Source organism: Phoxinus phoxinus (assembly GCF_949152265.1).
Source record: "Phoxinus phoxinus genome assembly, chromosome: 2".
NCBI lineage: Eukaryota > Metazoa > Chordata > Actinopteri > Cypriniformes > Leuciscidae > Phoxinus > Phoxinus phoxinus.
In genome coordinates this window covers 47,115,002-47,259,180 of record NC_136877.1, presented here as the reverse complement: position 1 = coordinate 47,259,180, position 144,179 = coordinate 47,115,002, and the positions used below count along the sequence as shown (strand labels likewise).

Here is a 144,179-nt window from a genome sequence, read left to right as displayed (position 1 = left end):
AGTGAGAGAGAGAGAGAGAGAGAGAGAGAGAGAGAGAGAGAGAGAGAGAGAGAGAGTAGCTCTACATGTGTACAGTACATCATTGGAAAAAAGGGAAAATAATGTGTATATATGTGTATGTGGAAAAAAATAAGAGTTAGATAAAGTGTGTGAGTGTGTGTGTGTGTGTGTGTGTGTGTGTGTGTGTGTGTGTGTGTGTGTGTGTGTGTGTGTGTGTGTGTGTGTGTGTGTGTGTGTGTGTGTGTTGCAGTAATGTGTACCAAGCTGCAGTAATGTGTACTACACCCTGATTACAGTGCCAGGCAAATGCCTGTTTTAATGAAGGAGGCACAAAACAAGAGGAAATTAAATTGATATGTAAATGACTCAAAATTCTCATTTAAGCAAAAGGTTAAGAGAGCCACAGAATTAAACAGCTTATGAGTTCATATATATATTTTTTCATTCCTCTCTTTACTGAAAGAAAAAAAAGAACCTTCTGTAAATGAAGACAACACATGTCCCAACGCCTGCGTCTCAAGAGATTTCTAAGGCCTTGTTCAATCAGAGACGTTTCTTCCATTTCTGTCACAGCGGCTCTTGAAAATCAGCAGAGAACCGCATCTTAACTGGTGCAGAAAAAAAACTAGACGGAGCTGAAAGTAGGGTTAGGTGGACGTAAGAGGTAAGAATAGATGACAAGCGTTGAGCTTACAGAAACCCTGGCAGATGGTGTTTCATATCAGAAAATAGACGGTGGGAAGCAGACGGCATATAGAGCTGTGAGTCTCATGTACCAAATAACAATGAGCACATCAGTCTCAGACTGCCAGCGTAATTATTACAAATTATTCTTTTGAAGGCCTTACGTATTTGAACTCTTTCTTTACCTCTGTATTTTTCTCTTGGTATTAAACGTAACAGCACACGCGAGTCCAAAGTCCATGGCCCCTAGCACTGGCTGATTGGAAAATGATATTAAATCCGATGTAGGCTCTACCAGCTCGGAGAAATAGGACGGGGGGGAAAACAAACCAAAAACAAATAAAAGAAATGCTGAAGCCCTGAGGGAGAGACAAAGGAAGGCGGTCGTGACGCACACATACAAATACACGCACAAACACACACATCGTGACTCAAATGCCCTCTGATTGGAAATTATTAGCTGGAAACCTCTGACTGGAAACTGAATCAAGAAAGCAAGTTCTGCTCCACGTCTTTTCTTTCTACCGCCTTCTTTCTTTCCTTCCTCACTGCAAGCACAATAAAATGTTTCCCTGCTGAAATAATCAGGTTTCCCATGTTATTTTACATCTTGGAGGGGGAGAAACCCTCTAAAGTCTAAAAAAGAGTGCAAATACCAGGGCCCATTTCACCTTCATTAAACACAGCACAGCTAACACGCTATTGCACGCAGCCAATGACAACAGAGCACTGGGTGGACTTCACAGTCCATTTAGATGTGTTTGTATATGGCCGTTGATAGAAATCATCGTTACACTCTGGTTTTAGAACAGTTTCCTCAATTTCTTCTGAAATGTTTCATATCGAAATATGGTCAGGGGTTGTTGATCCCCCATCAGTCCTATAGGAGCGTGGGCCAAATCTGTGAACCAGGTACAAGATCCAAGTCACTGAGTATTAATGGAGCTTAGCGAGTGATTTAAACTCACAGTACATTCATGGCATGGTGGAACAGCCATGAGAAAAATGGCAACATTATTTCATAGAAAAACAATAAAAACATAAAAATCTCCACAGAGAGGGTCTATATCAGTCGCTGGAATCTTTCACTCAGGCAAATAGAAATTCAATTTTCCAGTAGAAAAAAATGCATGTAAACTGATGAAGGATTTTTTTTTTTTTTCATTGCGGGAGAAGAGAACTTTCTTTCACTTCAAAAATCATTATGGCATAACCTAAGCCGTTTTCATAGCACAAGCACTGACCTAACACAATAGAACTTTCACATCAGATATTCTGTGTATTTGACAAGGTAAGAACAAAGTGCAGAGCGCCCACTTGACTGAACCGCAGGCATTTGGCCTGGGTAAGACTGCATAAAAAATTACAGTGTTGAGGCTGAACTGAAGTACATTTCTGACAGATTAAAAGAAAGGCTCTGGATATTTCTGTCTTTTTGCTTAGAGGGAGGCTATGGGATTAAATTCCCACCGAAAGTATTGCGGTCACACATGTAAAAAATATATTGCGCAAACTGAAAAGAAATTATGCAAAAATGATTAGAATAGCAAACGACGTGGTCACGGATATATAATAAGCTTGAATCAAAAAAATTAAAAGCGCATTTAAAAAAATTAAAAGAATGAAATCAAAACTTTAAACACATTAAAAATGATATTGCACAAATCTTAAACTTACATTTATGTGTTCTTAAAAGTTGTTTTCCTTGGTTTTATTACTCTGTACTTTGTGCTCTCTAACATTTTCTGCTCATATTTTATTATTTTGTACGCTTGTGCTGTTTTTCTCGTCGCTCTTCTTTTACAAATGTTGCAGTTTGTGTTTCATGTAAATTAGGGCAGGCTTAAGCGGCACCATTGGTCCACTACTTCTTGATTGACAGCTCCTTCTTTAGCCAACCAATCGAAGAGGGGAGTTGTCGTCACTGCAAAGCGACTCATGGCTACTGATGCTCACTCGTACAGTGGAAGATAACCGTCAGCTGACGATTTCCGAGCTGGGGTAAAATTTTCCGTGGCAGGACACCGTTATATTGTATGTATGTCTGCAACTCGACCTGTCACCGGTATATACGTCTACCTGGAAGGTCATTCCACGCCTGTATCTGCAACTTACTGTACTTTCTTCTGCGAAACTTAGAAGATTTAACTGTTTTGTCTATACACTGATAGCCAATGGAGTCCAAAACTATACTGGACCACACTGTCTTTTAAGAGTGCATGCCGCTCTGGAGCTGGCCATAAAATGCCTGACGTGAATCTGCCATGCGTACAACATGTCCAGACCAGCGAAACAGGAAGGCCTCAATACCAGTGATGCCACAGGTCTGAAGTACCTCAGTATTTGGGGCTTTATCCTGCCATTTGACATGTGCAAATACGATGGAGACAGTGCATATGGAACTGATCAAGTTTGGTAATCTGCCGACGATAAATGGTCCAGAACTCAGATCAATACAACAGCACTGTGAGGATGACTGCCTTATATACTGCCACTTTAGTGTCCAGCCGAATGCCGTGCTCATCCCATATTCTCTTGGTCAGTCGACCGAAGGCAAAACTAGCTTTCGCGATGCGCACACTGATGCCGGAGTCCGCTGTCATATCCGCTGCGAGAATTTTACTGAGGTAGCAGAATATGTCAACAGCCGTCAGCACTGTCTCCTGCAGTAATTACCGGTGGATTGGAGTTTAACTTGTTCACCGTTTGAAGCATGACTTCTGTCTTCTTTAGACTGACACAGTGAGCCCAAACCTAGAAGCTGCAGTTCGAAAACAGCACAGCGCTACAACAACCATAATGAAACACCATAATCTCTGCGTTGCTTTTACAACATTTCAAATCCCTCAGTTCTCTCCATCTCCGAAAAGCCAATGTTGATTCTTGTTTTATTACAAGCTCTGTCGCAGTCTCTTTTTGCCAGCAGACTCTCCTCTGTTCTACTTTTTTTTTTAACTGGGTGGTTCCTTGGAGGTTGGAGATTTAACTGCTCCATGTCAACCTTTCTCGCTAATTGTGACAACTAACCTCTGCCACTCCCACACCATTATGGATATGACGAGACACGCATGGGCGAGTGACGCATGTACGCAATTTCCAGCGAAAACCATCCCTACAAGTCTAAAACAAACACTAATAATAGGCTTACCATAGTAAATCAGGGTAAGACGAAATTTCATTGTTGGGTGAACTATCCCTTTAAGTTTGAACATAAGGGAAACAAAAGGGGGAAAAAAGATTGTCCAGACTTGAACTCATTAAACATATGCAGGTCAAAGGTGCAAATATGACCTCAGAGAATAAAAGTGGCCCTTTGGAAAACAACTGCTGATTTAATGTGGGCATTTCAGCATGTGCGCACGGTCTCACCCCTCAGGAAACAATTAGACCAAATGTTTTTGTAGCAGTCCGATTTGCCTTGATGTGTTTTCAAAGAAAAGAATGAAAAAGAGAAAAAAAGAAAAATGAAACAGACAAAAAAAAAGAGAGAGAAACAAAGTGGCAGTAGTACCATGTGATTCCTGCAGAGGAAGGGTCAGAGCGTAATTACAGAAGGTTAAATGGTTTCCCTGATGCTCTCGAGGAGCCCGGGATGGAAATGAAAAGCAAGTGAACCGATGCGAGCGGGTGGCGTAGAGACGCAAGGCCCCGCTCCTCTGATCTGAAGAACACGTGTTACATGTGCTACGCTACTGCGGCTGATGGCTTATCTATGTGGCGGAGCCCAAAGCAATCCGAACTTTGATGTGCAGGAAGCAGAGGAGGGGGGTGTGGGATCCAGACAGCAGGTACTAATATGACTGTATAGGTCTGTGTGAGTGGATTGAGGGAAAACCTCTGAGCATGAGAGATTAGCTGATTCATACAAAATTATGCATGAAGTGATTGATTTCCCAGACAAAGGGTTGTGCATAACAATAAAAAGGTGTAGTGGATCAATCTTCATTGATTGTCAAAGCATTGCAAAATCAATTCACTCATGTGATATTATAAAGAGATAACCTAACATATAATGCAGTGTTTCCCAACCCTGTTCCTGGAGGCACATCAACAGAGCACATTTTGGATGTCTTCCTTATCTGACCCATATATTTCTTGTCTTGGAGTCTCTACTAACAAGCTGATGAGTTAAATCAGGTGTGTTTGATTAAGAAGAGTTCAAATATGTTAGTGTTGGTGTGCCTCCAGGAACAGGATTGGGAAACACTGATATAATGTATTGCTGTACTCAATCATTCCGCACAGGCGACTTGCATTTGTAGAATGTGCATATGATGTTATCACACTAAATAAAAGGAAACATATTCCATGCAATAGAATATTTTAGCAATATCACATGAGCAATTGTGAGCTTTTAAACAACAGTTCAATAAACAAGAAGATAATATCAGTGTAACGTAAGTTTTTGAAAATAATTCCATCTTTGAAAATGATTCAAAACGAAGCCACGGCAGAATTGAGCACGGTGTATCTCTGAGCAAACACACAGTAGTAGTGTTCCTGAATGAATCAGGTTCTTGTTAAAATGATGTACCTTGTATAATAGAGCTGTGATCCTGTCACAGGTGTTGTAGTAGCTGGAGTTGACCCATATCACACGAATGAGGTTGAGGATGTGAGCGAGTTTGGGTACAATCTCACAAGGTTTAAGCTGAGCAAGCTCCTCACAAGGCTCTTTCAGTAAGGACAGGAAGGAGACGTTTGACTGAGCCTGCAAAGTGCTGTCCTGGAGAACAAAACAAAAAACCATTGTTACTTCAACAAACAGACAGATAGACCGGCAGACAGATAGACAGACAGAGATGGATGGATGGATGGATTTGTTTATTTGGATCCCCATTAGCCACTACCTAGGCTACTCTTCCTGGGGTCCCAACAAGTAAAAATACAAAACTACATTAGACACACTGACAAACAGATGTTAGATAAGGAGAGAGGACAGACAGACAGACGATAGAGTGAGAGAGATAGACAAAAGACAGACAGACACCACTTAACACCACCTAAACCAAATCAATAATTGAGTTTTTACATTGCACCGATTTTACTCATCTGGGTCAGTTGCAATAACTGCTTAAGGCAGGCTAACACAATTTTTTTTTGTGTTTTGTGTTTTTTTTAAAAATCATATATTGTTTTGTTCCTATACTGTGTGGAGTCCCGCGATGTGACCACAACAGCACAACATACACTGACAGATTCCATTCACAAACAACCAGAGTCCCGACTGTGAACACAGGAAATCTCAAGAAATCTCCTGCGGTCAAAAGTGACTTTAGAGTAAACAATCATGGCGGACGGTTGGCAAGAAGAAATGGCGATAATATAATTTGGACTGCTTTTTATAGAAAAAGGTTTGGATGAAGTTGTGTTTTGCTTTCGTCTTCCGGCAGCTCACTTTCTGATTTGGTATTGTTCCACGTGACATTCTACAGAGTGTGTGCACGTATGTTCTCGGGGTTTCTCTTACACAACAGGATTTCAGATCGTAAATATTTAACATTTTGGATATTTTATGATTTGAGATCGGTGCGGCCCCGACATTTTTCCGAGCAGATTCAATCACTCTTAAAACACATCACACCACAGGAAACTATCAAGATAATCGGGACTTTACCTAAACTAGTTCTTAAGACACAATTCGAGTACTAATGCACTATTCTAGTACAATGCGTGTGTTCACACTGAAAATTCAAAAAAGAAAGATTGCACTTTAAATACCCATATGATGCACTTAATTAACCGATAAAACGAAGCGTATGTTGGACACTTCATAGGGAGGGAGTTGTTGAATGACAAAATAACCTTATAAAGTTCTTACACTACACGGTTGAGTACATATACAAGTATATAGTGTGTCAGTTGGGACACAACTACAGTCTTAACTTAGTAGTTATGTTTATGCAACTGGCCCCTAAAGTCAATTTGGACAGTTAAGGTCAACTTCAGCGACATATGAATAAGCTTAAAGGGTTTTACTCAAGTAAAGTGAGTGCCACCATTGGCAACACACATTGGCTGTTACGGGACAGTGATCAGGCACACAGCTGACTCTACAGCGTCACTATTACAAGCAGCTATGGGTGCCCCTGAAGGTCAAATAGAGCTGATGTTTAATTATTTCACACTGGTCACATTGATTTTTTTCGGAGGCTTTGGAGATTGTTTAAAATGAAGGATGGCAGTTGCTGCAGCCTTGCAGTTTTGCACAGAATGAAGCTGGAGGCATGACAATCAGAAAAAGGGACACGTGTCCTCCACACTGATGCAGGACCAGCTTCCTCTATCTAAACCCCAATCCCGAGTCATTATAAGAACAACCATAAACTGATCTAAAATCAGTGTTAAAGGGCAATGAGGGTGCGACACCAAGCGCTGAAGTAGAGCTGACAGACAGGCTCCATCTCTCGCTGCAATGAGAAGCCGGGCCAACTCTTAATAGCGAAGAGTGTATGTGAGACGGCCTCATTTCCGAGGGGTGAGGAGAAGCCGCTCAGAAGGCGCATATAAATCATCAACAGCCAGAGAATGTTCTTGTTCAGCCCATTACCCCTCGGCTCAATTCCTGCCATGTAGCCCTGCACACTTTTTCACACACTCATGGACACACACACATACACACAAGTAGGTACTGGGCTGTACCTGGATCTGCTTGGCTAGTTCACAGAAGGGTGGGATGTAGGTTGATGTGCAGAGCTGAAGAATGGCCTGTATATGACAGACTCCAGGTTTCCGCAGCTGCTTACTAATGCTGTCCAGATCAGCACAGCGGCTCTTCCAGAAAGAGATCTCCTCCAGCGGGCCTGAGGTGTCTCCCTTGTCGCTCTTGGATTGATCGCTGACGTTGAGCACTGCTTTTATCTGACGTGTCCAGTGGATCATCACCACTGGGGGGGAGAGAGAAAGAGAGAGAGTTTTGGTTTGTAAGGTGCTGCATTATATTTACTCAAACCAGCCAATTAGGTTTGCATGGAATCTCTCGCCAAAGAATTCTGTTGAATTTAAATGCCTATCAAATTCAAAGTTCTGCACACCCCTTTCGTGATCTTTCATTACATATTTTGGCTAATTTTAATGCTTTTAGCTTCGAATAAAGGTGCATTATCCTCAGTTCTGTTCTGAATGCAACTGAATACTCAACTGAATTTCACATTAGGTAAAGTTTACCCTGGAGAGAATCACAGCATATCCCAATGGTAAATCTACAGCTATTTGCTATTTTGGTTGTGACTAACTTACATTAACCAACAAAGACTGTTAACTACTGGCAAGATTTAGTAATGCTGAATTACATACAACACCCTAAAACAATGGCTATATCTGTATTTGTCAAAGTGATGTCAGCCAAAAAGTATTTTTCACAGGTCATTAAATTTTGACAAAGGATTAAAAACAACAATACAAAAAACAAACAAAACAACACAAACAGAAATAATATAATATAGTTTGGGATAAGTAAGATTCTTTGTGTTTTTTTGAATGAAGTTAATAATTTTATTCAGCAAGAACTCATTAACCCTTAAAAAGGCAAGAGTGGAAAACGATTAGCAAAAAAATCATTTCATATCACTTTTTATATCATCTAGACTTAAGTCAAACATTCAAAGGAATTTTTTTATTAATATTTTGAATTTTATGAGTTGTATCTCCCAGGATATCTCCCCATAACTATATAAAAAAGCCAAAGTCATCAATATTTCTGTGTTTTATGTGATGCAAAATATATGTAATATGAAAAATATGCTGCATGTGTGACGTCTGAGGGCCAGATTTACTAAACGGCAAATTAACATGCGAACGCAATTCCAAAAAAATCACTGATAAGTGGAAAGTTCTGCGCGTGATCTACTGATGACGTGCAAATTAAAGAACAGACGCATCAGATCATTTCCATAATGACCAACACAATCTACCAAGAGCAGCGCAAACTACTGTCTGGTTTAAGACATGCTTTTTATAGATTGTTACCAATTCTAGTTTATTTAAACTTCTTAATAATTGTTCAGATCATGGAAATAAGTATTTCAACAAGTAAACCATTATTGTATAGACATTTCATGACTTGTTGCTCAACAATCATTACTGTATTCTCAGATTGTTCCCATAGAGATGGATGACTATAGGAATTTGGCATATGTGTCACTTCATATTTAGATCCCAGTAAAACAGGAAGTCATGACTTATCACTTAAGTGTTCCTGATTACCAAGGTGAACATAAAAACATACCATATGAATAAGAATACACTAGTTACAAATTTTTACTCATTAGAATTTAGAACACCAATCATTTTGGCACACATATTTTGGAAAAAAACATTTATTTAATTTATTCCAGATTTATATTTTGTGTTTATTCACTTCAATTAATGGTTAGATTTTTGTAAATATATTGAATGAAAGACTAAGAGGAGAAACTGCAGTCAGTTAGCTTATAGTCCACTGTAAATTGTAATACATTTTTATAATATCACTGCTTTTCTGTTTACCTTGGTGAAAATAATAAACTTTCAAAACCATTTTTTTTTTTTATCTTACCGACCACAAACGGCATATTTTAATAACAAGCACTGATGAATCATGCAAGAATGTGCATTTGTGTGAACGGACTGGTGTTAAACTGAACATGTATTAAGAAAGGGACTTTAACACAGTGGTGAAATGTAAAATTAAGACCAGGTGTAAAGAACTGGTGTAAAATTAAAGCATTTGGAGGACAAACAGTCTCTGCTCTGCTGCCTGCTGTAAAAGACCCTGAGTGGGGTATCCGTCATTCTGTGTCCTGCAATTTTTTTCCAAAGTTAACTTCTAAAATACCTTTTCCTCCAAGTGCCCCCAGAATGTCCTTTTAACCCTGGACCCCTTCAGGACCACCAAATTTAATAAAGACTCCTTTAACTCTCTTAGAGCAGCATGGCAGTGTTGAATTGAATTAGCCCTTTATTTTTGCCCTTCAGCTGTGGTTACTGTGTAAATCACACTCACAGGCTCTAGCCACGGACTGTCACGGTAGATGTAATTTCCTGCGTCTTATGTACTATTCACACTGTTCATTCCTCACAGTCCACTCTATCAGAAATTATTCAAGCCCTCACACCCCCATTTACACACACACACAAGCACCCATGCATACACACACGGCCGCTGTCTTACTCTCCAGCCTTTGCACCAGACTCTTGTTCACGACGGCCTCCTCTGGGCGGTGCTGCAGAGCCTCCAGAGGGATGTAGAGCACTGTGCTGCCTAGATGTTTAAATCTGCTGTCTGTGGAGAACAATAGTTGGACATCAGTAATGTGATCAGTGAAAGTCCTCCATACTAGCAACACCACAGCACATCATCACATCCATCATGTCGTTCCTCATTTCTTACTGCTGTAGACAGCAAATCCGGCCTACGTTGCAGTGCTCTGCATGCTGGTGAAATGAGCATATATTGGAAACACGATAAATGTTTACTGCTAAGCTTTTATGCCTGTGTGTGGCACATGTCAGTGGTCACAACTGCTGTTCGTTTTCTTTGTGGCTTTCTACAGTATCTGGTGCTCCTTCCATGCCGGACATCAAAACAGTGCTCGCTGCAACCACTTTAAACGGCAGATAAAAAGATAATAGTGGTCTGTCACAAGAAATTGCTGGAAGAAGAAAAAGTCTGATGGAGGGAGACAGAAGAAAGAGAGTGAGATACAAAAAGTGCAAAGCTTATTGAGAAATGAAAAGAATAAAAGGAACAAGGCCAGTGTGTGCAAGTTAGACGAGCTGCTTCGTTCTGTGACGGCAGAAATGAGACATAGAAATAAAGAGAGTGTAGGAACACAATGACAGCATTCGATTGGCCTTTACAGGGAGAACAAAGACAAGAAAACGGGATACACCAGAGGGAAAATAATGAGACATCAAAAAAAAAAAAAAAAAAAGCGGCAAGTGAATGAGTCAGCTGGCTGGGAGGCGAAAACTGTGTGTGCGTGTGTATTTGTGTGTCCAATCCTACAGAGTGTATGGCATCTTTTTGTTAGTGTAGGAGTGGGTATACAGTGTCTATATTTATTCAGCACAAATTTTAGCCCAAATTCTTCCGCTTTGGTAAATGAGAGAGATGAATTGCCAAGTCTTTACCTCATAGAGTGAGAATGAACAAAGCTTGGGCCGTTATTTTTTGGAAAAAGCATGGCTAACATCAATATACCTGTGGCTTTTACTCAATCCTTTCATTTCAAACCTGAATTCTCTCTAGAATATACCACTTAACCAGCTGAATACATCACTGAAGAGCACTTTGTGACCTCACTGTTATTTGCTAGCTTAATTAAAATGGATCCAAGGCAACTTTGCATTATGGTATTTGAGTCATCTGTACACACATCTCCATTGACTTTGAAAAGTATTTCTTGGCCTCCAGGCCAAACGCCTTGAACAAGATCTACTGAACAATGTGCTAAAAGAAGAGAACCAAAAAGGCAATTGTTAAAATTGCAGAACGTCTTTCTGATTACCCGGGAGCACTGCGGCAGTGCCTTTCCCCGTATAAAAAGAGCCTGTGATTGGTCGCTGTGTTATTTCTGTTTAGTCAGACTCGTGCTGCTCTGGGTGATGTGGGTGTGCTGATTGGACCGATGAGCATAATAATTGAACCATCACGGTGCTCCACTGTGCCAGGTGATTACCTCTGAATGGTTGACGGTGGGGGGAGCTCAGTCATTGTGCAAAAAAAACCCAGAAAAGCACTGATTCTGAATCAGCTATGCCTGTTAAGCTGATGGAGAGTAAATCAAAATACAAAATAGGAATCTGATCTCAGGTCAGTAGTGCTTAGGCTCAACCTAATGCGAAAGAAACATATATGAAAGAAGCCGCCGGCTGCAAGGAAGGATGAATAACCTGTGATACTGTATGTAATATGTGAATAGAAAATGGTAGACAATGAACTTCAATGAACATGTACAGGTATGAAAATAACGAAGCACCTGGACTGCCCTCTGCAACAGGTTTTCAAAGCAAAAGAAAAGTTCTGTGCACTTTTGAAAGAGTTTGAGATGTTAATCGAAGACTGTATGTGAATAGTTGTAAATAGAGCTAAACATTTCACATTTATGCAGTGAGTAATTTCTCTGAAAGTATATGTGAAACTGATAAGCAATTTCTGAGTGAAAATTGTTTCAAAGTAAATCCTATAGGAATTTTTTATTCAGCGTAGACGATTTTAAAACAGCCTTGGCACCCTAATGACCCCCTTTTCAAGAGTTACTCATGCATTTCAATACAATTATTTAATGCTGTGCAGTGACTGTAAAGTGATGGCAAATAACATGCATGCGTATACAGGAGGTTACTAGAATGCTACCGTCTTTGGAGCGCCCACACTGTGACTATCTGTCATTACCTGTAAGTTTAGAAATGAAGCGGTGCAATTCTACAGAGTAGTTGTTCTTGGCGGTCTCTGGCCAGGCAGTGCTAAGGGTGACCTGAGGTGTGTGAATGCCATTCATCAGCCTGAGGAGACCCTCTATGGCCCCTCCCCTCACAGAACCAAACTGCACCGAGCTCCTAAAACTCTCCTCTGTGATTATACTGTCCTCCGCCCGGATCAAGAAGGACATCTGCTCCACCACCTGAGGGGAGAGAGGGAGGGAGAGAGAGAGAGGGAGGGAGAGAGAGAGAGTGAGAGAGGGAGGGAGAGAGAGAGAGTGAGAGAGATAGAGATAGATAGAGAGAGAGAGAGAGAGAGAGAGAGAGAGAGAGAGAGAGAGAGAGAGAGAGAGAGAGAGAGAGAGAGAGAGAGAGAGAGAGAGAGAGAGAGAGAGAGAGAGAGAGAGAGAGAGAGAGAGAGAGAGAGATGGATAAGTGGGAAAGAGGAAATGTTGGTAATTCATGTTGTTGAGTGCTAATGGAACACCAGAGGTCATCACACACTGTTAAACAATGAGATCTTTGGTATTCTGGCAAGTCACCAGATGCATTGGAAATGAACACAACGCATGCACAACACATTTATTATGAAAGCTCTGCATGTCCCTTCATTAAATTGAAACTCAAAATATTATTATAGAAAACAAGCACGTTCAAACCCTGAATAATCTTTATGACAGTCTTTATGAGATTGTGACACAAAAGGCTCTGATTGGGACGTTAAATGTCATTTCTTGAAATAAAGCTGCCGCATACCTGAGCTGGCATGGCGTAGTCCACGCGTAGGCCGGTGAAAGGGTCATGGTAGACAATGAGAAGTCTGACAGAAGTGTCTGAGATGAATTTATCCAAGGCTCGCTCACTTTCCTCTGTCCATGACTCCTTTGATATTCCACTCAATGCTAATTGCTGTTTAAATGCTTCTCTCTAGAAGAAATGTTTTTTTAGAGAATTATAGCAATCAGAATTTTTTAAATAAAAAATATTTTTATTTCAAGACAAAACCTTGTAAAAATTGACACAATACACAACCATACGAAGGTTTAGGGTCAGTGAGATTTTTTTAATAAGTCTCTTATGCTCACCAAGGATGCATTTATTTGATAAATAATAAAGTAAAAACAGTTATCTTGTGAAATATTATTAAAATTTAAAATAACTATTTTCTATTTTAATGTTTCAGAATTTATTCCTGTGGTGGCAAAGCTGAATTTTCTTCAGTGACACATGGGGCCCTATCTTGCACCCAGCGCAATTGACTTTGAACACCGACGCATGTATCATTCCTATTTTGCACCCGCGCACTTTTCCCTCCACAGACGCACGTCGGTAAATTAGGGAATGAACTTGCGCTCGCGGGGCGGTTCAGCGCAAAGAGGAGGCGTGATCCGGCGCAAAAGTTCCCTGGTGCTATTTTCCAGTTTTAGAAAGCAATTGCGCCATTGACCAGGGAAAAAACAGTCTAAAGACAGTGGCGCGTTGCGCGTTAGTGATATGGTATTTTAAGGGCGCGTGCTTGGCCATTATGTAGCGTGTTAACGCGTATCCACTTTGATTCTCTAATATAAACAGACGCAGCAGTTTTCATTTTTGCAAATCACATTATTACAAGGAAAAATATTAACACACGAGGGAAATCATTGTTGTGTCCGTGAAGATGTGGAAAAGATCTATCTAGATAAAAAAATAAAAAAATCTAGATTAGGCTACACATTTACCCAAATTATACGCCTGTTTAACCGAAGCTAATTTGGGTGGGTTTCTCCCATCATCCCCAATGTCACTTCTCTGTGTTTTACGGCCCTGACGAGAACGTCGTTCATTATAACGTCGTTATAATAGCGATCCGCCATGGAACAAGCGCGCCTGCTCTTAAAGGGAATGTGAGAGGACGCTCTGATTGGTTTATTTCACGTTACGCCCAAACCACACCTATGAATAATGAAGCTACTTCAGACCAACACATTTTAGATTTGCACCAGGCGCAAGAGGCATTTATCCCGCCGGGAAAATAGCAACAGCGCCGGGATTCGCCAACAAAGTTACTTGCGCTTTGCGCTTTGACACTTGCGTTTCAGATCGTTAAAATAGGGCCCATGATCTTTAAGAAAGCATTCTAATTTGGTGCCAAATAAACTTTTATTCTTATTATCAATTATCATAATTTTTTCAGGATAATTTTTTGAAACGTTCAAAAGAACAGCATTTATTTGAAATTAATTCTTTGTAGTGTTTGTAGTAACGTTAGTAAAGAAACTTGAAAGAATCATTTTTTCAAGTACGGTAATAATAAGTAATGCCTTACTTTTAAATTTACAACAAAATCCATTTATATATAGTCCTAGACTTAAAGTGAGCATGCATTTACTAATCTCACTTTCAAAAAAAAAAAACAGATTCAGTATTCCTTAATATTAATAACAATTGCAAACTCATTAAGCAAACCTGCAATAATTAAATATTTTAAATAATATACTTTATGTATTTAATCTCACTCATTAAACAATGTCTTTGCTGCTGACCTTTGTTTAAAAAACAAGCAAGCAAGCCCAGCCCAGGACAGAAAAAGTCATGCAAATATGCATATTTTTCCATAAACAGCAACACAATTAGTTATTTTTTTGGAGAGTAACTTAATATGCATTACTTTTAAAAGTATCTTTCCCCAACACTTTATATTATAAATACGCAAAATATGAGATGAGGATATAATTTCAGTTAGACCACATATTGGCCAAACTGGATGAAACATGATATGCCTTAAAATGAATCAACATGCTAAATTGTCTATATACCGGTATATAATCATTCGTTAACAACATGTATTCATTACTTCAATGAGCTCATTGTTTCTGCCTTAAATTAATACACTGTTAGCTAACTGCATGATTTGTATATGTACATTTCTGAAATACATAACTTGGACGCAATCCCCGATGATCACAAATCACTATTAAATGTAATGTAGACACATGCATTTTCTGTAAAGCTGCTTTGAAACGATATGTATTGTGAAAAGCGCTATACAAATAAATGTAAATTGAATTGAATTGAATTAAATTATATGTGAGTGTATTTTATTTGCATGTCAAATTGTATGAAAAACTCCTATCATCCTCTCAGAAGTCATGTGACACGACGCAGCACACTAATAATTAAGCATATCCCTATGCTAAAAGCATCACATAACTACCATAAACATATTTATATTTGTCTAAAGGGCTAATGTCAGTGAATGTGCATTACTATAACAAATGTCATTACAACCGGCTCACCAGCTGCTTTTTCTACAGGGTCTCCCAGCAGGGGCGGACACACTCAGCCACTGCATGTAAATGCCATTGCCTTTTTCCAGCCAGAGGGCTGTAATTAATTCTATTAACCTCATTGATGAAAGGACAGAGATGCTATAAGTTCGCTGGCCGGCTCTGCCCACTCGCCCCTCTCTTTCTCAGTCATCTCCTCCTCCCATGCTATTTGCATCAGCCATCATTTGTGACCAGGGGTTATCTATCTCGTTTAAGCCAAAGACCTCGTCATGCGTATGCATGAGCCTGTAAGGGAAATTACAGCTCAACAATATGCTTCTCTTCTTCCTCTATTTTAAAGAGCATTGGGTGGAATTTAACAGAGTTTCTCGCACTAGCTTGCTGCCATCCTCCAGATTTGTGTGATCGATGATGAGGCCTTATACGTGAACGCGGCCCAAACAAGACCTTTAAGCCCACGGAGCATGTGGAGAGCGGATGAAATATTCACTCACATCATTAGAAGAACTCAATAACGCAGATATGAAAGCACTGATTAGTAAACCAGGACCGCAGGCGCGAGGGGAAAATTATAAATTGCAGATTATAATCAGATAAGAATCCCAATCATTGTGAGGTGATTTATCAGTGTCTGTGCCTAAAGGCTTGTAATTTAGCATGTATGAGTGAATTACCAGCCGTTTCGTGTAGGAATCTTCTACTTCTGCTGAAACATCCACCTCTGGAACAGGCTTCTCTATCTCAACTGGGGAAAAAAACCCATACACAAAAACATCATGCGAAAAATAATTCAAACAACTGTCTAATTTCAGATTAGAAAACATTTTGCACCACAATTCAGGTCTAGATGACCTTTACAGTTTTGTGAAAAGAGCAGAATAATAAAGAGATGCTTCATCTGCAATAAATTTGTTTTTATGTGGTGCCCAAAAACACAACAGACCAAAAAAGTGAATAAGTAAAACCTATCAAGCACAAAGTTTTAGAATGACAAAATGTGAATTAGTGCGGCACGATTCTAGATAAATTGAGAATCTCGTTTTTTTTAAAACACGATTCCTCCCAAGATTCTGAATAGACAAAAAAAAAATATATATATATATATATATTTACTAGAGATTCAGAGTCTCGGACAAAATGTAAATTACTGCATTCTATTTAAAAATTGTTTATATAATTTGAATTAAAAAATAATAATTTAATCGGTTTGAATGAATGCTTCAATGACTCACTCATAAAGACCTCACTTGTTTCATTACTGAATGAATCAGTGTTTTTGAACAAATCTCTTGAATGAATGATTCAATACGTGTGTGCGACTTGAAGCGGCGCTGCACAGGCCGATCAGTGTATGACATCAAAGAGCTATCAAGAGTGATTAGAAAGCAGATGGCTCTGTATGCTTTTGATTCTTTCTCGTGGTCATACACCGATCAGTCTGCGCAACGCCACTTCAAGTCGAACACATCTAATGAGAAACACATTTTTTAACAGTCACATGTCGCCACCTACTGGTGTGATAGATGCCATCTTTATTTGAAGCGTCAATTTACTTTCAAAAGGTAATTTACTCTATTTTGATCACTACTGTAGACATCAGAGTTTATATCCGAACAATAAACGTATTGTTTATTACTAAATATTATTGTAACATCGACATAATGATACAGATTTGAGTGTTCGCTGTGATCGTACTTGTCAAAGGTTTATTAGACATAGCCGAATCGTTGTCGCTTAGGAAAAAGATCTCGTGGATGTTTGAATCGCGATTGTGATCTTTTAACGAATAATCATGCAGTACAATAAGGAGTGTGAAAATAAACACAATGGTCTTAGATGCAGAGGTCCTAGATTTAGGTTGTGGTAGAACTAATCCATTTGCAGCTCCTTTACTACTAACCCCCTTGTACTACTTTATGGGTTTACAAAAAAAATAAAGTAAGTGTTGGTGTGTATGTGAAAATGGGGTTGCATTAACTACAGATTGTGTGTGTGTGTGTGCTCACAACTGTCTAATTCATAAAAGAACTAAAGTGCATTAGAGGTAGCGTTGAGTGGCATTAAAGGAGTTTCTGTCACAGTTTTCTGCATCACTATACCATTATGCTGACATTTTTGGCACCATTGCAAAAACATAATGACGTTAAATTCCATGCATTTTTCAGCACATTGTAAATAACAGACAGATCAGAGAGCTGCTTGTATTACGGAGACTGTTTGTTTTTCATACCTGCAACCTCTGGCACTTCTAAAGGGACGTCACTGGGGACCGGTGTGGAGGATTTGCGTTTGCTCTTGGAGTGACCTTTCCTTGAGACAGACTGCTTGGACATGCTGGAAGATGAACGGCCAGGAACGGGGCTCTCTGGGTCAGCCATCCTGAGAGACTGATACCTCTGCGTGCTCGTTTACCTTTCAGCAAGAGTAAGGCAGAGATAGAGTCATACAATAACCACAAACTCTATTTTCAGTGGTGTTTGCTAAAATAGGCATCACAATTTGATCAAGTCCCTAACTTAAAGGCACACTATGCAAGATTTACGTTTTTGTCAAACAGCGACCCCTAGAGTCGCTGTGGAGTACTTGTATTTAACGTTACTGTCGTAAATACCACTTACGCAGAGCCGTCTCTGCACTCACGGCCTGATCTTCTCCCCCCTGTATACCAGTACCTGTTTAGTAGGGTGGAAGCGTTGGACATCGAACAGGACTCCGAAGATGTCTACTGACCAGGTAATGTTTCACGATTTCATACAAATATTAGGCTACTGCATAATTGTATATGTTGTGCCGTAAAGCAAGTCTCAAGCCTACATTGCTGGTTTTACCAGTGGCTGCTATGAGACACTTGTTGCACACTGCAGTGAACTAGATCGATATTTTGAGTATAATATTTTAAAAAGCTGGATGATATGTGTTGCTAAACGGCATGCAATTCATTTTAAAATACATTGTCTGGCAGAGAAAATGCTGTATTACTGTTGCTACAAATAAAGCTTTTTCTGATTATGTTATGTTTGCCACTTGACAAAATAGTGTTTCTAAGCCATGGTACAAACATGTTACTCGCGTTAAATCAAGAAAACAAAAGATTCAATCAATAAGACTAGCCTAACCGTTTTGAGCTATATAACGATTAGTTTTCTGTCGATAAAGGTAGCCAAACAGTTGCTCACCTGTCTAATAAAATTCATATTATATTAAGGTGTCTTTGGTGTTTCAATGCTTTCTACGGAAGTAAAGCCGCAAATCGAGGGTAACGCGGATATGATGTTGATATGGGCCGTTACCCTGGTTACAATAGCTGATTTATCTGGATTTAAACATTGTTGGAAATATTTGGGATAACGTAAGTACAACAAAATGTAACATTTTTATAGTGTTTTTTTAAATAATATTTTAACCCCAAAATCTTACATATTGTGCCTTTAAATATTAAACTTTGGCACATAGGCTAACTCGAGCCATATACTATTTTTGTGCTATGAGCGTGAATTATAAGGCTTGTTAAGGATGGGAAAGTGAAAACAATAAAGCTGAGGATATCAAAAACATTCTCATTATATATTGGGTTCTATATGATTTTAGTATGTGTTTGATATAATCTCTAATGCTCAACCAGACTGAATTTATTTGATTTAAAAAAATACAGTAAATGATTATAACATAACCAAATTCATAATCAAATATTTAAAAATGTAATTTATTCCTGTGATAGCAAAGCTGAAATTTCAGCACCATTACTCCAGTCTTCAGTGTCACATGATCCTTCACAAAACGTAATATGCTTAATCACATTACAAAACCTTACCAATATAAATGTGCGCACATAGACTTCACAGCAGGGAAGCTTCAATTACAAAATGTGCTCAACATCCTAATGATGCTGTCTAGAGCTCTGTGATTCCTCCAAGCCATTTTTGGTCCAAGTAAATAAAAGCATGAACAGAGGCAGAAAAAAACACACAACATTTTGAACATCAGAGAAGAACCTTTTAACACAGAGACTTGCTATGAGTTTCCGAGCATCACAGTATTGCTTTCTCTCATAGTCTCTTCTTAGACAGACGATATGGATAAATCTGCCTCAGTCAGGAAGCGAGAGCAAAAAATATCTAGCTCATAAACTATTTATCTTTTCCAAGCTGATGTCTCTCCCTCCATTTCCACATTTAGTTGTCAACACCAGCAGGCCCTCCTCCTTTATTGAGGCTTTGATTCAGCTCCCAACTTGTCAGTTTTGTTGAGTGCTGTATGTAATAAAGCAGACAGTTTCGGAGGCAATACAAAAAGGATGAAAAGGGAAAGGTAAGACAGGGAGTCTGTGAGTAATGGAAATCATTTAAAACTGCAGATCCCGTCAGATCAGATGAAATTTGGAAGGCAGAAGGTTTGATCAGTTAAAATAAGTCTGTGAGACACTGCATCAGATGAAATGACAAAGCCAAGTTTGTGGCTGATTATAGAGGACTTCGGGAATTTAGCTCTCTGTGGAACTAAAAATTATTTTAAAGATTTAACTGTAATCTAAAAGCCTGGAGAAAGACCTGTGTGAGATTATATGCAACACTCTTCGTTGTTCATTTAACGTTAACTTACTGACTGGTGTCGAGTGACAGGGTTATTTTATAATAACAAGCTGTTAAATGTCTTGTGTTGTGTAAAGCACTAGTTCCCCTGTAACATATTCAAATAAGTCACCAAATATCAGAATACGTACATAACGTTAGGCCTCAATAAAGTAAGTTACAATAAGGCATGTTTGTGCTAAAGGCAGAGATAGCAACCGTTTGTTTTGAAAATAACCGTCTTAATTCTCAGTCTCAGTTAAGTTTCAAATAAGCAAGCAAAATATCACTCTTACCTCTGAGATATTGCCTCAGACAACGTCTTCCAACTATATAAATGACTAAAAGAGCGTAAAGTTAAAGTTTTCAAACTGTTTCAAGCGGTAAACACCGTTCAGACGTCGCTGCGCGTGGGGACTCTGTGGACGCGTCTCCGTGGAAACGGCGCATGACACTGGCTTTCCGTGCACGGATATTACCATAGACAGTATGGATATTACTTATGTGTCTCAAAGTCATTGAAGATATGAATGAAGTCACAAAAAACAACTGCAAATAAATAAATACATAATAAACACTGTAATGCTTGAATTTTTGGGAATAAGAAATACGTATGGCAAGCCGTTGTAACATTCAATCCTTAAAATCCTAGTAGGCCTACTTATTCATTAGATAGGCCTACTGGCAATGATTTATTAGATAGCCTACTAGTGCCTATTAAATAGATAGGCCTACTAAGTATTCCAGTATTTAATGAATACTAAAGTTATGGTATTTATTTAATAAATAAGTACTAGTATTTAATGAATACTTACTAAAAAGACACTAGTCACTACTGGAATAATTAGTCAAAAATGAAGACAATATGTGTTAAATAAAAACCTACTGGAACGGGATTATGCTTATATATTATGTTTGCTCGTAATACTCCAATGGCACACATGGCCTTGTCTCGAGAGAGAAATGATTATCTTCTTTCTGGAGCACCGACACACTATTGCCTTACTGAATGCAAAACAGCTCAAGGATGCATTAAACCACTGAAACATATGTGTGAGAAAAGACATGCTCATCGAAGCTACTGTTTGCGTAGAGAAAGATAAAAGGGCCTTTTTAAGGTCTATTTAATAAAACTCAGCATACGCTTTGAACTCATCAATGGTTGAATGCAGTGACATAAATAAACCCCACGACAGCCTTGGTGGATTCATCAAAGTTCAAGCACTGCCCCACAAATCTTTTAAAAAACATATTTGTTAACATTTGTTTGTTCATTTTTATCACTTCTCTTACCACTCTTAAAATGTCTCCGAGTACAAATGGATAAGCTGTAGGATTTGCACAAGGGTCACTCCTGGGGCCCACATCATTAGGCTATCATATTTTCCCACATCTGGCATTAAAGACCTTTTATTCTTTTCAGTTTTTTTTTTCTTTTCTTCAGATTTATACACCTTTATTTTCAACCCTGTAACGGACTAAATGGAATTGGTTTTTAAATGATTTTAAGTGAACCTTTTTATAAAACAAACATAAACTACTCATGTGGCCCTCATAAAAATGTAATAACTACACATTTAACATTTGTGATCATTTTCATGGGACTGAAGTTAAAAATAGACAAATTGTGTCTGTGGTCTCTTTATTTTATTTTTTAATGTTTAACTAAATCCACTTTTTTGTGTGTTAGTCCTTAATATGTCAGGTGGTAATCAGCATGAAATGCCTTCATTTTTAATCATCTTCCCTATTTTTTCCCCCAAAATATCAATGCGACATGGTTGAGAATAGCGTGACGGTGTTGAAGACAGGTTTGAAGGGAGACAATTGTATCTTTTTAATTTTGTCTCTGTCATATTGTGCCCTCTGGAGCAACGACTCAGTCTTTCTGCTGATGATGTGGCTGCCATTTCTTACGTGTCCGTGTTTAAGGGGACACATTAACATCAATATTATTATTATTACTTTTGTATTAGTTGTCATGATTTTGGTATGTACAGTATATATTTACTTTAACAATGACTATTTTATATTTTGGTTTAATTAAAATTATTTTTAAATGAAGTAAAAAACTCAACCCTGTCACAAGTTTGCAACCATCAATGAGAAATACACGTGTGTGACAGGGTTGAGTGTGACGGCATTGAGTTTTTTTGCTCAAAATGTCCTTGTGTAGTGTATGAGAGTAGACCATATCTGGCAGCAATGATGAAACATTGCATTTACTTATGGGTTAAAATAACATTTTGAAAAATAATAATTTTCCATCTTAATTTTATGTGATGGAGTTGAGTTAAGCTTGTATCCTCATAATATGCCTCAAAAATATTAATAAAAAGTATGAAACTACTTACCTTCTTCTGCACCACTGTTAAAGAGACATGGTAAATTATGGTAAATTATGTCACATATGGGTGGAGTCTAAATTATTATAGGCAGAGAATGGCTGGTGTGACTGGGTTGAGTTCAACTTTATGTTAATTTTTCATTATGTTTCATCTTTAATTTTTTAGAAAAATATTTTTTCACAAGAAAGTAACACAAATTAATACTTAAAATATTAAAAAATTATAGACCCTGTGCACATTTTGTTAAATATTTTCTAAGTACAAATTCAACATTTATTTATATTTATTGTAATGGACATACCAACGTATTGCAAAAAGCTTTAAAAAAATATTATTTTGGTGAACCTAAACTTAGACAAAAGTCTAAGTGACTGAAATATAACGGAATCGCAGGAACGACCCACAAGGCATCTGACCCTGGGGATCCGTGAACCTCCGTTCACTCTCTGTAAGTACAGCAACTCAGACGACACACAAATCCCCCGGTGCCGTTTCCATTCCCTTTTTTCTGCATCAAAATGGTGTGGAGCAGGACTTTGACAAAAGGCAGCAATGGGAGTTGAAGTTCATGGCTCAGGTCTATAATCTTTTATTTAAAAATGGGAGATTAAACATTAAACCCTCTGAACCCGTTGGATGAAGAGTGTGCACTTTCAGTCTCTGATAACGTCACTCACACTCAGTCCACCTCCACCCATAATGCATTTCACGTTTTGATTATAGACACACACATAGACACACACTCCCCGCGTTTCTCTTTCACACCTCTACTGAGATATGTGGCTTGACAGAGCCCGTCTGAAAATCTAAGTGCAAGTTAAACTAAATGTCCCAACCGGGACCTAAAATGCTTCCCGTAATGCTTTGCATTGCTCTCCAGATTGTCTTCTGCAGTATATTAAATTGAGCTAATGCACCTTTTGCACACACACAAACAAAAAAAATCCTCTTGAGAGAAAAATATGCCTGAAATAATAAATGGGAGATAAAGGAGGTTTTAAATATGACTTTAAAAGCAACAGTTCTTAGTGGTCGCTATTATGGACAACCAAGAATATATTCAGCGTTATATATTCCGGTTCCACCGTTCTGAAGTCAATGGGCTTTTGAATGGGTTCTGTGATATTAAATACATTAGGAATACCCCTTTTGTGTGTGTTTTTTAAAGATTTTACTTGTCTTAAACAAAACGGTTGCTAACAAGTGGCTAAATGGGACTACAGAGTTTGTCAGGGACATTAAATGTCATCAGCCGGACAGTAAACTCATCACTCTAGTCCACTTTCACAGCCTCATTGTGTTAATAAGGCAAATGAACTTAAACTTTCAGGGAAAATGTTTTGAAATGAAGACTGAAGAGTTGTCGGAAGTGTAATGGCGGTGCCGGTGAAGACGTGGTGTAGTTTGTTTATTTGGCTTTTTACTTCTGGTGATATTCAGGCCTCAAAATCTATCGTGCATTCAAGTCATGTCGGAAAGATCGTATTTACGAGATGAACGCACATGGACACCGCCGCAAATCCTAAATATGAGTGGGAAGCTTGGGAACTTCTGGAAGACCCGAGTTTACGACTTTGAGGCGTCATCACAATAAGCTATTTGCCTACACAAAATATAATAGCATTGTAACATAACAATATAATATGTAACGATAAAGTTTACAGTGGCTTCATTAATTAATTAAAGCCCCCCCCATGTTGAAAATCAAGTGTTGTTTATATGTCTATCTGGTGTTTTTAATGTGCAAATTCATGTCAACAACATTGCATAGTATTTTCTCCTTAAAACTGCAGTGAACCAAAGACTCAAAAACACGGTTTGAAATCGCTGGTGTTTTTGACCTCACAAACTACCTTGTAACCAATCAGGCCAACGTGTGATTGGATCTCTGAGCTGGTGTGAGTGAGTGGAGGCGGGGCTCGTTTGCATATTCATAGAACCGCGTATACTACTAAATGAGGCAAGGGTGTCGAGTTACATTCAAGCTATTTTAAGTTTAATATGTAATTTTGGTGACCAAAGATGAGTTTTAAAGGATATAATTATTGACTGCAGGGGGACTTTAGGCTAACATAAAAAAGCAAAACACACCATATGCATATTTTTTGTTCATCATTTTCTAGAAGTAGAGTTTAAAAACCTTGCTGTATTTTTGTGTAATTTAGAAGGTACACCACCATCTTGCTCCGACAAACACGTAAACCCCCCCGACTTCCCAGATCATCAATACAAACTCCCCAGGAGGACTTGAACGCACTATACATGTATGGGTGAGTAGGTCTCAGCAGGGAGAAACGCCATTTAATGAATTTGACTTGAATCGGATGCGAGCACGAATCAGCCAAGCTAATGCGAGCTTGAGCAAAAATAATGTGCTCTTGTTGCCCAGCCTCGGGCCTCAGAGTCCCTGACAGCAGCACATCATGCTTTATGTTCATAATGCACATGATATATGAAGACCAATGGACGTGCTCACAGTGTTCTGTTTCACTCACACACACACACACACACACACACACAAGTCAAGAGGGTTATGAGAGCCTTGTGTCATCGCCAGAACACAACATCTGGGTCCCTCTAAAAGTTTTGGAGGTTGCAATTGAATAATGACATTCTTCTGGTGGTTTTCAGAAGGATTATTAACGCAACTCATTTTTTAGCATCGTCACATATTGCGTTCAGTGTTCACAGGGCACGCCGAGGTCCTTGTAGAAGCGGCAGCAGCTCGCATTTCGACATTATGCATTCATCACCAACAGGGACAAACATCTGATGTTCCTTATGCGGACAAATGTACAATGCATTTACACTTTTTTCCATCTAAAAGAATGGAATAATGCCCTTTCATAACCCCCTTTTATCCCCAAACACAGTCGGTCTGTAAAAATAATAGCCCTCTAAAAATGTGTTTCCAGTGCGGGGAAGCGAAGCATTCTGAGGTAATCAAATAAAACTGCCCTCAAAGCTTTTAATAAAACATGGCCGTGTAGGGACACTCTTTTTTCAAGATTAATGGCAAAAAGGGGATTCTTTTTTCTCCCACTCGTTTCTTTTATTCCTCAATAATTCATTTGCGGAGGGACGAAACGGACGGTTCGTGTTTATGTGCGGTATTGGCTGAGAGGATGAAAATCCGCCGTGCCACCGAACATCCCACTTTTTCCAGTGGCCCTTAATTAGCGTCCACGCTTAAAAGGCCTGACGCTTCCAATATCACAGCTACTTTTAATATTCGTGGACCAGTCGCTCATGTAATTATTGGACAGGGGTTGGATAAGGATACAGTACTTTGGCCATTTTTATAACATAGTTATTCTGTTTTTCGTTTTATGTTTCTTTGAGAGGTTTCCACTCAGGAGAATTTAAATGAATAAAGCGCCGCGTAAAATGGAAGCTGATTAATACGCTCATTGAAACATTAAAAGCCTTATAGCCTTGTAAACCCGCCTTGCAAACAGCTTTATTGGCTTAAGATATTACATTTTATCTTGCTTGGGTTATTTATGTATTTATTTAATTTTTGGGTGCACTCAGTATATTGAATGCAGCACTATAACCCGAAGCCATATTACAAGCACTACTTTACAATACGGACATTTTTCCCCAGTCATGCACAGCTTTCCCTTCTACCACAGCAGTTGCATTAAAAAGTCAACAAATACTAAGTCCTGTGTTGTAAAATCAACATGTAAATTCTTAATTTATGGCATGATTTGTCACAGCGTTTAACTGGCATGAAGTGGTACGGCCGTGGCCTCCATTGATTGGGGCAGGCATTAAAAGATTAAAAGGTTTATCATCTGTCTGCGTTGTTGACGGCAGTCTCGAGTCATTAGCGCCATTAGCATTAAGCCTATCCCATCAATAACAGCCCGGGTGAGTGATCTGGCTCCCTGAGAGAGTGATCCCGGGGCGGGGGGTGGCGCTGCCAGCTTAGCCCGTGCTCTTCTGGAGTCCCTGATCTGCTGATCTGCTCGGGTACGCTTGTCCAGGAAGATGAGTCAGCTACACTGGGAGAAATTAAGAAAGAGATGATACAGAGAAAACGGCAACCTTCTTGTTTCAGAGCCTCGTGGCGATTAGTGTCTATGGTTAAGAGATTTTGCTATATCATCATATCACAGTATGTAAATATATCCATGTAGCAGGACAGTAAAGTTTTTTTATACTAAAAATAATGGTATTTTGAGTATTGGTATGGTATTTTATACAGGTGAAACTCGAAATATTTGAATATCGTGCAAAAGTTATTATTTATTTCAGTAATTCAACTTAAAAGGTGAAACTAATATACTCATTACATGCAAAGTGAGATATTTCAAGCCTTTATTTGTTATAATTTCGATGATTATGGCTTACAGCTTATGAAAACCCCAAATTCAAAATTAGAATATTGTGAAAAAGTTTTCATAAGATGTAAGCCATAATCATTCAACGTGCAATAAACCAATCGGAGCTTCATCTCACATTCCCTTTAAGAGCAGGCGTGCTTGTTCCATGGCGGATTGCTATTATAACGGCGGGTTTGCCAGCGCACGCAACTTACATGATGGTAACGGTGATTTCGCAGTCTTCAGAATTTAGTTTCCTGGTTCTTGACGGACAACTTTTGTCAGATGTCCTTATATACCGATGTGTCTTGCCACTATTGATCAAACAGGTTTGATCCGTCATTACTACAATTAGCCTGAATAATTTGGGTAAATGTGTAAGCTAGATTTATGCCTATTTTTTCACATCTTGGACACCACAATGATTTCCCTCGTGTGGTAATATTTTTCCTTGTAATTATTTATGGTTTGCAAAAATGGGAACTGCTGCGTCTGTGTAGATTAGAGAAGCAAAGTGTATGGTGTTGTGCACACGCTACATTATGGTCAAGCATGCGCCCTTAAAATAGCATCTGAATAACGCGTCACTGTCTTTAGACTAGGCTTTTCCTGGTCAGTGGCGGAATTGTTTTCTGAAACTGCAAAATAGCACCAGGGAACGTTTGCACCGGAACACGCCTCCTCTTTTCGCTGAACCGCCCGAGCGCAAGTTCATTCCCTAATTTACCGACGTGCGTCTGTGGAGGGAGAAGTCCGCTGTGCGTCGGGTGCAAAATAGGAATGATACATGCGTCGGCGTACAAAGTAATTTGCGCTGGGTGCAAGATAGGGCCCAGAAGAGTTTACATGTTTACAGTGGTTGGAGTCATTTTGCGTTGCAGTGTAAGAGTCTGTGGTGTGTCTTTTCCAGTATCTCAGCATGTGTTCACTCGGCTGTCACCATGGTGGGTTTCCTTACAGTCACAGTGGGGAATGAGTTGTGTCAGTGTGTCGATATGAGTGTAGTTGACACCCACCACACTGGCTCCAGAGCTTCCCACTGACGATCTCATCGCAGTGCACGTCTATCACTGTGAGTGTTGCTGCCAGTCAGTGTCTCTGCAGTGAATGGCTCGCAGACACAGGAACGCATGCACTGTACAAGTGCACAAACTGACACTTCAAACAGGGTATTTTAAATCTAACTATATCATTATGCCCACACAGAATCTGCAAACAGGATTTTGGACCAGTGAGATTTCACTGGGTAGGGCTAACTAGTGTGACACTGCAGAAAAAAAACAGAGACTGCTTCCGAAAGCACATACTTCCCTACTATATAGTAGGCGAAAAAAGTAGTATGTTCGCATTCACAATACTCAAAAAGTATTTCTCAAGTGAGATTCTGAAGTGTGCATACGATGGACACTAATATCCCATGAGGCCACAGCAGAGGATTTTTGAATGGCAGTGAAGCGAAGCAGCTGTCACACTCGCAGCGTCCTTAAAGTGCCCCTATTATGGATTTTTTCATGTAGTGTGTAACATACTGTAGCTCTAAGTGAATGAAAACACCCTGCAAAGTTTTAAATCTGAAAGTGCACCTCATATAAAGTTATTGTCTTTCAAAAGTAAGACTTTTTTTTCAAACAAGTCATACGTTAAGCCATTTTGTTGTGACGTCAAGGCGAAACATTAGCATATTGCCCGCCCACTTATTGCGCACGCAGACACCAGGGAAAACTCGAACCCCCTCAAACACTGCAGCTGATTCCTGTGGATACTGGACAGCATCATGTCGAGAAGAAGCTGTGCTCTACAATGTGAAGGTAAAGACAAAGAATCAGTGGATAAAATCCACCTTTACCACGATACCACAGCAGTATAATCCTAAACTTTTGCTGTGTTTTATTTTACTGACGACTGCTTCTCAAATCTCTGAGTTCAATCCAGGATTCGCAAACCTCCTGCAAACTGGTTAACCCACATTATCACTGTCTTACTGAAATACTTCTGCTAATCAGTTGTGGGCCATTATTACCTAAAACTGTCTATTAATGCAGAGTGTCTGTCGTTCTCTACTTTGAGGAAAGATTAAGCATGGAGCAAGATTTGTTTTACCAACGTTTATGTTACATCAGTCATTCACGCTAGAGCTCGGCTAATGTATACATGCACTGTTATTGATACAGTTTCCACATGTTCACCGCAACATATTAGAAACATACTCAGTCAATAAATGAATACAAGTAAACTAATCGGTTTATTGATGGACATGCATTTTGTTATTGCTGATGGTGAGGAATTACAGTTGCAACATCTCATAATGTACCTCAAACTGAGTAGTGTATCACTGAGACACGTCCTGCTCGAGTCGTCCTTGCGATGGAGGTTCGAGTTGAATGAATAGTTCAATGTTTCCTCATTGGACTCGCACTCGGATTGATATGGTAAAATCAACGTCATTGTTCGTTACTGTGATTAGTTTACGGTGTAGGAAGCCTCAGGACACGCAGAGCTGGCGTTGTTACGGTTATGGGCGTTTTTTTTGTTTTCGACACGCACACAACATACAGTATACACGGTAGACTCATCAGATGAATCAATCTCTCTAAATCGAGCTACTTTGCTCTGATTGGCCAGACAGCTCAGTCTGTTGTGATTGGAGACTCAAAACAACATTAGGAAACTTTAAAATAGCATAATAGGGGCACTTTAAATTCAATTTAATTCCATTAAATTTGACCAAAATCAAACATTGTTGAGGAACACAAAATAGGCTAGAAGATATTTTGTTTATAGTTGATGTTTCACAATCAAGTCTGTCTTTTTGTTGTTTGATAGCTTGAATAATTCCTTGACTACATAATCAAGGATAAACAATGCATTTTTTAAACATTCAGTTTGTGCAATTGCACCGTTTGTTTTCATACAACAAGCTGCAAACTAGGGATGTGCGGTATTTTGACCGATGCTGATAAGCAGATCATTACTTTAATGTTATAGATATGATAACTGATAAATAAAAGATATTTCAGATTAAAACAAATGTATACAAAAATTTAAAAATTAAAACATACAAAAAAAAACTATTTTAGGCAATTACTAATAATTAAAAGTATAGATTTGTTATCTATAGATTTGATAAAAAATATATATTCAACAGTATTATACAATTAAAGTATAAGGGAATGCTAGATGAAAGCAAGGTTTAAAAAAATATACAGAAATCCACATGCAAAATTAAAATCTCTTGCCCCTCTTTTAACAGATCTGGGACTACTTCACTCATAATGGCAGCTGACAGTTTTATCTTTTATAAACAAAAAAAGAGATGCATTGAACTTGCATAAAAGACTTTCAAATTCTGTAGAAACCCGAGGTATAATTCTGTGGGCGCAGATTCTGTGCTCTCCTACACATCAGTTTAATTACAACCTATTCTAAGCTCTTTCATATCTGTAAAACAAGTCAAATGTAACGCGTCAGCACATAACACAAGAACAACAGATAAAAGACAGTGGATTTGCAGTGGATAAGTGGGTCAGTTTATTGTCAATACCTGTAGGTCAGCCATTTTGGCTCTTCAGCGGACTGTCAGTGGCAGAAGGTGAAGTATATTTGGCTCTACAGCTCGTCGTGAATTGCAGGGCTGTCAGTGTGGTCCAGAGCACCTATCATGAGCAATGCACCAGTGCTGTTGTCCCTGACTAGTATAATGAAGGAATGATCCGCATAGAAGGTTTTTGGCTTCTCCACGTCCTCATCCTCAAGCATACCGTCGATGCTGCCAGATTCAGGGGCCAGTTCAAGGGACGTCCAGTGAAGCACGGCTCCCAAGTGGAGCTTCCCCCGTCCCATGCTTGATGCGGTGGAGAAATCAGCTGACGTCTCGTTCCACGCGTCTACCAAGCCCAATGTGGCTAACTGCTTCTGAGTGAGAGTAAAGAAGGGAAAAAGAGAGAAGTATGGGGAAAAAAGTGCAAGAAACAGAGAGAATTTAATGTATTTTTATCCTAAACAAGCGGCAACCTTCCTGTCACTCTCTTGAAACCCACACGGAAGTGACTTAAACTGCAATTCATCGACTGGCCGCTAGAGACAGGCTCCAAAAGAGAGTCAATCCCATAGAACCCCATGTTAAAATGCCCAACTTAACAGCAGAAAAAAAACGTGTTTACAGCCTGGTGCAAAAAGTGGTTTTGGTCTATATAGCCCATTTTGCCCTTCATGACAACTGTGAGGGAGGTGCATTTTTTTTATAACTCATCCATTTAAATTATATTAAGCCTTAAAGTTCTGCATAATTAAGGGCGTGGCCACTTGAGTGACAGGTGGATTGTCTGCTGTCTGTTAGCCGCCACGTCAACCTCAGCTAATCTCAACTCTTAGCACATTTTCGTTTATCCGGGAGTGACGCGCGCTACCAAGATGGCGAAGGCCGGCTCCGCCCACTTTGGGCTTCAAAAACATACGGGTGACGTCACGGACACTACGTCCATATTTTTTAGACCCTAGACCCCAAAAGCCATGCTCCAAATGACTAAGTTGATGTGGCTCAATTATGCAGACTATAAATAAAAGCACAAATATGGGCCAATAGAGATCTTGAAAAATTAAACATTCATGGGCTTTATGACTCCCAATGGTGGAAAGAAAAAGAAAAAAAAAACACAGCGGTCCTCTTCAGACAGGTAGAAAGGACAAATGAAAGCAAAACATAAACAGTGTCACTGTAAATCAATAATGTTTCAAAAATCTGGTTGTTTCCCCTCTTCATTGCCTCCCCTTTATTTTAAAGGCATGACAGATGCCCTTGTTGGCAGTGCGGGCGGTACAAAGCATGCGACAGGAGCTGAAGACGGTGGCCAAAGGAAGAGCTGCTTATGAATAATTTAAAAAAGATCTCTCTGACCTCGGCCCGCTTTTGTTTTCCTTTCAGATATGAATTTGGCAGAAAGATGCTCGCTGACAGGTAGTTTATATTCCCCCTGGATGAGATCCTGGATAAACGACAGTTACCCGCATTGGGAGAGAGAGAGAGAGAGATAGAGATAGATAGATAGAGAGAGAGAGAGAGAGAGAGAGAGAGAGAGAGAGAGAGAGAGAGAGAGAGAGAGAGAGAGAGAGAGAGAGAGAGAGAGAGAGAGAGAGAGAGCGCAATGAGGAAGAGGAGATAATAAGTGAACTGCTGTGGGAAGATTGAGAGACACCCAACTTGTTTGTGAAAGCTGAGACCGAATGGCAAGTGCTTTAACTAAATGATTAAGCACTCTCGCCTAAATGACTATTGTAATTAAAGCAGAGCGCATGCATACTCTATCTTGTTGCAAAAATGATGTGTGCTCAAGGCATGGCAATGGCTGGGTTGGTGTGTTAGTTAGGTTTGCACTAAATTCAGAATTAAAGAATTGGTTCCAAATCAATGAATCAATTGTAATTGTAATTTAACTGTCCCTACCTGACAGAAAGCGGAATTTGATTTGGAATGACAGAATGCCAATTTTAATAAAATCAAAACATTTGTACATTCTGGGAAAATAAGTGTACTTCTACCCTGGTCTGCAAAAGGTAATTTATTAAATATGATGAAATAAAAATACTTCAGTAGATCAATTTATTGGCTTTTAAAACCATAAAACTATTAAAACAAGGCTTTAACAACTTTGCTTTCTTAGTTAAAAATGAAATTTTCTTATAATTTACGTCCTTACATTCATCCTCGGATTGCAATTAAAATGTATATATACCAAAACGATTCACTCATGTTACTACGAATGGAAGAAAGTAGTGCAACGCACACTATGGTGGTAAAAGGGGCCATTCACACACAACGCGTTTTTGTATTCCACTGTGTAGCTTTTCCATTGTTTTTCTATGTAAACATGCACTAGACGGATGTCTTATGCCTGGTGCACATTGTAAGTTTTTTGGGCTGTCCCAGACGAAAGATGGCCAATCGTGGCTCCTGAACGGTGGTTCTTTTTCCCCATTCCAATGGACCAACTTGAAATATGTGCTATTTGAGCATAAGAAGCTACATTTATGGGACAGTTTGTGTCAAGGTTTTATTTAAATGTGAGTTTGGCACAAGTTTTTTGAGATTTTGCACTGTAGACAGGAGTTGGTTTTACACGCCTGAAATAGCTGCCCGGAGGCGTTGCAAATATGGCCACCGAATGAACTGACTTTTCTCCGAAAGGGACTTTGAAGTATCTTTGCATCCCGTTCGCTACTTCAATTCCAATTCAGCAATTAAAATGTATTCTCAATTCAATTCTGAATGGGCACACAGCCCTGGTGCTGGCACAGAGGTAGTTAAAGGGGAGGTGGAAAACGAGAGAAAGATGGACGGAGAGGTTGATAATGAGGGAGAGAGGTGGGGGAGGCTGTCACCTCACTAACACGGTTCGACCCTCTGCGGTTCTCTCTCTCTCTCTCTCTCTCTCTCTCTCTCAGCAGTCTCGGCACACACCTCCACTAATGCACTTCTATTGTCCTCATCCATTATTCTCCTTCTCCTACCTCTTTCCTCCATCACTTCATCACTGCCTGATCCTGTCGACGGCTCAGCCACCTCTGTGGCATCCTCATTCCTCATCTGACCATCCGCCGCTTGTTTAATTCCTCTCTCGCCTGCTCTCCCTGTCTTTTCCCCGCTCTGATCCGAATGTCCAGGCTTGTATCTAAGCATGTATTTATGTTCCAGAGAGTGACAGTCTTTCCTCTCTGTCTCCCGAGGCTTTCTCGCCCTCTCTCACGGCTGTATGTCCTTGCTATACAGGCTGACACTGCATCGGGCACATTTACTTCCCTTTAATTAATTCTCTGTGTGTCTCAAAGGGTTTTTCCTCGCATCTCCCCAGCTTTCCCGATGTAACTTTGATGTTTTCCGGCACTATAGATGCAGATCCGCTCCTGGGCCGCATAGCCTTGACCTGAAGCAGCTTGTTGCCTCTGCGGTGACATGGTTACTACGACAGTGCTGTCTCCGGCAATTACAGTCACATGCAGCATTAGCAGGCATCTCCCAGCCTGCATTGTGACAGCCTCTATAAATAGCATGCCTCTTTCCTTGTCTCTCTCTGTCTCGCTCTTTCTCCTTGGGATGGCGGCACCTCTCGGGATGTGCGGATATGATGAGGTCACTTAATTTTTTTTAAACAATCAGCATTTAAATATTCAGCACGGGCCGTCGTTGTGCAAGGGTTCATTCAAGAAACCCTCCCTGGGTCCGACGGTCGAAAAAAAATGCTCCAGATCTCCAAGATGACACACAGCTTAGCTTTGAGTCATTTGAAGCTAGTGAAGCTTGGCCTCACTCCTACAAAATCCGACGCAGCTCAAAGGACGCCCCGGAGGAGGAACAGGTAAACCCTCCTTGAGTGCAGCGAGCCCCCAAATGAATTAATGACACGTTTACGGAGAGGAGACGTGCCCAGCAGGCAGTGGGATTGAGTGATGGCTCTGCAGATGAGTACAGTAGTTTCTGCACTGGAAACAGATGAAAGGAGGCTAATAAATAACATGTAGTAATGTGGCACACAGACTCCCAACTAATGCAGTAAATGTGATGGGCAGATGGAGGAAAAAGAGAGGGAGAGAGAGACGGAGCGAGGAGGAGGGCTGTGTAAACATGGTTCAGCTCTAATGCTGCTTATTGGGTGGAAATGAAGCGTCTCTATTTTCTTCTCTTCTCACTCTCTCGTCCTGTCTGTTGCAGCCCATCCTTACTCTCAATCTTTTTTTTCAGCAAACTGCAGCATTATGCCGTAGCATAATTCAAGCGCCTACATCAATAAACACAACTATAAAAACATACAGCTCATGAATAACGCACAAGAAGAATCAGCCCTGGAGTCAGCTCCATGTGTTTTCTATACAACATGATGGTGTATGGGAACTTGAGGGGTGGAGATGGCTTCACCAGTGGCACACTGAGCCTTCAGAAACTGTTTTATTCAGCCTCGCAGCATCAAGGCAGTCAGTTGCAGAATACGTCTTGGGCATTATTCAGTGGCAAGAGTTATTTATCACTATCTTATGTCTAATTTACATTCTCTATCTCTCTCGTCTTCACTTTCTTCCCCTACACGCGCAATACTCTTCTTTTTGTTTATCCTTTACATCACATTCTGCCACAAAGACGTTTATCAGCTTCCTGGAAAAATCACAAAAAATGTGTGTGATAAATACAAACCCGCTGGTTCAAAACTGCTGTGTTGACATGAAATTCACAAGTTAAATATCAAATGGTTGGGAAAACAAGAACCGATTCTTGTTCCAAATTGGTTAAAAAAACTATAATTTGGAGCAACTGATTTTGAAAACATTTTCCGTATAAAATACTAAGCACTCAATTCATCAATATTTTCTGCGCTAGTACTCAGGGGAACCACTGAGCCTCAACTAAAATCAACAGCGCAGTGCAAGCCAATTTCCAAATGAATGACTCTTATGAGCAGGTTGTACAGTGAATCAAAAAACACATGTGAATCAGTCGAAGCAGTTGCAAAACCCCTCCCCTAGGGGGAGCCTCCCACTTTAGATAAAAGAGGCATAATGCCAGGGTGAGTCTGCTAACAGAAATCGCTGTAATAAGAGAAAACCCACAATTTTGCAGGACTAAAATATTGATTTCTGTGGTATTCTGCAAACAGAGACTTGAAGGGATAGTCTGAAATACTGTACTCACCCTCATGTCGTTTCAAACCCATAAAGCTGTCGTTCATCTTCAAAACACAAATTACGATATTCAAATGAAATCTGAGAGATGTTTATTTTGATGTGCTCGATGTTTGTATGAATAAAATAAAAAAATCGAATCTGTTTGTCATCTGAAAAAGAAATCATGTCTCTTCAGAAGACTTGGTAAACCACTAGATTCATATGGATATCTTTATGAACTTTTTAAAGTGGCAAGTTTTGGTTTAATGGACTTTCAATGGAGGTTTCATTAAAAATATCTTAATTTGTGCTTCAAATATGAAATGTTTAAATGGGTTTGGAATGACATGAGGATGAGTAATTGACAGAATTGTCATTTTGGGGGGAATTATAGATTGATTCAATGACACCATATCATTTTATAAAAATAATGAATTCAATTAAGTTAATTAATTAATTTTGATTTATTTAATAAAGCCAGTTGTTAGGGCCAATTATTAGACTTCATTTATGCCACATTTGTGCCTCATTACATTAATGTTTTGTCTGTGACATCTGAAATAATATCATCAATTGACAACAGAGTCATGATGATCATATACAACAACGGTGTATCTTTATTTCCAAATATCCCTTCCTAAAAAGCACTAAAATAATCATTGATAGAATACATTTCCATTGCTGCCAAAAATTATTTATGACAAATAATGATATAAATTAATTTGCTATTGGCAAGCATGACTAAAGGTCTTTACAGCAAGGCCACACGACTTCAATAAACTATAGAGTTTTATACATAATAAAAAGGATATGTCAATATTTGTATGAGATTATGAATTAGCATTTTACACTGCACTCTAAAACACTTGTCTAAACACAACAGGCTTTTCCCAAGTCCTGGCATACACACCACATCCACTTCATGACCTCATCAATGAGTGTGTGTGTGTGTGTGTATGTTAGCTTGACTCCCTCTGTCTCTCTGGCACACACACAGAACTGTGCAATCCAATTACGGCCACACTGGCATCCACAGGCCTTGGCACGGTAAGTGTGTGTGTGAGTGTTTTCTGTGTATCCCTGCGTCAGACTCTTAAGGTCAGTGTGTCTGGCTGTGTGTGTTTGCCAGGCATCAGGCAGACGGTGACCCCTCGACCCCTCATGCTCGTTATGGAGTCCAGACTCAATCTCTTGTTAGCCGCTATCGCCTGGCACTAACCGCTCCTGAGCTCTGGCCTCGCTGCCTCACCACCAGAGCGGATATTTTTATCCGGCTCATCCACTCTGCCCTTTCCCCGTCTCTTTCTCTCTCCAGCACTCAACCCTATTCCACCTCCCTCACAACCACTCACCTCTCCAGCTGCACGTCAGTCCAATTTGGGTCATCCTGCCCCGAGCCGGGCGCCCCGTAGTCACGCAGCACGGCTACATTAGTGCATACGCAAGCGCACGGATTGGAAATCAGGATAATAGCAGCTCCTCCTGAGACCGAAGACGTCCACGCCGAAGCCTCGAGCGACTTCAGAGTGACAGAGCGTTTGGCGGCCATGTTGGAGGCTGAGGCTCTGAGGCGAGATGACAGATAAAAAGTGGAAAACGCTATTTACGCCTCGAGATGGAGACTGTGTTTGCTCACTTTCCACCCGATCGGAGAGGGAGAGGGAAGCAACACTCAGCGCGCCTCTTCTGTCACTGCCCATATAAAAGTAGAGGAATCAAGAGTCTCTGACCTACGGTGATATTTCCTCAGATACTACAAGAGAGAGAGTGTGTGTGTGTGGCAGAGTAAAGAAAAAGCCAGACAAGAGCATGAAAGAGCAGAGAAAGACCGAGAGCTGAATGATGTGGAGAGTGAGGGAGCAGCAGGAGAGCTTGTCAGAGAAGTAATACAGCTCTATTCATGTCATGCAGCCGATGCAGGACTTTTCGGCCTCTTTCCGCACGCTGGGGCATCACTTACTGTATGTGAACACAGCAAGTTTAAAAAAAAGGGAGTCATGTCTGGGCTGTCGGTGGGTCTCTTTTAAAGCAAGCTTCTAGGTCTCTCTTGGGCATCCTTACTGTTCATGTTAATGTCAAAATCTTGTTCTTCCGAGCAGGGCTGAGTGCACGGACATGGCATGTGGGCGCTTATATTTCTCACCCGGCATTACAAGACTTTAACAAAACGTTGTTCCTCACTACAGCGAGCGCTCTCTTCTCTGTGCCCCGTTTGACCTGTCTAGTTCAACAACTGTCAATTTTGTTGTACCTTTTTTCTACTCTCTCTCTGTCTCATTTAACCTCTACTTTTCTAAACTCTTACCCTTTTCTGCCACTGGACTCCTCTTGACACATTTGTCTTGACATCTGCTGTCTACCATGAGGATAGAGCCAACCTTGTGGTTTAGACAGTATGTCATCCGCCTGCAGCATTACCCTGGGACAGCGACCCTACAGCAGGGGTTTTCAAAATGGGCCCTGGGGACCCTTGGGGGCCACTAAGAAGTGCAAGGGGGTCAGAAAAGAAATTGAGAGATAATTTTATATATATATATACATTTTACATCGTAAAACTAATCAATATGGATCAAGAGGTTTAGTCCAAATTTTCTAAAGAGACTCAATCGCATCTTGTGATAAACAGATTGAATTTAGGCTTTTATTCACCTATAAACATTCATCAACTCACACATCAATTGTGGTAAACGGAAGCTCAAGCATGGCAAGTACCAATGAGGTTAATTCTCGTGTTACGCATCACGTTTGAGCTTCAGCAAGAACCAATGAGGTTAATTCTCGTGTTACGCATCACGTTTGAGCTTCAGCAAGAACCAATGAGGTTAATTCTCGTGTTACGCATCACGTTTGAGCTTCTGCAAGAACCAATGAGGTTAATTCTCGTGATACGCATCACGTTTGAGCTTCTGCAAGAACCAATGAGGTTAATTCTCGTGTTACGCATCACGTTTGAGCTTCTGCAAGAACCAATGAGGTTCATTCTCGTGTTACGCATCACGTTTGAGCTTCTGCAAGAACCAATGAGGTTCATTCTCGTGTTACGCATCACGTTTGAGCTTCAGCAAGAACCAATGAGGTTAATTCTCGTGTTACGCATCACGTTTGAGCTTCTGCAAGAACCAATGAGGTTAATTCTCGTGATACGCATCACGTTTGAGCTTCTGCAAGAACCAATGAGGTTAATTCTCGTGTTACGCATCACGTTTGAGCTTCTGCAAGAACCAATGAGGTTCATTCTCGTGTTACGCATCACGTTTGAGCTTCTGCAAGAACCAATGAGGTTCATTCTCGTGTTACGCATCACGTTTGAGCTTCAGCAAGAACCAATGAGGTTCATTCTCGTGTTACGCATCACGTTTGAGCTTCTGCAAGAACCAATGAGGTTCATTCTCGTGTTACGCATCACGTTTGAGCTTCTGCAAGAACCAATGAGGTTCATTCTCGTGTTACGCATCACGTTTGAGCTTCTGCAAGAACCAATGAGGTTCATTCTGGTGTTACGCATCACGTTTGAGCTTCAGCAAGAACCAATGAGGTTCATTCTCGTGTTACGCATCACGTTTGAGCTTCTGCAAGAACCAATGAGGTTCATTCTCGTGTTACGCATCACGTTTGAGCTTCTGCAAGAACCAATGAGGTTCATTCTCGTGTTACGCATCACGTTTGAGCTTCTGCAAGAACCAATGAGGTTCATTCTCGTGTTACGCATCACGTTTGAGCTTCAGCAAGAACCAATGAGGTTCATTCTCGTGTTACGCATCACGTTTGAGCTTCTGCAAGAACCAATGAGGTTCATTCTCGTGTTACGCATCACGTTTGAGCTTCAGCAAGAACCAATGAGGTTCATTCTCGTGTTACGCATCACGTTTGAGCTTCTGCAAGAACCAATGAGGTTCATTCTCGTGTTACGCATCACGTTTGAGCTTCTGCAAGAACCAATGAGGTTCATTCTCGTGTTACGCATCACGTTTGAGCTTCAGCAAGAACCAATGAGGTTCATTCTCGTGTTACGCATCACGTTTGAGCTTCAGCAAGAACCAATGAGGTTCATTCTCGTGTTACGCATCACGTTTGAGCTTCTGCAAGAACCAATGAGGTTCATTCTCGTGTTACGCATCACGTTTGAGCTTCTGCAAGTACCAATGAGGTTCATTCTCGTGTTAAGCATCACGTTTGAGCTTCAGCAAGAACAAATAAGGTTTGTTTTCGCCTGTCAAGCATGTTCGATTGACAGAAAAAGTTAAAGAAATGAAGACTGCATAAAAGAGGTCCAGGTGAATATGAAGGAGATAAAAGGAGAGAGAAGAAAGTGTGTGAGAAATGAAAAGGGCCGAGACAGAAGATGAGCTGCAGGGGCTCTGACCAGCTAAAAATGAGAGCGAATGAGAGGGCAGACACAAAGATTGAGGTGGTGGATGAAGTGATGAATAAAGAAAGGGAGACGAAGGATGAGTGGGAGGAACCAGTGGACTCCAGGCACGAGATAGATGTGCTGAGGTCAGACACTGAGAGAGGGAGGATGGAGAGGTAGCTGGAGAGAGAAAAAATAAGAAGAAGAACGGGCAGGGAGACAGGAAAGAGACGAGGAAGGAGAGAATACTGAGGCGAGGGAGGAGAGCCAGCAGATGTCACAAAATCGTTCATCAAGCTCCAAAACACTTCACCTCCACAATCCACAAGAAGAGAACTATGAAGGCGTACTTGACATATCCACCCACCGTAAGAAACCAAAGAATCCAATGTGCTTACCCGACGAGCCAATCGTACCAGACACGGATTCATCTACTGAACTCAACAGCCCAAACAAGCCCGCCACAGTCACTGTCACTCTCTGTCGTCCAAATCCAGATCTGTTCAGCAGTGCAGGCACAACCATCTGTGCTATTCTAAAGCTCTGTCACTTTCTGCTGTCTGAGTCCAGGCTGCTTCTTGTGGCCGAGCTGCTGGAGAGTCTCTTGCTGAGCTTCTAACCCAGCATGGCATCTCTCTGAGGGGAACTGGGCCGCTATACTATGCCTTTGCCCAGGCCTTGATTTTTGGGATGCCAAAAGCGTCTTTAGTCTGTATGAAAAAACACTTAGAGGGATCACTGACACACAATTATAGGATGACTTTCGGTGGTGCTGGTGGGGGGGTTCTGTTGACGTCTGTATTGCACAACATGACCGTCAACAATGTTTAAAGTCACCCTGTAGTCAATAATTGTATCCCTTAAAACTCATCTTTGATCACCAAAATTTAATATTTTAAAGTTTTTTCCTATGAAGTAAAATTCTTCATGCATTAAAATAGCTTGTATGTAACTCTCCACTCTTGCTTCATTTATTATACGCGTAGCCATGAATATGCAAATTAGCCCCGCCTCCACTCACTCACACCAGCTCAGAGATTCACTCTGTCAAATTACTGAGGTAAACGCTGCACAATGGTATCACAGAGTACAAAGTCGGACACACAATGGTAATTAAATATGATTAGTCTTTGGCTTGACTATGTTATTAAACAGCTAATAATGTGTTGCTAATGTTACACAAACAATCATCAGAAATGCTTTGAACATCTCAGAACATCAGTGGAGAAAGGTATATAGTTCATACACATATAAATATACATCATACACCCGCTACAGTACATTGCTAAATCAAACAGATTTTTCATATCAACAGAAAAATATCTCGAGACTCCCCTGCTAGTTCACAGTTAATGATATGCTAAAGCCCTATCCGCACGTTGACGTGATTGGTTACAAGGTAGTTTGTGACGTCAGAAACACCAGCAATTTCGAACCACGTTTTTGAGACTGTCTTTGTTTCACTGCAGTTTTAAAGAGAAAATACTCATCAATGGTGTTGAATTTGCAGATGGTTTGTCTTAAAGCATATTAAAGTCACCACATAGACATATAAACAACATTAAATACTTGATTTTCACCACAGGGGGACTTTAAGCCCTGTAAAAAAACACTAACTATTTTGTAATATATACACCACCAAGTTAGATTGGGGTCAGTAAGATTTTTTTCTAATGTTTTTGAAAGAAGGCTCTTTTGCTCACCAAGACAGCATGTATTTGACCCCCACTATAGTCTCACAAAATCCTGTGGAAAACACTGCATTCCTATAACAAAAATAGTTCCCAGTTACTGGTGCAAACTAGCAAAAAGTGGGTGCTTTCGCCAATAGTTGTAGGAACTATGAAAACGTTAGCAAGCAAGCACCAGTAAGAAAGAAAGAAAGGACTTGATATTTTAATCAAAAGACAAAATTTGTCCTTTTTATTAACAATAAAAACCCTTTAAAAATGAACACTGTCAGTGCCCGAACCCCTGTGTAATCTGCACCCTGATCAAAGAAGGCAATGGAAGAGCTTAAATGCACAACTGAGGAATGTTTTAAAGAATAAAAACCATAGCTCAGTGTCCTAAAGACACATAAAACTGCATTCCAAACCATGACTGCAATTTCAGTGCAAACACAATTTCCATTAAAAGGAAAATAGCTTTCCCTCTGAATGAGAATAATCTATGACCTATGGTTGGTTCTCATTATGCTAATGTCATCTCTGGATATCTTCCATTAGCTTTCTAAATGAGTCTTATCTACATTGTATGTTAAGAATATTTATCTACAACGTAATGTTTTGAAATTGCATTTCACACACTCGTAACGACCGTGTAGGAAGTGATACGTACAATATTTAGACTATTACCTGTAGATTGATCGCGCTGCTCATCTTGGCTCTCGGGAGGGATAATGCCATTCTTGTGGAGTTTAGTTTCCCCAACCACTTCTCCACCTGATCCAGGGTCAGCAGGCGGTCCAGCCGAGCCAAACTCTCCACGTGGAAGGGCAAAAGCAGCAGCATGCTGGCCTTCCCTTCCCATAGGCCCAGTTCCAACACCTGAACCATGTTCTCCATGTCCTCGTAGTGACGGTACACGCCTGGGAAAACAGACATTTGGTGGTTTGGATGTCTCAGATGTGTATGCTGATGATAAATGACTGTTGCACTGCAAAAATGCTTTTTTTAAAAGACATAAGAAATTCTAAAAAAAAAAAGTTTAATTAAGCGAGTTTTTGCTTAAAACAAGCAAAATTATCTGCCAATGGGGGTAAGAAAAAGAATCTTGTTTTCCATTTGAATTTAGATTTTTTTTTTTTTTTTTTTTTGCTTGTTTTAAGCAAAAACTCGCTTAATTACATTTTTTTAAAATTAGAAAACAAAATTTCTCATGTCATTTTACTTCTCTAGTAAATGTTTCTTGATTTAAGAATTTTTAGATATTTGGACTGGAAACAAGACAAAAATACTAAGAAAAGCATTTTTTTTGTTCAGGACTTACCTGATCTGTGCATCATGGGAACTTTAGTGTATTTGGTACCCAGAAAGCTGCGCAAATCTTGGCTTTCATGGTGAAAGCCTCGATCCCAAAATCCTACAAACAGAAAAATCTACTCAAAACACATGTGGACAGTGAATAATTGAACATGACAGGGACATCATCACCAGGACAAGCATTTTAACGTCCTGACACAAACTTTTAGAGAACATCCGAGTACCATCATCTTACATTTCTAATCTTACAGCCAAACTCATCTTTGGATCTGACGTACATTGAGACCTTGATGAGTCATAATCATATCATACAAAAGAACATCACAGACACCGTGTCAGAAAAAGAGCGAAAGATAAAAGAAAGAAAAGGCAAGAGGAGGGGTTGCAGGGGAGGCAGAGGCATAGGACGTATTATTACAGCCCATTACACCCATTAAATTCACTGACAAAGATGAGATTCGATAAAGAGACTATTAGCAGTATTACAGTCACATGTTCTTTTCCACAGTTTTTCCACCTTATTGGATTAGTCAAGGGAAAGATAAAGAATGAGAGAAAAAGAAAGAGCGAAAAAAGCAGTATCGAGTCAAATCAAACACTAAGGATGATTGCAAGACAATATGGGGTTAAGCCAGGCCGTGTTATTGTATTTCGCTGCTCCAGAAGCACTATATTGCTCTTCAAGAGGAGAGTAGAGACAAAAACATGAGACAGTCGGTGGCCTCGGCAACTCAATTTGAACCTTGACACTTCAGAGACCTACAGTCGCCCCAGAAACTATTTGGACATTTAAGCCACACTTAAAATGTCTAAATATCATTGTGTCAGATTTAAAAAGTGTCAAAATGTCATCGGAAATTTTTTTTCCCCAGAAATAACTTTTTTTTGCATGGAAAGAAATAACCATTCGCCATTGTTGCAATTGTTTTAAAACACTTATAATGTTTAATAAAAAAAATATATATGTGAAAAAACTATCAAATTTCAACCCTCATTCTGAGCCTCTATCACCTTTTAAGGCACGGCTCCTTTTAAGGCTTGTCAGTAAACGGCCAGTTATGATTGGCTAACGTCACTGCATAGGAAACAGTATCAACGCACACTCGCTATTGAACACGGGTAAGTGTTTTGAAAACTTTATCCGTATAAAACTGTCATTTACAGATAAAGCATTATGAAATCATTTACTTCAGTTTGTGATGCAGCTGCTGTCAGATTCAATACAGTCGCTGCTTCATCTTTCAACAAAAGTTTCTTTGTGAACTCTCCATTACACTGAGCCTCATTTACAAAAAAAAGCTCTGAACAAACATATAATCCTCTGACGTGATCCGGGACGACATTAAAATAAATCATCCACTCGTTTCTGATGCTGGGATCCTTCTGAAGTATGTACAGAGACACACACAAACAGTTTAAAGTACCAAGCAAAAGTTCTTTCACTCTTTCATTAGTCGTGTTGTCGACAGACTCGAGTGTCAGAAACTGAACACACATCTGTAAACTGTATCAGTGTAGACAGCGTCAGGGATTATAATGGATGTTATGTTTTTTATGCGATGCTCACATTCAGTGTAGGAAAATGTCAGCCGTTAAGCGACTGAACGCCAGTGGGCGGAGCCTATGGTGTGATGATGTATAACTATTCGTCCTGGAGGCAGTCATATGCAAATGTATTTGCCCGTGTGACATTTGATTTCTCATTTCATGATCCCTTTAACTTTGAACATAGACATTAAAGATACTTTCAGATTATGCTTGGATAGACGGAAGAACTTTTCTGATCTATGATGAAGTGCTTAACATTCAAACGTTTGAGATCAGATTTTTTTGGGAGGAAAATAAATTAATGCTTTTATTCAGCATGCATATTATAGATCAAAAGTGACATTCATAATGTTACAGAATATTTAGATTTCCTTTAAATGCTGTTCTTATGAGCTGTTAAAAAATTACAAAAAAAAAATGTATCAAAGTTTCTAAAAAAAATTAAGCAACAACTATTTTCAACATTGAGAATAATAAGAAATGTTTTTTGAGCAGCAAATTAGCATATTATAATGATTTCTGAAGGATCATGTGACGCTGAAGACTGGAGTAATGATGCTGAAAATTCAGTTTTGACCACAGGAATAAATTACATTTTAAAATGTATAAAAATTTAAACCATACAACTTTCTTTTCATTAAATATTTAGCTTGATACGTGGATTTTAAGCTTAAGCTATTTTTCTTTAAATAAAATTCATATTTTGCTATCTGATGCAATGACATTGTTACATTTTGAAATGTGGCTTACATTGAAATGTCGCTTACATACCATTTGTATATACATTTATTGGTCATAATTAGAAGAATTTCTACCCCATTTGTAATTCGGTGCTAGTTTTTCACTTTCCCATCACAGTCGTCACCTGATCGCACGTCTGTATCTAGCTCCAGTTTATCCAGGCCTCTGTTTTGTTGTGCCTAGTTTGTTGAGGAATGTGCCACCCAAGAAGAAATTTCCATAATCACCTTTAAACACTCCCGGTCTCAAAACCACTGCTTTCAGCATTAAACATCCTCAACCGGAGGTTTCCAAAACATATTCCTTACAGATAATTAGGAATACCATTAACAAAATCAGAAAACAAACAAAACAAAGAGACAGAAACTTGGTTAGAGAATTCCTCTTTAAAGAAAAGTGCCTAGTTTCATAAACCCGAGACGAGACGTTCAACTGTCATTTATTATGAGAAACACCTGATCCTGTGCAAGGAAAGCAAACCTCTCCGGTCGGCCCCGTGCCAAGCTTTGCATGCGCCTCAATGGTATGTTAGCAGTTCCCTTTGAGCTTGTGAACACAAGCCAAGAGCCAGAGAAGTTGGATTTCAATAATTATACAGGGGGATGAAATTTGATCAGTCTAAAGTTCAAAACACATGGCATGGTATCTGTCAGTTATTACGGGGTGGCAAAGCTCTTGGAACTGCGAGCATTAAAAGGGGAATTCTGCCATGCGAGTTTCTGAAATGCCACACAAGGATTCTTGTCACTGCGGTCTTGGCTGGCAATCAAAAGAAAGAAAACATCCTGGGAGACTCTGTGACTGAAAGAGAGAAACAGTGACCCGACGAGCATTCACGAGAGAGAGGCGCTCATACTTTCTTCATTAATTACAGAGCGTAAAGACAATGCGGCTATTGTGTGGTTTAGCGTCTTGAAACCTCTCTCATGCCCATTTTCACTAATAACCGTGCCACAAACAATAAAGCTAAAACGCTCTGATTTAAAGCGCTTTCATCTTCTCTCGCCAGATCCTTTGGTGCTCTGCTTTTCGGAGGTGAAGTGTATGTGCTTGTTTTGGGGTTTGCTGTGCAGAGCACAAAGACTGAGGTAATGAGCTGAGCGAGTGTTGTGTCTGCCACCACAACACACCCCGACTGGGCCTACAGTTCCCTCCGTCTTTCTCGTTAAACCAAAAATCTCTTATCTGTCACCCCTGTCTTTCTTTTCCCTTCACACCTGTGGCTCTCCATCTGCCCCCTGCTATGAGCTCCAATCCAGTTATTCATGGTGTCTGGCTATTTGTTTCAGTGTACGGGGAATTATGAATTGTACATGCATCGGAAGACCGTAGCCTGTACGGGAGTGAATCCCGTAAATTATCGTCCCCTGTGTGTAGGAACACAACTCACTCCTGAAATTGGGATGATTGACGGCATCGCAAAGTTCTGGCGTCTCGCCGGTTTGGTATCCGCTATTAATTATGGATGTAGCGATACCCTCATGTCACGATTCGATACATATCACGATACGATATTATTGTGATACTCCAAGACATATGGTAAAAGGTTAACAAAAAATTAACTGTTGATTAAAATGCTAAATTTGATATTACATTGTGTGTGTAAAATGAATATGCTTGGACTTGGTGCTGGAAACCCAATGCACAGGGCAATAGTGACACCAGATTAGAAATATTCATGATTCTGAAGCTGAAAATACTGAATTATTTTAGGCGAATTTGCTTGCACTCTGTCACTGACTAGATATAAGTAATGTAGGCCACTTTTTACTGGTAACATGAGACATTTGGCATTATCAGGACCCACAAATATTCCCCCATTGCATTATTATACATTATATTCAACATTATATATAGTAGTTTAATCTAGTAATACATTACTGACACTAAAATTCTGGGGAAAAAATGATCACACAGTAATTTTTATTTTGGGTGAACTATACACAATACATATTGTCACTATCCACGTTGGATTTTTGTATTGCTATATAGTGACACGATATATTGTTACACCCCTACTATTAATATTACAGCAACCAAAGACTTATTATGTTCTGTAGTTTTAACGTAACCCTCGTCTACAGAGTTTCGTTTATGTTTGGAAGGCTGCTTCACAGAACGCACACTTATTAAAAGCGTTTTTGGGCTTGTTGTTTGGTGTGGGTCATGATTTTTTGGTCTAGTTTTTAATATTAAGCATTTGGATTTATCTCGTTTTAGTTCGCTGTTTATTTCTAGGAAGATCTGGCAACACAAATGAGTCAAAGCTTGTACCTCTTCCTCTGGGATTCCTTGAACCACACGCATACGCATAAGAATGACACATTTCTTATGCACGTTAAATTATATGTCATTAACAAGTTGTTCGGCTCCGTACACACTGCATCGAATTTTTGGGAGTTAATTCGGTTGTAGAATGCGGTTGTCACTCCCGTAAATTACTGTGTGTGTATGGAATGGGAATAAGCACTAAAAGGGGAGAATTTAATTGAATTGTGTATGTGGCCAATAAAACATTTGTAACTTACTCCCTAAAAAAATCTAACTATTAATTCAAATCCACTTGAAGCGGCACATGCATGATTGAACGGTCCAGGAGAACAGAGCAAACTGCTCTCAGATTAACAACCAGAGTAAAAGTCCACAAACGCCCCATCAGAGAGGCAATGAAAAAGCTTCGGACAAAGTTAATATTGCACAGGCGACTAAATGAATTACTATAGAACCCTGAAGCGGTGCGACTACTGACTGCTTTTAAATTATAAATCCAAACTATGAATTCAATTTTCATAATCTCATTCACAGGGCCCAATCTATTGTCTGATCTAATTTGTATATTTCATCGGCTGAATTAATGAACTTCCACCGACTCCCGCTTCTTGCTTGAGAATGGGGAAAAAAAATACGTAATTAAGTCAAAACATAAAACAAAAGAAATTAATTAGATTGCTTATCAACCTAAAATCAATCCAAACTTTATTTCCTGTTGCGTTTGGTGGTAGAGAGAAGCTCTCCTCCCACCGCTCCGTTCCCATCGCTCTGTGTTTAAAATAGGATCAAAGCACCTGCCAGTATTACTCAGACAAAGAAATCGATGAGTAGAACAAGACTCCAGCATGTGGGTGAGACAATGCACAAAAGAGAGAGAGAAAGAGAGAGAGAGAGAGATCTCCAGTGAAGTAGAACAGTATATAGCACCGGCATGTTAAAAACTCATTTTAAGCCCTTCAAGCATATTTAACGTCTCTTCTTGGAACTGACAAGAAATTTAAGTATTGTTGAACCATCTCTGATTTGACTAAACATGGCACTCAGTGTACTGCACAGCTTTTGTGTGAATACAATATTACTACTATTACTGCTCAATAATAATAAGACAAGAAAACTACCATCTCTAGAGTGTGTCAAAAAATGTTCCTTTCAGTTTTAAATGTCTGAACATGGGTTCAAGGTTAAAAATACTAGATCAGAGCCTTGGCTTAGTGGTTAACATGCACACTCTGTGGTTAACATGTACACATTAAACCACAGTGTTCATACGGATATAAACCTAGCTCAAACGGTAGAGAATGGTGCTAGCAACACCAAGGTCATGGGTTCGATTCCCATTAATAATGCATGAACTGATGAGTTGCTTTGGATAAAGTGTCAGCTAAACACATGTGAATATAAGATATAATGTATATTAGATGCAATACCGTCTAAAAGGACCAACAATACAGAAGACACGTTCTGTGCATATCACGCACATTTTCCCAATTGCATGGATTTGAATAACCATATTTATTAGAAATGACAAAGACAATGCCATTCACATAATTAAACATGCAATGTGATGCTCATGTGACAGCTCATGTGACAGTAATGCAGTATACAACTGTTCGTTGTGGCATAAAGCATACAGGTCCATATATTTTTTTAATAGTAAAGGGATAGTTTACCAAAAATGAAAATTTTATACATATAATGAATAAAGCTTCATAAGACCTCAATGTATCTTCAGGAGCCGTGGGTTTTAGGTTTTTTTTTGCCTTATGTTTTTTGGACTCCTAAAGTGACGGTAACCACTGACTTGCATTATATGAAATCACCAAGGACCACAGTTTCAGCTAAAAATCTTTACTGGTCTACTAAAGAAAAATTATTTTCTAAAGAAAATCCTTACTACTGAAAAAAAAGCCACCTACATATTGGGTTGCCTAGGGCGGGTAATTAAATTAACAGCAAATGTTCATTTTTGGGTGAACTATCCCTTTAAGGCAATAGCCACTCACTGGAGGGCAGGAGATGCAGACGATCATTACTACATTATTTAAGATGACACACCACCTCTCCTGGGAAGATTCCTGATATATCAACCCTGAACATGTGAACTACTGTCCCATTTGTGAAAGAATCATTCTTTTGAACCGATGCTTTGTCGATTTGTTCAGACCGATTCACAAAGCGCTAGTAAACCACTTGATTGTAGTTTGGGACCTGTAATGAACTGTCGTCAAAAAATTATGAATCGTTTATCCCAACCAACTCACTGTAAAACAAAAGTTCATCTAAATGAATCAGACTTCCCAGCGTGAACACAAACAGGTGTGTATACAGTACACAAATAAATACAAACACATATGTTGTAAACATGCTCCTCACAGGTGCATCTGCTACACCAACATAAATCACTATAATCACACACAGGTATGTTTTGCACACCCCCTAAAGTGTGATACCTTATCCTCCAAGCTAATTTTCACCTTCAGCATCAGTCGTGCAACTGCTTATACTCCATTTATCAAGCAGCGGCACAATCTGTACCAGCTAATTCTCCAGCATGCACGCGAGCGGAGGCCCAGCGGTGCTACGACTACTCCATCTGATGCTGTTTGGCTCAAATATCTGCGATATCTGCGCGTGTAAAAGTGTTTTAACTCCCCAATGACTCTGGAATTGGTAGAGAATTGAAATTATTTGAGAAATTGTTTGAGTTGCAACTCATTCTAGTGAGGATTTCGATTAATCCCAATGACTCTTTTGAATCAGTTCACCAAAAAGATTTGTACACTGATTTGTATTTTTTTTTTTTGGGATGTCTTTCTAATCTTTACACAACAGTTCAAAAACTGTAGTAGAGCATAACAGAGGTGTTCCTGAATAAATCAGTGTTAAAGGGACAGTTCACCTAAAAATGTAAATTCGGTCATTAATTACTCATCCTCATGTTGTTCCAAACCCGTAAGACCTTTGTTCATCTTCACAACATAAATTATCTTTTTTAATTAAATCTGAGCCAGTTCTGTACTCTCCATTGACTCTATCCTGCTTGACGCGAGAGAAGTAACCTCGTTGGTTCTCGCACGTCTAGTGAACATGCTTGAGCTTTAGTTTACCACAACTGATGTAAGAGTTGATATTTGACATTTAACATTTACGCATTTGGCAGACGCTTTTATCCAAAGCGACTTCAAGGTATATATTTACATTCTTATCAGTTCTTGCTTTCCCTGGGAATTGAACCCATGACCTTGACGTTGCAAGCGCCAGCGCTCTAATGTTTGATGAGCTCAAACATTGATGAATGTTTATATGTGAATAAAAGCCTAAATTCAATCTGTTCAGCGTTTAAAGCGATCAAGTCTCTTCAGAAATTCTTGACTAACCAGCTCAATTCATATGGATTCGTTTTTTACGATCTCTTTATGAACTTTTTAAAGTTTCAAAGTGGTAGTTGCGTAGCTGTCAATGGAAGGACATAAAGCTCTCAGATTTCATAAAAAATATTTTTATTTGTGTTCCGAAGATGAACGAAAGTCTTACGGGTTCGGAACGACATGAGGGTAAGTAATTACTGACAGAATGTACATCTTTGGGTGAACTATCCCTTTAAATTATTCAAAGAAACGCTTATAAAAACAGTGGCTGCATCCGAAACCGATCGTCACATATACACACTTCAGAATCTCACCGGAAGTAGGTCATTCTAGTACTTTTTGTCTTTGTGAATTCTGACATACTACTTTTGTCACATACTGTTCAAACATGCAGAGTCCATTTTTTTTCTGAATGAATCAGTGTTTTTGAACAAACTGGTTTAATAAATGATTTAAATCCCACATGAATTAATGGTTCAAGTCCCAGTGCTGTTAGAATGTAAATCAGCGCTCCTGGAAAGCCCCTCGGCCAATCAGATTACAGAGCCGTACTATTAACAAAATATTATTCATTTATATTTGAAATATGCATATCTACAAATCTTATATGTCTACAATATAATCAAAAACACTGATTAGTTCATTAACAAAGCATCGCTAAGAACTCAAATGATAAAACAATAATAAATGCACTTCCCACAGACCATTTAAGTAGAGCCAGTTTTCCAGTGCATCAGGCAAGATGAGGCCATGAATTTTGCAATGCAGTCTGGCCACTGTCCAAACACATAATGGACCATAAAGCTTCAAGATTAGACACAACTATCCTCTAAGTACAGTAGACAAGCCACACCTTCAGTAAAACGCTGTCTAATTCCTGTTCCTAAAGCATGCTATTCACAGAAGCTTTAGTCCTTCTTCATGATATGCCATGTCCTGTGATATGTCATTTGCATTCATTCAGTGATGAAAATAACTTTCCTTAGCCTCTTTGACTCAATGTTATATTAGAACAGAATTGTGCTCTACCATTATATTAAGCCAGCTAAACTAGCTTCCAACTTATTGTTTCTTCTCACCTTTAAAGCGCAGTGCATTGGCTAGGATCATGGCTCCAGGTTTGCTTTCGAGCGCTTGTTCCAGAGCTGCTGTCTCTTCCCCATCCATCCCATTTTTAGCCCAGGACTGGAGCTTCTCCATGTCAGGCTCTTTCTGTGCATCCTCCAGGGCCACATGCTGCAACCCAAAGTGGGTCTGGAGCGTCTCCAGAAAGCTCTTCTCCAGTGCAGGGGCTTGTTTGGAAAACAGTGCGGAGGAACTGTGCAATGTGTAGCTGCTTCCATTAGCTTCACGCACAGATTTCAGTGCCCTGGTCAAAGCTTCTCTTTCCGCCTTCTCATTTTTGGTGATCCTCAGGAGATCATGAAACTGGGCTACTGTGGATCCATTAGCTCCACCTCCGAGAGCCAGCAGAGAGTTGGCCAACAGAAGCGGGGAGATGATGGTGTTGGTCTTGGAAGCGTCGACGCGGATCGACCTGTACAGCTGCAGTCCCAGGCTCCAGGTGGGGTGATGTAAGCTGGAGATTTCTGGCTGAGGCGAGCCTTGAACTTTGGGTTCCTGTGGAGTAGATGACCAGACGCTCTGTAGAGCCAACAGTAGTAGAGACAGGAGAGGGACAGGACACATGGGCAGCATTGCAGGTCTGGAGAGAAAGTGAAAGAGAAGAAAATATTAAAAATATTATTCCACAAATGTTAAGTATCTTAGGGGGCCATTCACACAGATTGCATTTTGCATTCCACAGCGCTACTTTTCCATTGTTTTTCAATGTAAATACGCTAGACAGACATATTTGACCGTTGCGCCCGTATCTTTTGCAGAGTCTCGTGCATAACACTGCGCTCAAGTTAGCCTATAAGAAATTCAAGAGTTTCCCCCCCCTATCCAATGCCTAAGTTCTGCGAAAACAAAAACTCATGCTGTGTGAATGGCCTGCTTACATCTGGCCACTTCATGCGTTTTCTCAGATCGGATAGCTATCTGATTTATCAAAACGATTCCATTTACACCTGGTCACATAAATATGTTTTTGCAAAATGGATATAAATCCGATCTTCAATTCTCACGCTATATGCAGATTTAACGGAGTTCACGTCACTGAAAGCAACAGTTATAAGCTGCATTTTATTGATCATCAGCTAAAAATTCTGAATCAAAGACCGCAATAAGAGAGAGCGGCAACAGCCCTGGTAAGATCATTTTGTTTCTTTACTTTTAACGGATGATGATTGTGTGTTAAGCGTCTGCGACTTACTTTCACTTCGATTTGCGATAGTTTGCAGGTTGGCTTGATGAATAGATCAGCTGCGGTGATGCAGTTGCGTCATCATATCTGGCTATAACATGACATATAGCCTATAACACGCTCTCACAAGTTTATTTTTTAGCGTTTTTGGGTGTCTGAGTAACATTTACATATGTGGTTTCAACAACCAGATGCATACACTTGTCCAGTTTGGTCTGGAATGTGGCCAGACCTCCTCCTGAAGTGGTTTGAGCGATCGGATTTAAATCCGTCTCGAATGCGTTTCGGAGGGCATTTACACCTGGTCGTTTCACGATCGGATAGCTATCCGATCACATTATTTACTTCATTAAAACATTTTGTATTGTGCATTATTCATTGGTGCATTTAATTCAAAAGAATAAAAGTGTCTGTCTCCTTGCTTCGCCTCTGAGATTTATTTTGATTATAATGATTTTTGTTAAAAACACTTTACCCCCCACCAAACACTTCATTCTGGTATAACGTCCACTTTTCAGACTAATCAATTTTCTACAGACAATATCAAGTCCCGTCCAACCAAAATTTATCTCTCTCTCTTTCTCATTTCACAAATGCAAGATTATATTAAAGTCCTGAATCCCAAGGATGGATTATGGTCCTGCGCGGCCCAGGGCACCAGTATTTGGAGACCCCCCCAAAATTCATTGATTTTAATTATATTATTGGCAAACATTCAAACAGTGTTTGACTATCTATATCAATTTACATTTGCAGTGCCTTGCTTCTGGATGATTCAGAAACCCGGGGCCCAGGCCATAATCCACCCCATAGAACAACAAAGGAAAAATTAAATAATATTCTCAGTTGCCTTAAAAAATAATTAACAGAGTTTACTCCAAAATACCATAGTGACCACAGTACAATACAAAATTAATTATTATACGTTCTGAAACCTTCTGAAAGAGATTCCGTTTTTGTATTATAGTTTTACAGTAGTATCAACTGTTGAACGTGGTTTCTGTCGTGATATTATACGACTGTCCCCCTAATCCCGACGTCCAATTCGTTTTACAGACAGTTGCATTACTAACAGGGCTCTAAAAAGTAGCAGGGATCCTCACGACCCATACATCTCTAAAATCAACGTTAAAATCCTTTTAAAACCATGAACCGAACAGAGTCCTCCGGAAATTTCGCTTTATATCCGAGAGATCATAGAAAAGACCGAGTAAACAAACCAGTTAAATAACAGCAGACGTCGGAGGATATTATACAGGCGGAACAGTAGATGTTGATTTTTGCGCTTGCTGTGCGAGAGCAGCTGTTCCGTCTGCTCGGAGAACTGAGGGGCAAAAACACAAAGTGAAAAAGTTCCTTGTTTGCTTGTACCGTTAATTAATTAAAGCTTCCTTCTTTCCACTGGCTTCTTCTGCGGGTTTGAGCTGAGAGGAACTGACAGGGCAGGTTCAGACGTGACAGAGGAGGGTCTTTTCACAGTTTGCTCACTTTTCTACCATTCTCTCTCGACTCAATCCGGGTATTTTTCAGCTTTTCAAAAATCGGACATGCCATTTCTAGCAGATACATAAATAATGCATTCTTGTTTACCGAGTCATTTTTGTCTATCAGTGTTACACACCATAAAAAGCGTCAGAGCGCATACATTTTTTTTAGTGTTTTGACCTTCAAAATGGACAAAAAGCTTTCTTTTTACGCAACTGGTTCCCTCAGCTGTACCTCGAGGAAAGCACGCAGTTACCAAAGTGACCGAAAGGGGGCGCGCGCGGACTATTCTGCCCCGGCCCAACATAAGGTCGACTTGTCCTATAATAGTGTGTCATGTTGTATCCACCCGCGAAAGCATTAAACACACTCCTCTTCCTTCTGATTTACATTTCGAGCTCCCAGTTTTTGGATTTCAGCTGTGACATTTTCCAACATCCTCAGAGGAAGCTTCATTTAAAATCATAACAAAAAAACAGCTGAGGTAAAGTTCAAGATTAGTCAAGTTGAACTGCAAATTGATCAATGAGCAGATAGCACAAGCAGACAGAATCAATTGATGTTTAGATACTCAGAGGCAGTGGAAGAGGAGGATCAGGCCTGGGGACAGACTCTCAGATCACGCCGCAACACTAAACAGCCTGCTGGGACATGACAGTACATAGACTATGCCAATTACTCCTCTAATCCACATCACACTCCCAGATAGTCTTCTACAAAGCACACGCTAGCGAATACACAAGCGCACTCTCAGTGCGTCTATGTGGCTGTCACACACACACACACCGTAGCTTGCACTCATATGTTGTGATGGCTAATTAGACATACATGCTGTACATATGCTATTTGAATCTAAAGCTGTCAGAGGCCTCATAGTGCATTCACCCCCGACGTGCGCATGCTGATGGAAATACGCCCCTCCTTCACACACACGTGCACTAGCGTAGCGGTAATGATGACTAATGTGTGACTGGTCATGGCTGCTTGCTTTATGTGGAGGATAGGTGTAACTGGATACGTCTTAAGCATCTCTGTGGGAGCTGCTGCCTTAAGGACACCGGCAGAACATCACGGTCATTGGAGCCTGTAATTAGTTGCTCTCTCATACTGGTCTACAATCACCCCCTCCCTGTCTTCAAATCAAAACCTTAGCGGTTATAAGAGCCGCAGTTAAACAGATCAGGTTTTTACAGTCAGGCGAGACTATAATGAGCAGGTTTCACAGATCCAGCGGCCCAGGTGATCCATCTACCGCGGATGCTTCGCACATAAACGAGTCCCCGGGGAAGCTTCCCAAAATCCCTGTACACCTTGTGGGAGATTTGCATCTTCCCGGGGTGTCACCTTTCACCGGTGTGACACCTTTGCTACTCTTATATCCAGCCTTTGACCTCCTAGACGCACCTTCACACCCTTAATGCTCATTTCACCCCTATAGTTGTAGCAATGCGTGGCTTTCCGTTGATGTTTCGAATGGATCTTATTTCCACTTAGCAGGTCATCCACGTACACAGATTTTCTACATTAGCCTCGAAGTAGGTTTGTGGGTTAAATGTTTGGCCCCGGGGCATGACTACACTGGATTAGAACATCTAAAAGGGAATGTATAGCTTGTTTATGATGATTTGTTTATGAAGATCTCATATTCTGAAGCATGATACAGAAATGAAAACGTTCACTCAAGAAGTGACCCGAACATCACAGAAAGTGTTGACTTAAACAAGGGATGCACCAATAAGGAGATTTTGGCAAATACAGTGAGCCAATAATTATTTTCATGTTATTGCCACTGACCAATAAATGGCTGAGAGTATAGAACTGTAATTTTCATCTTAGTGTAAAAAAAAATAAAAATCTAAGAAAGATTTGTACATTTAAAAATAAATCATTACAAACTAAAATCAAAGCCACAATTAAATTTAGGGATCATAACTTTATAATCTACAGTAAGAGAAAATCATTTACATTTTGAGATTTGCATTACATTTAACAGTTTTAATAAGTAGGGTTTTCAAGATGTACTTTTGATGGCAAAGGAATTCTAAATGTAAACCTATGAGGAAATGAGCATGCACAAATATAAAATACTGGCTAATATTCTTTAATATAAAAATACTCTAATTTTGGCAGATAATTGGGTAACACTTTACAATAAGGTTCATTAGTTAATGTATTAACTAACATGAACTAACCATGAGCAATACATTTGTTACTGTATTTGTTAATCTTTGTTAACGTTAGTCAATAGAAATACAGCTGTTCATTGTTAGTTCATGTTAGTTCACAGTGCATGAACTAATGTGCACAAGATTTTAATAAAGTATTAGTAAATGTTGAAATTAACATTAACAAAGTGATTCATAAATTCGGTATACGTGCAATTCATTATTAGTTCATGTTAACTAATGTAGTTAACTAATGTTAACTAACGAACCTTATTGTAAAGTGTTACCGATAATTGATACGGTACCCATATCGTGCCTATATCTATATCACCCTAGCATTGTGGCAGTGAGTTTTCCACAGGAAAAGCGAACACTTTCTTCAGAATGTGTAAAGATCTAGTTTACTCTGCTATTTACCTTATTATATGCCTCCCGAAAGGGCACAAATTTGCTTCAAATATGTTGGACGTCTTTATAGTGCCAGAGACAATATACAGAAATAACTGACGTTTACCATTTAGCTTAATTGATTTTCCTCATGGATGCTGTCTTGTAAAACATGCAGAGTCCCAAATTCACAGTTCATCTTCTCTCCCAGCCTCTTCTGGACACCTTTAAGGCAGAGTATTGGTGTCCATCCAGTCTCATAACCCGCAAAACACTCTGCCAGCGACAGGAGACGAGAGGCAGGGCGAATGACATTTACGGTACAATAGGCCCCTGATTTACTTTCCGTGCGAGCCTGTAGACAGTAAAGCTCTCTCTCTCACACACACACACACATACACACCTTTACTGCAGGGGCTTTTATACGTTGGAGCCATTTCAGGACAAACAGTGGGGTTGGGCTCCGCCAGTTCATCATCATCATCATCCCTGACCCGTGGGCCCCGCCGGTCCCGTTTCACGCTTAGTCTCCCATGTATGCTGGTTTCAGAGCAGTCCCTCTCACATGCATTCAAATTCCCATCATAATGAGAGCTTCTGGAATACCGCTCTGAGATCAGCGTTAAAAGAGAAGATCTGTCAACACCCCGTCGTGCTAGTTTGGATCCGAGAGCGTTGAGTGACGGACCTATGGCGCGTTTCCCAGTGCTTTTAATCCATGATGACTCTATGGGTCTGACCCGTAGCAGCAAGTAGGCCTGAAAAGAACATAAACACATGTATTTCCTCCGTCTCTCCCCTTCTTTCTCGCTCTCTCATTCATACAAATACTCACCCAAGGGTGTATAGTCTACAGGAGCGGAGGTCTGGATAGCTAAAAGAGCACAAACACACACACAGACGCAGTTGGGGGGAAAACATGTTCACAATTGTCAGAAATCACAGCGCCATCTGTTCTCTGTCTCAGATGTTTCCAGGCAGAGGCTCGAGGATTTTCCTGCGAGACGAAGCAAACCGGGCGGCCGACCCTCAGGGCGATCCCGAGTCAAGAACAAGGGTGTCGGGTGAAGGGAGCAGATGACGGAGGTGGTGTTTTTCTGTAACGCCGTCTGGTTAAAGCACACATAGGCAGAGAAATATACATAACCCATGCCTGACATGTGAAATTATTTTTTTAAAACTGAAACGGTTCAACATTTAAACAAAATATATATAAAAAGGTGCATATATTTTCATCATATTTAATGCACACATTTTCAACAAGGTTTTTCCATAATGTTATGCAAGCATATGTCAAGAACCGCAAAGATTTCCCTGCACAAAGATGTACAACTCTATACTACAGTAGATGTTTGTTTCTGCCACAGAATAAATAAATAAAAAGGTACAGGCAATTAAGATTTTTTTTATCTCCCAATTCTGACTTTTTTTCTCGTAATTGCGATTTACATCTCCCAATTCTGACTTTATAACTCGCAATACTTTTTTTCTTGCAATTGCAAGATTATACCTCCAAATTCTGACTTTATATAATGTGTAGAGGCCTCAGAAACTCATGTACCTATCAAACATGCATGTGGGTGTATAGGGTTAAGGGCCGCCAGCAACAAAGTGACCTGAAATCATTCATTTTTAATAAGAGATGGGAAAGCTTGGTGAAGGCAAAGCTGAACACAATTCAACTTTATGCAAATGACCAGTGATGTGATGCAGCCAATGGGAGTGCAGATAGTGATCCATCACCTGATAGAGTAACCATAAACAAAATGGTATACATACAAATAAACAACAAAACCATAGCTTATATATATATTATCCATACCTGCATGATGACTCCAACCTTCAACCAGATGGAACTGGATAATATTCTAAATGTTCTGAACCAATCTGACGCCATTTTCTTCTGGAAACAAACTTTGTTGCATTATTTTCCTGTTATCTCTGTAAAACCTGTATGACTTGCTTTCTTCTGCTGAACACAAAAGAAGATATTTTGAAGAATGTTGCTAACTAAACAGTTACAATTCCCATGCACTGACTTCCACTGTATAAACAAAAAATTCAATGGAAGTCAGTGCGAACCAAAACTCTTTAGTTCTCTCAGCGTTCTTTAAAATATCTTCTTTTGTTTCAATGATGACAGAATTTTCTTTTTTTTTTGGTAGGGACTGTTTCTTTAATATCAAACGAGTAATTTACTAATTTTGAAGATCCAGTAGTTAATGTTCCATATGTTCACACTAACTTAAAAAATGACAAATTCTAGAAAAATGTAACAACAAAAAAGTTAATACAGTAAAATGAAAAATAACTTCTCAACCATTAGTCATGTAGATGTTTAAGTGTGCTAAATATAAATTCCTGGACAGATTACACCAGGCCTATTAGCACTGACCTTTGACCTTTACTCTGACCAGTGCATAATGAGATAGCAAAACATCCACTTGGTGCACACTTACGAATCTTGGCAGATGCACTTCGTCACCCATCAAGCGTTTCATTAATACCACACACAACCTTCACATACTGCTTTTCAGAGAGGAGCATGTGTATGGGGACACACAGCTATTAGCATATGTAACGGTCCTGCTCGGATGTGAACCGGGGTCTCCACCGTGGGATCCCACGTGTGCTAATAAGGATACTAAAGACCGCAGCCTCTAGCATCAGTCGCTAGCACCTCTTGAGGCCAGGGGAGTGAGGTTTACACACACAACTCTTACTGGCCGACCTGCGTTACACTTACCCCTAGGAGTGGGACAAAATATCGATAGGGCGGTATGTCGTTGTTCTTCTGCGTGCGATACGAGAATCGATATTCTGGCACCAATTATCAGTATATGAATTAATCAAATAAAGCGCTCTAAATAGATTTCCCTGCTCCAAACATTGCTACTTCATGGCTCCTCAAGGTGGCGCTCAACACATGAATGATGGAAACGTGAACATAAGTTAACTGAAAAAGAGGTTTTTAACGGGATGGCAGACAGCAGTGCGAGTAAAATAATAGATGCCCAAACCACGTCCAAAGTCTGGATCCACTTCGGCTTTTATTTATACCATTGATGGGACAAACAAAATCAACAAAGATTACGCGATACACAAGAACTGCCTATAAAAGTAAAGTGCACAAGTAATACCACAAACATTTAACGCCACTTGCAACGCCATCACCCGGATCTCATTGAAAATGTTTAATTAAATTAAAATGTTCAATTTCATTTATGGACTGAAAAACTTGCTGTGCTGTTTCCACAGTTTGGACTTGAATAAAGAGAGAAAACTGCACTTAACCTTTTCCTACTCATCCCCCTAAACCTCACTCCCACCTGGGTCACGGCACCACATTTAGCCAGTCCTACTCGACCTGCTCCCAGCGGGATTCAAACCCGGGTCTCCGGCGTGTGCGCTAACAAGGACGCTAAAGACCACAGCCAACATGGGCGCACAGAAACAAGCTGCGAAGTCTCTGAACAGTCTGAGCTAACTCAGACATGATCACATACACATGCTGGTTTAAACAGGCACACCTTCCCAGACAGATGGACAGACACGCACACAGACTTTCTTCAGTTCTCACACTTTCTTGAACACACATGGTGATTTGCTCAAACAGATACACTCAGATACTGTTTTCCTCTCTCTCTCTCTCTCCTCTCTATCAACAGAAGCGAGGTTAACTGGAGCAGTTAATTGCTCAGAGTGAGTCAGCGATGAGTGGAGTGTTTGGAAGTGGCACACACTCCTGTGCTGACAGCTGTCTTTATATAAACTGAACACTGCTCAACCCAGAGCGGCTTTCCATCCCAAAAAACCCGACCGGCACGGTTCTGCAACGTGTCTTAGATCAGCAGGGAACGGAACAGACGCCGGAGCGCCTCCCCCTCGCTCTTTCTCTCCTTCCCCCCTGCATCCTTTCTTCACATTGTCCTGCTGTGTTTCCATCTCTCTCTCTCTCTCTCTCTCGGAGTCTCTCTCTTTCTCCTCCTCCCTGCTCGGCTGCTGCCAGGAGCCCAGCTGGCACTGTCATGTCTGATAGCCTGGAACAGACTGGGCGTGTGGGGGGGGATTTGACGACGCTGAAACGGCTACAGCACAATGCATTATGCATTACAGGAGTGTGTGTGCATGCGTGTTTCCGTGATGCGATAGGAGCACGTTCACTTTTGGCTCAAAGAGGCGAATAAGTGCAACCAACATGGCCGTTGTGAAAAGTGAAAAGCGGATGCTGATCTGGTGCTCAAGAAACATTTCTTATTATTATCAATGTTGAAAACAGATGTGCGGCTTCATATTTTTGTGGAAATCGTGACACACTAACATTCAAAAGTTTTGGGGTCAGTTAGATCTTTTTATTAAGAAACAAATACTTTTATTCTGCAAGGACACATTGATTTGATCAAAAGTGACAGTAAAGACTTGTATGATGTTACAAAAGATTTCCGTTTCAAATAAAAGCTGTTCAATGACATTTCTATTCATCAAAGAATCCTGAAAATAATGATTAAAAAAAAAAAAAATCACCAAAAAATACTGTTTTCAACTTTGAAGATGATAAGAATCATTATGAACAATTGAGCACCAATTATAATTGAGGACTTTTTTCCATTACAGAAAAAAAATACATTTTAAAATATTCAAGTAGAAAGCAGTTATTTTAAATTGTAATAGTATTTCACATTATTGCTGTTTTTACCTCATACATTACAGGAGTGTGTGTGTGTGTGTGTGTGTCCAGGTAAACCCTACATTATGGGGGAAAAAATGTCCGAAATCCTTGTTCATGTTCATGTAGGACATTTTTGGTCCCCATGAGGAAAACAGCTTATAAATCATAATAAGTTATGTTTTTGTAAATGTAAAAATGCATAAAGTTTTCTGTGATGGGTAGGTTTAGGGGATTGAATATAAAGTTTGTACAGTATAAAACTCATTATGTCTATGGACGTGCAATGTTTTAATTAAACATGAAAACCCATTGTGTGTGTGTGTGTGTGTGTGTGTGTGATGGAAGCATGCTCGTTTTTGTCTCAAAGAGTCAAACATGGTCGTCGTGAACAGCGAGGGTGAAAAAGTGAAAGATGCATAATGCGGCATTTAGCCCAGCGGTGTTTTGCGAGCGGCACAAAGGAAGTGTTCTGAATTTTCAGCATAATGCAGCCCGCATACACAACTCTCACACACGTACACACCTCCGGGGCCCGGGTTGGCGAGGAATTGTGCTGTTTTAGTCTGTAGTGAGGTGACTGATGGCTCATGCCCGCAGGCGCGGAGAGACAGCCATTTCTGGGCCTCGCACATTTCAGCCATCACTCAGGGATTAAAATGGAGAGATGAGAGAAAAAGTGCTCGATGCTTTCACCCCTTCACACGGCCCTAAAAATACCAGGCCTGCGGCTTGGGAAAGGAGAAGAGTACGAGAGACAAAAGAAAGGAGCAGAAGAAAAGATATGAGCCTTCGAGGGTCTGGAGAAAATCAACAGGTGATGTCATTTATCCAAATAATGACTTCAGCTACCGTGGAGATGAGACTGTAAGTGCGTTTTGAGGGCATTAGGCAGAAACTCATAAAACTCGAGCGAAGAGAGAGAGAGCGAGGAAAACAAGGCCGCTTTCCCATCAAGTCCTCATCCAGCTGTGCTGAGTAATCAGCCACGGCTAATGCTGTGGAGTTCATTACGTTTCTTGTTCCACATCCACCACAACTAAACCCCGACATTAAACCATTAACGGTGGCAAAGGTCATCCAGTGTGTACATTAGCCCCAGTCACACGGGAGTTCGATTTTTCACTGGATACGGGCGGATTTAAGGGACGACCTGTGGCTTGGACTTGTGAAAGATGGTGTGGAAGCAGAGGTTAGTCATATAAAGTTTTGGCCTCGAGGCAGGTTAGCTATGGAGACTCGGTCTGTGTAGCCTAATTAGTAACGGGAGCTGACAGGACGGAGTGCGGTGAGGTAATATAAGATTGTAGTGACTTCAACAGCTCATCTTCCCTAATTTCCCCTTAGGGATCAGTGAAGGACATTCATGCATCCATCCATCTTTGCTTGGTCCACCATGATTTTGTATGTGGTTCTAATGATTGTTAGTGCTAGTCTATTTATATGATATAAGGTATATTTATTGTATGTAATACATCATTTATGTATTTATTCAGTCATTTGTTTGTTATTGTCATGATTAGTGTTCCTTGTCTTGTCTATTAGTTATCCCAGGTGTCTCTCATTTCCCACGCCCCCTTGTTATCCTGTTTAGCTCGTTTGTCTCTGATTATTTAAGACCTGTGTTTCTGTCCTGTCCTTGTGAGTTCTTGTTTAATGTTTAACGTTGATGTTGGTTGTTCTCGTTCCCGAGTCCCGTTATCCTGTTTTCTAGTGTGTTAATAAAACGTGTGCTGCATCTGGATCCTGCCTCTTCTCTGCTTCAGCCGCACCGGCGTTACAGAAGAACTCACCGCAACGTGATCCAGCAGCCATGCCTTCCTGGAATCCAGACGTGCAGATTCTCCGTCTCCATCAGGAGAATCGCTCCATAGAGGAGTACGTCGCGGAGTTCATGAGACTGGCGCCTCTCGCGCAAATGAGCACCCAGTGCTTGAAGATATTCTTCCACGGGGGATTATCAGACCCACTTCGGTCACAGATGCCCGGACCTGATCCTTCCGTGACTCTGATCCAGTATGTCGAGTGGGCTCTTTCTATGAGCGGTTCGTCGTCCGCAGTGGGCTTAGCGGAGGAGGTACGGGTGCTTCACGTGGGCTACATTCAACCGGTGCTTCTCACGTGCTCGGCCAAGCCTACGCCGCGGGAGGTTCCCACCGAGTCCGCGCTGCACGTCAGCCCAGCCGAACCCGCGCTGCACGTCAGCCCAGCCGAACCCGCGCTGCACGTCAACCCAGCCGAGACCGGGCTCGACGGACCAGAGCTTTACGTCAGCCTCGACGAACCCAGTGAGTCAAGTGCATCCTGTGAGTCTACTGAGTCAAGTGCATCCTGTGAGTCTACTGAGTCAAGTGCATCCTGTGAGTCTACTGAGTCAAGTGCATCCTGTGAGTCTACTGAGTCAAGTGCATCCTGTGAGTCTACTGAGTCAAGTGCATCCTGTGAGTCTACTGAGTCAAGTGCATCCTGTGAGTCTACTGAGTCAAGTGCATCCTGTGAGTCTACTGAGTCAAGTGCATCCTGTGAGTCTACTGAGTCAAGTGCTTCCTGTGAGTCTACTGAGTCAAGTGCATCCTGTGAGTCTACTGAGTCAAGTGCATCCTGTGAGTCTACTGAGTCAAGTGCATCCTGTGAGTCTACTGAGTCAAGTGCATCCTGTGAGTCTACTGAGTCAAGTGCATCCTGTGAGTCTACTGAGTCAAGTGCATCCTGTGAGTCTACTGAGTCAAGTGCATCCTGTGAGTCTACTGAGTCAAGTGCTTCCTGTGAGTCTACTGAGTCTACTGCATCCTGTGATTCTACTGAGTCTCCTGCATCCTGTAATGAATCAAGCCCAGTGAAGCGCCGTCGCAGAAGGAGGAGGAGGACTCGTTGGGCTCGCCAGGCTCCGGAGGGCGTTCCCAGACTCCTCGCCCTGCCGGCCCCGCCTCTGCGCCTCGCCCCGCCTCTGCGCCTCGCCCTGCCGGCCCCGCCTCTGCGCCTCGCCCTGCCGGCCCCGCCTCTGCGCCTCGCCCTGCCGGCCCCGCCTCTGCGCCTCGCCCTGCCGGCCCCGCCTCTGCGCCTCGCCCTGCCGGCCCCGCCTCTGCGCCTCGCCCTGCCGGCCCCGCCTCTGCGCCTCGCCCTGCCGGCCCCGCCTCTGCGCCTCGCCCTGCCGGCCCCACCTCTGCGTCTTGCCTTACCTGCGCATCTCGGGCTTCGGGAGCCTTTTCCGGTGGCGGTTCCCAGCCTGGAGGTCTTGGATTTCCCCAAGTATTTTTTGGGGGGGGGCAGGAGGTGCCCTGTGAGGGCCATGAAGGATGCTTCGCCCTGGAGGGCCATGAAGGATGCTTCGCCCTGGCCGCCGTCACGTCATGCTCCGCCCTGGCCGCCGTCACGTCATGCTCCGCCCTGGCCGCCGTCACGTCTTGCTCCACCCTGGCCGCCGTCACGTCTTGCTCCGCCCTGGCCGCCGTCACGTCTTGCTCCGCCCTGGCCGTCGTCACGTCATGCTCCGCCCTGGCCGTCGTCACGTCTTGCTCCGCCCTGGCCGCCGTCACGTCATGCTCCGCCCTGGCCGCCGTCACGTCATGCTCCGCCCTGGCCGCCGTCACGTCATGCTCCGCCCTGGCCGCCGTCACGTCATGCTCCGCCCTGGTCTCCCACGCTCCATGGCCCAGGCCCGCCTTGCCTGTGTCCTGGTCCCGTTCCCCTGCACGGGCCTGGCCCTCCGTCCCTCCCCCAGGATCGCTTTCGCTCTGCCCCCCGCCTGGTTCGTGTTTGGAGCGTCTGGAAGCCGCTCCTTTGTGGGGGGGCTATGTCATGATTAGTGTTCCCTGTCTTGTCTATTAGTTTTCCCAGGTGTCTCTCATTTTCCCACGCCCCCTTGTTATCCTGTTTAGCTCGTTTGTCTCTGATTATTTAAGACCTGTGTTTCTGTCCTGTCCTTGTGAGTTCTTGTTTAATGTTTAACGTTGATGTTGGTTGTTCTCGTTCCCGAGTCCCGTTATCCTGTTTTCTAGTGTGTTAATAAAACGTGTGCTGCATCTGGATCCTGCCTCTTCTCTGCTTCAGCCGCACCGGCGTTACAGTTATACAGTATACATACATACATATATATTGTATATTTGTTTTGCTTTGTGCAATGCTTTGGCAATATAGTATGTACCTAAGTGTGTCATGCCAATTAAGCAATATGAATTTAAATTAATAGACAGCTTGATTGACAGGCAGACATAAGATAGGCAGACAGACAGACAATAGACATAAAGAGAGACAGACAGACAGATAGACACAAAGAGAGAGAAAGACAGAAACACAAACAGAGAGAAAGACAGATAGACAGACACACAGAGAGAGAGATAGACAGACAGATAGACAGACACAAAGAGAGAGAGATAGACACACAGAGAGACAGACAGAAACACACACACACACACACACACACAAACAAACAAACAGAGAGACAGATAGACAGACACACACACACACACAAACAGAGAAAGACAGACAGACAGACAGACAGACACACACACACACACACACAAACAGAGAGACAGATAGACACATAGAGAGAGACAGACAGACAGACAGACACACACACACACACACACACACACAAACAGAGAGACAGATAGATAGACAGACAGACACACAAACAGAGAGAGACAGACACACACACACAGAGAGAGAGAGACAGACAGACAGACACACACACACACACACACAGAGAGAGACAGACAGACAGACACACAAACAGAGAGACAGACAGACAGACACAAAAACAGAGAGAGAGACAGATAAACAGACAGACACACAAACAGAGAGACAGATAGACAGACAGAGACAGACATGCAGTCAGACAGACAGATAGATAGACACAAACAGAGAGACAGACAGATGGAGAGAGACCGACAGAAAGAGAGATAGACAGACAAACAAACAAACAGAGAGCGATAAACAGACAGACAGAGAGAGATAGACATAGGTAGAGAGATAGACACTTTTTATTTATTTAAAGAGAACACAGGGTATTAAAGTTATGGAGTGTCACACAAGAAAATATTGGTTTCCATCAACAAACATGCAGCTGTGATGAGCCTGTGATACAGGAGATACTGTACACACCAAAATTAATATTTTTTTGCAAGGAGCACTATCCATTTCTGGTTCGATAGTGCTACAAACATGCAGTGACCATTCATATATATGATGTCCTAGATTTAAGATAAGCGTCCCAAATCCACAGCAATGAAAAATCTCCAGCCTTTGCCATCAATACAGAATGACGTGCTAAAGCTTTAAACCACATTAGAGACCGCACAGATCACACCAGTGTGCCAGTCACAGGAAACCCACCCAGGACAATGAGCGAGGGCACGTTCCTCTTTCTCCGTCATATCCAGTTCGCTTTCATTTAGCAGCATTACAGTGGGCCGAACGCTTTCAAAAAGGATCTTGGTCCGGGTCTGTAGGAGAGGCAAGAGGCGGAAATGATTTACAAGGCTCTGGTTAGGCTAATTAGGAGTCTGATTAAAGATTTTAATTAGAGGAAACCAGTCCTCTCCAATTTGGAGTGGGCTGAACAGGCAGGGATGAAGAGTGGATGAGGATGAGAGGAGAAAGGGAAAGAGGAGGTCACAGAGATTGGGAATGATGGGGTATGAGAGAGGGAATAAGGCATTACAGGTACTGGGATGATGAACAGAGCAGAAACAGAAGAGGATGGAGGAATAATGGAGGGAAGGGTAGAACTAAAGAAGGATAAATGGAGAGAATTAGATGGATTTGAGGACAGCAGAGATGAATAGGATGGGGGAAATGGAAAGGGGGATGGATGAATGGACGATAGATGGAGAGATAATGAGGGGCTGTTGGACGCTAAGAGGGTAATTTTAGCAAAACTCCAAGAGAATGGACCTTTGTCCCACAAATATAAAATAAAACATGTTCTCCAGAGAGAGAGAGCAAGAAAGAGAGAGAGAGACTGAACATGACAAGCCATCACCTCTCTTCACCCAGAAAGTCTCAATGTGTCAATAAAGGTCTGAAAGGGTCTCAAATCCTCTTACAGCACATTTTGTCCCGTCCCATTTGCCATGGTTGCCAAGGTAGTGCAAGCCAAACCTCACCCAATTTTTTGTGCCTCAACTTGACATGTCCGACTGCTCAAATAAGCAAACCGTGTTAGACATACAGTACCTTTCAAACGTTTTTTTTTTTAAAGAAATGAATACTTTTATTCAGCAATGAGGCATCAAAATTTACAATAAAGCCATTTATATTGTTGCAAAAGATTAATATAGATATATTTAAAATAAAAGCTGTTATTTTAAGCTTTCTATTCATCAAAGATTCCTGAAAAAAAAAGTTTTCAACATTGATAATAATATGAAATGTTTATTGAGCACCAAATCTGCATATTAGAATGATTTCTGAAGGATAATGTGGAGTAAAAAGAAACAGCTTTGCCATCACATCAAAAAATTACATATTAAAAATAGCAATAATATTTCACAATATTACAATTTTAACGTATTTTTGATCGATAAATGCAGCCTTAGATATAAGAGACTACTTTCAAAAAAATAAACCCAAACATTTAAACAGTGTAGTGTGCATATAAATGAGAGTAGTGTGCATATAAATCAGAAGAGAAAAGAACCGATTCAAAAGAGTCATTCATTCCCGGAATGAACATTTCTTGTCCTGACAGAGAATATTGTACATACGTCTTTAATATGTAAATATTGTGAAGATTTTTTTTTGTATGGCCATTTTACTATCCTGCTACTATCCCGAAAAAAAGCTTCGCTACTAAAAAGTTATGATTTTAAAAAAAAATGATGATGCTATCTCTCTTAGAATTTTTTTCTTAATGGGCTTCTATATAGAATGGTTCTTGTCTCAGCTTTATGCCAAAAAGGGTTCTAAATAAGGAGAAATGTCTTAAATGATGGCATAAAACGTTCCTATTTGCGTTTGCTCGCAAAACCTTTGCGTCTTGCAAAAACTTTTGAGTTCCCCTGAGAAACATTGTGCAAGCGAATGCAAAGTTTCTCTGGGGAACGCAAAACATTTGCAAGAGAACGTAAAAGCATCGACATATAATTTCCCCTCCCATCTCATTTTTCTCCCCATCACTGTAAACAGAGAGTTAAATGCATGCATTTTGTCTGTTATTACAATCTATAATGTGCCAATCTTTGTCTCAAACCATGTCTCGATCTTGTTCCATTGTTTCCTTTATGACCCTGTTTTTTTCGCGTTCTCCCTCCCCATGTGACCTGCACTCATCCACTCTTGCCCTCTCCTCTCATTTCTAAATGTCTCTCATCTCTCATCCAGGTCCTCTCATCTCTCTGCCTCTCCTCTCATCTTTTTCTCTTTCACCTCAATTTTCATCTACTGCATGATTAATTAGCAACTGTGTTCACTATCGCCTCAATTATTCTTAGAGGAAAGGGAACAGTCTTTTTTTCCCCTCTCGAAGAGACAGAGAGTTTTGTTCGGGGAGGGAAAAAACTATATCGTATGATCTCGATTAAGTGAATAAGTGCTGCCATTACGCGAAACTCTATTCCCGTGTGCATTTGCACAGATGACCTTAAAAGCTTTTCAAAATGGATGAACACACACAAAAAATAAAAAACATTACAAATGACTCAACAGTGCATAGAAATATATCTCTATACTTACATCCAGCTCGCTCTATGCGTGAAACACAAATGCAAAGCGTAATAGAGAAATAAGTGTTTAAGTGACACAGTGAATGAAGACATTAATGTGTGCCTTAAAATCAATCCCATAATGCACTTCCACAACTCATCACAAAAAAATAAATAGCTCCATTTGTGACACTCAATCTGTGATTTTCAAAATGAAATCCATGGAGTAAATTAAACATGCAGAGGTAATTGAAAAGCAGAACGGACAGCAAATGGCGGCAGAGGTAGTGGCGCTAATTTAGAGGTACGACAGAATGGAGAACGAGAGTCAATGGTGTAGGATAGAGGAAGGAACAAGAACAATGATGGTGTGATTACAGAGAAACATACAGTACGTGTGATTGAAAGCTGAGTTTTGTACCCACGCGCCACCGGCTTCACCAGTTAATGTTTTTTTCGGCCTCCTAATTTGACGGAGATTTCCATACGGCTTACCTGATGCGCCATTATTAAAAAAACATTTACCCTAAACCCTAATGAGAACGGCAAACAGAGGACAGAGCTGCAGAAACACAACAATAAATAACAAAGACAATGCACCGGCACGCACACACAAACCGAACGGTGTGCTTCGCCAACCTGGAAGGTGATCATAATGACTCTAAATGCATTGAGGCGGCATTGTGTCTGGCTCTGCTGGGGTTTGGTCATTTGCATCAGAATGGATCTCCTGTGTTAATTGTTTACCCCAGGCTAATTACGCTGTGCCTGTCATTACTGACGGCGGGTGAGGCTTTGGGCCACGGCTACACACACACACACACACACACACACACTGATTCCATTATGCATATTTACCGATACATACACCAGTACAAATACAAATCATTTCGACATTCGTACGCACATGTGGAAAATAAGGAGAGATTTGTTTTAATAAGACGTTTATGAGAGCCGGTGGAAATGAGTTTGCGCGCTCAGTTCAGGAGTCATCGTATCTGATGTATCTTAATGAGAATGCCATTCCTCAGGTTGAAAGACTGTGTGTGTGAGAGGCCAGAGACTGATAGACTGATAGAATCTCAATGAGGTGAGACATTAAGAAGCAGCGTTATCGCTTTGATCGAGATGGAAGTGAACACCGCGGGAGTCACCAAACGTGTCTGGGATTTGTGCGCGTGCGTGTTCGCCAGGAGTAGCATCAGATATTACTCCGTATGACAGATTGAAGTTCTTGTATCGCGCGCACATGGCAGCCCTGAGCGCTCTCGTCTTAATGAATGCAGACATCAATGCGGGTGGCATTCGAATGTTAATGCGCACAGGTGAGGGTGGCGTTGGTTCGCCCGCGGGCACTCGGATCCGCTACGGATGCGCAAATCGGGATGGACTTAACTGCTGTTGATCTCTGCCAACTGATGGGACGCTTATGAGAGCGGACAACACCGAATCATGAGAGGAGTGAGGCTTTAATGGAAAATGAAGTTTGCGACGATAAGCGTGGAATGTGTGCGCATACAACTTTATCCCCCCCACGAGTTACCTCCATATGCTTGTCCAGACTGTTAAAGTCAAGGGTTAGAGAGGTCACGACCTTGCCAGCATCACGGGGAGCCGAGGGTGAAATGAGGCAAAGGCTGGCGTGAGCGAGCGTCAGTGTGAGTATAAGTGAGAGGATCCCATCTGTCTCCCTCAAATGGCATGTCATACCACACATACACATGCACGTGCCGGAGTTTCGCTCGTATGTCTTGGACTGAGGAGGAAAAAGTGGGCGTTCTTGGTCTTTCACCCCAATCAGCTCGCCGTGATGTCGCCCTCGTGGCCAGATGGGATGCTATCATTATTCGTGACCCTCCCACTAAGGCTGATGGACAGCCCCACGCAGCCAGTCCCAGCCTACTTTGAGTTTGACGGACAGGTGATGAAGGTAGGAGACAGGATCACGACCCGTCCACCTGAGTCTCTGAGCCCCAGACTCAATAGCAACAACACTATTAATCAAAGTAAATGTGCGAAGACAACGTTCATTTAGCATTTCTACGGCATAACAGTCTTGTTTTAGAAACCATCTGGATTAATACAAGACCATATGAGACCCACAAACAACATAATTAACTTGGGAGCGAAAGCACAAAAGCCATCGTACATCTTTAGGTTCAGCGGGCGTTGAAGTAACAGCTCAAAATGCAAGGAATAAAGTTACCGTTTTTGTAATGAAAAAAAAACTGGCTATAGAAAAGAAAAGGCCAGAAAATAAATATATTAGATAAGTCCAAAAAAGCCAATGATCACCATGTTGTTTTGTGGTAAAGAGTTTTGCCATTAATGACAAAATCTCGTCTCGCAGGGGGAAAAAAGACATACGCTTTGGAGTGTGAGGGTGTGTAGAAGAAAATATCTGCAGAAGGTGATGAACACTTTCATTAATCAAACCACAGATGGATAAGATGAAATTGTTTTCTGATTAAAGCCTTTATGAGATCTGGAATCATTTTAATGATGCACTAAAATGCGATAGGACTTGTGCCAGTTGACTAGTTGATTAGTTCTACCAATAATGCTTTTGGGCTGTGTTGAGCAAGGAGGTTTGTGATACCCGGAGAAAGCTACACTGTAGCTAACTAACATACAGGTAATGGGACCACAACATGTTTTGAGTTGTAAATGCCATATGATGTAACTAATTAATTAGGACAATTTTGTTTGTCTCAATTACAGTAGACCTATAGATAACATGATATTTGAAAAAAGAAATGAAATGCCTTTTGTTGTCACTATACACATGTACAATGAGAGCAACTTCTTTTCCAGTGCAAGCATGCAGAGATATAACAACGTAGAATTAAATAAGTAGTGCAAAAGGAGAGGTAAATATTGGATGACGTGTAATTTTCTTCTATTAAATTCAGAGAAAACGGAGGTATTACTGATTGGTCCAAAAAACTGCCCACAAAACCTCTTACAATACAACCTTAATCTAGAAGGATGGCCTGTTATTTAGCCTCTACAGTAAAAGATCTGGGTGTTATACTAGACCGAAACTTGTCTTTTGAAAATCATATTTCAAATGTCACAAGAACAGCCTTTTTCCACCTTAGAAACATTGCTAAGCTACGTAACATGCTCTCTGTTTCTGATGCAGAAAAGTTAGTTCATGCATTCATGACCTCGAGACTAGATTACTGTAATGCTTTATTAGCTGGTTGTCCTGCATCCTCAGTAAACAAGCTACAGTTAGTCCAAAATGCAGCTGATAGAGTTCTTACTAGGTCAAGAAAATATGATCATATAACACCAATTTTATCATCTCTACACTGGTTACCTATTAAGTTCCGTATCAATTACAAAGTATTGTTACTGACTTATAAAGCCCTAAATGGTTTAGCTCCTGTGTATTTAAGGGATCTTCTATCGCCCTACAATCCATCGCGCTCTTTAAGTTCGCTAAATTCGAGGCTTCTGGTCGTACCTAGGATAACTAAGTCCACTAAAGGAGGGAGGCCGTTTTCACATCTAGCTCCTAAACTCTGGAATGGCCTTCCTGATATTGTCCGAGGCTCAGACTCGCTCTCCCAGTTTAAAACTAGATTAAAGACGCATCTCTTTAGCCAAGCATTCACATAATGCATCGTACCTTTTATACTACAGTTAAATCAGATCAAATGCATTCATGTTATGAACAGCAGCTACGCTAATTATTTCCCATCTGCCTTTTTTGTTGTTATCTCGGGACGCCTATCCCGAGATAACTCAAATAGAGTTCGTCAGCTCCAGTTATGTATCCAGCCTCTCATGGAGACTTCAGATGCCCCAACGCCTGTGAAGAGACGACTCGACGCCTGTGATGAGACGACCCAACGCCGGCGATATGTTATGCCCTAAATTTATGATTAACTAACTGTATTTTTGTTTGTACATTTTTGAAATGCATTTTCTGTAAAGCTGCTTTGAAACAATATGTATTGTGAAAAGCGCTATACAAATAAACTTGAATTGAATTGAATTGAATATAATCAATATTATCAAAAGTATGAAATATTAAATATTGTACAGTAAGTGAATAGAAGAAAGTCCGGGGGTTGGGGGGTTAGACTGTGAAGTCAGTGCATGTGTGAGTTTAAAGTGGTTATGGCTTTTGGATTTTTTTATTTATTAATTTGTTGGTCCTTGTTTTGATGCACCTTTAGCGCCATATTTGTGGATTTAAAGCAATATATATTATTGCTTATTCATCTAAATGGCTGGATGTCTGGATGTTCGTTAAAAGTATACCATTGCGATGGCATTTCGAACTTATTTTTTACTCCTGAGCGAAGAACGAAAAAGATCTTTCTTTTTGGAAAAAAATCAGTTTCTCCACAATCCCTTTCAATTTCTTCTTCATTCTTAAATTTGATCTTTTCTCCACATTATGTATGAAGTACGCAACTTCACTGAAACAATCCTCCATAACCTTAGACCTATTGCTTGTTTCACATATTCTTGAATCAGAATATCACAAAGGGCATTCTGGGTGGAGCGAGCTAACCCGCTCTGTTCTACAAGCATGTATGCTAACTTAGTCATGCTCACCAGACAAACCTTGACTAGTTGTTGACTGGTCTTGGATTGAATCACATGAAAAGTTATTTCTCCACAAACTGCTTCCTGGAGTGCAATTTGTGAGTAAAGAACATAAAAACGAGTAAAATACATGGAGACCTTCTAATATGAATTTTCTTTCAAACTGCTCCAAGACCTTCAAAATGAATGTGGGCTAAATTGAAGACCTTAATTGTTTTGTGCATACGTATTAGAGGACGTAGGCTAATCTCTTGACAAACTAAAAGACATAAATGACATTTGTATGTATTCTAAACCAAAGATATAGATTGTACTGAATGTCAGCTTGCTTATTCTGCTCAAAATAAGGATTTATTGAGTCCATATGTCATGCAAACAAGAAACTATACTTCTAACCACAGATCTGTCGTTCCAACCACACAACTTTGCGATGTTGTTAGAACTATGTTTTTCGGGAAACACAGACTCGTTAAACTACGCTGATAACGACAGAACTTGCGACCATAGTTGGCTAACGATGCTTTTGGGAAACGCACCCCTGGATGACTAGTAGAGTATAGTAGTAATCATGCAATTGCTTTCACATGGGGTGTCCAATCCTGGGCTGCGTTCCAGTCCAAAATCGGCATGCCCTTCACTCGCTAACTTCCCTCCATCTCGTTCACTCGAATGTACGTCATTGCTTACGTTGCACGAGTGCCACTACAGGCGGAAACTGCAATTGCCTGAATTGGAACGTCCTAAGCCCTTGATCACTTGGAATCAGCTGGAGTTGATTTATTATTATAAATTTTTTCCCTTTAAAATGTGTTTAATGCATCATCCAAATGTATATAGGTGTGTTTGGGTTGTTCTAAATAAAAAAAATTATAATTAATATATCAGAGTTGTTTGTGGTGGTGGTGATTAGATCTGGCGACGTCACGATCATGTTGCATTGTGGTATATGGAGCTGTCTGAAGTGTACATATGAAGTAGACTCGCTCCCTCGGTCAAAATCGAGGGAACGAGGGTCTGTTCATATAAACTTCCTTGTCCACTTCACGAAGTGGAACGCACTTCAAAATGATGGCAGGGATTCCCCCGAGGGAAAGTGCGTGTCTAAAAGTGGACTGCCACTGTCCTGCAGAGTTCAGCTCCAACCCCAATTAAACACACCTGAACCCGCTAATCAAGGAGTTACTACTAGACACTTCCAGGCAGGTGTGTTGAGGCAAGTAGCAGCTAAACTCTGCAGGACAGCGGCCCTCCAGGACCGAGTTTGGACTAAATGTTTGGTGGCAGAAACAATTAAGGCCTTCAATGTAGCCCATCTCTTTGGTTGCAGAAGTGATTTTAGCTGCTTTGACACTCTTTTTCTTTCTCTCTCACTTAAGCCAGTCTCAACTCATCTCTCCCGTCTCCCCACTTGTTCGTTTCCATTTCTTGTTGTTTCTCCGTGCTGCCCCCTGAGTCACTGTGATCCTCGGCAAACCTCGCCGTTATTGAATTGGTTTACAGGGAGAGGTTCTAGGTAATGTATCAGCCCTTATCCAAGGAGCCAAAGGGAACAAATATTGACACGTAATTCTCTTTTTTCACCCCTCCTGTATCTCTTTCCCCCCTTCTCTTTCTCCGTCTTTTTTCTTTTATTGTAGCCAGAGGAAGGGGATCTGTGTCGCTGGGGATGAAAATGGATCCTAAATGAAATATTTTCTCCCTTTTTTCCCCTCACCCTCTCTCTCATCCACACCCTTGTTCTCCCTCTCTTTTCCTTTCCCTCATATAAAGAGACTTTTCTCCTCTTTGAGAACACTGTACCCTTTCCACCAAGGCAAATAACCATTAGCGAGAGCAGAAAGAGAGAAAGGAAGAGCAGGAGTGAGTTGGGGGGTGGGCGGGGGGTTGAATGAAATGAAAATAAGAGGTCATTTGTTTCATTTGGATTCTTTTTTTACCCTCCATCTAGGGCCTGTGTTTATCTTTGCTCAGGCAGAGGATGGCTGGTGAGGGGGAAGCTGGAGCGGAGAGGTGTTTTAACGGCCGTAATTTGGGGCCGGTAATATACAGACACAATGGCTTTTCTCCTCCTGCACAAACTTTTCTCATTACGTTTCCTTATTTATCTTCCTGAGGCTGAGCGAGAAAGAAAAAGATTTTATTTAAACATAATTTCCTCTTGGAAAGCTGTCATGTTGAATGAGATATGCCTGAAGAGCGCTCTTTTCTCGGTCCATTTGTCCGTTCTTTCCATTATACCGTCACCGCATGATGAGATGCTACTATTAGCGTGGTCGTCAGGGACATCACGTACCTGTTATTTCTATGGGGACACCGATGGCAGTCCTCGCTCACTCTCTGGAGGCCCTATGAAATCGCCCAATGAGCGCAGTTTCTTTCCTGTGTAATTAGACAATTTGAATATCTCATAAAATCACAAAAAAATAGCCAATAGGATTTGTTTTACCTCAGAGCCATGAACCACGATGTGCTGCTTTGTAGTCCATTTGCATAAGTGTGAGGGACGTTCTCAGAGCACTTGATTGACAAAACTGTGAAGCACAGGATGAGTCGTCAAGATTTTTGGTCTGTTTTCCAGCAAGAGAACAATTTGACATTTGAAATGCATGTATCTGCAAAAATCAATTGTGTCAATGTTGAGTACGTACACCAAAAAAAGTATCTTATGCTCACACCAATTTATTTGCATTTGTTTGAGCAAAAATAGAAAGCAATATTCTAAAAAAATATTACAAATTTAAAATAACCGTTTTCGATTTTAATATATTTTAAAATGTAATTTATTCCTGTGATCAAAGCTGAATTTTCAGCATCATTACTCACATGGTCCTTCAGAAATCATTATAACATGATGATTTGATGCTCAAGAAACATTTCTGATAATTTTTTCAGGATTCTTTGATGAATAGAGAGTTCAAATCAGCAGCATTTATTTGAAATACATTTTTTTTTGGTTACAATGTAAAAGTACTGTCAATGTGATCAATTGAATGTGTCCTATATAATGTTTCTTTCAAAAACAATCCTGACCCCAAACATTTGAACGGTAGTAAATTTATTGGGTTTTAGTATAGACATACATTCAAACTAAATGGCAAAAACCCTTCATATATGTATTAGACATGTTCGTCAAGTGGTGCAGTTTTCACTTAGTAAGCAAGGAAACTAGGGTTCAAATCCCAATATTATATATAATTGTTTTTTTAAATAAACCAAGCAAAAATCCAGCAAATGCAAATCTGCAAATGTAGACATTTCTGCCACAGTGTACTAGATAAACACATTTTTACCTACAATAATTGGGCAACTAAATTATCAGTTGTGTATAAATTCAAATTGCATTTATAATCCACTTTGCCTGTGTCCCCTCAGTTTGAATGCATGATACTTCTGGTCGGCATATTCTCTCTCTCTCTCTCTCTCTCTCTCTCTCTCTCTCTCTCTCTCTCTCTCTCTCTCTCAGAGTCCCAAAGCTCTCATATCCCTCCATCTGCCAACCCTCCATCTTCCCTTCTGTTTTGCTGTCATCCATTTCTCTGTGTTGCACATATCCTGATTTCCTTCTCCAATCTTTCTCTACCCCTCTCTCTCTCTCTCTCTCTTTCTTTCCCCATTTCACCTGCTTTTTCTTGACTGAACGTGGCACAGAATAAGTTTCTGAAAGCTGGGGAAAGCGCACCCCTGGGAATCTCATGCACTTTTCGCTTTGTAGAAAGAAAATTTCGAAAGAGAGACAGTGAAAACAGAGGGGGGAAAAAAACAGAGCGAGAGGGAGAGAACGACGCAAAATGCGAAATCAAGCGAAAATCAAGTTCAAGGCCAATCGCCCTCGTCGAGTGCTCGCTGAGCATCTAAGCCATTTCGTTTGCCTAACTCATGAATAATTGATTAGATAATGAAAATCGTAATGAGGCCGATATTTTAAATTCAAATTCAAATCAAACACTGTCTACGACACCCAGCGCACTTCAAGAGGGCAGTTGTTTGCAGCGGGATGCTGATTGGTTATGGCAGGTGTCATGTGATCAGGCTGAAATCATTGTGTTTTGGGATAAAGATGTTCATTTTCATGTCACGTAAACGCATGTATGGAGTGGCGAGACACAGGTGCTGAGAGGCCACGGGAAACACGCAGAAAACATGGACATAAACCCGGAATTGATCGGAAATGTGACTAGATGGCAGAAAATATGGAAAGTCTCATATACAGTTGTCGGGTACATACCTCAAAATCGTAAATTGTCATCAAGAGACTTTCCTTGATGAATAATTCATAAAGCCATTTTTCACCCGAGCGTGTTTGTTTGCTATAAACTGTGCGAGGTCATAAATCTGGTCCAAAAAGGCAATGTAAACATGCATTCGGTATGAAATACATGCCATATATCTCTGACTTCCCAGAATACAATCATTAAGTCACTTCCCTTGTTCTGGCTCTGTGTTCCTCCATCTTTCATATTTCCCCTCTTCAAGCTCGGCTTTGATAAATGCAATCCTTTACTGCTCAAAAGTAACACAGCAGTGTTATTACTGGCTGCTCACCTTTCTCCTTCACTCATTCTGTTCCCTAGCTACCCCTCTTCTTCTTCTCCACCTCTCCTTCTCCTCCCTCGCTCTGGGTCACTGTTGACATTGAGCTGTCAGTGCAGAGAGAGAGAGAGAGAGAGAGAGAGAGAGAGAGAGAGAGAGAGAGAGAGAGAGAGAGAGAGAGAGTTGTGTGAGTTTCTAATTCTCACAGATATTGGAACAGAGAAAGTGGCATGGGAATGAGAACATCACTGCGCGCACACACACACACACACACACACACACACGCACGCACGCGCGTACACACACGCACGCACGCGGTTTCTCCATGTTTTCTGTCTCTCTTATTTGCTCCTTGTTGCTCTCTCTCTTTCTCGCTCTCTCAGATTCAAGTGGTTTCATTGGCAAGGTTCAAACAAAAAAGCTTTACATTTCCCAAAGCATTTGCAAAACTATAAATACACATTTTACACGGATATACACAAGCTAAACTATACTAACCTACTAACTAACTTACTAATCTACTGTATGACCATTAAAGCTATATCATGCATGTGATTAATTTGATATTTTTTATGTCAACTAACCAACTACATACTACAATAATAACTGGGACCAACGTCAATGCATTTGATTAAATCTATATTTTTAATGGAATTCATTTATTGAAGTCACCATGAAATGAAAATTCACAGTCAATTTTCTTAACAAGTTATTGGTCTTATTGTGGAAGATTTGTTAGTTTGCTCGTTTTTTCACTGTACACTGCATATTCAGATTTGCCCCCATCCAACCAACATGGATGGATAACCAATCCTAGTCCCCGGCCAACATTTTTTCCTTTTCCCGATAACCCGTTTCACTCGGATGTATGTCACAATATGGATCTGTTGCTACTACTGTTACATTGCGACTAAGTAAAAAACGAAATAAAATAAAAATAAAATAAACCATTCAATGTCATAAGTATATTTGTGACCCTGGATCACAAAACCAGTCATAAGTCGCACGGGTATATTTGTGGCAATAGCCAACAATACATTGTATGGGTCAAAATTATCGATTTTTCTTTTATGACAAAAATCATTAAGATATTAAGGCCCCATCCACACTACTGCGTTTTCGTTTAGAAACGGACACCTTTTGCTACGTTTGCACCTTCCGTCCAGACTAAAACGGCAAAAACGAAGACCTAAAACAGAGAAGTTTAGTAACGCTGCCGACCCCGTTTCGCGATTTGAATCTCCGGAGGGCGTTTTAATGAAGACGGTCAAAACGGAGGACTTTAGAAACGATGACGCAGAAGCTTACGCTCGGCTCTATGATTGGATGTCATCAGTCATGGCGTATGCTTCCTTGATTCGTCAGCCCCCAATCACATGACCCGTCCCCGGGAAGAAAACATGCAAAAACAGCCTGGACTACGTAACGTTAGTGACTGCAACATGGATAACGAATTACAAGCGTTACTGACGTTGATGTCTTTGCTAGCAGCTGTTGTGCAAGTAAATTCTGCATTTTACAATGCTACAACTGACTACATGCGCCTGTTTACACCGGCACGCGCATGCCCAGTGTTGGTGAATGGTCACGTGATCCGCGTTTTCAGTCGTTTTAATGTGGACGGAGATCAATTCTAATACGCAGCTAAAACGCTGGTGTGGACGGAGATCGTATTCGTTTTAATTCTCCGTTTCTAAACTAAAACGCAGTAGTGTGGATGAGGCCTCAGTAAAGATCATGTTCCATGAAGATATTTTGTAAATTTCCTACCTTAAGTATATCAAAAATGTATGTTTGTGAGTGAATGCATCACAATCGCGAACATAAATGCACAACTTTAAAGGAGATTTTCTCAATATTTCGATTTTTACAACCTCAGATTCCAGATTTACAAGTAGATGTATCTCGACCAAATATTGTCATATCCTAACAAACCAGACATCAATGGAAAGCTTATTTATGCAGCTTTAAGATGATGTACAAATCTCAATTTCTTAAAAATTTTACCCATAAGACATGGTTTTGTGGTTCTGGGTCACATTTACTAAATTTGGCATTATACGGGTGTCAAATAAATAAATAAAAAATAGTAAAATGGTTTAAAAATCTATATATTTTAAATAAAAAATGTATAACTTGCACACTGAGTCCGAAATTCGTGTCCGAAATTTTTGCACGTTAACAAATAAATACGACCTCACGTTGTCAATCACGCTTACACACTGCCTCCGAAACTTTCATCCGTCATAAAAAAATAGAAACGGGTTTGATTTTCTGCGTTTTTCGCATCCGTAACAAGCATTTGAATGGTGTTTTGACAATTCAGAGCCACCGAATGATGGACACGAAAAAAACGCATGCTAGTAGTAGTGTTACACAACAGCATAAACATACACACAATGTATAAATCATATACACAATCCCACACACGGACATTCCCACAGCAACGCTCTCCTGTATCAGGACAGCGCATGAACCATCCTCATTAAATATTCATATAATAGATTTGCCTTGTTAATTATTAAGCAGGCCTGCTGTGTGTCTGTGTATCGGTCCATCTGCAAGGGACCCAAATCTCACTATAATGTCTCACACACTGTGTATTTGTGCACATAGTGCCACAGACAGAGCCACTGACGCACTCTCACACAGACAGGACAGTGACGAAATGAACTTGCACTTCTTTTTACCTTCATCCCTACCTCTGCCATCACTTATCTGGAGTCTCTCCCTCTCTCGTCTTCTCCACAGTCTATTTCTCTCTCATATAGCTCTGATAAATGGCTAGCGGTCGGAGACAATCACAGATCACTCAACACAAGCAATATCTGTAGAGCTGTGCTGCAGTCATTAACTACAAGAGATAAAACACACACTGTCTGTCTCCCTCACACACACACAATCCTCAATCCTGCTGGATCCCATCGAACGGGTTCGAGTGTGCAGGGTTTCGCGCTATGTATCTGTCCATGTGATTTTAAGGATGGCCTAGAAATGGAGGTGGGTAAAATGAGGGATAACACACACACACAAAGCGACCGCTGTCTATTGATCAAACCAGACAGACTCATTTATGGCACTCACACACAAAAGGTATAGAAGAAACACGGACACACACGTGCTGAAAATTATGTGTGTTTTTGTGTTTTCATTACCTGAGGGACAGGGAGGGTTTATGGGGGAGTGAGGAGGGAGGGCTTGGGGTTTCAGTGTGTGTGAGTGTGTGTGTGTGTGTGTGTGTTGTTTGACAAGCCATTGCCATGGCAACGAAGAGACAGCCTCGTTAGCCCTGCAGGTGCTAATGGAGATAACGAACCTGCACTTACACTATTTTACCTCTCCTCTCACCTATACTCCCCCTCCCTCCTCTCTTCTGGTGAACCGCTTTTTTTTTACATTCACCCTTGGCTTCCATTTCTTTTCCATGTGCATCACATCATCCCACATCTCTATTTAGTGTTCTCTCTCTCTCTCTCTCTCTCTCTCTCTCTCTCTCTCTCTCTCTCTCTCCATTTACCACAAATTTCCTTCTAAAAATGCAACGATAAATATCTGGGAGGCACAATAGATTCAATCCAATTCGAAATTAGGTTGTGATTTTCAAAGTAGAAAATGTAAGCAGGTTTACAAAGACAAGAATAGTATAGCTAACAAACAACGGTGTTGGAGTAACGAATTAAAAGTAGAAAAGCTACTACCTTAAAGGGATTGTTCACCCAAAAATGAAATTTCTCACCCTCATGTCGTTCCAAACCCGTAAGACTTTCGTTCATCTAAGAACAGTGATGAAGATCTTTTTGATGAAATCTGAGAGCTTTCTGTCCCTCCATTGACAGATACACAACTGACACTTTGACACTTCAAAAAGTTCAAAAGCTCAAACTAATCCATGAGCATTGAGCGGTTTAGTCCAAATTTTCTAAAGAGACACGATCGCTTTATATGATCAACAGATTGATTTTAGGCTTTTAATCACGTATAAACATTAATCAGCTCACACATCAGGGCCCTGTACCATGATGTTGAACAAACTCAGGGTTGCGGGATTAGTTTCGAGTTGACAAAACCAATCCAACCAGGCTTTGTTGGTATCATGAGATGCTGATCATCAACTTTCTCTGTCAACTCAGGCTCTGATCCTGAGTTTAGGGGTGACATCAGTAGCGAACAGCCAATCACATGCTGAGAAAGAGTGAAACTCATTAAAAACTCATTGAAATTAATTTCTCGCGACAGAAGCAGCCCAATTCACTTATTAAATAAAAGTATTCAAATATTAAGAATTAAAACAAATTTACACTGCAAGAAGACAATAGCTGTCTATGAAAGAGGACAACTAAAAGAAAAAGTCTCTCTAATGTATATCAGTGCAAGTAAAAGTTGTGAAGTTAGTTTATACAGTTGATAAAGGTATAGAGAGAATTTAAACTCACATGTAGTCATTTTATAGCTTAATCTGTTGATTATAAAGCGTATTTATATTACCTTCATATATTTATTCATTTAAACTCTGTGTAATAATAATTGATGAACTAAAATTGTACATGTGTGATTGATTAAAGGGTATAATAATTACATAAATAATATCTAAATCATAAAAAAATGTTGTCTTTAAAAATCATTTGCTATGTGACCTTTAATTTGGAGTACAAACAGGTGGAGTGACTTTATCGAATCAGACATCATGTGTCACTTTGCTCACAGCTGATTGGTCCAAGTTTGGTTTGCAACCTCTTACCCAGAACATAACCTTCCCCGGACCAGGTTAGCCGTGGAGCGTTACTGTGGCGAAGAACACAGCTAAAAGCCAAACCACTGTCATGGTGCCTAAAACCCAGGGTTAGCACAAACTAAACTGAAACATGCCTGGCTAGCCACCTAAACCGGCTTCATGGTATAGGCCCCAGTTGTGGTAAACGTAAGCTCAAGCATGTTTGCTTGTGTGAGAACCAATGAGATTCATTCCTGTGTTAAGTAGCAGGTTTGCGCTTTAGCAAGAACCAATGAGCTTCCAGTGGTAGTTGTGGTGGCCACTCAGGCAATATAAGTCATCTGATGATGGCTATATATTTAAAGGGGTGATGAACTGAGAAATCAAATTGTCTTTGAGTTTCAGAACTAAAAACTTCCTTGTTAGTCCAATAAAAGCTTTTATTGACACCAGCGAACGGCAGGTTTATCAAAGTGTTGATCTATGATGTCAAAGGGTATCAAACCCCGCCTCCGCATCCGCCTACTTCAACACCGCCTGTTTAGCCCCGCCCACCGATTCACGCATTACATGAAGCTCATTATATATATGCAAAGCTGTTATCCAATCACAGCAGTGGGCGTTTACTTGCAAGTCTTCAATGCGGCACGCCCATAAAAACGGAGCGTTTCATGAGCTAGGCTCAAAACCAGGGTAGATAATAGCCTATTACTTATTCATTTTGATGTTTTTGAATGTAAAAAACAAGCAAACGTCATAAGCTGACCTCAGACAACAATAAAGACACTGGCCTGAATATGTTCAGTGTAATCTGCTTGCTAACTAGTGTTGAGAAAGTTACTTTGATTGCACTGTAGCTTCTACTGTTGCTTACTATATTTAACTAGTTTAACTGTGCTTGTTGCTATAGTAGCCTCCAAACTAACAACAAGTAGGTACTACATAGAAACAATTCAAAATAGCAATGAGTCTTTTCTTCCTCAATGGCAGGTTGATACAAGGAGAAAAAAAGGACCTAAACCAAAACATATTCAGATCATTCATCTATAAAAGTGGAAAGGGAGATACAGAGAGAGAAAGATAACCACAACACACTAAATACAAGAATAAGTCTTCCTTCTTTAAGTGCTTCTGTTCAACGTCTCTAAACACAAACTGCCTGACCCTGAAACTACTACTATTTCCTGTTCCGTCGCAATTCAAGCGCCGGCTTCATTGTGGATCCTGCAGAGGTTCATGGACCCATCGAGAGGAGTGCGACCACACACACTATTAAAGACCTGGCCTTCACATAGCAACACACTTCAACTACTGCACAACTGAAGTTATTAAAACACACACACACACACACACACACACACACACACACACACACACACACACACACACACACACACACAGGAGTAGTTTATCACACAACTAATTACATAAACACACATTAGCAGATTCAGATCCACACACAGAATACATATATGCATATGACTTGCCCATTAATATTCACACACACAGACACACACACACACACACACACACACACACACGGGGCATGTGTGTTTGTGCAGTCGTCTTCACTCATGCATAATATGACACGTTTGGAAATTACAGACAGCAGAAGATGAATCTCAAGTCTTCATCACTAGATATGAGCAGACGCACATGCAGAAACGCTCCAGTGCAAAGCGCACAGTATTCAAGACCAGACATGAAAACACATTCAGCATTTATTTATTGGCCTTATTCATCTTATCTAGGCTCTTACCACAAAAAAAAAAAAAAAAAAAACAGTTGCTTGATATAATATGAGGCAAATTCTGAAACAAACACTAAATCTAAAATAAATAAATAAATAAGGCTTATATTCCACTATGTTGTGCATTTTATAAACATTAGATGCTATATTTGATGGTATATTGAAGATTGGAGCTAGAGAGCTGCAAAAGATGCTTGAGTTCAACGCAACACCATGTCGGAAACATGGGACGATTGTTGGAGCCATTAAGAGTCTGTGCGCTCCCATACGGAACACAAATATATTAATATACTGCAAAATATAATGCAATATATTACATAATACATTTCCATATATGGGAAAATAGTGCTTATATTTTTCAATATACTGCAATATATGCATTGACCATGCATGGCTATATCTTAATACATATAAAATATTTATAAATGAAGACAAATATAGCATTACATCATGTTATATTCACAAAGTTTTATCCTTTATTGTGTACATTGCACATACCTGTTCCCATATAAATGTGAAAGACATTCACGGGGTGAGTTGCAACAGATTTTTAGTTCCCAGCATGCTTTGCTTCTGACTGTTAAAGAAAAAATATGTGTTATTTAATGTTTTGCTCAATATTAATAGGGGAGATCTGTTAGTGTTTTATGTTCTATTATTTTGGAATTAAAAAGGTTTTCTGGGATGTCTGAGTTTTTGGGGTTACCATTGTGCTGAAGAGTAGAGCCTGTGGTCCGGTTGACCATTGGCCGAAGACTATTAATACCCTTCTATATTTAGAAAGTAATGGCTGTGCACTCCTCAGCACTATGATAGTCTCTGGACTAAATATTTTAGTACATGCAGGTGTGCTCTTGTTAACTAGCTAGAAAATATGAAACATTTATAATGTAAATAATTAAAAATTTAAGAAATATATCACATTATATGTACGGTATTTTCTATAAATGTGTTTTTATGCTGCATGAGTAAATATATCTGCAATATATTACACATGCAGTAGTACCATGTCTGATCACATATCAATCTATTATAAAGAGTATAATTGAATATAAAATGACATACATTATGATATATTAGTAAATATATTGTCACATATTTTTCAATATACGAAAAGCAGCAATTCCTTATATATTATTATTGTAATAAATTAACACAATATATTATTCTGTATATTTTCAAATATACTGTTAAACCATTTAATACATTGATCATTTATATAGGGAAATATATTTTCTTTTCATAAGGGCTGATACATCAAACTGCAGACGTTTTTAATCATTTTAATAAGTATCAAGTCACTTTTATTTGCATGTTAAAATGAAACTAAAATCAATCTTTTTGTAAATTTAGTCATCACAACATTATAATACACGTTATAAAAAATGGATATTTATTGTGAGCTTTGCTAAAGATTACATTAAACAGTGATACTAAATTATTTATGTTTTTAATAACTAGCATTTGAAGATGGCAAAGGTAAACAAATGATAAAAATAGAGGAAATAAACATGCACATTTAAATAATCCACATCAACTGATACTGATATAGGACCGATAAACCGTGTTCAGTAAAAAATTGATTTTCAAGCTTCGGTTTTCATCAGCTAACTCGAGCAATGATCTCACATTACAGCAGGTCGTCCATCTCTACAGGACTGACCTCAACATTTCCCCTGGACAAACTCTTACTGACAGCTAAAACAGCAGGATACGTACCTACTTTAAGCCACGGACACAAATAATCTAAAGGTTAAGACATAATACAACATGCTTTTTCTGCTCGAGGTTCAGTCAATACCTCTCCTTATCACAAAGCCTGCTGGGAAATTACTATAGCAACCAAATTTAGGGATTACAGGTTCAACACATTGACTGGGTCCTAAACCGAACGCTGACAGGGTATTAGTGAGAAGGTGGCTTCTAAGAAACCGGTTTTAAACCAACACACCATGTCTTTTGGAAGACTTGAACAGGTAGAGGAAATTTCAAGAGTGTTGAAGTGCCGCTGTTATGCTATTTTAAAGGATCCTAATTTTGTTTTAGAGTCTCCTACAATAGGATTACATGCATCCAAGGTAAAAAAAAAATCATAATATTTATTGCACATCACCTCATTTCTCAAAGAGTCTGAAAACGGTTCGTTGGAAGATTCAGTCTCTTCTAAACCCCTCCTTTCCGAGAGCTACTCTGCTCTGATTGGCCAGATGGCCCAGTCTGTTGTGATTGGTCGACTGCTTATAGCGATTGTCAGAAACAAAAAGCCTATTACACCATATCTGAACTTCAGCTCCAGATCTTCCTTAGCGCTTGTAATCATATGAACAGTAATGATGGCGTCGGTTTTTCCGTATCAATTCCAGCGCGAGTCCTCGTTCTTTTGTAGGGAATTACAAACCTGCGCACATATATTCAAACGCACATAACTATAAAATTAATTATTTATGCGCACGTGAACGCCATCAGCGTTTATCACGTTCGCGTTTAAAGTCTGTGTAGAGAGAACAGTGTCGTCTTAGCGGCCCCTAATTTAATAACTAATGATCTTTTCGACGGAAGTGAATCAATCAAAACTAACTTTAGCTGGAAAATAACATTATTTAAGAACCGATATAAAGCCAAAACAATCTGTTACCTTAAATTATCCATTTATCTCTGTAAAGCTGCTTTGAAACAATCTACATTGTTAAAAGCGCTATATAAATGAAGATGACTTGACTTATGAAGTGCATCAAAGTGGATTCTCAGCGCTGAAAACGGCGTCTTCTCAACATGAACAACACAAACCAAACTCTTCCAGAAGTAGACGTTGTTCACGGGTAGCCAATGAAGACCATAGACTGGCATTATGCAAATTTGTTACATTGTTACGTAGGTTTGTAACAGGAAATGAGACTGGAATTACTGACGACTCGTTTCAACAGTTCAGAATCAATTATTTTAAGAGACAATAACTTAATTTGTCGTACACTATGATCTTTAAAACTTTGCAGACTTTATACATTCACAAACAGAGATATTACACACTGCATGAAAGGTAATATTCAAAAAAGCATAATAGAGGCACTTTAAAGATAACCAAGCAAATGTACACATATTTTCAACCACTCCATCAGCCATTTTGGGGAAACCACAGACAGTAGAGCTATGCAGCTTTTCATATAAGTATATAAATATTTTCCGTGCCCCAAAATGCCCTTGTAAACTTCAAGCAAGGCTAAACGTTTCCTAGGAAAGTCTGCTCAGATCCCAACTCAAGTAAACTATAATCGACAGAGATCACGAAACATTTCCACTTTTTTTCACCCTCTCTGTCTTTTCATGTCTGTTCTCTTTTTGCTCATGTTGTCTCTCACTCTCTCGATGGATGAAAACCAGGTGTGCCTTCACACCCTGTCTAGCCCCATCTGTTCCTCACTGTCTGAAAGAGCGCAGGAGCGAGGGAGAGGAACGAGGAGGAGAGAAAAACAGAGTGCAGAGGATATTCCCAGTGGCAAACAGTAGTAAAGACATTCCTGAGGTGTGAATCTCTTCCTGCGCTCCTCCCACTATCCGTTCAGCATTCAACCGCTCGCCCTGTTCTGACTACTGCTCCAAAAGCCAGAGGCAAGGTATGACCCTCACACACACACACACACACACACACACACACACACACACTCGCTGAACACCTGCAACCGCAGGATTGAGATGTCATCTGTCAAAAACAGTTTTAATGCTTATAAAAAAGAAAATAAATCTTTTAAATAAAACACACACACACACACAGTGCTTTTGTTTTCATAAGATGTCAGAAGACATTTCCTCTGTTTATATATTAAGCACTGAGCTACAGAATCAAATCACACAAACACAACTGTGCAAAATCAGGAAATGAGCATAATTAAAACATGTGCACGTAAGCTAATCTGCATGCGAGGGGGGCAAACACACACACACACATTATTTGCAAACATTTGAATTGCTAGTTAATGGCCTGCAGGGCCCGGGAAGTGCACGCTTAATAATCATAGGTGTGACTATTTCCTTGAACTGTCAGTCAAAGCAGAGGGGAGAAACAAAGAGAGGTTTGATGTCGGCGCGCACACACACACACACACACACACACACACACACACACACACACACACACACACACACACACACACACACACACACACACTTTCCATCTTCCCATCCATGTAACTGTCCAAGGTCATTCGAATACTTCATGTTCCCCAGAACTGCCCGACATCTGAATATGACTCAGAAACGAGATGACCTCCTCCACGCCATAAAGTACCGGTGGGATTCAGCCATTTTTCCACGTCTCGCATGCTGTATTTTAATGCTCGATGCTGCCAGGATTGCACACACACACAGAACGGGAGGCTCGACGTGCCATTAGTAAGAAAAATCTCATAAAGGAGCAATAAAAAAATCTGAGAAGTCACAAAGGACTCCCTCTCTCTCGTTGGTTTTATTGGTTGCTCTCCAAAACTCTGGTATTGTAATTGCAGTCACACACACACACAAATGGTATTTGGGTTTTTGGATGGATACATGGATTTGGACGAACCGAAGCAGAAAAGGAACAGAACAAAGGACCGAGATGGTAACAATTAGAGTCAGAGAGAGCAGGATAGAGATTGGGATGAGGCCGAGACGCCATTCAAAAGTTGGCACACTAAAGCTCTGTTCCAAAACCTAGCGAGCCGCCGACCTGAACAACATTTCAAACATTTCATCCTTTGCAGAGAAGGCAATCTTAGATCCACTGAGACAAATACAAAATGGCCAACGAGTTCAGAGAAATGTTGATTATAATTATAGTGCTTCATTCAAAACTAAAAGTAATCCAATCTAACCAAAATTGACTATTTTACCCATTATTTGTATGTGCTACTTACTTTTAGCTTGGCAAACAACAAATAGGATGTGAGGAGGAATCTCCCATAGACAAATAAAACAACAGACAGATAGATAGATAGATAGATAGATAGATAGATAGATAGATAGATAGATAGATAGATAGATAGATAGATAGATAGATAGATAGATAGATAGATAGATAGATAGATAGATAGATAGATAGATAGATAGAAAGATAGATAGATAGATAGATAGATAGATAGATAGATAGATAGATAGATAAGACAGACAGAACGACAGACAGATAGACAGACAGATAGATAGATAGAACGACAGACAGACATATAGATAGAACGACAGACAGACAGACAGACAGATAGATAGATAGATAGATAGATAGATAGATAGATAGATAGATAGATAGATAGATAGATAGATAGATAGATAGATAGAACGACAGACAGACAGACAGACAGACAGACAGACAATCAGACAGACAATCAGACGGACAGAGACAGTTAGTTAGATAGATAGATAGATAGATAGATAGATAGATAGATAGATAGATAGATAGATAGATAGACAGACAGACAGACAGACAGACAATCAGACAGACAATCAGACAGACAGAGACAGTTAGTTAGATAGATAGATAGATAGATAGATAGATAGATAGATAGATAGATAGATAGATAGATAGATAGATAGATAGATAGATAGATAGATAGATAGATAGATAGATAGATAGAACAAGTACAGTGTATTTCGTATGAGTCACTGAGTTCTGCACAGCATCAGTGAGCGCTTCTTCAGCACAGGCCCGGGCTCATCCTGATCATGTTGTAGCTGCCAGTCACACACACACAGAGTTGACACTTACATTACCAGCACAACTTCTTGGAAGGAATAAACGTGTGTGTTGTGATTGTGTGTGAGTGGCTCAGGTGTGGATTAAAGCAGGGGGTTCAAGAGGGGCACATCAGAAACAGAGGGGCGGGGTTAATTAATGTCTCTCTCTCTCTCAGCAGATGCTGATACTTTCTCTCTGGGTGGTGTGTGTGTGTGTGTGTGTGTGTGTGTGTGTGTGTGTGTGTGTGTTATAGGTGCATGTGTGTTCTGCTTCAGATGTGAGTAATTGCATTGAAGTCCACAGGGAGAAACACAGACTCAGATTGATATACAATCAAGAGAGCATGTCAGATTAAGGAAGGACTAGAAACAGACTGACATGTTAAAGAGAGAGTCATTGTATTTAGCAGCTAATTAACACTTAAGTTGATAAATTACAGTGAATGTGTGTTTAAATGACACTCGCAGATGCACACACTAATGGACAAAACAGCATTAAAAACAGTCCAGTTGAGGACAAAAGTGATGGACAGAAGGAGAGTGCAAATTAAAAGAGAGGTCTGTCAGAGACGGACAGATAGCAGGAGCTGAGACTGATAAACAAAAGGACTGATAAGAACGAGGGACGCGGGGAAGAATAAGATATAGACAGATATGAGACGCTGGGAGGAGATTTGAGTCACATCAGTGTGCACACACACACACACACACACACACGTCTTGAGCTGTGGGCGTGGTGGTCTTTGAACCCTCCATATGGGACACATGTCATCATCAAATATTCATGCTATGGTTTTGTCTCATTAAATATTCAACAATACGCACACACACACTTAAACGTACAGCATGGAATTAAACCTCCAGTCCCTCCTCCTGGGGCGCGTACGTGTGTGTGTGTGTGTGTGTCTGGTCTTGTATTGGAAATGGAAATGGTGCGCTAGAATAATTCACACCAATCTCAGTGAGGAGCCCCAGCAGCACAGAGTCAAGAGAAGCAGACTGATCTCAATGCTGTTATCACTCACTCACACACACACACACACACACGATTGAGTGCTGTAACACAAGTGGCATCAAACGTCCACTCATATATCCCATACAGTCACTCTCTCTCCTGAGGCGCACAAGCATGTCGGATCTCCCATGCACTTTCATATCATTGCCTACAGGCTAAGTAATTGTAGACTAGGACTGTTAATCGATTCATAATGTTAATTACATATGCCATAAAATTACTTATTCAATTACTAATTAAATGAATTGCATATATCAATATTTGCCTAGATACGCCCTCAAATGAAAAAAGACATTACTGTTGCAGATGAGTAAATCATTGAATATATACTCTATATATATATATATATTATATATACATTTGCCAATTGCCATTTTTAAGACACTAAATCAAGCTAAAAATGTGTGTATATATAAAGTGCTGTCATTAGTGCTGTCAAATTGATTTATCACGAACATAAAAGTTTGTATTCATATAATGTGTGTGTATATATATACAAATATATATTATTTATATATATATATATATATATATATATACATACTGTGTATATATGTGTGTGTGTGTGTGTGTTTTATATAAATTATTATATTATATTATATAAACACAAACTTTTATGTTAAATGCAATTAATCGTGATGAATCGATTTGACAGCACCAATATTTACACACACACACACACACACACACACACACATACACACACACACACACACACACACACACTATATATATATATATACTAACGTTCATCTGCATTTATTGGATCAAATATATAGCAAAACAGTAATACTGTGAAATATGAATACAATTTAAAATAACTGTTTTCTCTTTGAATATATTTTAATATATCATTTATTCCTGTGATCAAAGCTGAATGTTCAGCATCATTACTCCAGTCTTCAGTGTCACATAATTCTTCAGAAATCATTCTAATATGATGATTTGATGCTCAATTTTGTTTTGTTTTTCTAAAAGTAGCTGTTTGATATCTTTGCTGAAACCATGATACATTTTTTCAGAATTCTTTGATCAAATGAACAGCATTTATTTGAAATAGAAATCTATTGTAACAATATTTTACAGTCACCTTTTTACTGCCACATTTAATCCATCCATGTTGTATACAAAGAAATTAATGGTAGTGTGTGTATACCAGTAATTAAATCACACTCAATTTGACAGTCCTACTATACAAGGCTAACACTACCCTGAAAACACACACTACATGTTTAGATCTGAATTAAGACATGTAATGTCCCATCAAGGTTTTGTTATGATTCATGGGGACTTTGACCCTAACAGGTTCAGTAAATTTTCATCTGCCTTAGAAGATGTCCCAGCCTTATTTCCTCATCATTTCCGTTCTACTATACCTATAAATGCAAGCAGTAAAATGGTCAAAATAAATAAAAAACAGCCTACATGTTTATTAAATGTATATACGCTCATTCAGCTCAATTACTAATCAGAGACATGTGTGCTTGTGTTCACGTTCGCTCTTGTCTGCGCTGGTGTTTTGGCTCCAGCTGGCTCTGGCCCAGTTTAATCCTGTCATAAGCACACAGGTAGCCTGAGGCTCAATGCAAGCTCTGCTCCGTTATACTGTTACACTTCACAGCTCGCTGGCCACAATCAGAGTTTAGCCCACCAACTATATATAGTAGCTATTAGCATATAAAAAAGACAACCAAAAGAGGGATTTATGGAAAATAAATCAAGAAATGGAGATAAAGCTTTGACCCTCCATCAACCCCACAGTTGTTCCTCATCTGATGTCTGCCAAACAATGAAGGATGTTTCCTAACCACTGCCTGTGTTCCTCTCATTAACTCGGCGGACAACAGTTCAGCTTTTAATTGAAAAACAAATAGTCATTATTATAAATGCTGCGTGGCTAGATGGCTTATGTTTGGCCAAGGGACATTTGTTTATACTTTTTGTATGTGCTTTCTTGGTACCTTCGACGTTTTAAACATCTTTGTTCACATAAGGTATTAAAAGAACAGTTTGAAAATGTAAATTAAAATTCTGTTGTCATTTACTCACCCTCATACTGATGACTTTCCTCTGAAGGACACAAAATGTTCCAAGTGCACTTTCCCTGTAATCAAAGTGAATAGGACCACCATTAAAAGTAGTCCACTTAACTTATATCGACTTACATCAATCGTAGCTTGAAGCTTTACATGAGGAAACACCAGGGTCATTGTGTAACTTATACCTTGAATGCAATAAGTCTCCTTCACACAAAGAACGATAACTATAACGATAATGAAAAAGATATAGTTCTAAATAAAAGAATAGCAGAGTTCACACCACAACTAGAACGATAATTACACAGAGAAATTATACCGTTGGGAACATAGATATTATATAGAGACTATATGCCCTATTGGCCGCTGGGCACCGAGAAATACGGCCGCCATCTTAAACCGGTCGTACTCCTAGTTTCGTTGCTTAGCAGCAGTTAGATTCCAGAGCACTGTGGAGCATTTTCCTGTTCTAATCGGCGGACCAGCGCAAATAGGGCCCGGGATTACTTTTCACAAGTAAATTTTAACATTACCGTACTTTTGGTTGTATTTTGTGAATAGAATATTACCAGATAATTGAGAAGGAGCAAGGATCTTTGATATTACTGTACTGAAATCGTAGCCAGCTAACGTTAACTAGGCTATGTTTACTGCATCACTCGGCATGGAGAGGTTGGGTAAAGTAATAATTAAGTTACAAGAGCGGAATGCTTGAATGCTTGTATCTTGGTTATCAGATACAAGCATTCAACGGCCCTGTATAAGCATAACGTTATATAAATATAGGTTATTTGTGTTTGCGCACGTGATATCAGAAAGCAATGTAATAACGTTACCTGTGTAATACACACATGACGGCGATGCGCAAATCGAGTGTGTGTGTGTGTGTGTGTGTGTTTGGTTTCAACCAGGGCGTGTGACGCGTCAGTGCAGCAGTGTTGGATTAGTAGTGCTTGTAGTTAGGTATGCACGTTGCATGCTGCTTCTGCTTACCACTTTCTGCTTTCAGCTACTGCCACCGGATAGCCCCTTTTTTCTCAGGGGTGAAAAGAGGAGCCGAGTGTGTAAGTCTCCTCAGCCGGTACATAGCCTCTCCACTGCCAAGATCTCGTACACGCCTCCTCGTGGCACACATGGTAACTGGTCCCTTGTGGTTCCAGGCTAAGCTGTACGGGATCTCGGAGCAGCAGTGGGCCCCAGAGACGTGGCATGCAGGCCCATCGGTGAATGGAAATGCCCTGCTGCCCGTCAACCACTGTCCCAGCTATGGGTAAATAGTGAAGACCCCAACGGCGACGCAGGCGGAAGATGGTGGTGTGAGAACCTCCACAACGGCTGGGAAGGCGGAAGAAGGCAACCCCACTGCCACGTGGGCTAACTCGGGAGGGTACAGTGGCTAGGGGAGTAAACCCCGACGACAAATCTGCACTTGGGGACAGGCACAGGCGGAGTCCAACTGACCGGACCACCGGCAGCCCCCTGCAACTTCCTGCCAGATGAAGGTCGTCATGGGTTCCCTCATGCCACTGGAGGTTTATCTGGCAGGAGTGAAGATGGTGGGAGTGAGGTCTGCGCACCCACACCTTCACCTTAATCCTCACCTATGCGCAAGCTTCTTGCTCCCCCCCCCCCATAAAAGTCCTGTGGCGATGTGGAATGGTGGTGGGCACAGGCCAAGGATGTGGCTGGGAGTGTCTAGCCAAACCATGCACACAGGCGGCAATGGAGTGATGGTCGCTAGGACTGCGGGATGGAGCAGCGCGTCCTTTCGGCAGCTTCCACTGCGACTGAGCAGCCCCACACTGCTCACCCCTGTGATGGGGAAGGACCTGGAAAAGGTGGTCCAAAAATTGTCTGCTCCCTACACTCCGGGCGGTAAGCCGCAACCGTCGGAGCATCCCCCTCGCGGTCGAAAAATCAAAGTGAAAAATAAGCTAAGTATTGCTTCGTGGAACGTTCGTACACTGCTGGACCTGGCCGTAACTCCTGACAGGCCCCACCGCAGGACAGCACTGGTGGCCCTGGAGCTCGCAAGATATAATATCGACATTGCAGCTCTCAGCGAGACCAGACTACATGGGGAGGACTCCTTGACAGAGGTTGGTGCTGGGTACACCTTCTTCTGGAAGGGGGTCCCCGAAGGCATTCGTCGCAATCATGGAGTTGGCTTTGCTGTGAAGTCTAAGCTGCTGCAGCGCATTCCGGAAACCCCTATCGGCATCAATGAAAGATTGATGACATGGCGCATTCCCCTGGCAAAGGAATGCTTCGCCACTCTCATCAGTGCATACGCTCCAACTCTTGATGCCGAATACAACATCAAAGAGGATTTCTACAGAGCTCTTGATGCCATCCTACAGAAAACCCCGGCTACGGACAGACTCATACTCATGGGAGATTTCAATGCTAGAGTGGGCTCGGAGCATCTGGTATGGAGTAAAGTCATTGGCCAGCATGGTGTGGGGAAAATGAACCGCAACGGGCTCAGACTCCTCTCCCTCTGTGCAGAGCATCAGCTGGTCATTACTAACACCATCTTCCAGATGAAGAACAGACTCAAGACCACCTGGCAGCACCCCCGCTCAAAGCATTGGCATCTCCTTGACTACGTGATTGTCCGTCAGAAGGACAGACAAGATGTCCTCACTACCCGTGTCATGCGCGGAGCTGAGTGCTGGACTGACCACCTCATGGTCAGATCCAAACTACTCATGAGTACTCAACCCCGTGGCCCGAGGACAGCCCCAAACAAGAAACTGAACTGTACAGCACTGAACAGCCTCATCACCAAAGACAACCTCCGACGGCTCCTTGCTGAAAACCTCAACATGATCCCGGAGGAATCAGCTGACTGGCCAGCTCTGCGCCAGGCTATTCATAACGCAGCCTCAGAGGCACTTGGCCAATCAAGGAAACATCACCAGGACTGGTTTGACTGTAACTCAGCTGAAATACAGTCACTTCTTAAAACCAAGCATGAAGCCCACAAAGCTCTCCTGTCCTGCCCTGGATCTCCCACCCATATAACCACCTTCACTACTGTAAGAGCGGAAACGCAGCGAGCTCTTCGGACTATGGAGAACACCTGGTGGGTGCAAAAGGCCCAAGAAATCCAGCACCTGGCAGACTGCAACAACACTCAAGGCTTTTACGATGCCATAAAAGCATTGTATGGCCCAAGGAAGCGGGCAATTGCCCCAGTCCGATCAGCTGACGGGTCCACGCTCTTCAAGGACCGCCATGAGATTCTTGCCCGTTGGGAAAATCATTTTGAGAGTCTCTTCAACCACACAAACCCTGTTGACCCACATATCCTGGATAATCTGCCAGACTTGCCACCAATCATGCACTTGGACACTCCACCACTTTACTCAGAACTCCGGCAAGCTATTGCAGGGCTGAAGAACAATAAAAGCGCTGGACCCGATGGAATCCCTGGAGAGGTTTTCAAACATGGAGGATACATCCTCACGCGTCGTCTGCACCTCCTGATCCAAAACATCTGGGAACATGGGACCCTCCCACAGGACTGGAAGGATGCTAACATCGTGGTCATCTACAAGCAGAAAGGAGACAGAGCAGTCTGCAGCAACAGCCGCGGGATATCTCTCTTCTCCATCGCAGGGAAAGTACTGGCCAAGATTATGCTCAGTAGACTGGTTGAGCACATCTCGGAAGCTGTGCTTCCGGAAACGCAATGTGGCTTCCGGAAGACCAGATCAACGACAGACATGGTGTTTGTCTTGAGGCAGCTGCTGGAGAAGAGCCGAGAACATCACAAAGACCTTTACGTAGCCTTCATTGACCTCAGCAAAGCTTTTGACACCATCAACCGTGAGCTGCTCTGGAAATACCTCTCCAAAATTGGGGTACCACCCAAGTTTCTCAGTATCTTACAGCAGCTGCATGAGGGGATGCAAGCCAGAGTGCTCACGGGAGAACTCCAGTCAGAGCCTTTCGAGGTAAATGTTGGGGTGAAGCAAGGCTGTGTCTTGGCTCCGATGCTCTTCAACATCCTCCTCTCTGCCATCACCTGCCTCTTCCATCGGGTCATGGGACATGAAGATGGTGTCCATGTGGAATACCGACTTGACGGAAGCCTTTTCAACATCCGTCGGCTTCAGGCCTGCACAAAGACAAAGACCCGCCAGATCTGTGAGCTTCAGTATGCTGATGACTGTGCAGTCTTAGCCCACAGCCCGGACTCTATGCAGCACGCCCTGAACACAATATCCAACCTGTACCAATCTTTTGGCCTACAGGTTAACACTCAAAAAACCGAGTTCATGTCCCATCTCACCACCCCCGCAACCACACCTCCCAGTTTTCACATAAATGGTGTTCCACTTAAATCAGTGGACCACTTCACTTATCTCGGCTCCACTTTATCCTCATGTAGCTCCCTTGACACGGAAATACACACTCGGATAAAAAAAGCCTCATCATCTTTTGGACGCCTACGCAGCAGGGTTTTTGAAAACCGCAACCTGAAGCTCAGTACCAAGGTCGCTGTTTACAACGCTGTATGTCTTTCCACTCTGCTTTATGGGGCAGAGTCATGGACCCCATACCGTCAGCACATCATCAACCTAGAGGCCTTCCATATCCGCTGCCTACAGAAGATCCTCAGCTTGTCCTGGAAAGATCGAATCCCCCATACAGTCATCCTCAGCAACACTGACTCAATCTGTATGGAAGCAGCTGTGGCCAAAAAACACCTGCGTTGGATAGGGCACACCATACGCATGCCTGAACACCGCCTGCCCCGCCAAGTCCTATATAGTCAACTAATGGGTGCAAAGCGATCTCCCGGAGGGCAAAAGCGCCGTTTTAAGGACTACACCAGGGACCTCCTAAAGCGAGCGAACATTCCCCTCACGCAGCTCGAATTTTTGGCCTTCGACAGATCCGCCTGGCAGGGCACCTGTGCCACTGCTGTCTCTCAGATACACCAAACCAACCAAGACCGACGATCTAAGAAGCGAATCCAGAGACACCAGAGGGCGGCTGGCACCCCTGGTATCTGGTTTCCCCTGCTCCATCTGCGGTCGAGTGTGCGGCTCACGGATCGGACTCATCGCCCACGTGAAGTGGCACCAGCGGCAAGGTTGCTGAAATTATCCCAACCCCCATCCCCCATCCCTGGAGCAAGCGTCATCATCGTACACGATGGACAGCTAAGAGAGTGTGTGTGTGAGTGAGAGAGAGAGAGAGAGAGAGAGAGAGAGAGAGAGAGAGAGAGAGAGTAAGTGTGTGTGTGTGTGTGTCACAAATCATTATTGTTTCTTTAACTTATTAAAATATCTTACTTTACTGCAACTATCTGTTTCTGCTTCTTTATCATATTTATAGTGTGTGATTTATAAAATACCTTATATCCTACATCACATATTTTGATTTTGGACGTCTGGTCACTTTATATCTTATATCAGAATATTATATTACTGTTAAGCCTACTATGAATATTAAAATATGCCGAACCATGTGTCCTGTATCATAGCTACATGAATGACATTTGCAGAAAAAAACCCCCACGTGAAAATCAGTTCGGTCTTCAGTGAGGTATGATTAATTAAATGCGCTGACAGATCATTGCACCTGCCATACAGATGACACTGAGTGGAGCGGGTGACCGTTTAAGATGGCGGCCCCACGGCTCGACCGCGCTAGTAGGCAGTAGCGGTCGATAGGGCGTCTATCTATATGATGTCTATGGTTGGGAACCTTTTCAGAATGATTTTTTTCCCAGCTGAAAAACAATAAAAACATTGACAGCCAATCAGAATCCATCCTGCTTTCAGAGCTCGAGCATTTAAAGTGGCAGATGCCAAAACTGCAGCGCGCATCTGTTATAAACAAACAATATCGTCTGCTGATGTGGACACTAATATAGTTTTCATTCTTAGTATGAACGGGTCGCTTTGGGGGGGAAAACGTTTGCTAAATGTGTAAAAGTACAGTCATTTAAATTGTTATTCACTAAAAATCTTACCTTCCAGCATAGCTCTCAGTCTCATTCATATTAAAGACATGTCGCATCAGTAATGTATCCGCTGTAACTGATCCTGAAGCCTGAATATGGAAAATACAAATACAACTTTTATTTTGAGTTATAATGGAGGACACAATTTACACAGAATCACAATACATACCTACAACAACTAATGCTTTTATTCTGCAAGGACGCATTAAACTGATTGAAAATCGAAAGTGACAGTAAAGGTTTAAAAAATATTTACATTTTCAAAAAAAATCTAATGGTAAATCATGATGATGATAATAAATGTTTCAGCAAATCAGAATATTAGAATGATTTCTGAAGGATCATGTGACTGAAGACTGGAGTATGCGGTACAAGTTTAGAATATTAAAATAGAAAACAGTTTTTTTATTGTAATAGTACTTCACAATATAACTGTTTTACTGTATTTTTGGTCAAATAATTTAAATGCAGCCTTGGTGAACATGAGACTTCTTTAAAAAACATTTTAAAAACCCTTACCGACCCCAAACTTTTGAACAGTATGTATGAATCAAATGAAATGAAAACATGCCATACCTGTAAATGGTGTGTGCAAAGTCTCTTTACAAGACTAGAAGAACATGAGCAAACGTGAAAGAGAAACAGATGGAGACAGTAGAAAGAGAAAAGGCGCGCTGGAGTGAGTGAGTGGGTCTGGATTAACCCGACTGACCTCGTAACACTGTTCAGATCACACACACACACAGCGAGATCAAACCTCGACTCACTGTCTCCATTACAGCAGCTCTGAGTCTGAACCCCAAACTTTGACCCTGGAGGTGTTGTGTAAACACTCAGACGGCAAGAGCTTCTGCTAGCCATGCATCTTTATTATTATCATCATTAAAGCAGTAATTATCTCTGGGCCCAGTAAAGAATCGTCCACAAGAAGCTGATGCGTTCAGACATACTGGCCTGGAGAGTTTCGTGAGTGTGTGGGTCCAGATTTTGCCTATAAAAACCTGAAATCACAGGTTGCGGTGAGCAGGTCACAAAGAAAATTTTATATTTAATTAAATATAACAGTTAATGATATATTTGAATAAAAAACAATATATACAATACATAAATATAATTATATAAAATAAAATATTATAATAATATGTGATTATATGCATTATGTATATAAAAAATGTGATGGTTAGAATTAGAACTAGGAGATTAATAAATTTAATCAGCTCAGTATAAAAACAATAAAAGTCAATGTGTGTGTGTGTGTGTGTGTGGCCAGGTAAACCCTACGTTATGGAGACAAAATGTCTCCACAAAGATGGCAATGTCCGAAATCCTTGTCCATGTGGGGACATGTTTTGGTCTCCATGAGGAAAACAGCTTATAAATCATATTGTTTAAATTAAATCATCAGTGATGCTTTTTGAAAATGTAAAAATGCACAAAGTTTTTTTTGGTGATGTGTAGGATTAGGGGTTGAATATACAGTTTGTACAGTATACTGTAAAAATCATTACGTCTATGGAAATTCCCCATAAAACATGAAAAACAACACGTGTGTGTGTGTGTGTGTGTGTGTGTGTGTGTGTGTGTGTGTGTGTGTGTGTGTGCCAAAGAACTGATTAGCAATCAGTGGCATTGTGGTAGATTGGTAGTTTAGAGGCTATTGTACTGTTGTATGTTATAATCTCAATCGAGTTGTAATTGTGTGTGTTTGTGTGTAATGTGCTGGGGTAAGTTGTGTGTTCATGCATTCATATATTGCAACAGAGCAAGAACATCTCAGTACACTGATGTTTGTGCATGTATGTATGTATGTATGTATGTACAGTGAGTGAGTGTGTGTGTGTGTGTGTGTGTGTGTGTGTGTGTGTGTGCTGTACAGCATGTAGCTGTGGGCAGTACTGCTCCTAAATTGCAGCGTGTGTCCAGGGAGTTTGATTTGTGATGGTGCTATTTTGGATATTCATTATTAATGGACACTGGCCTAATTCAGACCACAGCTTTTAGCACTCCATTCTAAATGACTGAGACACACACACACACACACACACACACACGCTCAGTGTCTCTCAAACAAATCGCATCTCCCTTGAAAGTACTGCCCTCAAAATTTCTCTCTCGTTCATTTTCTCCCAAAGTCTCTCTATCATATTGGCTCTGGTGTTTCCATCACTCTCATCCTCCCTTCTCCCGTCTCTCTCGCTCCATGTATGTTGCAGCATTAGCCGTGTGTCTCCCAGAGGAGAGCTATCCGTCCCTCTTTGCTAATAATGCCACTTCATTAAAAGCAGCTCATTTCTCAGTGGGCCCATCAGAGACAGGCCTTTCCCTCAGACAGACGGCACTGCGGCACAATCTCTCCATCGCAAGCTCTCGCTCGTGCCGCAAGGTATCTCGAAGCGGAGGTCCAAATGTTCACAGAATGCACAGCGAGGCATCTCAGACGGCACTCAGTTTTGCACACAAACATTTTCTAAACATGAGTAGAGCATTATGTGAAGGTTAGCAAAATATTACTGAAAACATTCTTGGAGCCCTATTTTAACGATCTGAAATGCAAGTATCAAACGCGAAACGCAAGTAACTTTGTGGGCGGATCTCATAAATGGGTTGGTCTGAAGTCGCTTCATTACTCATAGGTGTGGTTTGGGCGTAACGTGCAATAAACCAATCAGAGCGTCCTCTCACATTCCCTTTAAGAGCCGGCACGCTTGTTCCATGGCGCTATTATAACGGCGGATTTGCCAGCGCACGCAACTTACATGATGGTAACGGTGATTTCACAGTCTTCAGAATTTTTTTCAGAACACACTTTGTCAGATGTCCTTATATACCGATGTGTCTTGCCACTATTGATCAAACAGGTTTGATCCGTCATTACTACAATTAGCCTGAATAATTTGGGTAAATGTGTAATCTAGATTTATGCCTATTTCTTCACATCTTCATGGACACCACAATGATCTCCCTCGTGTGGTAATATTTTTCCTTGTAATTATGTATGGTTTGCAAAAATATGAACTGTTGCGTCTGTGTAGATTAGAGAAGCAAAGTGTATGTGCGTTGTGCACACGCTACATTATGGCCAAGCATGCGCTCTTAAAATAGTATCTGAATAACGCGCCACTGTCTTTAGACTAGGGTTTTCCTGGTCTGTGGCGGAATTGTTTTCTGAAACTGCAAAATAGCGCCAGGGAACGTTTGCGCTGTGACTCTCCTCTTTTCGCTTTTCACATCACATACCATAAGTAAATCATTTCATAATGCTTTATCTGTAAATTATGGTTCTGTCAGGACCACTATCATCAAATACGATTGACAATTAGCATATAGTTAGGATTGGCGGTATGGTTCTGTTCTGGGCAAGAACTCCAAGAGCAGCAATAACGGTATTCAGAAGAGAATCAACATGAATTTATTGCAGATATCATTAATGTCAATATCAATATTTTAATGTACAACATAATTTGAGAATTTAGTCTGATTCAAAGGAGGGTAATTAGCTCCTGAGAAACGCGATAGCTGTTGATAATACTGAAGGAGCTTATATATGTAGACAGTGATATGCGTCGTATTCCTACAGGTAGACATGGATCAGCTGAGAGTCACTGACCTGCCAGAACTGACGCTACACTTAATTCACTTACTCATGTTCAGTAGCGAGTGGGTGTTGATACTGTTTCTATGCAGCAACTTTAGCCAATCATAACAGCAGCCGTTTCCTGACACGCCTTAAAGGAGCCGCGCCTTAAAAACAGTTAATTTCAGACAGAGAATTTCAGACATCCAAAATGAGGGTCGGAATTTTTTTTACGCATATTTTTGTGCAAAAAAAATTAGAAGTGAACCTCAAGGAGCATATTAAAGTAACTGAAAAAAAATCCATGTCATGACCCCTTTAAAACGATAAATCTGTTAAAAATGACAAATATGTGATTAATCGTTTGACATTTAGCGTATTATCATCAACAGAAATGATGTTCTATTTTAGTGAGGGTAAAATGGATTAAATTAATGAATGTGACAAAATATTGACAATTTAAATGGAAAATTCCTCTCTACCAAGGCTCTCAAGTCTTATTTGCAAAGTTTTAGAACACAAACAAAGGTAAAAATGATGAAATAACTCAACTATTGATGCCTTTAAGAATGTTTGTTCATAACATGTACTCAACCACTACAGCCACAGTTTTATGCACGCAGTTTTATGCAGTCGGCGTTGATGAATGTGAATCATGGCACATCAGAGCATTGTGGTGTTTTCAGACCACAGCACTGAGTTTACAGGGGGCCTGACACGTGTGCCGCGTTAGTTGTGTAGAAGCGTTAGGTGTGGATTTACCTGCCTGTGACACAAAAGCTTAATATACCGGGAGAGCGCACATCTGTCTCCTCCAACCCCTTCACGCTTCTCTCCCCGTCATGATTTCTCCACTATTCTCTCTCTCCCCCCCTACTCCTCCCCTAGGTATCCATTCAAATAGACTCAGTTCCCTTGACAACCTAAGTGTGTAATGATTACCAATAATGGCTACCTGTAGCTTTATGAATCATGATTCATAAAAAGGAAATGACACAGAGTGACACACCATGGCAAAATCAATACGGCAGGAAATGAAAGATAAATGACATCAATCAAGACGCCCATCACTCTGTCAAATTACGAGAGAGGACTCTCGTGTCTAAAAAATGATCAGGAAAACAACAAGATGGAGGCGAAAGGTGTATGTCTAAATTCACTGTGTTTTTCTTGGCTGGTGTTTTTCTTAAACTGTGTTTAATTTTTGAGGTTTAATGAAGCTGTAAATATTAGCACAATACAGTCATATAGTAAAGTCAAGTCACATTTATTTATATAGCGCTTTATACAATACAGATTGTTTCAAAGCAGCTTTACAGTGCATGATAAACCGGAAAATAATGGTTCATTGATGCAAACCGTGTTCGATTCTGCTGTTATAAAATAGTGTCAGGTTCAGGTGAGGTGTTGATTCAGTTCTGTTCAGTAACATGTAAACGAGTCCCTTGAGATGTTATTTATCAGGAGAAAACATGGTTGAAATATGACATTGTTTCGTCAACGATGCTCAATTGATATTCCTGATCATTTGTGGTAGCGCTACCGATTCATTAAAGTCCCCCTGTGGTGAAAATCTTTTTGATATTAATATTGATTTAAAACTGAAAATTTTAATATTGTTTACATGTATGTGTCTATGTGGTGTTTTTAATATGCTTTAAGACAAACCATGTGCAAATTCATAAGTCAACATCATTGCTGAGTATTTTCTCTTTAAAACTGCAGAGAACCAAAGACAGTCTCAAAAACACGGTTTGAAATCGCTGGTGTTTCTGACGTCACAAACTACCTTGTAACCAATCAGATCAACGTGTGATCGTCAACGAGTGGATCTCTGAGCTGATGTGAGTGAGTGGAGGCGTGGCTCATTTGCATATTCATAGAACCACGTATACTAAATGAGGTAAAGGTGTTACATTCAAGCTATTTTAAGACGTGAAGAATTTTTTTCAAGGAAATTTTTTTTAGATAAAATGATTGTCCCTTATTTGTGTTAAAGTCCCCTTGTAGTCAGTCACCCTAAAATGACTAAAATGAAAGGTCAGTCACCTTTCTTTTATGGATCATAAAAGGAGGTTTTTTTTTTTAATGTCCCGCTCGTCCATATGGCAGTGAATAGAGATCAGCATCAAGCTTTTTTTTAGAAAGATGAAAAAAGTATCACAGAATGATCTCATGCTACACGTGTTGTACAACAAAACGAAACAAACCGAAATTTTATTTATTATTTAACGAAAATCCAGACCTTGGCTGTTGATCTTCTGTGCACGACTTTGTGTTCATGAGACTCATTAGAGCTTCAGTTCACTCCGACTCCACCAGGAAAAGCACACGAGTTGTGAGAAATCATGATTAATGGAAACGCAACATGAAATGCAACGTCTAGAAATACCCAAAAGTATCTGTGTGCTTTCTTCACTGAGTTGAACATCTTCGGACTGGAACTCCAGATGTCAGATGACAGTTGACAGATTCTTCTTGTTGTGATGAACACGGCGGATATATTCACCTCAGAGAAGAAAGTACATGGATTGTGTTTCATGTCGCATTTTTCTTAGTCTTGATTTTTCACATCTTGTGTGTTTTCCTGGTGGAGTCGGAGTGAACTTAAGATATAATAAAGTCTCATGAACACGCAGTCGTGCACAGAAGACCAACGGCCAAGATCAGGATTTTTGTTAAATAATCCATTAAATTTCGGTTTGTTTTTCACCAAACCCGGTCATACACCGCAGAACACTTGGTATATATATACGGCACATGTAGTATGGGATCATTCTGAGACACTTTTGCATCTTTTTTTGAAAAGCTTGATGCTGGTTGCTATTCACTGCCATTATATGAACGAGCGCAAGCGGGACATTTATAACAAAAAAAATATTTTGTGGTCTGAAAAAGAAAGATATACTGCTGAACAACACCAGGGTGAGTAAATGATGACTTGATTTTCATTTTAGGGTGACTAACCCTTTAATATATACCCAAAATCTATATAACTTCTAGACTATACAACGCAGTGTTAATCTATTCAGCGAAAGTACTTATAAAAATGTGTGAAAAAGACCAACACCCTGATGAAGGGCAGTGGGTCGATACGCGTTGGTGTTTTAATGCTTTAGCCCACAAAAAATAATGAAGGCTTTTTAACTTTTGCATCCTACTGAGTGCCTGGATGTGGATTTTTTCCCAATTTTTTTTAATGAACATTTAACCCTTCCAAGAGCACCAGAGGATACAAGGGATACCAGCAGCGCTCCAGCTCCCCTTTGTCTAGTCTTATGAAAATGTGTGTTGGCAAAGTGCTTTTTGATTTCATCATTGGATCTGCAGATTAATCAGCTACTGTATATCCACAACAGCAACATATAAGATTACATTTGCACAGGCAATGAAACAGGAGAATTGTAATATAGTTTCCTAACAGTCTTTACGCATGAACAATATGTTTAAAAATATAACTAAATATAAATAGTTAATTATTGAGCACACACAACCGTTCCGACATTTTGTTTTAAAGAAATTATTTAATTTATTCAGCAAGCATGCTTTAAATTGCTTAAAAGAGACATGCAAGACTTTTACATTGATACTATTTCAAATAAATGTTTCTATTAAAAGCTGTAAATATTAGCACAATAACCTCATTACATTCATAACTAGTCACTTGAGATGTTATTTATCAGGAGACACGATGGCATAATGTACCACCAAAAATCAATATTAATGATTATCTATGGCGCTTCCGATTCATTAACGCAATATTATTACTAAAGCAAATTTAAGAAAAAAGGTTAGGCGGTCTTTGCCAGGAATATGAACACACACAACACATTCATACAGGTGTTTATGAAGAAACAGTGCATGGAAACTGTTGTGGTTGGAAAGAAATGCGACTAGCCCAGGATGTTTACAGACGGAGAGAGAGTACTGATGAAAATTTGGGAAACTAAATGTCATGTGTGGCTTGACACTGAGACAAACAGAGTGAAGACACTATACAAACACACATCTCACAGACGCACGCAAACAAGCGGCGAAACCCCTCGACGGAAAGCGGAGAAGAGAACTTGCTGTTTCCTTCACCCCCTCCATTTCCCCTTCTTCATCTCTCCCTCCTCCTCCATCACTCCACATGTGTGAGACATGTTGTCGTGGAAACGGCTTGCAGCCCTGCGTGTTTATAAGTGGAGGAGAGGCTTCGTTCAATTTCTCTCTTTTGCTTTCCGCCTTTTGAAACAGAATAAAGCGAGTTGGAGAAAAAGAACATAAAAGAGAGAGAGAGAGAGAGAAATTAATCATCTTTCTCCATGTTCTCCCTTTCATCTCTCTTCATATGTACCTCAGTGTTTTAATTTCCTCTTTGTCTCCGGTCATGACCCGCTTCACTATCACACACTTTGATAATAAGGTGAAAGTCTTGCACACTCAAAGACATATGAGCATATACGATATTTAATATTTACAAACCCACTATAACACGTTATACTAGACCAGAGGAGCCCAATCCTGTTTCTGAAGCTCTACCTTCCTGGGGTGTGTTTCCCGAAAGCATCGTTAGCCAACTATGGTCACTATATGTTTTTTTATTTATAATTTTTCTTAATATTACTTATTTAAATGGGCTTGACAATGTTGAAGGGCTTGACATCAACATCAAATGCGTGTGTATTTCAGTAGTGGTGTTTAACGCAGTCACTCCTAACCACTTTGGGGTTGAATTTTATATATATAATATATACATTTTTCTATGGTCTCTTATAAAGGGATCTGAAAAAATAAACTAAGTGAACTGTAGTGTTGTCAAAAATATAGATATCTGAAATGCTTCTAATACTAATTTTACACAGAATAGAAACACGATACCAGCTGCGCTTTCTCTCTCTCATCTCTCCGACAGCGAGTGACACACAAACCCGCCTCTCCTCACTCACTCTTACTCACTCTTACAGGGCTTGAATATCAGTGTGGTATTGCGCATATTGTGCATAATTTTACTAATTCCCGCAGATTTTGTGCTCACACCCAAAGTGCAGCACATAAAGCCGCCTCTACTAAATTCAGTTATTTTTCGCTGTTTATTGCGCTTAAACCGTCAAATACACACAAAACAATGTAAAAATGCCCCGGGCTTATTGAGTATTCACGTAAAAACAGTCAGTTATGTTTTAAGTGAACGTAAACAGTTGAGAAAGAAAACGCATGTGTAACAGTATAATGGATCCGTGTGTAAGGTCTTAAAGTGACAGCAGCCTAATAAACCTACTGCCAAATTATGAGATAATGTTAAAAATATCTATATGGCAGTTTTTCCTCCATGGTATCAATGTCAAAATTGTGGCCAGTGAAAATGCTGAATGGCTAGTAACTTTGGAAAACCACAACAAATTCCTTGTGTGTTTGCGCACACTTGGTGAATAAAGCTCATTCTCAGCATAGTTCATCGAGTGTGTTTCCCGAAACCATAGTTCCAACAAACATGTATTAGTTCTAGAATAAGTTGACATGTAGTTGCAAAGATCCTTATAGTCAGTAGCATCAAAATAAAGTGTTATTAGATGTTAAGCGGACAATCTACTAATACTCTAATGAGAGTAAGTTGACATGTAGGTACAACATTACTTATAGTCAACAGACCGTCTAAAGTAGCCTGGTCCTACCAGACTCTCGTACATTTCATTTGTACAGAGAGTCTGGCCTCTCTCCATTGACAAGCGTTAACTTCCTTGTAGGCGGGTACTCTGTTGAAGTTTAAAACTGTTGGATCTGCCCAGAGTCACTCAGGATCTGCCATAACCAATCGCTAACGTTTGGTCGTGACGAAACTTAAACTCAAACTAGCGCACGACCTCAACGTCATCGTTCTCAGCCACTCCCTCTGTTCGCTGATTGGACCAGTAAAAAATTGACCGGAGAAAACCCAAGAATACACGACATACCCAGACGTAGTACTGAAGGAAAATGAAGATTGAGTGGAAGTGCGTAAGAGGGCGGAGCCAGGCTATGTCTAAAGTGGACCATCAAAATAAAGTGTTACCAAGTTTTTTAGCAGGGTTGAGTAGAAAAACTGAATGCTCAGACTTTGGCCTTTCATAGCTCATAGACAAATTCATGTTCTCAGATTTAGTAGGTATCAACTTCATCTCAGATGTTTTTCCAAAAATTCAACCAAAAAAGAAGGGAAAAAAAAGGATATTGAGGTTTTACATCAATCCAGGAGCAATATATCATATTGGAAGAAGATCATATTAATATTTCAGACTTTTCTGATAGCAGATTTAAGTATCTTGGCAAACCTGAGCACAGTCTGAGACATAGCTGAGATTTCTTCTGAAACCAGAGGAGCCACATCTGAAATTCCCTGGGTCTTTTTAAGTCTCAGTGTCTTCATTTTCTTTAATTAATCTCTTTGGTGTGGAGGAGAAACAATCAAGGTATTAAAGAGATCGCTTTTCTTTCCTATGTCTTTTTGCACAATATTAAAATGATCTGAGGCAAGTATAGAGATAAATCAAAACTAGTGTATAGAGAGTATGCATTGACATCACCACTTCCCCACCTGAACACGCTCCGTGAGTGGCAAAACTTCCTGCAACAGGACTGGATTTAATAGCGGAAACTGTGAAAACGGGAGTAAAACAAAAGATGATCTTAAATTAAAAGGCAGTTGGACTTGCAGCGACTTATTTGCTTCTCATTTTCTGTAGCTTTCGGCAGTCGGTAAAAGAGAGCTCTGATGTCTAGTGGAATCTATTTGTACAGTCAATCGCACAGCTCTTTCCCATTTCACAAGTCATGTGTTTTGTGCATTTTTTCCGCTGAATTAAAGCCGAACACCAACACTGCCACTCAGCGGGCGTAACCACGGTGACTCCGCCTACTGTGACATCATATGCATATCCTCTATGGAGCAATGGAGCATATGAAGGATGTGCTGGAGGAGATTGTGTGTGTGTGTGTGTGTGTGTGTGTGTGTGTGTGAACTTATTAATACACTGTAAAGCCTTTTTAGTTCTGCAGGGTACATACATCCCTGCATAAAAACCATTATGTGAGCATTGACTGACACACACATACACCCACACACACATTTGGCTCATATTACATATATAAAACACAGATGTCCATGTGTATATAGCTGTGTTTGTTCTCGGTTTGTGCTGTTCTCCAACTCAAGCCCTTTAAATCAAGCCTGTATGTCTATGAAGAACTTCACTGACAACAGCAATAGATCCACCTGTCAGCCTACATTAAACACACCGTGTGTTTGTGTGCATGTTCATTAATTACACTCCGCCTTTCTATGGCATTTTGCATTTTGACAGTTATGCCAATAAAGCGCTATTGAACTGAAACTACATTGTGTCAGAGTGTGTGTGTGAGAGAGAATGAGACTCTGTCTGTCCGTGTGTGTGTGTCAATAATAATATCAGTCTCATGAATGGATATATTGAGAGTTTAATAAAGTCAATAGACTGATTCACTCTCACACACACACACACACACACACACACACACACACACACACACACACACACACACACACACACACACACACACACACACACACACTTCACCTTTACTCTGTCGTCTGAAGCACTCCTGTCCTTCTCAAGCCGTTGTCTTCAGCCAGACAGTCCACCACGCTGTCGCCAGGGTAACCGCGCCATTGTGTATCCCGTTGCCAGGTAGCCAGTCGCTGTGGCGATGATGGAGAATCCTAACAGTGGGGTTCTGATATAAATCTTCCCTCCTGTTTTCATTTCTTGTTTTCCTTCCTTCCTCTCGCTCTCTGTGTCTCCCATCTGCTGCAAAAAGAGCCATCGCGACCTGTGAGAAACTGGACACAGCAAACAATGAGAGCGAAGGACAGATGTCTTGTTTGTTTTTATTTCCCCATTCCCTCCATCTTACCCGGCCTTTAATGAACGTCTCGATTTTGTCATTAATTTCAGCTATAGGTCACTCGGTACTTTCTGTTAGCGGTGTTGGGGGAGAAAAAAGACCCTAGAGTTTTAGAAGAGATCACAACAATGTTTGTCATGAAACCAAAATGTGATTAAATAACTTGTTATTTAATAAAATTGTGCAGCTTGTTGAGGAGAGGTTTCCTCTTACTTTTCATAAGCGGTAAGATTTTGGGTATTGACACAAATTTCACGATTCGAATTCGATTCATAAGCTTGCGACTCGATTCTGATATTGATTATTTTATATAAAGTACATGGCATATTTTCTCAATGAAATAAGATCTCTCAACTAATGCTGTAAGAAAACTATATAGGTGGTCACATTATAGTAATGTAGTCGGTACTACAATATAATAATAAAGGTTAAAATTAATTATATTACACAAGGAAGTTTTTAGACCATCAGTTGTCTTGTGCAGAGGAAGGGTCAAAAGCCATACTAAAACTACTGTACAAATCCATATTATGGCAAGAAACACTTAAGTCAAGTAAAGAGAAAAGATAGTCCATCATTACTTTAAGAAATAAAGATCAGTCAATCCGAAAAATATCAAGAATTTTGAACGCATCCCCAAGTGCAGTTGCCAAAACCATCAAACGCTATGATGAAACTGGTTCTCATGAGGACCGTCCCAGGAAAGGAAGACCAAGAGCTACCTCTGCTACAGAGGATACGTTTATTTGAATAACCAGCCGCAAAAAACACAGATTTACAGCACCTCAGATCACAGCACACATAAATGCTTCTCGGAGTGGCAGACATACGGTGTTTCAACAGCCACTGTTCAGAGGAGAGTCAGGCCTTCATGGTCGAATTGTGGCAAAGAAACTATTACTTTGGAAGAGCAACAAGCAGAAGAGACTTGCTTGGGCCAAGAAACACAAGGATTCACTGGAAAACTGAATTGGTCTGACGTGTCAAAATGTGAGATTTTTGTTTTTAACCGATGTGTCTCTGTAAGACGTAGAGAGTGTGAACGGATGGTTCCTGAATGTGTGGTTCCCACTGTGAAGCATCGAGGCGGAGATGTGATGGTGTGGGGGTGCTTTACTGGTGAAACTGTTGAAGGCTTAAAGGGGAGGTATAATGCCCTTTTCACAAGATGTAAAATAAGTCTTTGATGTCCCCAGAGTGTGTGTGTGAAGTTTTAGCTCAAAATACCCCACAGATATCTTTATATAGCATGTTAAAGTTGTCACCTTTTGAGGGTGAGCAAAAATGCACTGTTTTGGTGTGTGTCCCTTTAAATGCAAATGAGCTGCTGCTCCCGGCACAGGGGGCGGAGCTACAAGAGCTCGTCCTTTTACCTCACACACACATGCACTGAAAATTTTATTCAAACCGAAGTCAGACAATGATGGAGAGACTCAAGAAGAAGTGACAATGAACATGTAGAAGCAACAGGGCATTTCTGAATGGTTAGTTGGTGAATTTATGTAGCTTATGTGTAGTTATCTTCTAGTCATTGATTAGCATATTCTGTCATGATAATTTATAAATCGTGTTCAGGGGGCGGGGTTTATGTAAATTTTAGGGTTGGTGGTGTCACTAACCCGAGAGGAATGTTGTGTAGTCCCTACCAGCCGTTTGTTGTAGTCCTTAAAAAACGATTTCTTTAAAAATAAAATATTTTCCTTTGCTTTGAACTTTGAGCTTCATAACTTTGCAGATGTCATTTATGCTCAAACAGCAGCATTACACACTAACTAAAGTAAAAAAAAAGTGAAATCATAATTAACCACCCCTTTAATTCCAATTTGAGACCAAGCTTAACCAGCATGGCTACCACAGAATTATGCAGCAACATGTCCTCCCATCTGGTTTGCACTTAGTACTTACTTACTTAGGCTTTTAAATTCCCATAGGAACTTAGGCCATCGACTAAGCTCTTCCATCCTCTCCGGTCTTGGGCTCTCCACTCCAGATGTTGCCACGTCAACCCTTCTTCCTTCATCTCCTGTTCTGTGGTTCTTCTCCAGGTGGTTCTCGGTCTGCCTCTCTTCCTCCTGCCCTGTGGGTTCCACGCCAGCGCCTGTTTAGTGATTGAATTATTTCTCCTGAGTGTGTGCCCTATCCACTTCCATTTCCTCCTCCGGATTTGCATTTCTATCGGGTCTTGTTTGGTGAGTTCCCACAGGTTGGCGTTAGAGATGATGTTGGGCCAATATGTTCCTAGTAGGCGTCTGAGGCACCGGTTGGTGAAGGTCTGCAGCTTATTGAGTATAGTGGTGGTAATTCTCCAGGTTTCAGAGCCATAAAGTAGAGTGGTCTTTACGTTTGAGTTGAAGATTTGACAAGTTTTTTGCCTTCCAAATATTGTTTAGCATGTTGAATGTTGCCCTTGCTTTTCCGATCCTGGCTTGGACATCGTCCTCCGTGCCACCTTTCATTTGAAATGATGCTACCAAGGTATGTGAAGCTGTTTACATCCTCTAATGCATTTTGATCCATGGTTATGGGTGTGTTGTTCTTGCTATTGATACGCAATACCTCAGTTTTTGATGAGTTTATTTTGAGACCGAGCAAAGAGAGTTTCCTCCAGTTTTCCAGATTTTTCCTGCATCTGTTGGTTTGCACTTAGTGGGGCCATCATTTGTTGTCCAACAGGACAATGACCCCAAACACACCTCTAGGTTATGTAAGAGCTATTTGTCCCAGAAGGAGAGTGATGGAGAGCTGCATCAGATGACCTGGCCTCCACAATGACCTTATCTAAATCCAGTTGAGATGGTTTGTGATGAGTTGGACCGGAGAGTGAAGGAAAAGCAGCCAACAAGTACTCAACACCTTAGGGAACTCCTTCAAGATGGTTGAGAAACTATTCCAGGTGAATATCTCATGAGGATGACTGAGAGAATGCCAAGAGTGTGCAAAGCTGTCATCAAAGCAAAAGGTGGCTACTTAGAAGAATCGAAAATATAAAACATATTCTGGGTTATTTAACACCTTTTTGTTGACTACATAATTCAATATTTGTCCGGTCATCATTTCAATGTCTTCAGTTAATATACAATGTTGAAAACAATAAAGAAAAAGCATTGAATAAGAAAGTGTGTCCAAACTTTTGACTGGCGCACACACACACACACACACACACACACACACACACACACACACACACACACACACACACACACACACACACACACACACACACACACACACACACACACACACACACACACACACACAGCCACTCCCTGGCAGTGGCAACTACACACGACACTCTTGCATTATGACAGTGAGTTTTGCAGGGACAAAATTTTTTCACATTTTATTCGTTCTCATAATGTCCTAGCAACAAACCCTGAGTTGCTGCAGACATGTCCGCTCTCTCTCTCTCTATCAATCTGTCAGTCTCTGGTGTTGTGTGTTATGCGCGCATCAGTGATGCCCTGTCTATGTGTGGTGACAATCATGATACAAACTGGCCTTCATAGTTACAGGAGGACAGAATGGAGTTTGCATCTGATGTTTGAATCTGAAATCAGCGTGTGATAGAGTGTGTGTGTGTGTGTGTGTGTGCGCGTGTGGCGCAGACGTGGAGAAAATGCTTCGCTGATTTGTATGGTAATACCGCCTGTTCACGCAGCGGGTTCTGCCTCCTGAAACCATCAGAAAGAGACAGAGAGAAAGAGAGAGATCAGTGGAGACGTGAGTGGGTCGCGGGTCAGTAATGTCCACAACGGTGTATGTGTGAATGGATGTCTGCTCACCTATATACTGTATGTGTGAGACGAAGTATGGACTACCATAAATCCAATCTGAGCTTCATTATAAGTGTGTTGCATGTGTGAGACGGGTGCTATATGCTGGAATACATGGCTTCCCTATGGATCCCATATCTTCTCCTGCTCTTTCTTTCCCTGGAGAGGGCTATTTACAAAGTTTGAGTCCTAAGGGAATATCGACCATCTTCTAGCAACCAAATAAACACCTTCTGGTGCCTGTCTGTCTGTCAGTCTGTCTGTCTTCGGCTCTCCACCTGCGAGATGTGAGCCTCCCACCTCTTTTTCATCTGCAGCGTTTGCTCTCCCTGTCTGTTTCCTCACACTCATCTTCTCTCTCTCTCGAGGGCTGAGATTGAATCAGCGCCTTGACCCTCAGCACAGCACCTGCGCCTCTTCAAATGACTAACCTGAAGAGGAGGAGGAGGGAAAGAATTATGGGTAGAAAGCGTACTATGGCGCCTGACGTGCACAATAGTTTCATTTCCTGCTATATTGTGACTTGTCCATTCAGGCCTTTTTAGTTCCTGAAACAGAAACATTCATTACGTTGAGGGAATCATGAGGGATCGGACTTGTCTCTGGTCAAAGGAATGAATAAGCACAAATGAGATCTCGTCAGTGTTTTAATTGTTTCTCCTAGACAGCTATGAGATTGAATTGAGAGCAGATGGAGAGTGTTCTGCTTCTCCTGAAAAAGACCATCGCAATGTCACTTCCTCTCTAGAGAGATGATGAGATCTCAAAAAGGCTGTCATTTTTTAATAAAAGTTTTAAATAATTCTCCTAAAATAAGTAAATATATGCATGAAACATATCAGGTCTACGTCTCCTGAGATATGGCAAAAATATTAAATAATGAAAAAATTAAACATAATTTGTAAATAAACACTATATATAATGTCAAATTATATGAATTGAATTTATTATAATTATGTATATATATATATATATATATATATATACACACACACACATATTATATAAACGCAAACTTTTGTTAGATATGATTAATCACGATTAATCGATTTGACAGCACATATACATTTACATTACACACACACACACACACACACACACACACACACACACACACACACACACACACACACACACACACACACACACACACACACACACACACACACAACAATAAACATATATACAACATATAATAAAAAAAATACATATAATATACAATATATATAATCATATAATTACAAAAATGTATTATATGTAAGCATTTCTATTAATGTTTCTATAAATAAAACTAATAAAATGTAAACTATTTTAAAATAAAATAATAAATAAATACAATTTAAAATGTAAAAATGAACCAATCTGTAATAAAATACAAAATAAGTAAATAAATAAATGCATAAATGTAAATATGTATATACTGAACATATATATATATATATATATATATATATACACATACATATTATATGCTGTACACACACACACACACACACACACACACACATTATATATATAATATAATGTCTGTGTGTGTCAGAGAGAGAGATGCATATTATATGCATTTTAAACTATATATGTAAAAAAACAATAAAATATAAAATTAAAAAAATAAATACATTACAAAATGTGTGTATAAACATACATTTAAATATGTACAGTATATTCACACACAGTCTGCAAATATTAAACTGAATCATCCAAGACTGACATTTGTCCTGAATCAAAGTGCAGCACAACTGTGTCCATAAATGCATACATCATAAATGTGTGTCTTAAAGTCGAGTGATGTCATTTGCGTTCTCAGCAACTAGTGTTTTTTTTACGATAACATCCAGATATTTTAGCAACAACAGTCAACAGTAGCAGTGAAAATAGTAATACTAACAATCGTTTGCTATATGTGTGTATGAAAGCGCATCATGGATGCGTTTGCTTAACCTCGGTCTTGTGTTCTTATGGTAGTTACCTTGACAGTCAGCAGAGCAAAGTGTTGGCAGAGTAGGACACATTACGCCAGATAGACCTCATAAAACTGGAGCGCTTGTAAAAGTCACTCGAGTTCTCCGTCTCAGACGCTCCAGCGTTTTGGCCTTTCTTCTTACATTAACCATCATCTCTCTCTGACTTTATTCACAGCCTGCTTTCCTCCTTCCCCTCCTCGTCTCTCCCGCCGTCTGTAGTGACCCTGTTTCCCTCGCTCTCCGACAGAAGGTGGTGGTGAATCTCCCGAGACGAACCCAGAAACAATGAATGGAAATGGGACAGTGGCTGAATACATTTGCCACCACTGAAAGAAAGAGGAGAATGAGATGAAAAGACACATAGATGGATGGTGGTCTTCTGGAGTGCATCATTTGCCTGTATGACATGTGTGTGTGTGTGTGTGTGTGTGTGTGTGTGTGTGTGTGTGTGTGTGTGTGTGTGTGTGTGTGTGTGTGTGTGTGTGTGTGTGTGTGTGTGTGTGTGTGTGTGTGTGTAGCCTCATGTTCACCCAACAGGCTTTGCCATTGATGCAACATAATTATGACAAGCTCTCCGCTGTACATCAGTGTGTGTTTCGTACTGTACGTGCATCGCCACACACACTGATTTATCTGGTGTCCCCCGGCAGGCATCGCCACATTCATCAGTGCAGGATTAGAGAGGCATCAAGCTGAGAGACGGATCGATACTGAAAATATATAAATAATCACTAACAACCGACCCAGGATCAGCTGGCGAGGCAACAAGTGGTGAGTGCAGCGCTGCTGTCTGACAGCAGAGGGAGAACAAGAACTGCCCACTGCAAAACACCCCAAAACAAGCCAGTATTACAGATCAAACACATGCTCAGGACACACAAGCAAGACGTCGCCATGTTCAAACTAAGTCTCTCATGGGTGGACACACAACAGCTGGCAGAGGGCATGGTTGTGTGTCAGAAAAACGGAGATGAAATAAATGTGTGTGTACGAGTGAGTCTTCGCAGCTGCTTTTCATTGTGGAGAACGAGATAGTTGAGTGGCGTTTTTATGAAGAAAGCACATGGAGAGTACACACACACACACACACACACGCACACACACGCACTGGCTGCAGGGGACATGCACAAAAATACAAACACACACACACACACACACACACTGTAGGGTTCAGTCTTGAAACCAAAAGCTCTGAGATTCAAACCTAATGGAAACCATATTGCCAGAGAAAACGAGTGTGTTTTCCGTGTGCATTAGTATGTGATTGATGGCTTTTGCATTCTGGTGAACATGTACTTCCATATTCTGTTAATTAAACAGACTCATTTAGTGGGTCTGTATGAATTAATGTCTACACACACACACACACACACACACACAGACACACACACACACACACGGTGGTGTGGAATAATATTAGCACTCTAGTGCCGTGACGCTCACAGCTGTAATTAGTTGAGTACACTCAGCTAACTGAACAAACTCACTCGCTCTCTCCATCCGCAATGTGGTGAAACTAGAAGAACGCCGTTTCCAGGTACATATCTGCATAATTAAACCTGTTACAAATGCATTCAATTTAAGGTCTGGAATTAGATTTGACAGGACTTCTTAATTATTTCTGCCTAAAACGCAAAGAGTGACATTTAAAAATTAAGCTATTTTTGGATAGACATTTGCAGCAAATAGTATTTTACCCAGCACTAAAACACACACACACACACACACACACACACACACACACACACACACACACACACACACACACACACACACACACACACACACACACACACACACACACACACACACACACACACACACACACACACACACACACACGTACATCTATCTTTATGAGGACATTCATTGACACAATGCAATCTCTAGCAGTTTACCCTAACCTAACCTTACCCATCACAACTACAGTAAGTGCCTAACCCGAACCCTTACCCTAAACCTACCCTTATTATATTATATTATATTATAATTATAACCTTATCCCTAAAACCAAGTCTTGACCCTCAAACAGGCCTTTAAAGGGGTCTCAGAAAGTGAGGACCGGCCAAAATGTCCTCACTCTACCCTCTTTGTCCTCACTCCAATGGTCTAAAACTCAAACTGGTTCTCACAAAGATAGTTGTACAAGCACACACACACACACACACACACACACACACACACACACACACACACACACACACACACACACACACACACACACACACACACACACACACACACACACACACAGCTATCTGCAGCTAACTTAAAAATACCACACTCTCATCCTAATCCAAATGATAAAAATGTGAATGAATAGTAAAGAATATTTTGCTTATATAAATACATCTTCCTTTGAGGACATCCTCAAAATGCAGGTTTTTTAGATTCAGATTTTTTTTTCAGCATACTCGTCTCAACTACAAACACGCAGACTCACTCGCACATCCACAAAGAGCCAAATCATAAATACAGCAAGTAAAAACAACACATTGTATCATTATTGTAAATGTCTCATACTTCCCTTAAATAACGTGTTGCACACCCACAGACACATGGACTGTTGATGCTACACCGCTTTATGTGTTCAATGACGACAGAGCACTTTAAGAACAAAGAGAAGAAAATCATTTTCTATTTCCAAAACAGCAAACGGTTTGTGTGTGTGTGTGTGCGCTTTTACTTATCACAATCTGCAGCTTCATTTGAACAAATCACTATTTTAGTCTTCTACAGGTTGTCCTGTATTTATCTACATATATTGTTAAAACAACATACATTTTTATATTATGATATACAAGGATTTCATTGAGAAATTAAACTTAGAATCATGTCGTGCAAAACCGTTTTGACTTTCTTCTTCGGCAGAACACATGAGATATGTTGAAGCTCAATGGGGGTAAAAACAACATTGGACCCCATTGACTTTTATTATATAGACAAAGGGGACACGAAGACATCCAATATCTTCAAAAGAAACAAAACCATACAGGTTTGGAATGACATGACAGTATGTAAATGATGCCAATCTTCATTTTGGGGTGAACTATGATCTATATTTTGTATTTAGTCTTCAACCACTGGCCTTTTCCTTTATCAGTGAAGTGTACTTGCGTCCACATGAAGTGTGTGATTTGGGACAGGGCCAAAACGGAGTTGCAAAATATTCACTTTGTTGCCAAAAAAGTTTCCCGAACACTCCCGATTCATTGTTTAAACAGAATCAAACTAAGGGAATGTTTACATATAGTTGTCTCTGCTTATTAAACTGAACTAGGAGAATGTATTTTTAGCATCTCCTTTAAGCATAAACCCCAGAAAATAATTGCATTGCTAACAGCCATTTTTACAGTAACGCATCAGTGCGTTCAGCTGCAATAGAAATCAAATGTCCCTTATAATACTGTATGAGTAAAACACACACACTGTGAGTCCGCTTTTTCCTGGCCATGTGATTTTCACATCATATATTGCATCCATATGGACAAAACACTCAATAAAACCGCACAGCCGAACAGAGTTTACCTAGAGAGAAAAACATTATACCTGCATGCTCAAATGCACAAAAATAGCATTATATCATTCTTGCTTCATGATAGAACAAACCATAGTTTCTAGAAAAAACCCAACATCCTCGTACACACACCCGCAGGACAGAGAGGTGTGTGTGTTGTAGACTCATACTAGCGCAATATTGTTCCAAATGTCAGGGATGAGACACCAACCCCACAGAGACCGCGGGAGCTGTCAGCACACACACGCCTCTCCTCTCTCTTCCTGTCTCACTCTATCACTCCATCTTTCTTTCCCTCCTTTCCTGGATTCCCAACCCATAATGCACAATCTCTCTCTCCATCTCTCTCTCTCTCAGTCAGTCAAACTCCTCGTCTCTTCATTTTATAGAGGTGAGTATTTTTAAAGGCCACAGATTGTGTGCTGGTATATGGCCGATAAGGTCTTATGGGAGATTAGAGCTCATGTCAGTTATTGCTTTTTCCTCCTGCCGTAATGAGGCCCGACAAGCTTCAAGAGAATTACGTATAGAATTTACACACACACACACACACACACACACACACACACACACACACACACACACACACACACACACACACACACACACACACACACACGCACACACGCACACACACACACACACACACACACACACCACACACACCACGCACACACACACACACACACACACACACACACACACGGTTTTCATGTTTTATGGGGACTTTTTTTTATACTGTACAAACTGTATATCTTAACCTACCCGTCACAGAAAACTTTCTGCATTTTTTGTCCTCATAACAGACGGTTTACATGGACCACACACGCACGCACGCACGCACACACACACACACACACACACACACACTGTGTTGGTATTTAGTTGATTTGACACAGATCATTTATTTTAAAGAGAAAAATCAATATTTACGGTAGACACACTCATGCTGTTCATGATAAAAATGATAAAAAAAACAGTTTTCCAATAAATAAATATTAAAAACAATAAAAAAGTTAGAATAAAGAAAAATAAATATATATTATCTCCATATACTGAACCTATACACTATACTATAATATGTCACTAAATTAATAAAAGTAAATGCCAACTAAACCAATACAGTACATAAATATTTAAAAATATAAAAAAATCATATTAAATAAATAAATGTTGGGATTTACAACTGGGTCTTATACTATAAAAAAAAGCCCCACCCACACTGAAATATCACTGGACCAAAGTACAACAAAAGCAACAGAGAGAGACCATGGAAGTTGAGAAACATATATATGTATGTATGTATATATATATAATATATATACATATATATGTAAGTATGTATATATATATAAATATTAAATCACTCAGTTTAAAAAAAAAAAAAGCAAACAACCCATCTACACAGACTCTTTTGATTGACTGTGATTTCTAACTGATTACATCTCGTCACACTGAATGTTCAAGTTTAATTTCAACTTATTGTTGCTTAAAATGTTGTGGCGTTGCGTTTGGTTGGGACACGGTGCTCTGAAATTAATAAAGTCCCTAAAAAGTTGGGGGTCAAGTCTAATCTGCAACAAGTGAGCCAGGACCACCAATGGTGCCCCCTGAAAAAAAAGCATAATAAGAGCACCAATAGAAGAAAACAAAGACTGATGTAAAGCTAACGACGACCTCACAGTCACATAAACACACACACACACACACAACGGTGAGCTTTAATTAATGCCACTGCAGTGACACCGGTGAGAATTTATGTCCGTCTTCCGCTCTGCAGCGCACACAAACACACACATGCGACGGCAGATAAATGCACATGTGCGCAGCATGTGTAACGGTGGTTTAAATTAAGCCGGTTGTAAATCTCGTTTTTGTTAATTAGACAGAAATGAAGGTTTAAGATAAATGTTGCCATGTGCTCTACATCACAGTGTGTGAAATGCGGTGCTCCGGCTTCCTGTTTTAAAAGAGCCGCATATGAGGGTGTGTGTGCGTCTAACAAGGAGGTGTGACATCAAGGGTACGACCGCAAAGAACGGCGCCATCCGGGACAGAAATACCCACAGAATGCCACTGACATCGGTGACAGGATCGGCACAACTGATTTTTTTTTTAAAGGGATATAAAATGAAGTGGGAAACTCCCAGCTAGGGTTTTATTCTGAAGACACACACACTCTTTCGGAGTCAAAGGACCTGTTGTTGATTCATGGACTGGGGCGAGAGTGGTTTTTGCTTGGACTAGGGCTGGATATTAACTTTAGACTCAATCCTATAGAGGCTTAACCCCTAAACCCCAACTAACCAAACCCCCCTTTAACCTCAACAAACCTCCCCCCATGACCTTATGCCATCAGTTTCTCTTACAGTGACCTCTGACCTTCCCCCTGTGCACACACACACACACACATCCCCACCCGTCTGTTTCTCTCTTCTCCACTACAACAGTCCCAAATTGGGATCCCATCTGAAAAAACAGGGCGGCTCAGATAAGCGCGTCGGCTTTGAATGATGCCGTTGCGTTGATTCAGCGTCGATACACACGTTGAAGATAGCCAGGTGCTTGCAGCGTTAGCGGAGATAAGCTAACAATTGCAGACCGGACAAACGTTTGCTTAATGTAAGGCATCAAGCTGGAATCTTGCTGGCCTAAACGTTTTTAACCAGATAAAAAGAAGCTAGGCTGGAAAAGTGGGGTGCTTTTAAAAGCGGCGAGTGGCACAATGATAAAGTGTGTGCGAGTTTTGTGTGTGTGTGCAGAAAGGCATGAACAAAAAATGAAAAAGGGACTTAATGACGGCAATCACTGTAAAGAAGGTGCGAATTGGAACTGGCAGCAAGATCAAATCAAAACGCCACAGGAGAGAGGGAACGAGAGAGAGAGAGAGAGAGAGAGAGAGAGAGAGAGAGAGAGAGAGAGAGAGAGAGAGAGAGAGAGAGAGAGAGAGAGAGAGAGAGCTATGCACTGTCTTTAAGAAAGGGACAGAGAGAACAAAGAGGAAAGAAAGGACAGGAAACCGCTGCGAACTACAGTGAATCATGAGAAACAAACAGAAAATCAGATGAAAAAGTAAGACCTTTACAATTAGAGTTCACCCAAAAATTTAAATTAGCTAATGATTTACTTCATATGAGTAGATTTGGAAGGGAGTGAATCATGCGTCTTATTTAAACCAATGCAGATTATACAATATCCAAAAAGTTCCCAAAGATTTTTAATTTCAAAGAAACCGTCCCTGACTCCCTGTTCACTTGTTGCCCGTCAATGACGTGATATCCGTGTTATCCCTGGTTTCCGCTAGTAGTACTGCCACAGTAACCATGGCGACAGACGTGGACAACTGCGTTAAGTCTAGCCGCACGCTCACGCTGTTGTTGTTTTGTTCAAATATTATGGACCATGGCAAGCAGACTTTGTGACAAAAGGAGAAATAAACCGAGGATCAATATCAGCGTGGCGTTTTCGAGACGCCGAGAGCTTCGCGTCCGTGACAAACTTCGACTTGACAGAGACGCCGCTCTTACATGTACTTTATTAGACAGGTGAGCAAATTTACATAAAACTAATACATGTTAAATAGCTCAACATGATGAAATGTTAGAATATGATCTGCATGTTATTCTAATGTTGATCTAGCTAACTGCAAGTCTCATATAGCCAACAAACTAACACACAGAATAACATTATAACTTTCAACACTCAAATGCAGTTTAGTGGGATAGTGTAGAGCGAGTGAAACAGCGCTGCGTTACCTCACAAGTTTAATTTGTCTAATAAACTGACCTGTGTGAGCACTAATTCAGCTCTTGCGGGTATGTTAGTTCGGTATAATGAAATCTACTTATTCCTATATATCCGCGGGATTCGCACGTGGCGCTGATATGTCTCTTAGCAATCGCACCCTGCTTCATACCTCAGTCATGATAAAAACATCAATGTATTCACTCATCCATAAACATTATTAGATCCATCGGCTTGACGACAAGATCCATAATTACGCTGGAATTTTTGCGTCATCAACGTACACTCTTATAGTAAGAGGTTTAGCGCCCCCTACCAGAGAAAAAAATTACATATTGTAGCTTTAAAACAAAAATGAATATGTGGAACAGAATAGGAGTGATCACTTATCACTATAAAATGAATACATTTTAAATAAATGTACAATATACAAAACCTATACATAAATAAATAAAATATATGAATACAAATAATAAATATACATAAATAAAAAATAAATATCTTTAAAAATAAAAATTATAAATATATATTTTGTCCCCTCAGAGTCTGTTTTATTTTTCATTTCAGTAAAAGTATTCAAGAACACTTGTCAAACTGAATAATTAATGAATATGACACAGACAAACATATTGAGTAAATTTTCAAGGATATTTTTGTCAAAAGGCAAAAACTACAATACAACAAAAACTGTATGAAATTAAAATGAAAAGTCCATATCAGGAAAGTTATTAGTGAACAACTGTTTTTTTAAATATATAAAACGAATAACTGCTGTGTCATCTCAGAATGACATAAAATCCCTTTGGTTCTCACGTTGTATAGGGACGTGCAAATGTGATTTGATCGGTGCGTCAGAGTGGAGACAAGTCACACAGGTCCAGGACGAGGGCGAGTAAATTAAGACTGAGGATTTCTTTTTGGGTGAACCATTCCTTAAAATAAGTGAAAATGTAACCGAGAGGAAGAGAGAGACCTAGATGAGAGTGAAAGAAAGAGAGCAAGCGGGCAGGGAGGTTAAAGCCAAAGTCAATTGAACAACTAATGTGAATCGATCAGTTTCCTCTGCCGTGCTCTTAGGGGAGGGAATGACATTTTACTGGCATATTTTATTATTGAGAGGAGAAAGAGCAGCTCCGTCTAAACTACTGCGCTCACACCACACTGACAGCTGGGCTTTTCCGGGGGGAAAAAAGACCGAACTGGGTGTGTTTGTCTGTCAATGTGTGCGTGTGTGTCTGTGTGTGTAGTAGATATTAGAATTATTTATTACGACTGAGTGAAATCTGGTAGCCCTCAGAGCCAGCCTGGAGCGAAGACGAGAGGAATGATGGGGGGTGTCTGGGAAGACGGGGGGGTGAGAATAGAGCTCAATTAAAAATTAAAGCCCTTTAAAACGAGATCCACCCTGCTGCCAGGGGCATCGCTCCCAGAGGACGAGAGAGAGAGAGAGAGAGAGAGAGAGAGAGAGAGAGAGAGAGAGAGAGAGAGAGAGAGAGAGAGAGAGAGAGAGAGAGAGAGAGAGAGAGAGAGAGTGTCACATTGAGGTAGAGCAAAAATCTTTTCTTTAGTTCCTCTTCATATAGTTTTTTCCTCCAATGGTTAGTCAATAAGGCCTGTACACACAGTATGGAAGCTCAAACCTGCGGAAAAGTGTGTGTGTGTGTGTGTGTGTGTGTGTGTGTGTGTGAACATGAAAAACGAAAGTTTGAAGGAGATGCCGTAAAGACGAGCAACAGAGAAAGTAAAAGAGATGGTAAAGAAGAGACAAAGGCAGAAGAAAATGGAGAGAAATATTTGTGAATGCACGCATATTCAAGGATGAATGCTTCAAAGACAACACAGATAATAATCCCTCACACACACACGCACACACTCTCACAGGTGCTCGCACACACAAACAGAGAAAATGAGAGAAGACGTACGTTCACAAACACACACCACTCACTCTCTGTCGTGTGTGATCAAGTGAGAAATTAAATTTTTCTGATGAAAAACTTGTCATCCTTTCCCCTACTCCCCCCCTTTTAATTTATTCACTTGTTTATCAAACGTTTGTTTCGCTGGCACAGAAAAATGAAAGCCACGCAGCCGTGTGGACTATGTCATGGAGATACTCTGATTATCAATGGCAGTCAAAGTTAAAGCTGGAATACTCTATGAACTGATTTTAAACCTCTAGGCATCACTTGCAGACTTTGCAAATGGTTACGGAGAAAAACTGGGTATCATACAGTAAACCACTGAGGATCAGACACTACCAGACTTCATCCAGAAACACGAGCCTCGTTGCTGGAAGACGCATGACGGATGAAGCAAACATGGATGTGCAGGATAGGACCGCAGTAGTTGTTCTGCTAAGTCACAAAAGAAAAAGGAGCCAAGCATGGACTCTACAGTGGGAGTTAGAAGTGGCGTAGTTGTTTTATCGTTGTTAATTTACTTTTGTATTGTAATTGTATTTGTATTGCAACACTGGTAGATAAAGGATAGCTTCAATTTCAATGGTGAGGCGTCATACATAACGATATGTGTGCTAATATCGGCTCAAAATATCAAACATGTTTTGATATTCTCCGACAGGATGGAGTCTGTGCCCATCCTACACTATGCCCAAACTTGCTTGGTTGTCTATGAAAGCCTGTAGACTGATTTTTATGTGAAGGACTCGGGAGGTTTTTCCCGGGAAAATCAAATGGATGTGACGTTTACGTGAGAGCCTCTCTTCCGTTCACGGACACATGAAGCGAATGCTTATACAATGTTCAGGATAATACAGAAAGAGCCATTCTGTACTGTATGGTCAATGTGCCATGCAAAGAAAAATAATTAATTAAAACAATAGTCCCACATAGTCAGATCTATATAGTCTATAGTCTCAAAAATACTTTAGAGTCAAACTATCATAACACTGTAATTTTAATGACCTTTTTTAATGATGTGGATATGTTGTGCATCGCTATGACTAGATGCTTTGTTAACTGCCGTTTTCTCACTGCTGTCATTTTTGTTGTGTTTAGTGTGCAGAGCACATATTTATATATTCATCTAAACGTTGCTCTCAGAAGCGTCTGGATGTTGTTTAACAGTATATCACAGCAAAGGTATTTCAAACTTATTTTCACCCCTAAGCGAAGAAAGAAAAATAACTTTTCCGCCCTTGAATCACATTCAGTCTCTTGTACGTTACGTGTGCACGAGTGCGTTTAGTAAATTGTTAATCTGCAGTTCACTTAACGGCCACCGGTGTCGCTAATAACAAGGTTTCTGAATTCTAAATATAGCCACTTTAAATAAAGTCCAAAACTGCAGTTTATACTGAACCTTCAAATGTACCCATGGTGTTCAAAAAGTATTTGAACCGAATGTTCTATAATGTCAAAAGGTTTTTGAGGCAGAGCCTAAGTGTGCATTAACTGTCTCAGTTACCCCTTTTCAGCAATCTTGCCTGGCAGCAGTGCACAAAAAAAATGTTACCCGTTGTCTCTGCAGATTACAACCGTCTCACTGCGCATCTTCCCCCCCCCCCCCACCCCCCCCCCCCCACCCCCCCCCCCCCGACACACACACACACAAGTGAACATATGCAAGGAGCCATAGAAAGCAGCAGTGGATCTTGTGCACTTGTGAGTGCGTTCTGCTCTCGTCTCATTTCGCAAGGCATTGTTACCCTGGTAACAGCCACCGCGCAGTTTTAGTTCAGTGTCCTTAAACATGAAGAGCACTTCACTTGGTACAGGGAACTGGGGTGTATTGACGTAAATCTTTGAATGTGATGTTTGTGTGTTTGTCTATCTGTGAGGCATTTTAATATCGATCATGCACGTCACAGCCTACAGTACCTGTCGCTCTCACGCATCCGAGAGAAAGACGAAGAGTGTGTGAAGCCGGTTTTGAAGCAGCATCTTACCAGCACCATCACACTCAGACCAAAAGGGACAGGAGCAGGACGTGTCCTCTATTAACTCTTCTGAGTGTACGAGAGGGATCTGAAGAGCTGGCACTAGAGAGGTCTCAAGATGTACATATGTTTATCAGTCCACCAGGAAAATACATTGTGAATAACTGGCTCTGTTTACACCTGGTGTTAAGATGCGTTTTGGTCGATCGGATCACAAGTAGACGAGGGAGACACATTCACGTTTACACCTGGTGTTTTAATCCGTCTCTTTTGTCCACTTTTAACCACTTCTGTCCTGATTTCTGTGAAGTGAGGGTCTATGGGAGGGTAAATGTTTGGGCTTTTTCGATCTAATGGACAAAATAAGCTCAGGCAATTTATGATGGAAAAACATACAGAAAGCAGGTTTCGTTTCTGCTCTGACAGCTGCAAGACCAGCCGAACGCTGCGAGTGTGTGTTAGAAATCAGGAATGGTGAGAGAACATTGTGCTTGGTATGTTTTTCGTCTTCAAACCAAACTTGGGTCTCCAGCCAACAAAGTTTAAATGTTTACGCATTAGGTCAGTGGGCGGAGAGAAGACGGTCTTTTGTGGCTGTTTGAACACATTCGACCACATGAGCGTTTACACTACGAAAACAATCCGGTCGAATGGGTTTTCAACTACCTGGTTGAGGAGATTCCCCCCTTCTATGTAAAGCGCTTTGAGTGTCCAGAAAAGCGCTATATAAATGTAATGAATTATTATTATTATTATTACCTCTGGAAGTGGAAAGTGGACAAGTTCAAAAGCGTCGTCCACTTGCGATCCGCTCGACCAAAATGCATCTTAATACCAGGAGTAAACCTAAAAGATGTGAGTGTTTTTAAAGAACAACTATTCACTCAATTTGCTACAATTCATAGAACTAAATCTTTAGTCAAGTCAAGTCATCTTCATTTATATAGCGCTTTTAACAATGGAGATTGTTTCAAAGCGGCTTTACAGTAATAAACTGATAATTTAAGGTAACAGAGATTGTTTTGGCTTTATAGCGCTTCTTGAATAAAGATATTTTCCAGCTAAAGTTATCTTAAAAGAATATTTCTAGTTTTGTTTGAGGTACTAGGTACCCAAAAAACTGATAACCAAGACCAAAACTGTATACACCAAAGCTGTTGTAAATGTTCTGCACAAAAGGTAACGACTGAGAAAATTATAGATGTACAGATGTACAGATACCTTACACCAGTTTCATTACAAGTTACAAGTCACCAATTCCAATAAGACTTGAGTAAAAGTCTCGAAGAATCTGATTTTAACAGTACGCAAGTATTTTACTCATACTGAATGTTGGCACAAAGATGAACTAGTCCTCAAAGCCTAAGAGACACGCCACGGAAAGACAGGACACATTTTAATTGTGAGGAGAACAATCATAGTTTATTTTCTAAAATCAATATAAAAGTGAACCCCTCAATATTGCAATAAATCCAAGTCGACACAAAGCATTTGTATACAAACACTCAATTCTCAGTTAAGCTCAAGCGATCAAAAAGGGCATAAGTAAACCAATATCCTTCAAAAAGGTCTCAATATAACAGATACATCAAATAATGTAAAGTAAAATCAAAGGCTACTTGCACTGGACGTGCTGGTTTCGACCTCATCATCGGCTGCAGTCATGTCCTAATCTGTGAAACTATTGACAATGACCTGCTAATGCACTCACATTCACGTAAAGTAGCCTTGATGTCAAGTTTGAGTGATTAAGGGCAAAACACATGATTTAGTGCCTTCAATTTAGTGCCTGTAGATGCCGATGTCGCTTCGAGATATCGAAATAAACTGCTACAGAAAAAGTGCGATGCAAAATATAACGTGTAATTGCATTACTGTCGGTACATAAGAGTACATGCTCATAAATGCACATAAAACTACAATGTAGCCAAAAATATACAGTAACTGGGGTCTGAGTACCAACAGAGCGGGCCAAAAAAAGGTTCTAGAAAGTTACAAATACATTTGAATTAAGTAAAAATGTTTCTCTTTAATTTTAAACATTTAAAGGGGCTATGTGTAGTTTTTCTACTAAAATTAATCCTTTTTTTATTGCCTGTGTGTGAAGGGGTTGTAATCTCACATTAAAATGATTCACTTGGCGGGTTTTGCTATTACCCCTGAAAGCAAGTATTCCTATTTCCATGTGAAGTCTCCGGGTCGGATTTACCGCAAAATCCATTGACGTGCATGCGCGCTCCCGAGCCTCTCGCCTCGTCTACTGACTTTGCACTCAACAGCGACGACACTGCAACTTATGACATGGAGTCTGCTAACACTAAGAAACGACCAGCACAACACAGACTCCAACACAATCTCCACATAATGAGTTTTATCTGCTGAAGCTCGGCCAACGTGAATCGGATCAACTTCGGACGAAAACACGGATCAACATCTGCAGGGCTTTTGAATCATGGAGACACCTCCGCTTTGTTTTGGGTATTAAAACAGACCCGGAGTTGGCTTTCATCCTATTGGACAGGTAAGCTAACATTACTACAAAGCATGTTAAAATATATTTTGATTTTATATTTTGCACGAGCACTCGCTTGTAAACGTATTGGTTGCAATCTGAAACATCACCGCTAGAGGCCGCTGAAAACTACATATAGCCCCTTTAATAGTACAGATAATACATTCCAGACCCTATTTGGTCCCACTTTATATTAAGTGGCTTTAAGTACTATGTACTTACATTGAAATTACTAGTTTGATACAATGGACTTATTGTGTACATACATGTTTTTACATTGTACTTATATTTTTAAAATACCTGCATGTAATTACAGCTGTAATTAATGTATTGACCCTTCCCTTACACCTTAACCCACCCTTAAACTTAACCATACCAGCACACCTGTCCCTAACCTTACCCGTATCACACCGCAATAGCAGCAAAAGTGTTTTACAATACAACATGAACACAATAAGTACATTGTACTTATTTTTCGATGTAAGTACAAAGTACTTAAAGCCACTTAATATAAAGTGGGACCTAATATTTTAACAATGTATTTTAAATTAATTCAATGAACACATAAAATGGCAATTAATAAATATTTTTTAAAAACTTAATAATATCACATTTTTACAGTATAAATAAATTTGCTCTATTTTAGGAAGCGGGTTACAAAAGAACCTTCAGTGAAGAGTTCTTAGAAGAACGCTTTTTTTTCTTAGTGTGAGAAGCATTTGAATGATCTAAAGAACCTTTTGTGCAATGGCAAGGTTCCATGGGTGTTAAAGTGTTGATGATCCAACAGTTAATGATAGCCATTGACTTCCGTAGAAGTAAAAATATATACTATGGAAGTCAATGGCTACAGTCAACTGTCTGGTTACCAACATTCTTTAAAATATCTCATTTTGTGTTCAACAGAAGAAAGAAACTCATACAGGTTTGAAACAACATGACAGAGTAAATGATGACAGAATTTTCATTTTGGGGTGAACTATCCCTTCTTTAATGTCAGTAAAGAAACGTTATTTTTAAGAGCGTTCTTTGCAAAAGGTTAATCATATTTGGAGTTCTTATCATCAAAATGTTTAAAAACCCCAGCACTTGGGTAAGTCGCTAATAGAAAGTTGGATAAAGGGGGAACAAACACACACTGTGGGTGCTTGGCCGGAACAAACAAAAAATTGGACCAAACTTTACACCAACAGTTAAAAACCTGGCTTTGCGAGAAGCATGAAGTGCCAGGTCTAAACAGAGCTCTTCTGTACATCTCCTCATTTTTGCATTCTTGCTTTAAATAAACATCATGTGTCTCAGGATCTTCAAGCCATAACTTGCTTTCCTATTCTCCGGGGTCTTCCATGTCTTTCCTTCAAACCGTCTATCCTGCCAGACACGTGTCTGTCTATTATTCCCACGCCCACGTTCTCCCAGCATGCATCAGTTGCAGTGGGTGACTATGCAAACATACGCCCCCCGCATAGCGCCACACTTCAGACTGCGTTTCGCCGCTCTATAAACAGTGGGTGAACGGAGGCGGGGCCTGGGTTTTTGACGGACAGCTGCGTAGGCTGCGGTCAGGCCCAGACATGTTAAAGACCGCTGGGCTGCAATAGAGCTCGTTGACACGCTGATTGGTGGGATGTTGTCGTTAAGTGGCTGTATATGTGTGTGTAGGTGGACGGCTCCATGTCCGACATGCTGCTCCTGTTTAGATTGGACAAGCCTAACACCCACAACATCCATGCCTGTCACTCTCCGCTCCCACTCCGGCCACAAGGCCTCATGAACAGGAAAAGTCCCCTCCTGCGCCCCCTGTCAGCTGATAGATCAAGTCTGATTGACATCTTGTTTAAATGAGTTATAGAGCAGTCTTGCTCCATTGATCAGTAGACATAAAAACCACTAATCAATAGCTGGTCGTGGTGAAGAGAACGATGAGTTTTTTTTACCCAGCTTTACCAGTTCCTCTAAGGTCTCTAAGGTCACTCATGGAGTCATAACAACTACTTAAGCAATCAATCACATATTGAACGGCTGTTAAAAAGCCCACAGCCAACATCACCCATCGTCTTTCCCTGCCCTGATCCCAGCTGGGATGATCTAATGGACATATACACATGATATATGACAGACAGATTTATCAACCAATCAGTGACATGTCTGTGCTTTATGTAAGCCAATCAGAATGATTTATCAAGCCATTACTCACTGCTTAGTTATGCATTAGCTTAAAGCAGAGGTCATATATAAGCGTTTTATATTTTATATTACATAAAATACAAACACACACACACACACACACACACACACAGTGTGTGACTGAACCATGACATCCATACCGTGACAGTTCAAGACGAATACATGTACCATTACACCACTAATATATACTGTGTATATATACAATATGTATATTTTATTTAAAATAAAATGATTAAAAAATAAAGAAAAATTGTGTGTGTATTTTTAAATATACACGGTCATATTATTTTTTATAATAATATGAAAAAAAAATTGTTTAATCATTGTTATATAACTTTTTATATAAAATAAGATATACATAATATATAATAATGTTTATATATATATATATTTATTTATAAAAAAAAAAAATATATATATATATATATACTTTTTTTATATAAATATATTTATATATATATACATATATATAAACATATTATTATATATTATGTATATCTTATTTTATATAAAAAGTTATATAACAATGATTAAAACAAATTTTTCCCATATTTTAATATGAAATACAATATATATATATAGACATATAATATATATCGTATTTCTATACGATATATATATATAGACGATATATATATATAGACATATATTATATATCGTAAAAATATGAAAAAAAATATTGTTTTTTTAATCATTGTTATTTAATCAATGGTATTGAATATTTGCAGATGAATATTGTAGCTCTGAGAGTGAGACATGAAAATAGCCAGACTAATCTCTAAAGGGAACGAGGGAACTAATTAAGAACCTGCACACAGAATCTCTACTCGTTTTCATGATCTGTCTATTTACACCTGTCTATTTACATCAGTTTAATTCTGAAAATAAAGTGCGAGAGGCAAATCATCTCCTTACGGTCTTCTCTTTCACCCGGCGCCTTATCTTCTTGGTTTAAAAACAGAGCGTGACTTTTCTCCTCAAATGCTCGAAATGCAGTGAGAAAAATTGACATCTTAACACAAAGAGCAAAATAAACAGAATAACCCTCATCGTTATAATTATCTACTGCCCTGAGGCTCAACTATGAATTATTCATTTAGTAGGTAATTAAATGCATGTGTGAGGGGCGCAGTGACAGTACGTCGCAGGGACGTAACATTGATATGTGACGTTAAGGAAATAAATCTTTGTTTCCTGCAATCACACCCAACAGTCAGCTCCACGCAAAATCTGAATTATTGTCATTGTTCACAATTGTATTCACGTACAATAGCACAGAATATTTATGACTACCAAGTTTCATATCTTTGCAGAATAAGCCAAGCTATTCGGGTCTTGATTGCTAATATTATGGAAAAATTGTGGTCTATTACAGCCAGACAAAAGGTCACATGGGCCTCTTTCCGTGGTTTAATGCTTTGGTTCAGACTTCACCACACATATATGACATAACGTCATCTCGCTCAGTCCACGGTGTCCAATACCATAACTCAGAAATATTACCATTAGTCACTACTTTTATATTGTCCTCTATAAAAGAAAGAGTATGTGAATAGAGAGCCTATTACGTTCAGACGTGTGTATGTGTGCGTGTCCAAGACCACTAATATCACGGTCTGGTCTGTACTGTAATAACATTACACTCCATTCACTTTATTACACATTACAGGGATTGTGGTCAGATTCATTTTGCCCTAATGGCATTTGGTGGGTTTACTAATCAGTCTCTAGGGAAGATTGTGTCTTCTGATCTCCTAGTACACACACACACACACACACACACACACACACACACACACACACACACACACTCACGATAGACAACACTACATTCATGCAGCATCGAAACGAATAATGCCATCAACAACATGGACAGTCTTGCATCAGACCAGCCGAAGCATTCAAATTCTCCAGCTGGGGCCGGTTGCACCAGCTGTGCGTAAGTTACAACTTAGCCTAGTTTTGATGTTTACAACTTACACACAACTAAATATTTTGCATTGCACCATTAAACTTAGTTGAAGCATAACTTGTATAAACTTAATATTTACGAAAGCCTCCGATCAGGAGTTTAGGAGTGAAGTTCTTTGGAAAAACGGGGTCTTTAAAAAACTTGGTTCTGTATATGTTGAAGTCTACTTTTAAAAGTATGATTTCTAGACCTGTCATGTATATTATATTAATACAATCTTAAAACTCCACACTGTAAACAAAAATGTTGGTTTAACTTAAAAGCAAGTTATCTTGTTGCCTTAAAATTTTGAGTTCGTTGTAATTAAAAAATTGAGTTAATACAATGAAAAAGTAATAAACAGAAACTCAAAATAGTATGTTATCTTCACACATTAGTTTGATTTGATTTGACAAAAGATAAAAAGTTGTGATAAATCATGATTTTTTTTTACAGTGCATGGATATTTTTTATAATGAAGATACTAGTATATTTATGTTGTTATCATAAGTTCTAAAATATTTTATAGAGAAAGAAAATGAGAGTAAAAAAAAAAAATCTTAAAAATTGTTACCCTTCATCTTTTCAATCTGACCGTGGCCTGAAGTGATCAGCTGTGATTTTCAGCACGTCTTTCTTGACTTTGAGTTTGACCGCACAGCCAAAAAGTGAACATATTTACACAAACCAGGAATAAAAACGCAAAACAACCACATTACCACAAGACCATAGATGAAGGATGACACTTGCTAAATGATACATTCATGCAACATGATGAAGCCAAATGACGAACACAATGCTACTTTTAAATGTTTATATATAATATGAACTGCATCACATGCCTTTTTTGAATAGTAGGGAGTTTATACCTTACGCCATATTGAATTTTACATGGAAAAATACTATGGAAGTCAATGGGGACCATTAACTGTTTGGTTACCAGCATTCTCCAAAAATATCATCTTTTGTGTTTAACAGGAAAGAAATTCGTACAGGTTTGGAACAACATGAGGGTGAGTAAATGTATATGTATTTAATTTTTCGGTGAACTATCCCTTTAACCCCTTATATTGGCACCGGCCCGCCGGCCATTACATATTTAAAACAGTAATATATCCTATACTAAACCTAAACTAATCTTTCTTGACAAACTATATATAATTTGAAAGCTTACAATCTCTAGTTTACATATTTGGTGAATGATTTTCAAAATAAATTACAGAGGAGCCGTAACTTATCAATTTGCAACAAGAATATTTTCACACTCCTTAGGCGTGTTCAGACCTTTATTTTGAAATTGTGATGAACATGAAAAATCATGAAAGAATGGTAGAAACTTCAGTTTGTTTTCATGCCAAGAGTTCAAAAGCATAGCATCCATTCAAATCTTTTAGAAAAAAAAGTCTGAATTTTTTTTTAAATATAAAGAAAAAAAAAGAATAGATTCACCATTAGTGATGTGGCAGCGAGCTATAATGTACTGTGTAATGTGTAATCACATACGTGATCCTTTTGTGTTTCTAAGAGGTTGAATTCATTTTAAAATCTGCCAAACTTTTGCCAAACCGTCCTATACTTCTGAATAGGATGTCTACTTCATAAATTGTATGAAGATTGTAAAAATAATGGTTCAGATCACTCAAACATATGGAATCGGAGGCGCCCTTATATGGGCAATAATGTCAACTAGTGGAAAAGTTTGGTACTGCGCCCAAACAAAATCTCACTGAAAGCTTATTTTTTGAGATATCAACCTAAAATTTGAAACACAACTTGTTCAGATTTTTGGCTTTGATTTCTTTGCATTTATAGAGTCCTCCAGGTTTTGAAAATATATATTTTATATAAAATATGAATAATTAATTTTGTAACATTGTACATTTTCATAAACTCAAACTTCTATAAGTTTTTTAACTTTCTTAATTTATTTAATTTCTACAAAAATCTGCCAAATGTCTTCTTTAAAACAAGACCAATATTACATCTATATTGCAAAGCATTCTTGAATTACAACCATTTAAGTTCGGGATGTGCATTTTCATGTCTATTTAAAAAAAGGGGGGTGCCGCTTAAGGGGTTAAAGTCTTTACAATGTCTTGCACTGAATAAAGATCTTAAGGTTCAAAACTGTTTCATTAAATTTTTGTCAAGAGTCTGCATTACCCTGACTAAGGTCTATACAGTATACACTGTGCATTATCCAGTAAACTACAGTCTTCTAGTCTAAACATTGTGCATTTCATGCCAGAATCAAATTCAATAGAGTTTCACTGGCGGCGAGTCTGGAATGGCTTAGTTTGTTCACAGAGCACCTTCACACCTTCCACAGTAACCACAGCGCATACCTTTATTACCCACACACCTATCTAATGAACGAGAAGGTGTTAGATGATAATTGCAGCTGCATACCAAAATTAATAAAGAACGTGGCATGTCAAATCGCTCTCAAATCCCACATAAACATGTGCAATAACAAAACAAGTCTCCACATGCACACAAATGTATCTCGCCATGAACAATTGGAGACAGGAACACATAGAGGGCAACAAGCTCAAGGTTGAGCACCCTAGGGGCTCTTGGGTGGGTCTGAGGCTCAAGACGGCTAATGTTCTTGGCTCTAAATCTTCATTACCGATTCTACCAACAAACCCTCACAGCCCTCGGTCCAGCTGGGTCTCCCGTACCGACAGACTGGCAGACTTTAAGATGCCCAGGTGGCACAGGAAGCCCTGGAACGATGCCTAGCTGAGCGGACAGGCGCAAATACACACATTGCAAAAATAATACATTTTGCACACAAACACAAACCAAAGCGCCGCTCCACCTTAGCGCAATTAGCGCAGCACACATTGCTCGGGGCGCGAGAGGAAATGAGTTTTTTTGGTAGGCGTGGGGAAGATGGGGGAAAGGAGAGAGGGAGTGCAGGAGGATTAGGAAGGCGGTGGGGGTTATGCTTGGAGGAGGAAATATAATGCATGGTATGGTAGTATGTACTCAGTAAGGTAATCTCTTGGCGCCCATATATATAAAAAAAACTAAACTCTTCAATCCTCACACGTACCTGACTCCATCTAGTGCTCACGCTTCCCGGCCCTCACGTCGCGTCTCTCGCGCTGTCACGCCTAATTACAGGGAAAAACGGGATGATGACAAAGCAAAATGCATTATAAAAGCGAGCTGCGCTTAAACAGGCTAATTAACTACTGTCAGCAGCCTTTTACACATGCGACAAAGCGCCGGGTTTAATGGGATTTAATTAAAATTTATCAAAAGGCAGTTCATTACAAACACTGTTTCCACATTATGAATCATACAAATTTCTACAAATAAATGTGTCACGGGAAGGACGCATAGTTATTTATGAACTGTGTAAAGGAACTCTTCCAAATCCAGTGTGAGATTTTGGGTTAGGACTGATACTGTCAAACTATCACTGACACAATCTGCCCGAACCGTTAAATGATCTTATGGGTTAGCCGAGTACATATGAGATCTTACACTCACTATCTCTGCAACTCAGATGCTCAACCCACATCTTATAGAGGTTAGGACATGCTTTTAATCCACTTTTAAAGGAACAGATTACACAAAATTCTGTTGTCGTTTACTTACACTCATGTTCAGGGGCTGTGTCATGATCAATCGAGTATGCCTTGGACACTTGGGTAGCCATTTGTAATGCCTGATTAAACAAAAAAACAACCTGTATAAAAACATATCAGTTACATTGGTTATTAGATAAGCTACAAGGCTAACTGCTAGGATCCTGAGTGGCCATCTCGCAAAACAGAAGACACTAAAACAACAACAACAACAACAACACTAAAAAACGATTGATTTCACAACCTCTAGCTTCATTTAGTATATAAGACTATACACTTGATACCATTTAAAGGTTTGGAGTCACCAAAGACGCATTAAATTGATCATAAGTGACAGTAAAAGCATGTATAATGTTACCAAAGATTTCGGTTTCAAATACATGCTTTTCTTTTTTTGAACGTTTTATTCAAATCAAATCAGCATATTAGAATAATTTTTGAATGATCATGTGACACTGAAGACTGGAGTAATGATGCTGAAAATTTAGCTTTGCATCACAGGAATACATTAGATTTTTAGATATATTAAAATAAAAAAACAGTTATTTTAAACTGTAATAATAGTTCACAATATTACTGTTTGACTGTATCTTTGATCAAATAAATGCAGCCTTAATGAGCATAATAAGAGACTTCAAAAAATTAAAAATCGTGCTGATAACAAACTTATGAGCAGTAGTACATGTAAAAATTTAAAAGATACTAATGGACATATAACAGATCAGACGACAGCATCATAAAGCGATTTTCTGAGTTTTCTAATCAGGCACTGGATAGAGTACGCATTACATTAAGCTAACATATACATCATAATACACATCATTAAAGTAGCAGTAACCCTTTTGAAAAGATCTATAGTATGATCTATCTATAGTATGATACGCAGGGCTACACACATGTACAGTACAGGTGAAACTCGAAAAATTTAAATATCGTGCAAAAGTTCATTTATTTCAGTAATTCAACTTAAAAAGTGAAACTAATGTATTATATAGACTCATTACATGCAAAGTGAGATATTTCAAGCCTTTGTTATAATTTTGATGATTATGGCTTACAGCTTATGAAAACCCCAAATTCAAAATTAGAATATTGTGAAAAGGTTTTCATAAGCTGTAAGCCATAATCATCCAAATTATAACAAATAAAGGCTCGAAATATCTCACTTTGCATGTAATGAGTCTATATAATACATTAGTTTTACCTTTTGAGTTGTATTACTGAAATAAATGAACTTTTGCACGAATTTCTAATTTTTCAAGTTTCATCTGTATGTACAAAGGAAAAAATATATTCTATAGACATGAGTGACAATGAGCTGAGACGTGTTTGGCACATGCTACTCACAGCCCGTTTTATATTCTACTGAAATGAGGGAATGTCTGGCCTTGTGCTGAGGACCCTGGTGTTCAGCTTACTTTGGCAGTATTGGGGTGCGCAGCCTGAGGCTTTGGAGGCCCCTGGCAGTCCGAGGTCCTGGGGCGTTGGGCCCACTGGCTCGATCCATAATCCAGCTTTGCACATGCTCCAAACCCTATGACTGACTTTCTGCTGGAACACAAAAGATGTTTAGAAGAATGTTTTAAGGAAAAATTGTCATTGAATATTTCATTCAACAGATCGCTGATTCATCCAGTAATAAAACAAGTGAAGTATTTATGAGTGAGTCGTTGAATCATTCATTGTTTAAAAAAAAAAAAAAAGCTATTCATTCAGATTTTTCAATCCATTTTCAATAGGTTGCAGCAATTAACATTTAGCCAAAACCTCTGGTAAATTACGTTATTTTGTTTAGTTCAGAATCGTGGGAGAATCGTGATCAGGTCTAGCTATCCCACAGCACATTTCAGCAACCGACTAATTACTCACAACTCTCGTAAAACATAAATATGCCAATAAAATGAAAGCTGCGAGCAAGTAATGACTGAGTATGAGTCAGTAATGGCCGTCCTAATGAAAAGTATTGGCTGGGGAAGAGAAAGGAAAAGTCATTAGTGTTTTTCACAAGTAAGAATGGAGGGAGGGCTTGACATTTGACAGTCTCCTCTCTGTCTTACACTTTCCCTCTGTCCTGTTGTGTCCTGATGGCAGATGGATACTGCATGACAACAAGGTTATGAGGTCACAACCACACGGGGGGCATGTGTGTGTGTTCCCTGCCAGTCGGGTACATGGATGAATGTGAGCATTACATGTGTCAGCAGACGGGTGACAGCACGGCATTCATTAATAAAAACAAAAAGAGTTTAGCTCCAGTAGTGCAGAAGAGGGGCTCGAAAAGGGGGCGCACGGAAAAATGGGAGGGATAGGTTTCACAGACAGGCCCGAGTGTTCAATACTGACACGGTCGTGAGCTTTCTCTATCACTCTCCCTCTCCTTTTCTTGCTCCCTGACAGAGCCAACAAAGAGCTCACACTCCAGTCTATGCTGAGGTAAGCCAGATCATAATGAAGCTGAGGTCTCAAAGGGGATTCCCTTGTGTGGCGGCAAATCTTAGTCTGTGTGTGAGGGTGTGTGTGCAGCTACACACTGTGAAAGTATGTACCCCTGAATATTATGTCTCCAGAAGTGAGTTCAAACATCTTGGAGTGTTTAGTAGCTATCCAAACTCTCTCTCTCCATCTCCATCTGTCTGTTCACTGTTGAAAGGACCAGGTTTTCCTATCAGGCTACTCAACTAGCAGGCCTACTTTAGTCACTCATTGCTATACTAGTACACCAACTAGACCAGTACCAAAAGCAAGAATGGGAATTCGTTCCAGGGATAGGTCGCCAAAAAAGGAGAAGTCTGTCATTTACTCCACTGTGTTTGTCCATGCAATGAAAATCAATGGCAGGGCTAAACAATTAATCTTAATAAAACCGAAACCCCGATGTGGCTCGGCGCCATCCTTTGTGATTTGATAACAGCGCTGTGTTCTTTTACACGCGAGCAGCTCGTGATCTGGTGTTTTCAGCGTATCAGACTAATCTCTGCATCTGCTCTGAGTTTGGGTCGCTTATAAAGTACATTTGGGAAGGCAACATGCGCCAACCATCTTCCCACCATTTTAATGAGAAACGCTTATAAATTGGTTGTCAAAAAAGAGAAGCTTTTAAGGGCTCTCTGCGGTTTCCCTCCAAAATACAAGCTTGATGGTGTAATATTTGAAAATGAATTAAGACAGCCGTAAATATTTGTATAGCAATTTTACAGCTGTATTACGAAAAAATCATATAAATAAATTAGTGCTGTCAAATTGATTCATCACATCTAACATAAAAGTTTGTTAATATATACAAATATGTATGTGTGTGTATATACATGTATATATTTTATTTATAGTGTATATAAATAATAATAACTATTAATTTATGATATACTTTTCTACACAAATTTATATAATATCACCAAATGTTTGGCAAAATTATGCAGCCCTACAAACAAAAAAGCAAACCTGGAACTTTAAAAAAAAAAGATATTTGGACCCCATTGACTTTCATTGTAAAACAGAAGAAAACTATCTTTTGTGTTCCACAGAAAAAGGAAATTTATACAGGTTTTGAATGAAATGAGGGTGCGTAAATGATGACAGAATTTGCACTTTTGGGATGAATTATCCCTTTTAAATTCAATGGACATTCAGGAATAGTGTGTTTAAATGCTCAGCCTCCCTCCTGAAATATCCGTGTCTGTCAGCACACAGGACTGAAGCCCAGTTTAGTATTATAGCTGTATGTGAAGGAGACAGAGAGACACATTATACTGTTCAGGGACCCACGCGGACTGGAATGCTGAAAATGAACAAATTAGGAGTGGATGGAGGTGTACAGGGGGTGTAGTTACGATTGAAAAAAAAAAAAAAAAAAGTGCGATCAGTTGTTTTTGGACATGCATCATTTTCCCTGCAAAGAAGCCTGGCAGCTGCTGCGTGAGGAGGAGGGGGGGGGGGGGTGGATGGGAGTCGGGGGAAAAACAGCAGAGTTTGGGAGAGTTTGTGCTTGTGGACGAGAGAGAACGTCCTTCAAGCTTTGTTTGGAGAGAGAGGAGGAGGGGATGGAGTGACTGAGATCAAAATGAAAAGGGAAGGAGGGCGTGTTACAGAGACCACCTGTTTTGTTAAAGAGACAAACAAAAACATGCTTTGAACTGATAAATGATATCAAAACTGTTCCCTAAAATCATTACCAGTGATGCATGGGGATTGGAAGAAGTCCATAACCATAAGCATTAAACTGGCGTGTCACACGTTCAATAGCATTTATGCTACCAACAGGAGTACCGAAAATCTGACTAATGATTTTCACCTGTTGGAAGACAAGCAAAAACATCCCATATAGACGTACACTGACGGTATAGACGTACACTGACGGTATAGATGTTAATCATTTCTAGAGACTAGAATATCATAAGGCGTCTTTATCCAGTGTAAAAGCCAGACTAAATTGTGCCTGCTCTGAGCCACCTCAGCTTCTAGTATAAAAGTGTACAGTTAAAATTGCTGTGTAAATGCACTTGTGCCACCTCTGAGCATCAACAGTCTGGGTAAAGATGCCTAATTGCTACTTCAGAGGGGCCTCTGTGCCACCTGTGCATTTGGCAACGGGGACTTGGGGGTGGGCTTGGGGATATGTTTTCATTATTATGTAGTCAGAAAGAAAAACATTATTTCTGGACCATGATAACTGCAGGTGAGGTATTGAGTGCGTACGGTTTTTTAAAATGTTTTAGAAGGCCTTTATGCTCAGTAAGGCTGCATTTATTTGATCAAAAATAGATTTATTATATTAAAATAAAAACTTATTTTAATATAACTTCAAACTTTGTGATGGAATATATTTTCAGCATCATAACTCCAGTCTTCAGTGTCACATGATCCTTCAGAAATCATTATAATATGCTGATTTGCTGCTCAAGAAACCTTTTTTATTATTATCAATGTTGAAAACAGTTGTGCTGTTTAATATTTTATGGAAACCGTGATACATTTGTGAATAGTATTATCAGCATTTTCATTTGTGGGTGAACTATCCCTTTAAGGCTGCCACCAGAATATATGAAGGAAATGCTAGGGAGATTTAGGTACTGACCAAAACGGGACCTTAAAGTAAATCACATCACACACACTCTTGGATGGTAGACATATATATCTGCCTCCACCACAGAGATCGATAAAGCCAAGTGCGTGTGTGTGTGTGTGTGTGAGAGGATCGAAAAGAAAAATCACCGAGCTGCCCCCACATCTCCCGAAAACACACATTTTGAGGCAAAGCGTGACGGAACACCTTTGTCTGTCTTTGGCCCAGCTGCACAACCTGGACACACACACACACACACACACACACACACACACACATTCCTTCTCTGAATGCAGCATTTGGCAGTATTTGAAGCTGACACTGCTGATGTCATTTGCAGCAATGAGTCATTGGGCCCACACTCCTGCTGTGTGTACTGGGCCCCACACACACACACACATTGATACACACACACACTTCCAGAACCGAACATGGGCCCATCTATTTGCTTCCCTTGGCATCGGAAGTCGTATATTTATGAATGTGCCCAGACAAAACAAATATCCCTCATCTCTTTTTCTCTTCTTTTTTTAATTTAAACTCTATTTCTCCCGTCGCTCACTCTCTCTCCGTCGCCCTCGCCGGTTTAGCAAGCTAGCACGACTCATTGGCCCTCTGGACACACTCTATTCTGCCACTCTATTGTCGATCCGACAGCCTTTGTTGTATGGAGAAAAAGAGACCCCCGCCGTTCTTTCTGCCTTACACACACACACACACACACACACACACACACACACACACACACACACACACACACACACACACACACACACACACACACACACACACACACTCACACTCACACCCACACATACTACACACACATTCCACAAGCACAGAGGTCAAAGGGTGCAGCTGCCTCAATAAAGCAATGGGAGTGTGTGTGTGTGTGCGTCTTAAAAAGAGAGTAAGTGGGGGAGTGAGGGAGGTGGCGGATTCATTTTTACTTTTTTCCTCTTTTCTGCTGAAAGAGCGAGTGAGGGCGGGGAGAAGAAGGGAAGCAGGGCAGCTATTCTGCTGCTGAAGGACTCTTGTC

General features: G+C 40.2%; 2 protein-coding genes and 1 long non-coding RNA gene across 11 annotated transcripts in view; all 3 read right to left on the bottom strand.

Annotated features, from left to right (window-relative positions):
- dnah2 (dynein, axonemal, heavy chain 2) overlaps positions 1 to 20,340 on the bottom strand; it is a 161,571-nt gene extending 141,231 nt beyond the window's left edge. Inside the window, 8 exon segments of the mRNA XM_079584640.1 lie at positions 5,219 to 5,410; positions 7,327 to 7,571; positions 9,836 to 9,946; positions 12,062 to 12,290; positions 12,844 to 13,014; positions 16,031 to 16,101; positions 17,587 to 17,768; positions 20,221 to 20,340. Of these exon segments, the coding sequence (XP_079440766.1) occupies positions 5,219 to 5,410; positions 7,327 to 7,571; positions 9,836 to 9,946; positions 12,062 to 12,290; positions 12,844 to 13,014; positions 16,031 to 16,101; positions 17,587 to 17,734 (1,167 nt within the window). The 5' untranslated portion in view covers positions 17,735 to 17,768; positions 20,221 to 20,340.
- Positions 20,341 to 25,684: 5,344 nt separating this feature from the next.
- Positions 25,685 to 76,308, bottom strand: serpinh2 (serine (or cysteine) peptidase inhibitor, clade H, member 2). Of its 9 annotated transcripts, XM_079584552.1 has the most exons (9): positions 76,179 to 76,308; positions 76,026 to 76,111; positions 58,680 to 58,760; positions 57,693 to 57,966; positions 57,261 to 57,615; positions 51,592 to 52,217; positions 42,592 to 42,684; positions 41,958 to 42,190; positions 28,846 to 30,515 (listed from the first exon to the last, which is right to left on the bottom strand). In XM_079584552.1, exons 6-9 carry the CDS (start codon positions 52,208 to 52,210, stop codon positions 30,210 to 30,212), a joined length of 1,251 nt encoding a protein of 416 aa, XP_079440678.1. In that variant the 5' UTR covers positions 52,211 to 52,217; positions 57,261 to 57,615; positions 57,693 to 57,966; positions 58,680 to 58,760; positions 76,026 to 76,111; positions 76,179 to 76,308; the 3' UTR covers positions 28,846 to 30,209. The 9 variants fall into 9 exon arrangements, 8 of the variants coding, with proteins under 8 accessions (XP_079440678.1, XP_079440679.1, XP_079440680.1 ...); XM_079584553.1 differs by lacking the exon at positions 58,680 to 58,760; XM_079584554.1 differs by lacking the exons at positions 76,026 to 76,111; positions 76,179 to 76,308 and having other exon boundaries at positions 58,680 to 58,892.
- Positions 76,309 to 78,273: 1,965 nt separating this feature from the next.
- Positions 78,274 to 111,135, bottom strand: LOC306983854. The gene is made up of 5 exons (XR_013794445.1): positions 110,943 to 111,135; positions 110,606 to 110,868; positions 99,467 to 99,546; positions 93,488 to 93,542; positions 78,274 to 78,369 (listed from the first exon to the last, which is right to left on the bottom strand). It is a non-coding gene; the product is annotated as an uncharacterized lncRNA (long non-coding RNA).
- Positions 111,136 to 144,179: the final 33,044 nt, after the last annotated feature.

Bases quoted from the DNA above. Each gene is read 5' to 3' on its own strand.
- serpinh2 (XM_079584552.1), bottom strand. From the start codon at position 52,210: ATGCTGCCCATGTGTCCTGTCCCTCTCCTGTCTCTACTACTGTTGGCT. The intron at 42,191-42,591 runs GTAAGTCCTGAA...CTGTTTTCCCAG, and splicing joins TCCCATGATGCACAGATCAG to GCGTGTACCGTCACTACGAG. The intron at 30,516-41,957 runs GTAATAGTCTAA...ACTCTCACTCAG, and splicing joins GCAGCGCGATCAATCTACAG to AAGCAGTTAGCCACATTGGG.